The sequence below is a fragment of the Glycine soja genome, chromosome 11, assembly GCF_004193775.1.
Source record: "Glycine soja cultivar W05 chromosome 11, ASM419377v2, whole genome shotgun sequence".
Taxonomy (NCBI): domain Eukaryota; kingdom Viridiplantae; phylum Streptophyta; class Magnoliopsida; order Fabales; family Fabaceae; genus Glycine; species Glycine soja.
Genome location: NC_041012.1, coordinates 4464887 through 4585668, shown reverse-complemented (window position 1 = coordinate 4585668; position 120782 = coordinate 4464887). Strand labels below are relative to the sequence as shown.

The 120782-nt window shown below is 31.9% G+C and overlaps 13 protein-coding genes and 4 pseudogenes across 17 annotated transcripts; 10 read left to right on the top strand and 7 right to left on the bottom strand.

Annotated features, from left to right (window-relative positions):
- Window positions 1-2501: 2501 nt before the first annotated feature.
- On the bottom strand, window positions 2502-4861 carry LOC114377347 (cytochrome P450 CYP82D47-like). The gene is made up of 2 exons (XM_028335819.1): window positions 3836-4861; window positions 2502-3305 (listed from the first exon to the last, which is right to left on the bottom strand). Exons 1-2 carry the CDS (start codon window positions 4826-4828, stop codon window positions 2676-2678), a joined length of 1623 nt encoding a protein of 540 aa, XP_028191620.1. The 5' UTR covers window positions 4829-4861; the 3' UTR covers window positions 2502-2675.
- An 820-nt stretch (window positions 4862-5681) lies between these two features.
- On the bottom strand, window positions 5682-7656 carry LOC114375909 (annotated as a pseudogene).
- A 1728-nt stretch (window positions 7657-9384) lies between these two features.
- LOC114375236 (cell division cycle-associated 7-like protein) lies at window positions 9385-12424 on the bottom strand. Its single transcript, XM_028333008.1, has 5 exons — window positions 12095-12424; window positions 11790-12023; window positions 11154-11237; window positions 10063-10192; window positions 9385-9970 (listed from the first exon to the last, which is right to left on the bottom strand). Exons 1-5 carry the CDS (start codon window positions 12367-12369, stop codon window positions 9569-9571), a joined length of 1125 nt encoding a protein of 374 aa, XP_028188809.1. The 5' UTR covers window positions 12370-12424; the 3' UTR covers window positions 9385-9568.
- Window positions 12425-15693: 3269 nt separating this feature from the next.
- LOC114373534 (GDSL esterase/lipase At2g23540-like) lies at window positions 15694-17828 on the top strand. Its single transcript, XM_028331014.1, has 5 exons — window positions 15694-16109; window positions 16214-16344; window positions 16434-16682; window positions 16825-17080; window positions 17384-17828. Exons 1-5 carry the CDS (start codon window positions 15851-15853, stop codon window positions 17611-17613), a joined length of 1125 nt encoding a protein of 374 aa, XP_028186815.1. The 5' UTR covers window positions 15694-15850; the 3' UTR covers window positions 17614-17828.
- A 1475-nt stretch (window positions 17829-19303) lies between these two features.
- Window positions 19304-24495, top strand: LOC114377148 (nuclear pore complex protein NUP58-like). Its single transcript, XM_028335553.1, has 6 exons — window positions 19304-19859; window positions 19954-20068; window positions 21032-21502; window positions 22060-22558; window positions 23708-23748; window positions 23989-24495. Exons 1-6 carry the CDS (start codon window positions 19567-19569, stop codon window positions 24025-24027), a joined length of 1458 nt encoding a protein of 485 aa, XP_028191354.1. The 5' UTR covers window positions 19304-19566; the 3' UTR covers window positions 24028-24495.
- Window positions 24496-25360: 865 nt separating this feature from the next.
- LOC114377147 lies at window positions 25361-31378 on the bottom strand (annotated as a pseudogene). Its single transcript, XR_003659040.1, has 5 exons — window positions 31232-31378; window positions 30070-30481; window positions 29556-29681; window positions 29176-29466; window positions 25361-27790 (listed from the first exon to the last, which is right to left on the bottom strand). The product of XR_003659040.1 is annotated as a pentatricopeptide repeat-containing protein At3g50420-like (transcript).
- A 248-nt stretch (window positions 31379-31626) lies between these two features.
- LOC114377145 (methylesterase 3-like) lies at window positions 31627-33695 on the top strand. 2 transcript variants are annotated; one of them, XM_028335552.1, is made up of 3 exons: window positions 31627-32033; window positions 32950-33084; window positions 33249-33695. In XM_028335552.1, the coding sequence occupies exons 1-3, from the start codon at window positions 31665-31667 to the stop codon at window positions 33534-33536; spliced, it is 792 nt and encodes a 263-aa protein (XP_028191353.1). In that variant the 5' UTR covers window positions 31627-31664; the 3' UTR covers window positions 33537-33695. The 2 variants fall into 2 exon arrangements, with proteins under 2 accessions (XP_028191353.1, XP_028191352.1); XM_028335551.1 differs by having other exon boundaries at window positions 31629-32033; window positions 32944-33084.
- Window positions 33696-53915: 20220 nt separating this feature from the next.
- Window positions 53916-55607, top strand: LOC114373549 (dof zinc finger protein DOF5.3-like). Its single transcript, XM_028331031.1, has one exon. The coding sequence runs from the start codon at window positions 54242-54244 to the stop codon at window positions 55259-55261; it is 1020 nt and encodes a 339-aa protein (XP_028186832.1). The 5' UTR covers window positions 53916-54241; the 3' UTR covers window positions 55262-55607.
- A 5740-nt stretch (window positions 55608-61347) lies between these two features.
- On the bottom strand, window positions 61348-64873 carry LOC114376640 (L-ascorbate oxidase homolog). 2 transcript variants are annotated; one of them, XM_028334844.1, is made up of 9 exons: window positions 64718-64873; window positions 64424-64563; window positions 64230-64339; window positions 63326-63596; window positions 63059-63155; window positions 62597-62948; window positions 62133-62498; window positions 61953-62031; window positions 61348-61819 (listed from the first exon to the last, which is right to left on the bottom strand). In XM_028334844.1, exons 2-9 carry the CDS (start codon window positions 64556-64558, stop codon window positions 61616-61618), a joined length of 1614 nt encoding a protein of 537 aa, XP_028190645.1. In that variant the 5' UTR covers window positions 64559-64563; window positions 64718-64873; the 3' UTR covers window positions 61348-61615. The 2 variants fall into 2 exon arrangements, with proteins under 2 accessions (XP_028190645.1, XP_028190644.1); XM_028334843.1 differs by having other exon boundaries at window positions 64424-64566; window positions 64718-64869.
- Window positions 64874-70979: 6106 nt separating this feature from the next.
- On the top strand, window positions 70980-72698 carry LOC114375489 (reticulon-like protein B13). The gene is made up of 4 exons (XM_028333274.1): window positions 70980-71232; window positions 71343-71541; window positions 71852-72063; window positions 72144-72698. Exons 1-4 carry the CDS (start codon window positions 70995-70997, stop codon window positions 72311-72313), a joined length of 819 nt encoding a protein of 272 aa, XP_028189075.1. The 5' UTR covers window positions 70980-70994; the 3' UTR covers window positions 72314-72698.
- Window positions 72699-74721: 2023 nt separating this feature from the next.
- LOC114374392 lies at window positions 74722-78810 on the top strand (annotated as a pseudogene).
- Window positions 78811-81517: 2707 nt separating this feature from the next.
- On the top strand, window positions 81518-86464 carry LOC114376346 (probable disease resistance protein At5g66900). The gene is made up of 6 exons (XM_028334434.1): window positions 81518-81704; window positions 81805-82473; window positions 83076-83479; window positions 83631-84001; window positions 84919-85190; window positions 85439-86464. Exons 2-6 carry the CDS (start codon window positions 81849-81851, stop codon window positions 86272-86274), a joined length of 2508 nt encoding a protein of 835 aa, XP_028190235.1. The 5' UTR covers window positions 81518-81704; window positions 81805-81848; the 3' UTR covers window positions 86275-86464.
- A 734-nt stretch (window positions 86465-87198) lies between these two features.
- On the bottom strand, window positions 87199-93836 carry LOC114376322 (serine/threonine-protein kinase SRK2I-like). Of its 2 annotated transcripts, none has more exons than XM_028334402.1 (9): window positions 93468-93836; window positions 92216-92290; window positions 92027-92128; window positions 91893-91946; window positions 91655-91747; window positions 89672-89764; window positions 88935-89039; window positions 88749-88847; window positions 87199-87404 (listed from the first exon to the last, which is right to left on the bottom strand). In XM_028334402.1, exons 1-9 carry the CDS (start codon window positions 93636-93638, stop codon window positions 87216-87218), a joined length of 981 nt encoding a protein of 326 aa, XP_028190203.1. In that variant the 5' UTR covers window positions 93639-93836; the 3' UTR covers window positions 87199-87215. The 2 variants fall into 2 exon arrangements, with proteins under 2 accessions (XP_028190203.1, XP_028190202.1); XM_028334401.1 differs by lacking the exon at window positions 87199-87404 and adding an exon at window positions 87438-88157 and having other exon boundaries at window positions 93468-93826.
- A 1426-nt stretch (window positions 93837-95262) lies between these two features.
- Window positions 95263-98703, top strand: LOC114374398 (upstream activation factor subunit spp27-like). Its single transcript, XM_028332042.1, has 5 exons — window positions 95263-95794; window positions 97155-97272; window positions 97440-97614; window positions 98053-98109; window positions 98474-98703. Exons 1-5 carry the CDS (start codon window positions 95409-95411, stop codon window positions 98686-98688), a joined length of 951 nt encoding a protein of 316 aa, XP_028187843.1. The 5' UTR covers window positions 95263-95408; the 3' UTR covers window positions 98689-98703.
- A 2234-nt stretch (window positions 98704-100937) lies between these two features.
- LOC114376673 lies at window positions 100938-101285 on the top strand. The gene has a single exon (XM_028334889.1). It carries the CDS (start codon window positions 100938-100940, stop codon window positions 101283-101285), a length of 348 nt encoding a protein of 115 aa, XP_028190690.1.
- Window positions 101286-102668: 1383 nt separating this feature from the next.
- On the bottom strand, window positions 102669-104922 carry LOC114374399 (annotated as a pseudogene).
- Window positions 104923-106323: 1401 nt separating this feature from the next.
- On the top strand, window positions 106324-111670 carry LOC114374397 (upstream activation factor subunit spp27-like). The gene is made up of 6 exons (XM_028332040.1): window positions 106324-106850; window positions 108212-108329; window positions 108497-108671; window positions 109110-109166; window positions 109531-109709; window positions 111188-111670. The coding sequence occupies exons 1-6, from the start codon at window positions 106465-106467 to the stop codon at window positions 111311-111313; spliced, it is 1041 nt and encodes a 346-aa protein (XP_028187841.1). The 5' UTR covers window positions 106324-106464; the 3' UTR covers window positions 111314-111670.
- The last annotated feature ends 9112 nt before the right edge of the window (window positions 111671-120782 follow it).

The following is a 120782-nucleotide window of genomic DNA, read 5'->3' as shown; positions in this document are numbered from 1 at the left end:
TTCAAAACGAACACTTAGGATAATAATGTCAAAGTGGAAGCCTGATTCATGTTACCATTATCCATGTGCTTTATATATCAAGGATTTTCATTTTGGACCACACATTACAAAGTATTACCGGCTTATTAACGAGATCATACGCAAATATTGAAATGGGTATTAATTTGATTTTGAGTCAAATGGGAGAACATGACCTTTGGGGGTAGGCTAGAGGTGAGTCCATAAATCAGAAACTAATTAGTCTCCAATTTTTTTGAGCATTATGCATGTGATCTAACCTAGGCTAGGTTGCAACTTTTCTGAACAATAGAGATTCAGTGAACACATTCGTTTGGGGGTCCATATTTGTCTTCGCGTGAGTTTGGTTCCTTACAGATTAGATGCTGGCCACATATATAAATAAATAAGGGGTGCAAATGGGCAGGGCCAAAAGGGGTTGTCATTGTGGGATGCTAAATGTCAGCTTCGGAGAAATTGAAGGGAAGGGTCCGCAGTTGCTCTTGCCACTCAAGCAGATAAGAATGCATACATGTTAGTCACAATTCACAAACTTGATTTTTTACATCACCCTTGACCTTTTTTTTTCTTATATATTTATTATTTATTTTTACCACATCAGTCATCATCGATTATATTGAAAAATGCTAAACGCCACTTTAAAATGAAAATAAAAATAAAGAGTGAAAGTGATGTATGTAATACATACTGTGATGAGAAATAAAGAAATAATATAAAAGATTTTTATAATGTCAATTAATTAAAAATTATGATGTAAGATAATTTTATAATAATTAATTTAAAAGTCATCATTAACATCATGAAGATTTGTGATTCATTAAAATTTTAAACTCTTTTTCTTCTCTTATTTGTATTTTTACAGGTGTGTGTATCACTCAAGAGAAATAGTAGTGTAAGATAATTGTAAAAATTAGAATACAAAAAATTAAGAATTAAACATGTTCTCTTTTTTTATACAATAAACTCGATGATGACAACCACTAAGACTTAGTTTCTCTAAACATGTTTATTTTATACACTACCCTCGCACCTTATCTTTTATGATAAAAACAGAAAAAGAATAAAAACTCAACTGAATTTCCATCTCTTTATTGGACATAGGAGACTAGGAGTAGTTCGAAAAAAATAAAATAAAATAAAAGATGTGATCATTACTAGCACTATTCGCATTGGACATGTACATGAATTGGAGGTATAACATGGACACTTAAATTTCCTATAACTAAATTTCGTACTTTTTTTTTTACTTTTTACTTTTAAAATTTATAATGCTACTAATTAAAATACAATAATGGGAAATTAAGTGATACTAATATATTATTAACTAGTGTAAAATTTAAAAACTTCAATGATGATTTTTAATTTAAGTGGTCAGAAACCTAGAAGAACATGAAGTATAGAAATTGTGGGGAGGCTCGCACTAGTAGTGGGCCTAATGGGCCTAATGGCCCTAACATGTAGTGAAATTAGATTGACCAAACTTGGAGTAGATCCTTCTTTACAGCTGGTAGGAATAAAGCAAGACAGGCACAAACAACTTAAAATTTGATAACATCCTTTTTTGACTTCAGATGTTCATATGGATCATATGGTTCTATTTCTTTCTTCTATTTTATTTCTTGGAAGATTATTTTTCCTTTTTTCTCCTTTTAGAAGATGGGTTATGCAATTTATGTTTTGCCCCCTTGTTGGTTTTATTTATCTCCTACAAAGCGAAAGTTGTACGTGTCCATGATGAAGGGTATCATAGTGTTAATTAGCAAAGAAAATTTTGAAGGGGGAAGATGAGAGACCAAATTTTAGCACAAGTGAGTAATCTATGTGCGGCACTGAGGCGAGTTCATTTTTTCATTGATTGCTAATTCATATTGTAAGTCGTAGTAGTTGGAAACACATTAGTTGAGTGTGTAAGAAGTGAGTCCTAAATTAGAAGAGAGAAAAAAAAATGGATGGGCAGAATCCATACACTATATTTTGAATCATACAAGTATGCTACACTTCAACCATGCCTTGATGCATACACTCCTCCAGGCCCAAAAATCCTTCAAGATCAAACGTCAAATGTCAATACTATTCTATGACTTGAATTCTATCCGTAATACGTGTATACATATATTGCTGAGTAGGAGTAACAAGAAAAATTCCTCCCACAAATTATCGACCGGTAAGATGCACTAGAAGTAGAAACATGCAGTTTGCATGTTGTTATGCATTTTGCTGTCAGTTAGCGCATGCCACGCAGATCTAGGTAATATTAAGTTCAAATTCATTTTTCACATGTTAAAGTAATTTGTTGATATATTAGCATTTGTACATCACTGACTCGCTGTTACTTAGCCTGTCTCTCAACTTGCAATTACAACTTGATTGCAAATCAGCATTTGTGTAGGCTTTAAATAGCTGATACAGTTAACAATTGTATGATGGATCAAGCTTAAGCTTCTAAGTTCTAACAGGGTGATAGAGAGCAGAATTGGTGAATGTGAACCACAAGTATAGAGTTATTATAATACACTGAAGCTCCATTAAAAAGTGAACCATGAGTACATAATCATTATACTACATTGCAGCTGCATTAAACATGTTATTGTTATTAACCGATTTCAGGACCTAGAGGACCCCTTCCCTTATTTTTGAGAAAACTAGCTTAATATAATCTAGTTCTCATAAAGTTTGGTGTCTAGACGTGGAGTTAGGAGAATTTCAAGCGGGGTTGCTTTTAAATTTGTGAGTCCAATGCTCTCTGTCATGTCCACAACTTGATTTGAAGGAGAAGCAACATTGAAAGAATGTAACAGTCTAGCCATGGTCAAGTGCACCACACGCAGAGCCAGCGAGGCTCCAGGGCATGCTCTCCTTCCAGAACCAAAAGGGACGAGCTCATAGTTCTGACCCTTCACATCAACATCTTTGTGGCTTGTCAAGAACCTTCCAGGCTTGAAATCATGAGGATCACTCCAAACACGACCATCCCGGTGGATCTTCCAAGCATTCACCATTAAACGTGTACCAGCAGGAATGTGATAGCCACCTGAGAAGGTGCAGTCTTCCATGGCTGCACGAAGGGTGATAAGAGGACTTGGTGGATACAGCCGCATTGTTTCCTTCACAATGGCTTGGAGGTACACCAACTTGGTTATGTCAGATTCTTCCACCTTCCTGTCCTTCCCAATATAAGTGTCCAATTCATCTTGGACTTTTTTTAGTTCCATTTGATGGTTAAGTAGCAGAGATAGCACCCATGTTAGTGAAATCATGGTGGTGTCGCTTCCTGCTAAAATCAGATTCTGCCAACATAATTCATGAGATATACCCGTTTGTGGTTAGATGTCAAACGGAAAAGTCATGCATAAACTGATATTTTCTTCTAAATAAAAGAATGTTGTGCTGAATCAATAAGATTATATTACAGAACATAAATTTGGATAAGTGGAATGTGTTACATATGCTCATAAATAAGTGGTTTAATATATTATTCGTTCCTTGTGAGAAGATTTACGCACACCCCCGAATTATTAATCATAAGATATTATAACTCTTTTCCAATCGATGTCCTGAATTATGATGGAATAATTCCTTGTGAATTTATTAATCTTGACAAGTGCTCCGTGATGTGATATAGATAATACATTTATTCGTTTACAATCAAAGGCATGACGTGCTTAGTTTGGACTTGGGAGCTATATAGTACAAAGCCCTAAATTCCTTGGAGCATATCCACCATACTTTTGTTGTGTGTTTATCGGATGCAAGTTTTTTTATGGTATTGGTAGCAACCATGAAAACAAGACAGCTAAATTGCCGAGCACGTACTTACCAGACAAGTAGCCTTGATGATGGTATCTGAATCATAACCAGAAATCTCTGCATCTTTCAGAACATTCAGCATGACATCCATGAAATTATCCTGTTCTTCTTTTGCATCCATATTGAAAGCTCTTTTCCTTTTGTGTTCCTCTAACCACCCTTCAACCAGAGGATCCAATTCACTTGCAGTTCTCTTCATGGCCTTTTCATATCCGTTGATGTCCAACCACCCCAGAAATGGAATAGCATCAGATAACACAAACACCCCAAACAAACTCACACACTCTCTCATAACTTTCTTGTACCTTCTTGCTTCACCTTCTGCATAATCATCACTAGCACCATCATAGTATGGCTTCCCTCTCACCATTCTCAGAACAATATTATGAGTTAAATCCCCAAACCACTGCTTCATATCTACCAAAACCCCTCCCTTTGGACAACCTTCTCTAGACCACAACTTATAAAGCTCTCTTATTGCAACTTCTGACTCAGATGTTCTTGTGTTCTTCAGCAGTTCAAGCCGGTGGTTAGATAGAAGCTGAATAGTAGTTAATTTCCTTATCTCACGCCAATAAGGACCATAAGGAGTGAAGCCAAACATGGCATAGTTGTAGCCCATTAGCTTTGAGGCTGCAACACAGGGTCTGGTAGAAAATGCTTTGTCATGGACAGTGAAACACTCCTTGGCCATCTCCCAGCTACTCAATACAAGAACTTTGTATGAACCAAGCTTTATTGTGAAAATTGGTCCATGTTTCTCTGCCATTATCCCAAGTGTTTTGTGAGTATGTTGATGACCCCCAAAGAGGTGTAAATGGCCAATAATTGGCCATGCTCCTCCTGCTTGAGGTGCACTACAGATCTTGCCATGGCCACTATGTGTTCTCTTTAAGCCATAAATCAACACGCCTACTAACATGGCCAGAATGATGGAAATGAGAGTTTGGTGCTGGAAAGCATCCATGGCCATGCCCATGACCCTCCTGAGGACCAAATTCATCTAAATAATAGAAATTATTGTGCACTTATCATCTTTTCTTTTCTTTTTGTATGGAATTGCCTTTTTTCTATGGATGGAAGATAATTTTAATTGGTACTGTTTTGTGGGTGTTAAACTAAAAAATAAAAAACAGTTATTGAAAATTTTACTTTTAGAAAATAATAAAAATTAATTTAATTAATAAAATATAATTCTAATGGTGATTAAAGAAAACAAGGTATTGGTTGAATAATTAATTAAAAAAATGATTTAATTTAATTTTTTTATAAAAAAAATATATTCAGAAGAAGAAATATGTGGTTATAAAAAATATAAAAATATATTTTAAATTAAACACAAAGACAAAACTGTATTGTATCAGAATGAATTTGTCCATTTAACTCATTGGTGCATATATCTGTCTACCATATGTAGTCAATATCCAAATTTTCCATGGTAAAGAAAGAGCATCCATCATCCTCCCAATGAGGAAAGGACAAAAGAGTATTCATGTTGTCACCTATTTTCTAAAACGTAGACAACCGAGCTAGGGTTTAGAGTGTGCAGATGAATGAGATGATGAAGTAGATGACAGTTAAAAATTATCTTAATTAATGGGATACCATTAATGCCGAATGTAGTGATTTTGATGGCCTAGACATGGTTGTTAAATATGGTACATTCAATAACCAATCAGAGAATGCTTTCATTCTTGGCCCAATGGAATATAGGGTAATATCGTCAAGTTTTGGACTAGGCTATTTAAATATTCTCAAAATCTGGCATATGCATCCGAACTATTTGGATTTCATGAACAGGATCCCGGTAAAAAACTTCTTTAAGACACAAATAGAAATTTGAGTAGTGTGTTTGGATTAGCTTCGTAGGGAGAAATAATCAATTATTTTTTCATGGTGAAGATAAAGCAACAAAATAGTAAAACAACAGCGCAACTCCGTTGAACATTTATTGCAAGATGGAAAGCCCCAATTTGAGGCTTCTCCTTATTTTGAGAAAAACTAGCATAATATATAAATTCAGTCCTCATAAAGCTTTGTATCTAAACGTGGAGTTAGGAGAACTTGAAGTGGAGTAGCTTTTAAATTTGTGAGTCCAATGCACTCTGTCATGTCCACAGCTTGATTTGAAGGAGAAGCAACATTGAAAGAGTGTAAGATGTAAGAGTCTAGCCAAGTGCACAACACGCAGAGCCAGTGAGGAACCAAAAGGGATGAGCTCATAGTTCTGACCCTTCGCATCAACATCTTTGTGGCTTGCTAAGAACCTTTCAGGCTTGAAATCATGAGGATCAGGCCAAACACAACCATCTCTTTGGATCTTCCAAGTATTCACGATTAAATGCGTGCCGGCAGGAATGTGATAGCCGCATGAAAATGTGCACTCTTCCATGGCTGCACGAAGGGTGATAATAGGACTTGGTGGATATAGCCGCATAGTTTCCCTCACAATGGCTTGGAGGTACACTAATTTCTTTATGTCAGATTTTTCCACCTTCCTATCCTTCCCAACATGAGTATCCAATTCATCTTGAGCTTTTTTTAGTTCCATTTCATTGTTTAGTAGCAGAGATACCGCCCATGTTAGAGCCACCATGATGCTGTCTCCTGCTGCCAAAATCCGATTCTACAAAAAAAGTACACCAGCTCATGGTTCATGGTTGGAATTCAAAGTTAGATATTAATTTGTTTCTTGCTTTCCAATCCAAAGATGGATATTGTATATAATCAGATTTGGGAGAAGATTTAAACAGACGAATCAAATTACAATCCGAATATATTATAATTATACATCAACTTTATCTATCTCTATGTCATGTATTTTTATTGGATTAATTCCTTTTGAATTTATTATATAATGAGATGGACACACTTACCAGGCAAGTAGCCTTGATGATGGTGTCTGAATCATAATCAGAAACCTTAAGATCCTGCAGAACATTCAGCATAACATCCATGACATCCTGTTCTTCCTTTCCATTTGTACTCATAGCTCTTTTTCTTTTGTGTTCCCCAGCCACCCTGCAACCAAAGTGTCTATTTCACTAGCTGTTTTCTTCATAGCCTTTTTGTATCCATTGTTGTCTAGCCACCCCAGAAACGGAATCAGATAACACAAACACCCCAAACAATCTCATAAATTCCCTCAGTTTTCTTATACCTTCTGGCGTCACCTTATGCATAATCATCACCAGCCCCATGATATGGCTTCCCTCCCACCATTCTCAGAATAATATTAAGTGTCAAATCTCCAAAACCACTGCTTCATACTTACCAAAACCCCTCCTTTTGGACAACCTTCTCTTGACCATAACTTGTAAACCTTCCTTGTTGCAGTCTCTAACTCAGATGTTCTTGTGTCCTTGAGAAGTTCAAGCCTTTGGTTAGAGAGAAGCTCAATAGTGGCAAATTTCCTCATCTCACGCCAATACGGCCCATGAGGAGCAAAGCCAAACATTGCAGAATTGTAGGTCATTAGCTTTGAGGCTGTAACACAAGGCCTGGTGGAGAAAGCTTTGTCATGGACAGTGAAACACTCTTTGGCCATCTCCAAGCTACTCAACACCAGAACTTTGTATGAACCAAGTTTTATTGTGAAAATTGGACCATGTTTGTCAGCCATAGTCCCAAGTGTTTTGTGTGTAAGTTGTTGAGCCCCGAAAAGGTAAAATGACCAACAATAGGCCATGCTCCTCCTGCTTGAGGCGCAGTGCAGATCTTTGCATTAGGACCATGTGTTTTCTGTAACTTACAAAGCAAGGCACCTACTAACAAGGCAAGAATGCCTGAAATGAGTGTTTGGAGCTGGAAAACATCCATCACCATGACCATGTTGAGTGCTCCTAAGAGTAGGCCACCCCAAATTTGTTTTATATCGATTTTCCTTGTTCTTAGCTTAACATATAGTGCACCCTATTTGTCTTTTGACTTATAGATGGACCAGATTCATGTAAAACAAATGTTTCAGATTTATTACTTGTGCATGATTCATGTAAAGTCTGTTCAATTGATTAGACTTTAACAATTAAAAGTGGGTCGGTCCAGAAGTCTGCTTAGTTGCAGAATTGGAAAATTTTCACAATAACTTGTTGATCTTGAATTTACTATAAAGTATTTAATTTCATGACTTATCTAGTTTTTGTATCGAGTGATTTTTTTGATATGCAATTGGTACTATACTATGAAAGTATGCAAGCAACTAAACTTCCGATAAGATCCTTTCCTTAGCAAAAATTGACCCGCATCTTGAATTGTTCAAATCGTCAAACCGATTCATAGGAACTCGGTGAGAAACATTGTAGTTAGTTCCGCATATATGCGAGTGTATGTGCAGAATATGAATAAACATTTGATTGGATATTTTCTGACGTAAGTATTCAGCTGGTTCTATATCATCTCTTTCTATTTATTTTTTTTGTCATCGAAAGATTATTTTGTCTTTTTCTCTCATTTGAGAAAATAAGTTTGGCCGACTTTCTGCAATTAAAAGTGCCACTAAGCGTAGGCCACCTTTGAGAAAGTAACATTAGAATATTCATTGCAGATTAAGATGATTCTTATCGTAACTAAATATTTCTTAGCTAAATGGACCGACACTATACGTCTATACGCAGTATTTGAACCATTTTTCAAAAGGATCGTTTGGGCCTTATGTAGTGACTTTATGAAATTATATCACGAATATGTTATTATTTATTATTATCCTTCACAATAAACAGCTCGATTATAATTAAATAAAATGATTATGAACGATAAAATACTCTCTAAATATTTAACGTAACTACATACTCAATATTTAAACTCGAGATTAAAACAACCTCATCCCAATTGATCTACTTTACTCAATATGTTTGATTTTGAATTCGTATCTCTAAAGTATCAACCTCTCAAATACTCAAATAATCCCTACAGTAAACAAATTATACAACTGCTTTAAAGAATTAGAAATCATACTAAATAGAAAATACTAGTAGTTCCTTGAGTATTAAAAAAAATCAAATTAGTCTCTAGATATTAGTAAAATATATCAACATAAGAATCAAATTAATAGATATTCAATACTTTAAAAACTTTATTAAGGTCTATTAATACTTTAATTCGTTGTATAATTTTATTAAGGATTATTTAGAAGAGAGTAATACTTGAAGGACCAAATTGATAGTTTACTCATTAGTTTGTTTCACTTCTATAATTATCAAACATGCTTTCTACTATGGTCAAACATGAGTCAACTCTTGATGGAGATGTTTGGAAAAAATGGTGTAAACGTGAGTTTTAAGAGTCAAGTGAGTTGGGACTGAAGCTAATCTGGATAGCTTTTGGATCTGCGGATGAAGCTAATGGAATTGACAAGGATTATCTTCCACGTTTGTTTTCATGCAACTCAACAAACATGACAAGAAAATTGGCCACTTCAAAGGAGCAGTAGTATTAGGGAAAGGATTTAACTAAGATGTAAGAAATTCAAATTTTATAAGTGATCTCTGATGTGCTATAAATTAAAAGAGAAACACGCATAATATTACTCCATTTAAAAAAAGAAGCATGTATTACCATTACTATGACAAAAAGGATTTTATACCAAATTACCAAATCCGGTTGGTAATTAAAAGAGAAAGCATATATTACCGTTACTATGACAAATGCCAAATTACCAACTCCAGTTATCCCAATTCATAATGTGTTTCTTGGAAAGTAAGCACATGTATCCCAGGTTAGACTAAGAAAAAGATAAAAAAAAGTCTCATGGTTTTTTAAGCCTGGACCTAAGTCTTCCAGCAATGCTGTCAGAGCTAGGTTTGGAGGAAGAAGCAAGTGGCTTCTTGGTACCTGAACACTCATTTTTTTCAAGCTGAAGAGGTTTTGGGGTATCTGAACACTCAACTTTTTCAAGCTGATTTTGCTTATCAGAGAAAAGCAATCTCTTTGCTGAAACCTCAGCATCATCACCTTCAGATTCAGCTAGAGGCTTCAATGATTCCAGATGATTCTCGTTAACCTCAAGAGACTTGTCCACATCAGAGAAGGGTAGCGACCTTTTTGCTGAAACTGGGTTGGAAGGATCTGCATTTTTCTTCACATCTATTTCTGAGCGCCGGGTTTGAATAAGGTAGTGTGCAACTGATTTGTAACCCAATGTTGATATCTAAAATAAGGAGACATTTGAGCTTAGCTTCAATTCAATCTCAGAAACAACTTCCATGGTAAACCCAATTTTGGTCAAGAATTAGGAGTAACCTTTTTATATAGAGTGCCAGTTGGGGCCCATCCTTTTGCTTGACGACATAAGCTACAGTTGCAAATTCCACGACAAACAGGGCATAGCCAAGTTGGATTCTGCAAGGCTTCGAGTACATGCTCCCCATATCTACAAAAGCAGGATAAATGAAAATGAAGCACTGGGGTCAGAGCATCATAGGAAATCATAAATTGCAAGGTAGGTTCTTTTTCAAATTAAAACAAGCAATACCGATGAAGTACCAGGAATTTTTTTAAATATGAAGTGTAATAATATACTGAATTTCCATGATAAATAAGTGCATTTCATATCGACTGATGAATGATTCCAGACAAAATATTCAAAGCATAATCTAGGAATTTCTTGGATGTGTTTCTGGGCTTTGGCATAACAACGTAGCATCAATCCTGAAAGTTTCAGGTGTGTATGCACATGTGAGATTAGCCTTTGATAATATCTTGAATCATTAACAGATATCATAACTGTAGCAATATGTTTCAATGAAAACAAATTATCAATTATTTGTCAAATATGTGTTATACAGTAGCTTAGTTAACAATTATCAACCATAAACATCGGAAGCTTCAAACAATCCTGAAGATAATACAAATAGCAATGATAGGCCAAAATCTGATTTAGACAATTACAATTCCATATTAAGAAGTTACTAGGCAGTCATTTTCATATTAATTTTGGAATAGGCAGTTATTGGTTATGGCATGACAGTTATAATGATATATGAGTTGTGTTACAGACTTGTAAAAAGGGAATTAAGGTGTCACTTTGTTATTCCCTGTATTTAGGAGGAGGAAACCCTATGTTTCTACTCGAATTTGACCTAATTTCTTTATTCAAAGAGTTTAATAGGTATACACTGTCAATGTAAAAGTTTTTACACTATTAACTAATGATAAATCATTCAATACTTCTTTACTCGGAAAAAGATACCAACAACACAAGACTGGGGCATCAACCATTCAACTTCATCCTTATTTGTCTATAAGTATCCTACCATATCAGCACAATGAGGAGACTGCATCATCTCTTACCATAGATGTTAGAGGAGAGGAACACGTCTTAGAAGGCATACCTCATATACAAGCAATCTCCACAAAACTGCCCCTGGACCATGTTGCATTGGCTACAACTTGTCCGATAACCAAGAGTCTTTTGCCTATAAAACATTATTTTCATCCAATGAGAAAGTTTGTTGAGAAAAGAAAATGAACAAAATCATAAAGACTGATAGATCATAAAATTAAATTCATCACATAAATGGGATTGCGGTAAAAGCTTATGAAACTCAATTATGTGAGCGAGTGTGTATGTGTGTGTGTGTGTTCTGGCATGCAGTAAGTAAAGAAACGTGCTCTTAGTGTTGAAGGTGCCACAATCATACAAGAGTGCACAATAAAAAAAATGGTATTTTATTTTCACACAAAAATGAGTGTCATGTTACCCGCTAAGCATGTCTCGAAAATGTTATTCAAACATTTAAACAAATAGTAAACACAGATCATGGCAGACAGCCAATGCACCTTCACCAACTATTCATTAACAATTGAAAATGCTACTAATATGCTTTCTACATCATGGCTAGAGATATTGTGATTTCGAAAAAAAAAAGTGAAATAATAATAAAGAGTGTGTTAGAGGGTGTGATGGTAGATAGCACTCCTCTTAACAATTTTGATTTCACATAGTAGAGTGACAGATAAAGGATAACCTGCACTGATGGCAAGTTTTGCCATGGACGGAGTCATAAATTCGTTTCCCATCTTTGCCAACACCATCGACGAAGAGCGTCCAGGGCTTGTCGGTGTTTCCCAACAGCTTCTCGTGTTCTTCAGAGTACACCTCTGGCTTGGCACCTTGTTCAATGACCACCCTTCCATTTTTCTTAAACTCGTCTTTCTTTGGGGGAACTTCGGAGTAACTAACAGGAGTCACATTCTGCAACCTAGAAACACGATTCGGATTTTTAGGGCAAAAATAAATAAAAATGTGCATTGTGATTGATCGGAAAAGAACCTGGAAGAGCGGCGAACGGGGACGGAGGAGTTTGGAAGAGAAGGAGGGGTTTGGGGTTTGTGAGAGGAATAGGATCTTTTGTTTTTGTTGTTGAGCTTGAGAGTGAGGGAAAGGTCCAAGATTCCCAGCTTTCCCATTCTCTCGCGGTTTTCGCGGATTCTCTGCTCTCTCGACAGCTCGTACTCAGACATATTCTTCTTCTGTTCATGAGGTGTGTCGTGGTTGGATATGGCATCGAACTCCGACAATCGATTTCGCTTTCTGAGAGCGGGCATGGCTGAGGTTTGAAATTCAACGGTCTTTTCTGTGTGAGTGACAAGAGGCGGAGGAGGGAGGGAATCCCTAATAAATCCAAATCCAAGCTGGATAGTCACTTTTTATTTATAAATGTGTAATTTGGTAATAAATAAAAATATAAAATTTAATTTTTAAAATTGTGAAAAAGTATCATAAATATAGTCGGTCTTTACTTCTCTTTGTCATCATTAATAAAATAGCTTATTTGGTATGAACAAATTTCTTATTGGAATGATTAACAAATATAATTCTCATGGACATATTTATCTTATAATATTTTTTTAACTTTTCTTTTTCTCAGTCCATTGACAACTGTGATCCTGAAAGATGAAAATATAAAATTTAGTTTCAAAAGTGTAAAATGTGCGATAAATATATCCAAATGTTAATAATTAACTAATTATTATAATTTGAAAAAATTTATTATGATTACGACAACTTTTTTTTAACAAACTCATAAATTAAATTGAGTTTAAAAGAAAAAAGAATACTCATTTTATAAACTATAAATAATTTTTTTACACATGCTTGATGAAAGGTTCAAGTAAAACAAAAATATTTATTGTAAAACATTATAATCAAATTAGATCTATGAATAATTTTCAGGGGAAATTATAATTGCAATGACACTTTTAATTTGTAAAAAACACTCACCTCCTTTTGAATGATTTTTTAGATGATCAGTCAATAAAAAAATAATTGTGTATGATTTTTTTAAAAAAATTTAAAAATCAACAAACTTTTATTATAATTTGTAATTTGATGTCTTTGCATATATTAATAGACATTCATATTTTAGTATGAAAATTTTATTTAAAAAACAATTAAATAAATAGTGTTTGATTAAACAGAAAAAACAATTTTCTTATCATTTTACAATAATTTTTTTTCTTTTTTTTACTATGTTAATAGCATTTATTCAAGAGTTAACAACTAAAAGATTATTATTTTTTAGTTGAAGAAGAGTAAGAAGAATTCACCAAAACAATAAAAATTCACTTCCATTGATAATATTTTATGCATGTCTCAATCGTTGATGAAACTTAAAAATTATATAACGATGCAAACACTTACCGGTGTGATATGGCTCTTTCAAAATATTTTATCACAATTATTGTAAATTTTTTCAAGATTATAATAATTAGTCATAGTCTATTATTAACGTCCGACTATATTTGTTACACTTTTTACACTTTCTTAAATTTTATATTTTCATCTTCCAAGGATGCATTTGTCAGTGGGTGAAAAGACGAAAAGTTAAAAAAATATTATATAATAAATATGTCTTTATGTTGATAATTAGAGATGACTACGTTGTCAATCATTTTAGTAACAAATTTGTCCATCTGTGTCACATATACTATTTTATTAACAGTAACGAACAAAAGTTAATGACCGAATATATTTATCATACTTTTTACACTTTCGGAGATTAAATTTTATATTTTTATCTTTCGGGAATACATTTGTCAACAAATTACACATCTAAAAACAAAAATGACTATTTACCCTAAATCCAAAAATGAAAAAAAGGTTGTTCTCTCCCACTTCGCATTCCATCATATCCCCCTAAATTCCTCTTAACCCCTCGATGGTTAAGGAATTAAAATAAAATTAATTAAAATTATACAACTTTTTTTATCATAAAAATTAGTGCACCTTCTAAATATTACTAATACTCTCTTACCAAAAAATTTAATTAAAATATTTTATATATTTATTCTTCAACTATTATTCTCAATAAAATTTATAATATTACTTGAAAATAAGGCTAGCTATGAAATATAAATATAATCATCCTTCATAAATAATAAGTTTAAGTTGTGTATAGTAAAGTTAAATATAGTTAATAGATGATTGAATTTTTTAAATATGATTACATAAATTTGTAAAGTATTTTTTTTACCATGGTTTAGTAAATATTTTATTGAAATTAAATATGAAAAGATAGCGTTTGTGCTTTAACTTCTAAGAAATTGTGCATCACACAAATCACAAAGAGAGGGAAATATAGTTGTCTATTAAAATGTCACGTGGCTATTAAAGCGTTTGTTACATTTAATAATTTTTCATTAACAAAGGGTTTAATTTACACTGTTTATAAATATTAAGATATGTCGTAAAAAAATATTAGGATATAATTTCCACTCTTATGAATTTTAAGGTTTGATTCGCACTACTCAAATGTTAAGAAACTACTATAACATTATTTTCTTCGAGGGTTCGTTCTATATAAATGAAAAAAAATGAGATAAAAATTTGAATTAAATTAGAATGTAAAAATATAAATCTTACATTAGTTTACTATTTATTTCTTTAATTTTTTGGGTATCTTTCTCTTCAGACGAATATGACCTTAGAAATAATACATATACATTCACACTTTTTAAACATATAATCATGCCCATAATTTATTTTTATTTCTCTGTTCATGTCACATTAAAATACGTGCATACCCATAATATCTATATTTAAACCTTTATTTTTTCTCTCTCACTACGTTATAATAGCATATTAAATGTCCATGAATACTTTTTTTTTCTTTTTCAATTGGAATACTGTCTTATTATCCAAGTTTAATGAACGTTTGGTTCAAAGAAATTTTCAGTTTTTTTCTCACGTTTTTCTCTTTTTATAGTTTGTGTTGTGCAACTACTTCGCGATGCAAAAGCATAGGCAAAATTATGGGTGTTAATTATAAAATACTTGTGCTCTATATATTTCTATGGTTACTGGTTAAATTAAAAAAATATTATTTTTACTAATGTATTTTATATTAAAAAAGACATCATATTTAAACTTAACATATCTAATATACTTAATTTGAAAATAAAAAATTATTTAAATATCCGTATTAAAGAAAATTTATATACATGAATTTATACACTGTCTTGTCTTGCTTAATATAGTGTGTCAAATAAGTCCTAAGTTTGTTGGATTCAGATGGACGGTATAATACTACACGATGAACTTAAGATATAGGCATCGCTTCTAAACTCTCAATGTAAATTTGCTTTTAGTTATGGTCACCAAACAATACCTAATCTAATTAATCCCCAGAACCTTCTTCCCCAACGGTGTCACTAGTCTCTTTGACCTTGAGTGCGTCACCATAAGGCACCCCTGTGACTTTGAATTGCAGAACTTGCTTATTGTTAAAAACTAAATAACCGAGGCTACATTACATCCTTAGCACGCTGAGAAATCTGCACATGTACATATGTTGATGACCTACCACATGAAATTTATTGTTCAAATTGTCCACTTCATTCCATTTTTTTTTATAAAAAATTGATAGAAGGGGTCAAAGTACATAGGATATAATATAACTAAGCTTAGAAGTTTTCTCTAGTGAGGAAAGAAAGCTTCCTTATAAGCTTCCCATCTGATTGTGCCTCTTGCATGCAACGGTGCTTTTAGTGCTTGTTTGCGTGAAAAGAACTCGTGGATCATAAAATCATGGCATTGAAATATCATAATTTTTTTTCCCTTTTGCTTTTGCTTGTGAATCTGAGCTTTCATGGAAATATTGCTGCTCAGAATGCTAAGTTAGCAGCTTCTTTCATCTTTGGGGACTCATTGGTTGATGCAGGAAACAACAACTATCTTTCAACTTTTTCCAAGGCAGACGTTCCCCCCAATGGAATTGATTTCAAGGCCTCTGGAGGAAATCCCACAGGACGTTTCACCAATGGAAGAACCATTAGTGATATTGTTGGTACTGTCACATTTAAGCACACTTTTGTCCTTGCTAATAAACAATTAGCCTAGCTTGTATTTTATCACTTGTTTTTTATATCACTTTTTTTTTATCCTTTTTAGGAGAGGAATTAGGACAACCAAGTTATGCTGTCCCATATTTGGCACCAAACACAACTGGGAAAACCATACTCAATGGAGTGAATTATGCTTCAGGAGGAGGAGGGATTCTCAATGCAACAGGAAGCTTATTTGTTAGTATTTCTTAACTCTACTCTATCATTGATATGTGTATTAAGCAATATAATTGTTTCATGCTACGTGCTTTAATTTATTTTTTCAGGTGAATAGGCTCGGAATGGATATTCAAATAAATTACTTCAACATAACAAGAAAACAGATTGACAAGTTGCTAGGCAAATCGGAGGCGAGAGATTACATAATGAAGAAATCCTTGTTCTCCATCATTGTTGGGTCCAATGATTTCTTAAACAATTATCTTCTTCCTTTTGTTTCCTCTGGAGTGAGAGTTTCTCAAAATCCGGATGCTTTCGTCGATGACATGATCAATCATTTCAGGATCCAACTATACGTATGCACCTTAATCTAAAATTAACTAATTGAACTTTTATCTCTTAATTTGTATATAATGTCAAAGTTAATATGATTTACATATTGTCAGATATAATGCTTAAATAATACTATCAAAGTTAATATGTATGTTTGAATGACAGAGACTTTACCAACTGGAAGCTCGGAAGTTTGTGATCAGCAACGTTGGCCCATTAGGCTGCATACCTTACCAGAGGATTATAAATGAGCTGAACGATGAAGATTGTGTGGATTTGGCTAACGAGCTTGCAACCCAATACAATTCCCGATTGAAAGATTTGGTTGCTGAGCTAAATGAAAACCTCCCTGGAGCCACCTTTGTCCTCGCAAATGTGTATGATTTAGTGTCGGAGCTGATCGTAAATTATCATAAATATGGTAATAGTTTACTATGTATTTTTCTTTTATGGATCCATGCTCTCCAATATTTCATATATTATAGTATAGTGCTTAAGTAGATAGTGTATGCATTACTAGTATGAAAGATTTTTATAATGCTATCCTCTTTAAAAATCATATCAACAATTATATCTGATTAGTTAAACTTTTTTACGCTAACATTACATAGAAACTAAACTCTTACTATATTTTACATGGATAACTTTTTTACTCAAAGGCTTTCACCAAATCAACTAGTATTTCAACATGAAATATCCATTATAACATTTGTTTGTTTTGCAGGATTCACAACAGCAAGCAGAGGTTGCTGTGGAATTGGAAGTGGAGGTCAGGTTGCAGGGATAATCCCATGTGTGCCAACATCTAGCTTGTGCTCAGATAGGCACAAGCACGTGTTCTGGGATCAATACCACCCAAGTGAGGCAGCCAACATAATACTTGCCAAGCAGCTTATTAATGGAGACAAGAGATACATATCTCCAATGAATCTTAGACAACTCATTGATCTTTGATCATTAATTTCCATGCCTTATTTTGTCCACGCAGTTTTCTTTTTCTTCCTTGATTCTCTGTCAAAGTGTGTTACTGTAGCTGTCTAAAAGGTGGTCAAGCCTTTTTTTTATTTTTTATTATTGCAACATAATATGAATTTTACAAGCGTAGTTTGCTTCCTTAACTAACGCATGTATGGTTTCAAGATTTTATCTAATTGCTGGTTTAAGTTTGACATTGGTCTTTGACTCTTTGCCTTGCTCAAAGAAACTACACGTGTCAGGTGCATATGGAGAAGATTTCATTTTCTTGTGGCTTTAGTAAAATCGAGATAACAGACCTAGGAAGCATTTTGTTCAACAACTTCTGCCCTTGGTAGTTTATTTTCTGTTTATGGCAAGTACATGACGTGAATGGTATTTTTGTCTCGAAGCCCCAAATAATACGCGAGTGGAATTAAATAAATATGTTTAAAGGGACAAATTTTACTTAGTATGCATTTTTTTTAGTTCATAAAATTCAAATTAAAACATTTTTTTTAAGTGAACTAAATGTCTCACTACTTAGCTCATTAGATGTTGATAATGTACGTTGATTGATTGTGAACGGTTTAAATATATATTTTTAATTTCCATATTTTTTTTAAATTTTAATTTAATTAAACTATAATTTTTGTCCTCAAAATTTGACTTTATTACAAATTTTACCCCAATTATGTTTTTCCTAGTTTTACCCCAAAAATTTAAAAATATTGAAAATGTTATCCTTCCTTTAATTAACCGTCAATTTTGTTAGTTAATTGTTGATGTGTTAATTTTGACCATTGATGTAATATGAGTAAATGACATAGTGATAATGTGATATTAAAAATATTGATAATGAAATAATTTTTCTTAATCGTTCTAGTATGATCCATGTATATATATCACTTTTTTTTATTTTTTCTTATACAAGTAACTCTAAGTAATAAATCTTTTCAATAGAATAACTTTTTATTTTATTGTTTCCAATGAATCGCACTAAAAACTTTTGAAAACTTTTATCACATGTACATATTATAATAATAATTTATTGTTTTTTTTAGTTAATATTAAATTGGCAAGAAACGTTGCTTTATGAAGCAACAGTTACCTCGGAAACAACAACATTTTGTATGTTTTTATAGTGAGGGTTGCTATACAAGCATAATAATGCTTCCCCAATATGCTTACCGATATGGATGCTCTAGCGTAATAACGTGTGATTAGGGAACAAAATGCACAACATTTGTAAAAATATGGGACAAAAATGTGCAACATTATTGAAATATTGGAGCTAAACGTGCAATATTATAAAAACATGGGGCATATAAAACTGTTTGTAATGCACACGTTCGTAAAACTAGAATTGAAAAGTATAACATATTTTTGGATGCAAAGGAACATAATTAGTAATCTTACAAGTTCAGCAATATTTCGAAAAATAGATAGGTTATTGGCTCAATCTAAACTTTTGTGTCACAAAAAAGTCAAGCAACCTAAAAGCATCCAAAAACATACATCTCTTTCCCTTGGTGAAGATCTGAAGATGAAGTTTGTCGCATTCCATGACATGGCAAACTCCATTTTTTGGTTTACATGGGCCAGACAGGTGCAGTTCGGAAAGGGCAAAGCACTTTGTTAATGGGCCGTGGTTGAACTGAAAACCAATACGTACAAAATACACAAAAACAAACCCTTTTAACTTGGCCGCGCGTGGGTTCTGGAGCGGGATTTGAGAATTGAGAAAGATTCTCAATCCTCTTCCTCAATTCAATTCAAGCTGTGTGAACATGAAATTGAAACTTGGACAAGAAAAATTCAATTAAAATTCCCCCCAAATTACCGTGCATGTGTCGTCGCCTGGACCCAAATCACTCTCTCTCTCTCTGAGCATAATATTAGGGTTTAACAAGGAGTTTTCTTCACTCTGGCAATAACACTCACAACACAGCGATGTCATTTTCGTTGTTCGCCACTCCGCAGCAACAGCAACCGCAGCAGCAGTCTCCTTTTCAGCCACAGCAAACTAGTTTGTTCCTTCCGCAGCAGCAGCAACAATTTCAACAACAGCAACAACAACAACAACAGCAACAACAACAACAACAGCAACAATTTCAACAACAGCAACAGCAGCAGCAGCCGCAACAGCAGTTGTTTTTGTTTACTAACGATAGAACCCCCGCTAGTTATAGTACCAATTGGGCGGATCTTCATCCTGATTCCCAGAAGATTCTCCTTCAGATCGAGTATGCTCTAATTATCCCGAGAGAGTGTAGTGTTCTTCTGTGGTTCTTGTTTCGACTTTTAGTTTTGCTAAATTAACTGTTATCTGTTACTTAGGGAGCGGATATTGGAGTTTAGGGATGAAAGCCAGAGACTAGATCAGTGTAGTCGTCTTTATGATTCTTCAGTTTCCAACGATGGATTTGAGCTTGATGCAGGTCATATAGTTCAGGTGCTCTCTTTGTGCTCTTGTTGCTTATCAGTTATCTATTCCATTTTTGTTAAATATGATTTTTTTTTTCATTTCAAGTAAAACGTTTTTTCTTGGGTGGTAGAATAGAACTTGCGGTAAAATGGCAGTCTCCTTACAAAAAGAGAGGCAAAAAAGGGTGGATTGATGTATCTAGTTGAGTCATATTTGATTTCATTTGACTGATTTTGTTGTAATTTATATGCTAATGGTGTTTAGCTGACGGATAAATGGAGTATCTGTTTTTACTAGAGTTTTGCATGCTGCAGACCACGGTTCATGTTCTAGCTTGCCAGTTGTAAACTAGCATAATTCTTAGTCATTTCTATTACTATTCTGTCAACAGAGCAAACGTTATCACCCTTAGCTGATTTCTATAAGAATTTTAAATTCCATTGTTTGTTGTTTACAAAGTAAGTGGGAAAGAAGTGTTTTTGTCGACAGTTACAACTTAAAGTGAAAAAGAAGTTGTAGCAAAATTAGTTGATAGTTGACACTTGAATTATTTGGTTTGCTCCATTTCTCTATTAAGGATATGTGACTTCAAAAACTCAAAAGATCTGTGAGCTTTTCTTGTATTTTGTTTGTCACATATAGGTTAGCAAATGATTTAGGCATTTAGCCTTCATAAATGGGTTATTTAAGACTGAAGTAATCTAACTCTTGTTGCAATTGCAATTTTTGTGGAAACCGGCTAACCTATTTTTGAGAGATGTTAAAGCATGCAGGCTTCTTATGATTGGTAAAGTTAATTTTAAATCCATTGTTTCATTCCTATCTGCTTTTCATGTATTGTTAATCAACTTTTTTCTCTGAACTAAGAACTATTACTAGTGTTGATATGGTTAACTGCTCCCTTCTCTCATAACATCTTGCTTATTGCTTTATGTGATCTATTCATGAATGATGAAACAATGTTTCTTTCTTCCTTGTGATGTTTGATAGGAACTTGGTGGAATTAACACTGCTATGGAACGACAGAAAACATTGCTACATGAACTGATGTCCACTGTTAAGGATATGTTACGCAACACAGAGGTTGCTGTTCGTTCCTTTATGATGCTACGCCCTAGGTTCCTTCATCCGAGTGGGGGTACATCAAGTGCCACTGCCCCATCACAGACTCCTGGTGCAACTATAGCACCTAGTTCGAGTAGCCAACCAACAACTGCTTCTATAGTGCCTGTTTTTGATTTCTACAGTGGTCTTCCAAGGAAACCGTCTCCGTTTTTACAGCAGACAGTTTTAAGATTTGAGAAGTATCTTGGTGAGTGCCATCAGTGGATTGAAGAGTTGGAGCAGCTGCTTCTCTTGGAGTCTGAGAGAAATGCATCCAGTAATGGTTCCTCATTATTGCAATCTCTTCCCAAGGTCATGACAAATGTGCATGACTTTTTTGTTCATGTGGCTGCGAAGGTAGAATGAAACAAATATTGCTTCGTAATTTTTTTAACTAATATCACACCATACGGCTATGAGTATATGCACTTTATAGTGAATCACATGAATTAAATTTACCTATTCATGACATGCAAAATTTAATGATTGTAGAACTCTTAATTCTTTTATCACTTATTCACTTTTCTCTTTCATTTGTTTTTATCATATACTAATTTGTGTATGTGTTGTCGTTGGTTCATGTCAAATTGTGACTTGTGAGCTCTTTTTGTTTAAACTGAGTCTATTATATAGGACATTCACCTCCTCCTTGTTAATGCTTCTCTGCTACTTCCAATTTGTAATCATTTTCTATTTTTCATATGGAAATACTATGCATAGTACCATGCTCCATTTCCTGCTAATTGTAATGAATGAAGAACATAACTTTTTGTATTAGAGATGATGATACTTATGTAATTTCCACTTTTGTTCAAAAAAGGGCCCTCATGCATATATAAAACCGTGCCCTATAATAATATTTACAATTCTCATTTACGGTAATAACAACAGGCTTTTAAATAATGGCTATTCAGGTGGAGAGCATTCATCAGTACATTGAATCAATGAAATCAGCATACCTAGCTGATCAGCGTCACCGGGGGGAGGTGAATGATCCATTTTTGGAGGCAGATCGGCGAGAAACTGCAAGACAAGAAGCTGCCTCAAAAAGAGTTCATCCAACATTGCATTTACCTGCAAATTCACAGCCCTCAACCCAAGTTGCTGGGTTGTTTTCCAGTTCTGGGACTCAAGCAGCATTGCCTGCCCCACAGACAGCTGCATCAACTTCATCTTTGTCATCAGGAAGTGGATTATCTCTTTTTAGCACACCATCTTCTGCTCCATCATCTTCTATGTTGTCATCTCTGTTTGCAACACCAACTCCTGCTCCAGGACCGCAAACCTCACTTTTTGGCTCTACAACACCTGTACCTGGTCCTGTATCAACTCCCTCTCTGTTTGGTAATACTACTCCATTGTTTAGTACGACTCCAGCTACAAATTCTCTCTTTTCAAGTCCATTTGTTTCAGGTACTGTCTTGGGTTGTAGTTCTTCACAGTCATCTTACTTTCAAGTATTAACAGACCATGTAGTTGTTTTAGATAGAAAATTGTTTTGGAAAACACAATTTCATTTTTGAGGGCTGATGTTGGACAACAGAACACATAGGACTTAAAAGATCAAAATTAGGGTTTATTGGGAGAATTAAAGAAAGAAAGGTGAAGGTAGAGGTTTAAGATTAAGGTTTAACTGAGGTTGAACCAGAGCCAAGGTGATGCTCAATATACAACATATACATTGCTGACAACCACTTCCCCTCCCCCAAACAATATGTAAGAAAAATAAAATATACATAGATTTAATATATAAAGAAAATCATGGAAAAATTGTTGAAATATATTTTCTAATATTGTTAAAATAATTTATCACATATGATAAGTATATTATACTAGAGCTGATATTTTTTTAACTTAGACTAATTTCACATCAAATTTGTAGAAGTAGAGAAGTAAAGCTTTTTAATTCTTATCCAATATTACTCTCATCAAATAAGTAACAAAAGGAAGAGGTGAAGGCATGAAGCTTCTCATTATTAATTGAAGCCAAAGTTGTCGCGTTGCAGGTTCCTATTTGTCCTACATTGGATTTGTTAACAGGAGTACTGAGTTTCGGTTGTAAATACTAAATACTAAATAGGGAACCATTGAACCAAATAATAGTGAAGAAGTTTTAGTTTTAATTATCATAATTTTTAATTATCAAGAGAATTGGTTGAACCATGTGAACATTAATTGGTTCACATGAGCTGCTGATTCTATACTGCTTTTCTGGTTCAAGTATTTGTTTTGGAAAATATGGTTTTTTGGGGTCATTTGTGGAATGGCTGGAGGACCTAGTCCCTATTCCAGTTTCACTGGCTGATCTGTTCCGTTTTTGAAAATCTGGTTGAAATTATTGAATATAGTATTGTTGAACTTGACTGCTTGAGAGAAAAAAGATAGAAACAGGATCCATTGGTCTTTGTCCTTTAGACCTTTGTACATTCTCTTCATCAATTTCATGTTTTTGGAGAAGAGAAAAAAGAAATAAAGAATAGGGGAAGGGGCTTAGGGGTTTTATTCATCTTTCTTAATTCTATCTTAACATGAAATGAACCATTTGCTCTTTTTCGTACTCAGGCACTGCAACAGGATCTGGGGCTAGCTTTGGACCTGGGACGGTAAATAAATTTTATCCTTACTGGCTCTTTTTGTAGACTATTTCTGTCAATTATTAATTATTTAAAACAATCCTGGTATATTCTGTCTTGTCAGCCTTAATAGAATTAAGCATCATTTTTTTTTAAACAGCAAAAGATTTTATTAAAGAAATAAGAATCATGATCTGCTAATTTTGTTCTTTTTTTTATGGCTTCTATGATTGCATCTTCTGAGGCTTCTTTTGTATGATGTTCTTGCAGAAAAATCAACGGGTGAAATCCAGAACTGCTCGACGCTAATTAATGTGATCTGAAAGCATAAAGTTGATTGGAACCATTTCTGCTGCCAAACAAATATGCAATGTTCTGCTTGAAATAATGGTTTTTCCTTATCAGATGGTCTTAAAATGGGTTTTGCTCTGAATCTGATTGAGTCTTGGAATGTAGATGCCGCATCGAGGGCACTGGTATATATCGACATTTGGATTCCGCCTTGTTTCAATCCGTTGAGTTCTTCTATTAGGCATTTTCTGTTAGCTACTATTGACCCATTTTCTTTAACATTGTAGATTAATATAGGTTAGGTGATTTTGAACGCTAAATTTTCATGAAGCCTGTGTAGCTTTTCCATGAAACGTTGTAGCTTTGCCTTTTTCATGGTTCCAGTTTGAATTCGATACATCAGTCGCTGTTGTAAAAGATACTGCACGGAAGATGTTTAGATACATTTTACTGATATATTTTAAACTTGGAGTAATTGGCCTTTAATTGATCTTTAAAATACCAAGACATGTTCACTATTTAAATTTCAAGATTGTTACTGAAATCTCCTATCTGCTCCATTGAGCTATGTATTTTCAGATTACTTGAGGGAGTGGTTTAGTAGAATTTAGATAACTGGTTTTGTTGTACTGATAGTTGGGAGGAAAGAGTATAAAAATTTTGCTGAGATGGGACAAACTGGGCTGGGGTTCACGGGGAAAGGGAGTTTGGAATTTGGTTGCTTTTAAAGTTTTAGAGTTAGACTGAAGAATAATTAGTTCTTTTTAAAATGCTACTGCTTATTAAAATTACACTTTTCTCGTTCAGAACTTTGTTATATATTTCCTTATTATGTTAGAGATTTTGTGTGGGTTAAAATATAAAAAGTACGAGAAGTATGTACTAATTTTTAAAGAAGTAAAATAAGTAAACTATAGAAACATAATAGATCAAAAGTGAGCAACTAATTTGTCTGCACAACAACACAAGTATTCCCCTCACGGAATATATGATCGGACAAAAAATCCTTTAAAATAATCAATGAATGTTAGTAAAATATATTAATTTAAAAATTAACTTGATGGACATTCAATAGTTAGAAATTAGATATATAATTCTATTACTTTGGAGATTGCTTGGGAGAGAACCAGAAAGGGTAAATACCTGAGGGATCAGATTAATAGTACTTTAATAAATATTCAGTCCCCTTATTGTTAGAAAGAAAGAAAAAAAAAAACTAAATATGCCACATTCAGCCCTGTGTAATTTTTTTTTACAGTAGTAAAAATAGAAGCAAAGAGCTTCTTAATATTTGACTGGATATTCCCATAGGCATCGATGCTAACTCTTCGATTGAAGGTGATGACTAAGTATAATCCTCCACATTGTAGCGACGAGATTTATAGTTATTTAAGAATGCTAATTTAATTTACAAACATATTATTGTATTAGTGCATTTAACAAATATTTTGACTTAGAGAAGAATGTTGTATAACATTCTGAATACAAACAGAAGGTGGAAAAATTACAATCCATCATCCCTGTCGACAGTAGTTTAATCCTTACCTATGTCCTCAAACTGCAGTCCTGTATGTACTTCATTTGTTTTTGAATTAAATTGAACCTCTAGAGCATAAGCTTAGTCTCTGCAACTTATGTAGCATGCATTTTGTGTCTCTTTGTCATCATTTTCTGTTCTAATCATATTTCTTTTTAGCCTATGCAGTTCAGCATGCACTTCATCAGCCTTGGGATGTGATTGATCTCCGGAAGAAAACACATGAATGTCATTCTTGGCCTCAATCCAACTTAACCCTGGATATTTGTCCAGCATCAATCCCCTCATATTTCTTCTTATTTCTGCAACTTTATCCCATTTCCTTGCAGCAGCATAAAGATTAGAAAGCAAAACAAGCGTTGGACCATCTTCTGCTTTCAATCTCAAAACTTCCTCTGCTGCATGAATTCCCACTTTAAAATTTTTATTTATAACACAGGCACTTAACAAAGTTCTCCATAGTTCTAGATTATCTTCAATATAAGGTGATTTATTGATAATTTCTTCTGCCTCTTCCAGTAATGCTGCCCGACTGAACAAAGTTACCATGCAAGAGTAGTGCTTAAGCCCAGGAATTAAACCAATGCTGTTCATATAATTCCAGAGGAACTTTCCTTGCTCAACCAACCTACTGTGGCTGCAAGCTGACAATAGAGACAAGAATGTCACTTGATCTGGAATAAGACCTTGTTTGAGAATCTCCTCAAAAACTTGCAATGCCTCCTCTACCATTCCATGGTGACTATATCCTCCAAGCATTGAGTTCCAACACTTCAAATCTGGTTCTGAAACTTGCGAAAACACCAAATACGCAGCTTCAAGGCTACCATTTTTTGCATACATATCAATTAGACTCCCAGAAACAGACATTTCAACATCATAACCCAATTTAACAGCATAGCAATGAATTATTTCACCTTGTCTTAAAACTGCAAGGTTAGCACATGCATTCACAACTCCACTGAGAACATAGTCATCGACCTCATGGCCTTCATGAACCATTTGAAAAAAGCATCTAATTGCACAAATTCCATCAGTCATTTTAGAGTAGCCAGTGATCATTTCAGTCCAGAGAACAACATCCTTCACCGATATTGAACAAAATACTCTCCAAGCAGCATCACTTTCATGATTTTTGAAATACATAGACACTAAAGTGCTTCCTACAAACACACTTCTCTCAAATCCAGTTTTAATAACTTCAGCATGAAGAGATTTTCCATAACTGGAAGATGGGAATACACCAGTTGCAGATATAATGCCAGCATAAGTATAGTCATCTGGTTTAGGAAAGCACATTTCCTGCAATTGGACAAACAAATTCATGGCCTTCTCTCCATCCTCGTTCTCAGAATACCCAGCAATCATTGAATTCCAAGAAACTAAATCCGGGTTTTCCATTCTACTAAAAATCCTGTATGCTGTTTGCATATTACCAGCGTTGCAGTACATGTCAACCAGAGCATTTTGCAGATGTAAATCAAGTGACACGTTCCTAACAATCACATGGGCATGAATCAATCTCCCAGAACGATAATCCTTCAGACGGCTACAGGAATTCAAAACCATACAATAGGTGAACTGGGTTGGGGCAAAACCAACACTCATCATTTTGATAAATAGCCAAATACCCTCCTCGATCTTATTATTCTTTAGATATCCCATAATGAGAGAATTCCAAGCAACATGATCTCTATCAACCATATCCCAAAAAACCAATTCAGCAGAACTCAAATCCCCGCAATTCGAGTACATATTAAGCAAAGAAGTTTGGAGACAAATATCATTCAAACCCAACTTGAAGCCCTTGGCGTGAAGTGACGATCCAAACCACCAATGCTCTAGCAAGGAAGATGCTTGCAACAAGCTAGTGAAAGTCGTGCTGGAGGGTCTAAGACCATTAGTAACCATTTGGGTATACAATTCAAGAGCAGAAATGGCATGGTTTGGTGATGCTCGAGAATAGGCTGCAAGGAGTGCATTGTAAGAAACAATGGTTCTGCGAGGCATTTTGTCGAACACGAGGTGAGAGTCCGTGAGTGAACCACACCGTGCATACATAGAGAGGATGTTGTTGTACACAAACGGAGATTGGGAGGTGAAGGCGGTGGTAGTGGTTAATATGAGGGCGTGGAGTTGACGCGCCTCTCGCAGTGAGGTCACGGTGCTGCATTTTTGGAGCAGAGATAGAGCATGACCCTCTGCTACACAAAAACATGCTTTGTTCATGTAATTGTTGCATACGTAAATCTTACCCAACGCACAAACAGAAACAGCGATAATGAATAATGAATGGAGTGCTATGTTACTTTGCTTCTTGCTGAATGTGAAAATGAACTAAAGGCACTCAATCTTTGTAAAACTCTCTGAAACATTACAGTACATAGTACAAAATTTCGTTGGTTTCAGTTTTTATCTAATGGTGTTATTTTGTAATTTTTCACACAATCTTAATTAATAAAAAATATAATAGAAGAATGTGTTACATATATTAATATTTGAAATATCTATAATTAGATATTAGTATGGGTGAAAAACAATGAAGTAAATTGATCAAAGAAAAAAATTCATGACTAAGTTAATGAAGTAAATTCAAGTTTTAATCAAATCAAACTCAAACTTTAAATTTAACTCATTTAAATAGACTAGTCAAGCTTAAACAAATTTTAAATTCCTAAAGTGAGTTTGTAACATTTTGTCAAAACACTTTTAAAAAGTCAAGAATGATAGATGGACAAATCTACTTCCCTACCTGTTATCCCGTGCCTTGGAGTTGGAATTAAAAAATAAAAGATTTTCAAAAGGACGAAGAATTATAACGTAGTTTTAAATCTATTTTAACATATTTTCATTACTGATTATTTTTAAATGTCAATTTAGATAATTTTATAGATAAATAAATTGCAAACATTTTCTTTCAATTATTTTTAAATATATTTTAACATACAATACCGAATGATATATGTTAAAGAAAATATTTCTCCTATGAAACGTGATTTGCATGATCACGACTAAAGTGAACTTTTAGACATAATATATGTTTGTTTTATTGTTGTAAAACTTTTGGGACAAAGTGAAATTTGCAAAAACATCTAGACCTTTCTTTTTGTAAAATTAAGTTTGTGAACCATTAAATTTATCTTGAAATTCATGCATTGTATTTTGAACAGAAATCCAAATATAGCCTTAGAGTTTCTATCATTTTAACTTATCTAAGTAATAATATCTTGTAATTTTATAATTTTTTTAATCGCGTAATATTAGTCTTAAGTCAATAATGATCAAAAGTTAAAAACTTAGAAAATTCAACAATCAAAAGGTTTGAAATTATTTCGGCTAAAAAATGCTAAAATTAGTGAATTATACTATTATATTGTCCTAAGTCCTGACCAACAACACCAACAAACACATGGTAAAAAATCTCGCCCCAAGATTTAATCTCTCCTTAAATATAGAATTAGTCATAGCACACAAGTTTGAAAGACAACAGTTTATTCGACGAAGTGCACATGTAGGTACACGCACATGACATTAATTTTCAACTTTTGAAAATTTATTATGGATTACAATATATATACTTTTACGGACTAAACTTAAGGTCAAAGTGAATCCCTTGAAAATAATAAGATTAACGTTTACTTAACTTGCTTATCAGCTATCTCGAGGAGAGATAAACATAGTTTGTGGGGTTTGCTAAGCATAACCATGTGATCTGATCCCTTGATCTCTCGCACCACATCAATCCCTGCATTTTGGATCATCCATTGCTGATACTCCTTTGGAATTACCAAGTCCTCATTGGAAATAATATAAGCACTTGGAACAGACCCATCTTTCTCTTTGGAAAAATTCTCTGCCTTAGAAAGGTCTTCAGCAAATAGTGAACCCTTTCTTCTTAAAGTCTTCACCAATTCCAGATCCTGCAAAATCCAACCCAAACCCATTCTCAATAGGGTGTATGTGCAACCATTTCATTTGTATTAAGAGCCCGAGACTGCAGGGAAAGTACCTCAGTGGAGCAGAGTTGATAGAACTTAGTGGACAAGAATTTGATGCCAAAAAGCAATGTTGTTTTGCCTCCACTATTCCAGAGCTCAGTGTCCATCCATCCGGTATATGGGTATCTATCAATGTACTGTCCATATCAAAAGTCATAGATTAATGATTTTTTTATCAGGAAATGTTAGGTGTTAATTTTTCTTTTTGTTAGTGGTGAATTTTAACTCACATTTTCTCTTTTTTTTTTCTCCTTTTATCACTAAACTCACCTTATAACCTCTCATTTAGATTAATGATGAATGAGTCTAGGACCTAACAAATGTACTACTGATGTTTACAGGGACCCAAAAACTCTCATGATTAACATGTGACATCTAACCAATTTGAAATAAATTTGAGCAATATTCTCATTTGAGTGTTGAAAAATTGAACTATAATAATTCTATCAAGTAGATGAAATGTGGGTCGAGGGAAGCAATGGAAATTAAAGTAATTTTCTATTTAATAAAACCATACATAAATACCTCTTCTAAGACATGTGATGGTTTGTGTTGGGTATCAGGAACAAAAGCTGTTAGGAAAATTCCAAGTGATATTTTCTCTGGGAATTTGTCCATTGCAAGGGCTATACTGATCCCTCCAAAGCTATGCCCGACAAGGACCACTTTTTCATTAGGAGCAAGCGACGCCAAGAGATCCAACAAAGGCTTAGAATACTCAGAAAATGTGTGGATGTCTTCAATGTCGTGTGTGTCGATGCCAGAAGCTGCAAGGTCAAGGACTGTGACTTTGTGGCCGGCGGATTCCAACAGTGGCTTAAGCTTGTACCAACACCAGGCACCATGGCCTATACCATGCACCAGGACAAAGTGATTTTGCTCTCTTTGTTTTTTACTCATCCTGCCTTTCTTACGCTTTGCTCCGTCTTTCCTTATCCTATATATAGACAAAAACAAACACGACCAAGTTTAGAAGTACCACATTTTTAATTACATTCTTATTATATATACTCTACTATTAACTAACTTTTATTAAAAAAGCCTTGTTAATTAGTGGCAGAAGAATTAATGAGTGAATGATCTGTTGCGTCTGTGGCCGGCTAACCGGAGCCGTATCAATGCTAAATTGATCCAGCAAGAAGGTTACTCATCAAAAGCAGGGGAAAACAACCAACTTCCAGTAACAAAATACTATAAGGGATGAACAATAAAAACGCACCAATGTATATTTTTAATATACGTAAAATTATTAAAGTATATGAAAATATTTAAAAGACTTAATAATACTTTTTATTTTAATAGCAAAATGTTTGGACGGTTTTGATTTTCAATTTTTAATAGCTCGATTTAAGTTCTCGTATGTTTAAATTATGTAATTTTGATTTTTTTAATATAACATCTTTAATGTTGGATTTTGGAACAAATCTTAAACTGAAAATTTAATCTTTCCAGATGTAACAATAAAGATTCAATTCTTGGGAAATAATTTTATAGATTTGCATGGTTTTTATTAACAAAAAATTATTGTTCATCTAGTAACAATAAAACACGGGAAGGAAGAAGAACAGTTAGAATGCACGAGAAATGAGATGACGAAGAACAAAAATAAGATAAACCAATAACTGAAGATCTAATTAAAAACAAACCAACAAAAGATCTACCAAACAAAGATTAGAAAAAAACATACCAGAGAAGGGGAAGGGAGGAAGAAGAAGGGGCATGCGGAGGAGGGGAAGTGGGAAAGAAGGACACCGAGGAGAGAGAGAAAGGAAGAAGAGAGTAAGGAAGATGGTGTGTGGGTGGGTTAAAGTAAGATTCATATGCTATATATTAAAATTTATCTAAAACTTTAAAATGAAATCTATCACTAAACATTAAAGAAAAAAATTAAAAATCTTTTATCATATAGTTCACAAAAAATTCATCTAAAATTTTAATTTAAAATCCCCCAAAATGCTCTATTTGACAAAAATGTTAAAGTGAGAGTAAATCATTGACGTGTCATTCGAAAAAAAAAAGATCACGTGGCGTGAGTCGGTGAGTGTTTTGTACTTATTATAAATTTATTTTCTATTTATCCTTTGGTATAATCGAATTCTGATTCCGAAAAAGTAGCGAAGATGGAGAGGGAGAAGAAGAGACGTTTGGTATTGGTTCATGGAGCCTGCCATGGGGCGTGGTGTTGGTACAAGGTGGCTGCTTTGTTGAAATCCAATGGACACCAAGTCACAGCTCTAGACATGGCTGCATCAGGCATCCATCCAAAGCAGGTACACGACCTCAATTCAATTTCAGAATATTTTGAGCCATTAATGTACTTTCTAGGGTCTTTGCCAACAGAGGAGCGTGTAATCCTTGTGGGTCACAGCTTTGGTGGGGCATGCATATCTGTAGCTATGGAAATGTTCCCTACCAAGATTGCTGCTGCGGTATTTGTTGCCGCTTGGATGCCTTCTCCTGACCTAAGCTTTTCCACTCTCCTCCAAGAGGTAAGTACTTACTAACACCCCAGCTTCAATATATGTGTGTCTACAAAACTTCAATTATCACCTGAGATTATCGATGACTAGTATTCTCTAGGATATATAACTGTTGCACTTAAACTTCTAAAAAATTGCAGCACTTCTTGCCACTCCTTTCTTATATTTTGGAAATTTCAAATATTGCTGGCAAATGCTCAAATTTGCTCCTTTACAATATTTTCGTAAATTTGTTTTTCAACCTGGTCTTTTGTCTTGTTGAATTTGTTTAGTTATTCCTGTTTCTTTTATAAAGTGATATTCAATAATCATGTATTTTGTTAGGTTGTGATGTATTCATTTTTATTTGTCATAGTTATTGTTGATTTGTTGTTGCGGTAAATTACAGTATGCCTTCATCTTATTATTCACCCAAAAGCCATATATATACAGTATGCCTTCATCTTATTATTCACCCAAAAGCCATATATAGCTTGATATGTAGTTTCAGCTGCTGCTATATACTCTGCTTTTACCATGGATTCCACATTCATTTCTTACTTGTTTAATGCACAAGAGTATACTTTCGATCCAAGCGAGAAGGCATAGCCTGATGTGCTCTTACACCAAAAATGTCAAGTTATCACTATTGAAAAATATTTGTTTTTTTTTTCATTTATTAACTCACCCTATTTGAGCTTTGAGTTAGACAAGACAGTTAATTGAATAAAGGGTAATCTAACAAAGTTCTTTTTGTTGAAATTTTAAAGGAACTTAATTTCCAAACTCAAACTTTCCGATTAAACTAAAAGAACTCCCTATACGTTCGTTGGTTCTAAACTGTTTGTTTTAATTTAATGTATATCAGTATATATACTACACGAATTTGTGTAAACAAGGTGTTTGCTCTCTTAACTGAACTTAATTTAATTTTCTAAAGTTCCAGTATAGTCGTATAATGGAATCTGATTTGCACTCAAAGATCATGTTTGATGAGAACACCAGCAATCATCGAAATGGATCAAGGATGTTCGGGCCTCAATTCTTAGCATCCAAATTATACCAACTATCTCCACCCGAGGTATGCCAAATAAAAGATACCAGTATGTGTTGAGCCTAAAACGAAATCAAGTTGTTGTTATCATTTCCAATATCTATCTCTACTATTATTGCACATCGTTATTATTATGTTTTTACAATTTTATATATTTCTGTTACATTTGATGGCATGTGTAAATGAACCAGGACCTGACTCTAGCAATGTCACTGCTGAGACCCACTCGCATTTATGGTGATGTAGAACTGTTGCGTGAGAATACAAGACTCACAAAAGACAACTATGGAACCGTGGCCAAAGCCTATATAGTGTGCGAGCAAGACAACGTGTTAAGGAAAGATTTTCAACTGTCAATGATTGAACGAAACCCTCCAAACGAAGTGAAAGTGATTGTTGGTGCTGATCACATGCCCATGTTCTCCAAACCACAAGAGCTTTTCTCTTACCTTCAAGAGATTGCGAACACCTATTACTAGCAATTGAATATATGCTTGTCGATTTTATTAATTATGTGTGACGACTATAAAGAGTGGAAATCAAAATTTATCTTCGTTAACAAGGAAATAAGTTTTTGTATTTTTCAAGGATTTGTATAGTTGAACCTCGTATGAATTGTCATTTCTACTTTGTGTTTTCCTCGGGCTTTCGTCCATCCATTTGTGCAACAAAACTTATGTCCAAGAGCTTCAAAGCATTATCTTTCTTTGGCATACTAATAAAGCAAATGACAAGCAACAACTAATACTATTAATTAAAAGAATTAAAATCTTTCTCTCTCAAGTTCGTTTAAAAATTCTTCACTTTGGTTGTACTGAACTCGGAGTGCTCATTCATGTGTCCTCCTTTGAATCATGTTTTAGGATTGTTTTGCATGTATCTTGTGTTAGATTTAATTAGGAAGCATTCCATCATTATTTACTTAAATTCTCTTGTTAAGACTTTTACTACATGTCTACATTTTAGATTGTATTTTTGCGATTTTAGGAAAAATTGTTTGTGAAATGATCTGGATCATTCATAACTTATGTTTCAATAATTTGATTGAGGTGATCATCATAGTATTTATGAAAAGCTTAAACAAAGATTTGCACTTCTTTCAAGAAGAAATTGAGATTTGATTCAGCATGAATTATAGAGAAAATTATACTCAAACTCTCGAAGTTTAAATTTTCACACACATGTGCAATGTAGCATATACCGAATTGTGGGTATCAAAATAACATGAGATTCATGGTCAGAAAAAAAAATAACATGAGATTAGTGCCTAAATTTTAGGGACAAAATCAAACGATTTTCATTTGTTCTCTTGTGGTTTCACACACACACGCAAAATCTATAAAACAATTTTTTTTTTATTTTGTTGTTAAAAATATTGAAAATCATTTGATTAATCTTAGAAATTTATCAAGAAACTGTTTTTGGTATAGAATAATTTTTTTGGATACAGAATTTATAAAAAAATTAAAGCAATATCATTTATTTATACTAAAATAAAATGAAGTATTTATATAGTATGATCAATTTACAAATTTACATAGCTGTTTTTGGTTACCAATTACTATCGTAATAATATGATATATTCAAAATTAACAAACATAAAATCAGTTTATTAAGCATTATTGATTTTACACATGATGACAAACATCTCTTAACCACCTTATTTGACGATAAGTGTAAACGAATCAGGACTAGACCTTAGCAATGTCACTATTGAGACCTTTTCCTATCTATGGTGATGAAGATTTACAAGAGAATACACAACTCACAAGAGACAACTACGGAATTGTGGCCAAAGTCTATACAGTAGTGTGCGAACAAGATAAAATGCTAAAGCATGATTTCCAACTGTTTATGATTGAACGAAATCCTCCTAACGATGTCAAAGTGATTGCTGGTGCTGATCATATGTCCATGTTCTCTCAACCGCAAGAGCTTTTCTCTTACCTTCAAGAGATCGCCGTCACCTATTACTAGCAACTGAATACATGTCTGTTGATTTTATTTGTATAATTATGTGTACATGTAAATCAAGACAAAGTGTTTGTAGTTTCCGAGATTTTTATAGATGAATCTCTTATTGAATATTGCTTGTTAATTGGGGTACGAGGCCACACTTTAGCAGCGTTTGTTGCAAAGATGATCAACACTCCCCTTCACATTCTATACTCTGCTTGTGTGTCAAGTTTATGAAATAAAAATGTTATATTAAAGCACCACTATCACAAACAACATATAAGCATATTATTATTAAACAATAAAAATATATAAAATATAAATCACATGTAAAAGGAAATTTGATCTACAACAAACCCGGAAATGGATCCTCGCCTGCACCAAATGTCTTCAGTCCTCTCTTGCATTATTTTCAACCGTCGGATCTATATAAATAGACCAGATTAAAAATTATATTCATGTCACATCAAAAGAAAACTGCCCAATTATTATTGTGGCACGGGGCGGGACTACTTGTATACCTGAACAATTTTTCCGTATATATTATTTGAGTTGTTGATTAATAATGTTAAACTTTTTTAATAAATAAATATTTTAAAACATATAAATTATATTACAAATTTAAGATAAGTAAGTAATATTATACTACAATATTCTAAGCAGTTTTGTGTCATTTTTAGAGCGGATCCCGCCATCATCATCATTTGGGCTTCCCTCTAGTTTTGTGCAATCTTTAAAGTCAAGAACTTTCTATTCTCAAATCCCTCTAGTTTTGTGCCATATAAGGAGGTTAATGTTCTTATACAATGAGTTAGGATCATCTCCCTTTCCTTACTCCTCTATACAATACAAGTCACTTAAAAATTTTAAAGGCCGGGATCTATTTGTTTGTTTCCTTACTCTTCCATACGACCCTTTGTTCTCTCAAATTAAAACTCGAAATAGAGCAAGAGATAATAATCAAGGTCATAAAACTCACTATTTACAACAGCTGGATAAGTGACAGCGGACGTTGACTGACCATGACCATGATTAATTATTCATGAATGTAGTCTTTCAAAAATCTTGGCACTCACGTACAAAATCAACCATAGACGCACAAAATTGTCCAAGACCATTAATTCTTTAACCACAACCATCATCAAATTGATATTAGTGAAACCATGCATGTCTTGAAACTTTGAGTAGATGAATATGGTTAATGGAAGTATACAATTTTAGTTTCGACTCTAAAGTAAATCTAGGTCTAGAGTTTCCACTTTTTTTTATCAACTGTATGACAAATCGATCTTGTCGAAGTTTATCACTCGAACCCCTTTAAAGTAATTTTTTTTATCATCTCCGTATGCTCACATTCAACACAAAACGTTCACCACACCTAGAGTTATACAAAGACAAAACTAGGAGTAAGCCAAGGGGGACAATCACCCCCTTAAAAAAACAAAATCTTCTTATTAATGTTTTCAGTTTGCATGTTTTATTCATCCCCTATAAATTAAATTTGATTCTCGATGGATGAATAAATTTTTATCTAGTTAGTCTATCAAGTTTTTATGCTCTTATAGCTCTTTTCTAATGCAAAGATCATTTTATCGTTATATTTATGATTGCAGCGTTTGAATTATATTATTTTAATTTGAAGTTTGAAACCAATATCTATCTTTTGCTAAAAACAACAAGCATGTTATAAATAAAATAATCATGAAAATTTAAATTAAAATTAATATAATTAAATATGATTAACTAGTTTTTTTAATCATTATGTTATGATTTTTTTCTTATATTTAACACAAAAGCGAATAATATAATACACAAAAAAAGTTGTCCACTACAAGCGTACCTACACACCTATAGTTCGAATCCGGCTCCTCTCCATTCCTTAGAGAAATGGACATTTGACATGTGACTTTAAATTTTTTAAGAGTTGAGATCTCTTTTCCTTGTGCCTGTTGCTATAAGGCTGCAATTCTTGCTACAGGCACTTTTAACTTTTATCTAAGAGAAAAAACTCTTTACTCTATTGGACAATTATGACCAAAATCTAATTTTGTCAAATTAAATACACATTCAGTGTTAGTATCAGGCGCTTCATTTTTGAAAATGATGCTATTCCTAAACAGTCATAAGGATCAAACGGATGCAACCTAAATAAACTACCATGCCATGTTAATTTTCTTTCTATATAATTCACAATTGTGTTGTAGTTGTCCGGAATTACGTATAAGATCTCACCGCATTACGTGTATAAAGAAAACACTTAGTTTAAAAAAGGAAATTGTAAAGAAAAACTGTAAATCTACCATTCTTAACTGTACTATTCAGTGTAAATTCACGCTTATAACACTGCAATGATCCCAATTAATATCATCATGCAGTTAGTAAGTTTTCTACTCAGGAATTTCAATGATAAGATGATAGACCTTGAAGTAGCTACTCTCTCTCCATCTGTATATAAAATGCGATCTTTTATAGATAAATTTTGACTATTGAATTAATTATCAATTATTAAGATTAAAATAAAAATTATCCATTTTATAAGTGGTGTCTGGATTTTTTAAATAGTCATATATTTTTAATTTTAATTATTCATATACAATCATATAGTTAAAATTTATTTCTTGTACTCTCACCTTAAAAAACTCCTCATTAAATTAATACATCTCTACAACGTACCATCAGCTGCCAGAGTCTTTAGCAGATTATTTCAAGATGAAAGTTTTCTTACTTCTTCACTAAGGAACTCTTAAAAAAACTCTAGAAACAACCTTTAGCAGATTATATTATGATTAATTATAATATAAATATATAATCTTGTATAATCTCGATAAGTGTGATGGAAAGTGGCAAGAGAAAATTATTGTCAAAATGCTCACGGGTATAATCATCACCAGGATATCAAACATTCAAAAAAAAGAATGATCAAGAGCTTGGACTATCTGTATCTGTTCCTTTCGCTTGGAATTGACCATATCACACTAGAATTTCAAAAGGAAACATTAATTAATTAGCATCAAGTGGAGGAAAGAACAGAAGCTACGTGACACTTCAATTCTTTGTATTATGTGTAGGGTGTGAAATGATATGATTAATTAGACCCCATTATCCATTAACTCCCCTTCTAAGCAAAGGGAAATTACAAACGACAAATTTATTATCAAAATCACAGTCATTATCTAGTATGCATCAATCACTAACACGATAGCCACTTACTTATTATAACCAAAATAATTGGCATAATAGGACAATAAAATAATCAAATTAAGCGTGTGATTTTAATTATCTCTAATTAGTTGTTAGGTGAAAAGGGGCCCTTTCAGATAGTGATTTCTCATGTGGTGAATATGAGCTTGCTAGTAAACAATTCTTTGTCATTGTCCGAAAATTGGCTTCGGTGCTTTAATGGTTTCTATGCGCTTGAAAGCTAATCTAGAAAGATTCGATCAATTCGTGAAGGTGTATTGTTTAACTTTTAATACTAATGTTTTCTGCTTCTATATATTATTATGCCAGTTTCCAGGTGGCTTTGCTAGAAAGAAGATGTAGGTTATATAGCCAGAGACGGAGTTCAAAAAATTGTGTACGAGCCACACCCATTTTCCAGAAGTTAAATAAATGAGTTGTTGGACAAACTACTGCGGTGCAAGGATTCTCCATACTTAATCAGGATTTATAATCATATTTTTGTGTGCACAGTATGAAAAGACTATCATACAACAATGGACTTGCGATTGATTTTTACCTTGAGGGGATATTTAGCAGACGGATTATTGAATTAGAAGACACTTGATTTATAATTCACCGATCCTATTGTAATTGAGCAATCTAAACTTATTACAGTTGATAATTTTAATTTACATACGTCAAAATTAACTGAAAAAAAAGTTTGTTCAAAATTGATAAACTATATTATTAAATTATAAGTGTTCATTGAAATTAATTATTGAAATAGTTAAAAATATAAAATGACTGAAAAAATAATAAAATTATAATTTATTTAAAAAGGATAAGCAAACAATTTGATAAATATATTAAAAATATGAAGGAAAGAAAATATAAAAAGATAGAAGTTAAAAAATAACCTTTTAAAAAATATACTTCAAATAACATTTTAAAAAATATTAGAAGTTTATAAAAAAATTTATTTATCGAACAATAAAATTAGTTTTAAAGCTAGTTGAAATATCTTGTTCAACATAATCATAATATGTTAAGAAAAGAAATAATATAAAATCATAAAAAAATATTTTAATTAATTATTTTTTTTTATAATATGTTAAGTAAATATGTTAGGTATAAAATTTAATTGGATCAAAATAAAAATAAAATAAAATATAATGCAAAATTGAATATTCAAATAGGAAGACGGGACTATGGATTATGGATTAGAAACTAAAATGCAATCAAAATTATAATTTAGCAAACAATAATAAGATATATGTATTTTAATTAGGTTCATTGGTATATAAAAAGGTCAACTAATGAGAAAATAATGACTAAGTGGCTAACTAATTTAGCAAAAGAGTGTAATAGTAAAATTAAGGGTAAAATATATTTTTATTTTATTTTTCTAAATATGCAAATTTAGTTTTTTTATTTTTTAATTTAGATATTTTATCTTTCACTTTTTAAAAATATTTAATTTTAATCCTTTTATTTTTTTAATTGAGACATTTTGTTTCCCACTTTTAAAAAATTTGTAATTTTACTTCCTTTTTTAAATTTTAGACTTGACTATGTGTTAGAAATTTGGCAAGTGCACCCAATCGTTACAAGTAGTAAATCTCGGAAGTCCGAGTATCGTGTCCACAGGGATTTTATTGCACTTATTAAATACTTCTCAATTTGTAAGTGAAAGTAAAATAGTAAAAACAGGAATAAGTAGGAATAGAGTACTAAAACTAAACAAAAAAGTAAAAGGGAAAAAACAATTGATAAAAATGCCAAGACCAGACATACCCAATTGGCCTACGATGCATGTAAATATGGTATTCATTATCAATGAAATGGTATTAGTTCTACCCACATCTGTTAACTACTTGCCCCCATGCCTTACGTTGGCAAGCCTATTTTAACTACCTATCTCCCAAATGCCTTTGCGAAAATTCAATAATTACAATGCATTAAGATTAAGTTCTAGATGTTGCTTAAATGCATGGGCAGTGGGTTATCATTCTATGCCTAGCAATGCTAACCCAAGGATTCTTTTCTTAGAATGTTCTATTAGGTGTTACCCTTTCCCAAGCGTATAACCCCCAAAACTGATGCATGCATTGAATCTTAAATATTTATTGGGGATTACCCTCTCCCGAGCGAATAAAACCCAAAAAGAGATCTAAGAATGAATGCAAGAATACAAGAAAAGAAATAGAACAGAAAAACCTGGAATAAATTCCTTTGCATTGATAACTCTTGAAGCTCTTTGTACATCGTTGGCTTTTTAGGCCTGCCAGGCCCTAGCTAGGGGATTAGCCACTCATGGCCATTGAGGGCTTACAACTGGGGATGAAAGAAAGAATAGGGCTAATAAAACAAAGAATAGAAAGAGAGGAAGGAAAGCTCAGGCTTAGAATGCTTAGAATAGTGCTCTGAGACGGGATGAAGTTTCCTTGGGACTGCCTCTCTATTTATAGTTGCTGAAGTGAGCTTATGGGCCTTCGTAGTCGCGCTCAGCGCCACACCTCGCGTTTAGCGCGTTCAGATCGCGCGCTGGGCGCGCCATGCACGCTGGGCCTGTGCTTCTGTTGGATCGCGCGTTGGGCGCCTAGCTGGGCTTAGCGCGCGTAACGGTTTCTGTCTTCGTGCTTAACGCCACGCTCAGCGCCTACAGTTAGTTGCTCGCTTAGCGCCTGATGCGCGCTTAGCACCCCTGTTGGGCTGGGCCTGCTTCAGAATTTCTTCTTTTTCTTCCTTTATGTTGCCACTTTTACTAAATGTATCCTCATTTTTCGCATCTGCAACCAGAAATTCAATTTAATTAATTTTCTCAACTTTTAATTACAAATAACTGTTAAATAATTAATTTTAAGCCAAAATTTGACTATTTAACTCCTATAAATTCACAGTTATTTAGCAGTTATCACTATGCAATTTTTAAATTCTTTTTTTTAATAAATTAAATTTGTTATAAATTAAATAATTTTTAAAAAAATATTTGTCATGTGCATAACAAATAGACACATATCAGTAATTGGTCATAGAATATATAGATCAACGTTTGAAATTGATTATAAAGACTAAAATTATGAATTTTTTAAAAGTAGGAGACGAAATATCTCAATTAAAAAAATAATAAATAAAAATTGTGAACTTTAAAAAAATTGGAGATAAAATGTCTCAATTAAAAAAATAAGAAAAATAAAATTACAGATTTGAGAAAATAAGAATAAGAAAAATGCATTTTAGCCTCAAATTAAATAGGAAGCTTTTCGGAGAAAAATATTTACTTTTAATATTACTCACGTATTATTTTTTTTAAAATATTTTATAAGGAATATCAGTGAGTAATAATAAAATATTTTTGGAGGCCTCCAGGCTTAAGCAACGGGTTGTGAAGAGTTTATATGAGTAGCTTTTATACTAACAGCATGGTTGAGATTGATTTTATGATTATATGGGTTGTTAATTACAGGTAGCTAATAAACTATAAAGGTAGCAAAAGGATAAATTGATTTTATTGAATATGACATTTAGTTGTAATTTTCCTTCTCCTTTTTTTATAATTCTATAATTTTGGGATTTTTATTTTTAAATTAAGATATTTAATTCTTTTATTTAAAAAAAATCACAATGTTAATCTCTTCATCTAGTTGATGTCTAAGGTCATTAAGGTTGGCCTCCATGTGACACTCTATAGATGATGTGTCATAAAATAATTTTATTTTAAAAAAAAAGTGGAGTAAATAAAATAGTTTTAAAATATTTTAACAAAAGTTAAAAAAAAAGGTTTTTTTTTTAAACAGAAAAAAGGGGTACCGGCTACCCTTATTCCCAAATTTTAAGAAATCTCATAGCCATGGCTCGTGAACCCTATACCTCTGATTTTTCCAAATCGCAATCTCTAACAACTGGTTGAGCAAGAACGTGGTGGAATGGAAAGCAGTGCAGCTTGGGATAATTTTGTCTCGGATCAGTGCATTGATTCTTGTATTTGTAATACTCAGAAGGGGGAATTGATATAATGTAGTTTCGGGGCACTGACAGTGAACTTGTGACTTGTAGTATGTGGTTAGTTATTTGACCTATTTAATGTAGTATGCTTTGGTTTAATCCTGGTTTAGAGAAATGATATTCTGACTTTGTTATATTTTGTCTTCCAGAAAGTTATTGTTCCATTGCTTTAAGGTTTGTTAAACCAAAGAAAATCAATAGTGCCTTCGGTCCAATCATAAAAGCACGATTATAATCATCTTTGACTCTTGTGATAAGCTTGATGTATAAGTTATTGTTTGATGTATAAGACTCAAAGATGATTATACATCAACACGAATTTTTGAGTGATTATTTAGCTTGATGTGTAAACTTGTTTTAAAATTCAACATGCATGTTTATAAATATTGAGTAGCTAGCTTTAAATATATTTTTATAATTCAAACTAAGCAAAACCTAATATATACACTACAACGATTAATTTCATATTTGAATTAACAACATTAAATGTATTTATTTTTTCACTTAATACACTTTCTAAAAGTTTAAAGAAAATTTGTGAATATAAAATTACTCGATGGAAATTGAATAAGTAATGTACTTTATTATGTATTATTTTCTATGTCTTATATTATTTGTTTTTAAGGTAATGTACTCACTTCTTAAAAAAGTTGTTAATTTTACAAATTATTATGGTAAAAATAAATTTGTAAAATATATCCCTAACTAAAAAAAGAGTTAGAATGTAGTTGTAAATGAATTTAAATAGTTAAATTAAATACTAATAAATGAGGACATTACTAAAAAATAATTAATCTTTTAATGATTTTATAAATAATAAATATTTTAAGACAAAATAGAAAAATTAAATGGGTATCTTAATGAGTGAATTAAGGGTATTAATTTATTTCTTTATATTAAAAATTATTACATGAATATATTGAAAATAAGTATTATATTTTTATTAATAAAAAATACAAGTATTATTTAAAAACATTTATTTTCATTTTCCTCAACTAATTATGCTTAAAATTGAAATTCTTATAACGACTTTGTTGGTCGTGGTTTTGTGAGCTACTAGTAGCCTAATACCAATTTGATATTGGAGAAATTCCACGTATAGGTCTCTTCCCACTCCAATTAGAAACCATACGCCCCCGACACATGAGGCGATCTATGGAATTTTAGTTTACTATTTTGCTACCCAAGGAATCTTGTCTAACAATAGCTTTTGTCAGCTTTGAAACCTCCGTTGGAATTCTCACTCCTCAATCAATTTCATTGTGGGATGTGGCTGACCTATACCTATATATGCATGTAAGCATTTTTGTTGCTTTTAAGGTAGGGACCGTCCAACGTGGCGAAGAAAATCTACATCTAAGAACCAACATTTATTGACCCCTCTTGATCTCTTTTGAAAGATGCATGACTTCCTTTATTTCCCATGTGATTAATTTGTACAAACGAGGCAAAAATTTTGTACACATTTTTGCTTTGCCTTTGAGGATTATGTTATAGCTAGCTAAGCTTCCTTAATTAATGGCCTAAGTCTAGAAAAAAGACGTGCAAGTGTTTAAGCTAAATTTGATTAACTAGTGTACTATATACTATATAGATAGATAGGTATCCGATGGTGACGATGTTGGTTGTTGTAATAAGGGTTTGATAAAGATTGATATGGAACATAGAGGATCTACATGCAGCCAAACACGAACGCTTCTCTATGATCAAAGGGAGGATCATTAAAAGTCAATCACAATATGAAGTCTTAGATTGGAGAACGAGTGATTAATTATGATTCATCATCATCAGTACTTAGGGATTTAAAAAGGGAAAGGAAGGTGAAAAGAAGCGAAGAAGAAGAAAAAAGACAAAAAGACGAAATAAGAGGAGCCCTGAGAAAGCTGTAGTGCTGGATAAGGAGAAACATCAGACATGAGTAGGGGCCCATGACCCATGTATATAGGAATACGGGTTTGTATGTATCCCATACCATACCATGCATTTCCTTCCATGTTCCTATAATCCTATCCTACCCCCTCACATACATACCTTCGTTGGACTATAGCAAAAGAATTAATAAAAATATGTGGAATCTCAGTGCTAATGTATATTTTGAGAGAGAGAGAGATAGATAGAACGGAGAGAAGTGATAATGTAATACTAGTCAATATGATATCACAAGAAGAAATGATTAAAAAAATAAAATAAAAAAGTCAAGTGGTTGTTGATATTATTTATATGTCTAACTCATTGTCAAGTACACTAAATTGTTTTAATTAAGTAGTAAAATATTTGGAAGTTCGAGTGTCAATTTTACAGAGATTTTTATTTAAATTGATGCAAACGTAATTTATAAACAATAAATAAGAAATTTAAATGTAAAATTTAAAGAGTAGAAATAAGGAATTTAAAATAGAAGATAAAGAGAGGTAAAGAAAAAAGATAAATATTTAAGTAAAAGATGATAAAGATAAAAACAAAGTAGAAGATAAAATAGATAAGAAATTTTAAGGTAAAAGGTAAGAAAAATAAAAGATAAAGATGATGATAAAAAGATGAATTCAAAATTTAAATATGCTAGGGTCTAACATGTCAAAACTACGTGTGATGCAATGCTAATGATTTTCTCTATCCAATATTATCTCAATCTCCATCCACATCTACTATGATACTATATTTTTGGTTTTTTGCATGAAGAACATAATTTATGTATTATTTTTTTCTAAATGTCTTTGCAAAAATAAAAATAATAAATCGCATTAAGATTGGAGATGCATGAAATAGGCTAAACGAATATTAATCTAGCAATGATTTCATTTAGATACTCTCTTTCAATCCTTTAGAAAATAATCATTTTTCAATGAATTATCTCCTAAACACGATATGGATGGCCAGACCATAATAAATAATTAAGCAAGAAAAAAAAACAATAGAATTAGGATTGCATTAAATAGATAATAAAAAGAGTTACATTAGGTCTGCCAGACTCTCAACAATGGGGTTTTAACCTCTCATTGTCAAGGATAGAGAAAAGAAGGATATAATGGACGTAGATAGAGGATTGATACTCAGGCTTACAATGTATTCATTAGATAGCTCATAGTCTGTGTGTCCTGGTGTGTAGGTGCGTAGGGATTGATAGTGATGTCTTTTTCCTTTGCTTCCTACTTCTTTTATAAGTATAAGATAGCTTAATTTTCACGTTATCTCATGCATAGCGCAAGCTCTCGCGTTAAGCGCGTCTTTAGGCTTCTTTGTGAGAACTTTTTTTGCGTTAAATGTGAGCTAGCTGCTGAGCGAAGGAATGCGGTGAGACTGTCTTGTGTACTAAGCGAGCTATTCCAATCTTTAACTTTTTTTTTAATCAATTTTTCTCCAAAGCACTTCAAATCTTCTTCTTTTAACCTCTATCAATAAAAAATTGTAAATTTATTAATTTTTTTATTATTTTATTAAAAACAACATAAAGAAAAAATTACAATCATTCTTAATCAAAATTGACTATCAAATTAACTTATGTTTTGTAGTTATTAATATCCATTTATGATATATATCGTTGATAGCAAAAATAACGGAATGCTAATGCCATCTTAAAAAATTTTATTCTGTTAAAATTTACGTGGGACATATGATATCATTGAAATATATTATTTACTGATCTTAATTAATAGAAGAAAATATGTTATTCATATAATTTTGGTACTCGTAATAATTTAATAATCTCATTCAATTTGAGTAATAATTTAGTATTAATATTTTTTTTCACTTTTTAGTTTTTACAGAGATTGAATTTGTAACATTTCTTATCTTTTATTCTTTTTTCCTTAATCATATGTCCATGATATTATTAATTATGACACAAGTCTTTTTTTCTTGTTTGAAAAGGTTGTAGATTGTTGGACGAGAAGGAAGTGAAAGTTAAAAATAAAAAAATAAAGGGATCGGAGGGAGAGAAGAGAAGAGAGGGCAGGAGTGAAAGAATAGAAGAGGAGGGGCATTGGCATGGCCATTGACGGCGACAATAGTATGTAACTGCCCGCGTTGCCCAACATGTCGTCTTTAGGCAACGCTGGTGTCGTTTTCGCTCTGCCCGCCCAAGTGCCAACTTTTCATTCAAAGAAAGAATAAAGTTTTGCTTTGCTTGAACATAGCAGTGAACACTCACTCACTGTCTCTATCTATACTATAGCATGTATATATGTACCAACCAAAACCAGCAACACAAAAACAATAAAAAGCCAAAAGCTATGTCGTTCTCATCTTCTGACTTGCTCTCCGGACGGCACGCGCGCTCAGCCAGCCCACTCATTTCTTTTCATGCATTCATTCCCTCACACATCCATCACATCACATTTCGAATTATGGATCCCAATAATTGATTTTTTTTTTTTTTTGCAGTTTCGTTCTTGTGCTTCCTGTCCCTGCATGCTTTCCCTTTCCCTTTCCCTTTGCAGTTTCCACTCTTTCATCACCTTTTTTTTTTTTATTTCTCTATATCTAATTATATTATATAATATGTTAATTTTCTACTATATATAGTCTAATAGCAATTTCAATTCCTTCATTTTTCATATAATCATGATTCACGTTTTTCTTTAACTTACCTGACTGATATGTATATACGTTCACATCTAGCATAAATATTCCCATTACGAATTTGGAGAGTCTTTGTTTGTTTTGTTCAGTCGCAATCAACAACATTGTGGTCGATCGACATTTTTATATGTCATGGAAATGAACATATTATAAACTTTATTCAATGGATCTTTGCCGAGTTGGAACAAGTGTGAAAGAGAGCATTTCCTTTTAGTTAAATAATCTAAAAAAACATTGGACGTTGGATTCCGTTGCTGGTTTTTTATAATGTTGACTTGAGGCCCACAGGATAAATTAATGCTTAATTAGATAGTTAGCTAGCTAGCTAGCTAGAGATCCATCAATTGATATCGTATATAAATATTGTAAACAACCAAGACTTTGCGTTGAGGTATTACCAATTAATTGGTTGCTATGACCGTTATGCTATCTTGCAACTTAAGTTATAATATACATTACTTAATGTATCCTTCATCATTAACACCCTTCCTCAATCAATCAAGATCTTAATTGACAAATGGTTCTGCAAATCGGAGACATATAGACCCCTCCTTTTTTTTTATCACTTTCGAAACAATTTTCCGGGTGAAGAAATATGGTAAAAAGTTTTCCTATAGCCTGAGATCGACAATTTACCCAAAACAGCTTGTTCACACAATGTTACTTGTAACTGATTGAATGATTGTGCATGCATGGTTACCCTGTCACTTCAGTGTGTAATCGTTCGATAATATATATTTACGGTTCATATGTTCTCATTCGTAGCATATTAATTGACAGATTACATAAAGTTGACGCTCAATTTGTCTTCTTTTCATTAGGTAAAACAGTATAAAGTTGTATGGACACTTGGTGAGTACAAGTTCAGGTCATTACGACGACCAAAGTCCTTGCTTTGTAAATATTCTAAAATTCCTACTAATTACTGCATGCTTTTTGGCCAATTCATGTAGTCGGTCGTATCAGATTGATGAGACTCCGAATTCCTAGTCGTCTCTTTTTTTTAATCTGGTAGGATTTTTTTTTAAATGCATAGGAATAAAAGAAAATCAAAAAATTTATAAAATTTATGTATTATATTCATCTAATTAATTAAACCTCTTTAGTTCCTAGTCATGTCTACCTATGCATACACTCGTGCACCCAACTTTAGTTAAAGATCGAAAATGTTACTCTGTACTGTGAATCTGTGATATTTATTTTCTATCTTTAACAACTTTCTTTCCCTCGTAAATTAACGTATCAAGCTAGTAATTTTATTATTTATATACTTGTTTTTTTTATACAATAATTGCACTAAAATTTGAACTATTGAAACTTATGCATTCTATCACAACCCCTTCCACTAGACTGACCTTAATAAATTTATTGATATACTTATTAATTAGTATTTTAGTCAGTGGAATTTTTAAATATAAAATATTTATTTTTAAATGACGTAAAGTCTAATCTTTTTAATCAAATAAGTTTTATAAAAGTCTAGATCTAATTTATTTCTTAAAAAGTCAAGTCTAACATAAGCATGCATGATGTATGTTAAGACCTGAGACCTTATATATTATCAACCTATTGAGTGACTTAACCTATTTCTATCTTTTTTTTTTACCGAACCTATTTTCTATCCCTATTGACGACTAACTTGCCATTATTAATTAGTGCATGACAACCTTAATGTTAGAATTTTTTGTCAAATATGTAGTCGTGGATAAGTCATTAATTGGTAGCAGTGGAATTTTTTATGGCGTTATAAACAGGATTACGAAATATATTTTATTGATATTTAAAATTACTTGAAAAATAAGTATTAACTGAATGACTTTTAATATATTAATATATTTTAATTAATTTCTTCTATTTTCAATTCCTCAACATTTATCCACACGCATGTAGGTTAAAAAAATATTGTAACCAATAAAATTTGACAAAACTGAATATATAATCGAATCTCTTAACCATGTTGATTAAAGTTTACTATCTAATCATGTATATATATATAAAAAAAATTATTAGAAAAGTTACATATACTCACTTTAATTCGGAAAAAAAAAGGTTGTCAATAGTGTATCTAAATCAAACTTTTAAATTCTAAATTACATGTATTGCATTTAAGTGCGGGTTGACCGTTGACCCAATTTCCACATGTGTTTGTGAATCCGACGTAGACCTGTGTAAGAAAATGGTTTATGAGTGTTCAACGCTGCCATTTGAATCTACTCCTACTCATCCAAAGCGGTTAAAAGCGCAGTTTTTTTTTCTTTTTCTGCTAGAATGAACGGAATATTAATCAAAATGGATTATATTGCACTCTCAAAAAAATGGATTATTAATGCTATTGAGGGGTATTTGAAAAATAAACTATTGAGGTTTGGGTACGAATTATTAATATATTCAATAAAATATTTAAAATTATTGATAAATAAAGTATTTACTAATTGTAAATGATGACGTATAGAAATCATATAAATTAATTTTTTATTTCATTTATATACACGTTTAATCAAATACTTAGTTACGGTCGTGCCATCAAATTTTCAAGAAAAAAAAATCTACATCCAAAAAAGTATGCGAATATGAGAATATCTAAGAAGAGCACGGGGAAAATAAAATAGTAATAAAAAAATACTATTATTGGTCAAGTTAGGTAAAGTGGACCGAAGAATTAGCATAGGAATTAACAAGGAAGCTAATAATCATTGCTAGATCCCCCTACCTACCATCACAATTATATTCAAATACTATGCTACTTCATTTTTTTTTAAAAGATCAATATAGTTTTATCAATGTCTCTAATTAATCCTTTTTTTTAGTTCAACTTCTAATAGCTTGAATTTTCTCGTCTTTCTTTCCCTGGAAACTATGGAATTTTTTATCCTAAAAAAAACTAAGGACTTTATATAATTATATTGGTTTATTTTCATGATTCATTCTCAAGTTTGTTTTCTTATATATCCTCATGACCAGTTTAGTTGGTTATGTTTTATCTGATATAATTAGCTGAAAAATTAATTAAAACTATAAATTATTGGAAACTAAAAGTTCATCAGAGGAAAGCTTGAAAATTGATATTTTAGTTTATTGAATTAGAAGTGTTTTTTTTACATGAAGAGTGTTGGATAAAATTAACAATATAAAATATAAAAGGCATGTTTGGGCATATATGCGTATATAGTTAAAAACTAATAAATTTAAATATTATTATTAGGTAAAGTATAATCATAAAAAAATTTAAAAAGTGAATTACTAACTTTGCACATAATTTATTGAAAGTAAGAGCCTTAATTAGCGGAGGGAAAAATTGTTATTTTTTGGATCATTTGTTTCATGGATAATTTTTTTAGTCTCAATAATTTTTTTTCTGAAAATATAACATGTTTAAATGTTATTCTCACGTATTATTAAAAAATATGTTTGGTTAAATATTAAAATTGATTAGGATTGTTTTTATATTCCTGAGAATGATTAAAATATATGTTTGATTGAGTTATTTTTTCCTAAGAATATAAATTATAATTACTAAAGAATCCTTATTAAGAAAAATCTGGTTACATTCCTTATCTTCTTCCAATGTAGTTGACAATTACTATAATTGAAAGAAGAGTAAAATTTGTCTATTAAAAAAGGAGCATGGAAGAGAAAAGAAAATTTATTGTAAAACATTGGAATGAAATTGACAATAAATTAAATTATGAAAACATTAATTGGGCAAGAATAAAATTTGCGGAGTTAAAAAAAATTTAACATGAAGAGAGCAATGATCGGTAAGAGTGTATATATGAATTTTTACTCATGAAGAGATATTCTTATCTTATGAGAATATTTTTTTCTTTCTCCCTTTGTCGGACTAAATATTAATAAAACGTGACATTTATCTTTTTCAGAAATAAAATATTCCCATGATTTTTTATTATCTTATAACAAACGAGAGATATTTTTTTTATCCTATATTTTCTGGAACGAAAATATTCTGTGAAATAAGTGTCCCAAAAAATTTAACATATGCCATATGTGGAAAAAAATCTTACAATTAACTCTTAGCTTATGAGCCATATATATGCTACTTCTATCAATTTATCAAATTTTAAACTGGTCTGTGTAACCAAATACCTTTAATACTAATAAAAAAAACACTTCTAACCAAAAACCTTTAATACATTTTTTATTATCAAATAAGATAGTCAACTTGGCTTAACACACACTAAGCACATAAACTTATATTGAACACATATTTGATTTTCACTATATGTTTTATCCTTTTTTAATTTTATTATCTCCTTTCTCCTTGTGAGATTTATTTGTGTGTGTCTTCTCTTGGATAGAAAAAATGAACATGTGTGCTCATCTCTATTTATACGCGTGTGTAGAAAAAAAAGAAAGAGGGAGAGACCATGTCTGATTGGGATTGGGCACCACACCTATATATGGAGTTAGTGACCATGATCGCTGGACAAAAATTATAATATATTTTAGAAAAATATTTCTTCAACAATTATTTATGACTTAAGAGAAAAGTGAAAAAAGAATAAATAAATAATTAATTCAATGATGTAGTGTGATAGAAAAAAAAAAGATAAAAAAAGAAAATTTATTGATTCAGGTATTTGAAAATTTTGGTCGTCAAAATATAATAATGTGAAGAAAAAAAATAAAAATATGAAATAAAATGAGTAATTATTATAAAAAATATATATTGTAATAAAATGTTTCTGTTTTTTATTTGAAAAATATTTTTTGACATTGATGTCGGTTGATATCTTGAGAGAGAGGAAAAAATATAAATATGATAAATTATATATATGATTTGATAGAAAAAAAATAAGAATGTGAATTAGATATTTTATATTTGTAGGTGTGAAAAAAAGGATTTTTGAGGATTTTATTTATTTGCATCAAGTAGCAGAAGGGCAGAATTGAAGCCGGGTTGGCTGGGGTGCGCAGTGACACATATTTTTTAAGTTGGGAGCAGTAGGGACAATCAGCTTTACACGTACTTCCACGTGATTACCCCTATCCTAGTCTCCTTGAACTTGCAATGATGTTTTTCCGAACATGGAGCATTTTACCTAGGAAACTCATAATCTCTTCTCTTTTCTCACGAAGAAGGATTATTATTTAAGAAAACCTTGATTACTACTGTATGAATTACTGCTTTATAATATCGTTCTATGTCTTCCGTTTGACTCGCATTATATTATATTGATTATACATGTGATTGATTTACTGATATTTTGGAAGGATGCCTACACTAGTACACTCGACACTAAAAAAAATCTTATATACCGCCGATACACGTACTCCTAATAAGGAGAAGACATTTACAGCCGTATATATAGAGTATATGTAATATATAAAGATCAAATTAAAATAAAGACGAGTTAAGAATCCGTGAGAACAAAAAAGGACGAATTAAGATCAATAAAAATGCTGTGTGGTTTCTGTTAGTATGCATGCATACAGAAAGGAAAATCAAACTGTTCGGATCCATAGAAAATAATGATGAGTCTTCATCGATCGGTATTAATTAGTCCAAAGTGGGACAGGCGAAATGATTCTTCTCCTTACATAATTCACAATTGGTTCTGCAAATGACTACACGTATGATATAATAAGAGTAATGATCAAGGCATTAATATATGTCTTCTAAATGTGATTGGAAACTTAAGATAAGAGTAATCATGAAGTTTAAGAAACAAGAATTTTTTTTATAGTACTAGTACTTTCAAAATTTCAAAGCTTGTATATTGTAATTGAAAAATCCTCTCTTAATTTCTCTCTTACTATACTTAAATTCATGAATAAAAAAAATGTATACTTAAATTCATTTAACTATTAGTCCAAAAATTAATTATAGCAAATCTCTTAGATTTCTCTTATCAGTATCATTGTAAACTCTCAAGAAACAACAATATTTTTCCTCCTCTTAATTTCTAAAAAATATTTAAGTGGTCAGGGTGCATTAAACACTTTAAATTACCACTTCACATGTTTACTAAAAATATAAATGAAATATATTAATAAAAAAAGTTGACAGCAAATTTATCTATCTTAATATTCTCTTAAATTAAAAAATAGTTGGTCCTAGCGACAATATACTCTAACCTCTTAAGCACGTGATTTTAGAAATTTGAATCTTGATTCTTTAATTTGTATGAACAAAATCTGATTGAGAGGAAGCAATTCACCTTTGAGTGCCTTTACATCCTGTGAAAGAGATTAGTTTGAGTGATAGAGGATACTCTTTGCAATCATTGAAATTAAATATTAGTGTACAAGTCTCAATTACAAGCAGTATTATCTCATTGTAGTTATATATGTAACTCCCTGTCTTATTGAGGAGGCGATCTCCTTGAGAAAAATTGACCATCAAACAAGATTTTAATGATATTAGAAAGAACCATACCCTTATTTATAAAGAAAATAAGAGTTAATTTATTATAGATCCTCCACTACTCATTGTCAACTCATATTTTACTAATAATATAATATATCATAACTGATAATTTTGTTGTCAAATGAAATTGATGTATCCGTATAAAAAAATGAAATTGATATATAATATATTGGTATAAGCACTAATGTTATTTAACCTTTCCATTTAATTTTCTATAAAAGGAAGAAAGTAAGAAACTATACTAATGGGGTTAAACGTTAACCTAATTAACGATTTTTTTTTCACATAAATGTATAATGTTTTGGACAAAATTTATATATACTTTTGTGGATATTTTTAGTATTATTCTTCAATTTGAATTGAAGTTTCACGATGACCATCCATTTGATCTTTAGTGAATTTTTTTATTACCCGAAATAATTACCAAAATAAACTTTAATTCTAATAGAAAAGACAATATCAAAAACAATTTCATAACTGCATCTATGTTTTTTTCCTAATAATTTTTACTGTGTTAAAGTTATTTAGAAAAATATTATAAATTACTTTAAAGTTTAAATACTTGGGTTTTTTTTATTTGAATGAATACTATAGACCTTTATTTTAGAGAATGAATATTATAGACTTACCAACCTAACAATTTCCCTGTAGCATTAATAAACGTTGTCTTCTAAAATACAAATTCCAACATTAATAGAGTCATGGTTGTCTTTCTCTCACATGGAGTCTATTAAACTAGTTATATATAATCATTAAGTCCCCATTCTGTACATTCGTTGGCAACAAGAAGGACCTAAATAACCGACAAAGAAGCTGTCCTAGCTAGCATAAAACGACCAAGCAACCCAATTGAGTTCAATTCTCGCGAAGGTGATTCAATTCATCATATAATTTTATCCCAACCCAACCACACATACACTATATTCTCTCTCTCTCTCCCCCCCATTTCCCGCATACACAGAGCGATAGCAAACCTACTTTAGTTTCTTTCGCTTTTCTTCCACTAACGCAAAAAGACTCACCAGTCATCACCACACCACCCCTTTTGCTTTTGCTTTGCGTGTTTTTGGATTGTTGTAGATCTAAAAGATAAAGATGATTCAAGAAATGTTGGGTGGTGCTAGTGCTAGCCACATACCAGGAGAAAGAAAAATCTCCATTAATAACGGAGGAGGAGGAAGAGCACTTCTACTAACACCACCCACATCATCATCTTCTCCTTCTTGCACAACAAGCATAACTACTTCCACCGCCACCGCCACCGCGACCTCATCGAATTCAGAGAACCAAAATTTGAGGTGCCCTCGTTGTGATTCATCAAACACAAAGTTCTGTTACTACAACAACTACAACCTCACTCAGCCTCGTCACTTCTGCAAGACGTGTCGCCGCTACTGGACCAAAGGCGGCGCTCTCAGGAATGTTCCCATCGGTGGTGGCTGCCGGAAAAGCAAAAGCTCCGGTGGCATGTCCAACTCGGTGGCGAAGCAAACCGCCACAAAGATGAAAGCGGTGGCATCAGAGCTTGGAAGGTCGCCACAAGGACTCTTCGACCAAGAGCTTCCACAAACCCCAATCCTGTGGGGTTCTCCACAAAATTCTCAACTGATGGCTTTACTAAGAGCTACCCAAAACCAAAACCCTAACCCTAACCCTAGTCCCATGTCAATTTCTGTCAAGGGAGAAGGGAACTTAATGGGATCTCACTCCCACATGGTGAGTACTGAGTCATTGCTCGCGAATGGGTTGTTGAATCCTAGAACTAGTCTAGGCTTTGATGATGGCCGTGTGGGAGAAGCACTTCCTTCACTGGGTCTATGCAGCTCTTTTTGGAGGAACAATCAAGATCAGACTCAGCAACAAAACAACGGTTTTGTAGTTGGAGAACATCAAAGTAGTGGAGTTCAAGAACTTTACCACAAGCTCAGGTCATCGTCATCAGTTAATTATTGGGGAAGTGATAACTCACCAGTGTTTCTAAGCAACATGGCTTCTTCATCCTCTTCTTTGTCCAACATTTTGGAGTCATCTTCAGTTTCTGGGAGTGAATTCGGGTGCTGGAATCCAACCCTTTCCTGGTCTGACCTTCCCACTACCAATGGAGCATATCCTTGATTAATTAACCGCATGCAATAACTACTTTCCTCTTTTTTGTTCACTGTTCAAATTTTTCTTTTCGAGTTATTAGATATATAGAACTCCTTAATCTATAGTTTATAGATGTTAATCTGTATGCTAGAGTTTTTTCTCGTGTTTGTTTGGTTGCTTTGGGGTGGTGGATAAGTAATATGGATGTGTAGGTAGCATTAGATCTTTTTAATTTCCACTCTCGCGTCTTTCTATCATTTGCTTCTTTCTGTATTTCTGGATGATGGTGTGTTTATCTTATCTCTCTCAAATGGTATTTCAAGAACTACCAGAGAGTTTAGAATGAATGGAAAACACAGTGTTTGATTCTCAATTGCTTTAGTGTTTCTGCACCTTTATTTGCATTGAACTTCCTTTCCAACTTTTTCCCGTTTCTTTACTTTACCTCTAAAATTTCTAATACAAATTGTTCGCTGGCTTCTAAGCAGTGTAAGCTATTAATTAGTGGCTGAGTGTGGGTCCTTTACAAAGAAATTTAAAATATTTATAGTAGTAGGCATCATCAAAATGCAAAGATTTATGGTGTGTTGACGTTATACCAAAGGTAACAGTCAACCTATATTTTTATGAGACTAAAAAAATAGAGTAAAGCTGGTGTACAAGAATATATGATCTTGGTAAACTCAAAAACTTTAGGGTTTATATGTTAAGAAGTGAAGGTGGTGGAGGCATGGTGGGTAGCATATGCAAGTGCTAGATTTTGTTTTGTTACGAGAAATCGATGAATCTGATGCAAAAGCAGCCTTAGGAAAAAGTTTCCTCAAACAGCACTAGATTCTTAATTTTGGTTTTGATCATCCCACAAGCAGTGTTGGTTCTTGACTTCTGCTTCTCCCCTATTGGACTAAAAATATAAAAATAAAATGAAGTCTCTTCTTTCGCGCATATCTCTATAGCACACACAATGTTCCTATCAAGCTAGCTAGCTTGTAGCAATCTCCTCATGCATTTTGGTGCCAAAGAGTAAGAAATATTGCGACTCTGTCTAACCAATTGAGAATTGAGAAAGTGACGCTATTAAGTACGAACGGTTTCGATAAGAAATTTCAAGAATTTACTAGAATCCAGACAAAATTAACCAATCACAGTGGATATAATGTCTTAATGATGCTGGCAGAAAAACTTATTGATCAATCATATTTGACAAAACAAGCAGTACGAGTTCGTGTTAGTACTAAAAGGCATTCCTGAATATATAGAGAGAATCATTCTTAATTTTATTAAAACATGTAAGTTAATGGTCTTCTATGCTTTGAGTTCTTCAGAATCATTTTTTTTCTTCTTTCTTAAGAAACTCTATAGTACGAAAACTGTTGCCCGAATTGACTGAGAAAAATCATATTGGAAACGCATATTTCCTATTACATTTATAATCTATTTCTATTATTTTGTTATTTCTCTATGCGTTGATGACTCATGGGTGTCTACAAATACATTAGCCTGATGCAAAATGTGTTATTTGATTTACAATTTTCTTTATACTTGTTCCAATAAAATATAAACATGTCGCATCACAAGTTCATATTAGAACTCTTCTTAATTACTTTTTTTTCTTTTTGGTTAGCTAGAAGTCTTCTTACTAATTAGAATATGAAGGCGTGCGATATAAGTAACTGTCTCTCGTGATACACACACGAGATCACTTTGGAAAGAAGAGAAATATTATTTTTACATCTATTTTACACTCCTACATTTTCCTTTCATCGGAGTTAAAATTGTTGAGCCAAAATAAATTTTAATTAAGAAAAACTATATAACATGTGAAGGATGTCGATAACATATACCAAAAGTTCATGTGGAATTGTTAGGTAGAGGTATATATTCATAAACTAAGAGCGTACTTTTCTCGAAGTAATTTTTACCGGGTTCTTAAGCATAAAAATGAGTTTTTATCTGGATTCCAAGTTAAGGGAGACGACTGAGTCATAAGTCGTGGTATAAGAACCAATTTTTAATATTAAAATATATTTTTAGCACTATTCAAAGTCTGAATAGTGAGTAATACAAGAGATTCATTTTAAGTTTTTAAGTGGTTTCATTGTTGGAATAAAAAGTTGTTATGATCCTCAAATCTGATATGATATAATAAGACCAGCGAAAATGAAATAGGAATCAAAGAGGAAGTGCTTTGAAAATGTTCCAAGGGTAATCATAAATATATATATTTGTTTTTTTTTCTTTCTACCTCATTTTTTCTTCTTATCTCTCACTTCCTTATTCGGACTTGTTACATTTTTAGTTCCCTCTCTCTCTCTTACCTTTTCTTTATATCTCTTTCTTTCATCCACGTACATATCAATACAATGCAAATCACAAGTATTGAAGAACAAAAAACTATTTGAAAAAAACTATAAAAAAAATGAAAAAACCAAATTTTTATTATTAGACTGGATATTGAATTTTAGATATAATTTTGAAAAAATGATCTTAATTCTTATCCAATTTAAACTGACATTATGAATATGTATATAATTGTATTTGCGAATTTAACTTCTCATTAATACTTACAATATAATTATATATCTTATTATTTTAATATATTTATTAGTTTGGATAATATAAAGTTGCTCGATCTTGTGACTATTTTTTTATATAAATTTTCTGTTTAATATAATAATAAATTTGAATTAAAAAAGTGTGGACAAGATAATAAAATTGAATAAACATTTATCCGATTCCCTTCTAACTAAATTAATAAAAACAAAGATAAAAAAATTGAATAATCTAATTCAGTCTAAATTGCTTTTAATTAAATATTAAATCGATTGGATTGTATAATGTATTCAAAACAATTTAAAATAAAGCACGCTGTATTTTCATGATTGAATGAAATGATTTTTTTTAATCTAAAAAGCAGTTCAAATTAAACTACGAGCATCCATAATATTATGATATTGAAAAAAGAATAACAAGGTTTTGGCACGCCTGTGAGTGCATGCACTGGTGATGCACCCCATTAGAAAATAGAATAACAGAAAGAAAGAAAACGTTAATAAACGTGATTAATAATACAATAATAAAAAATAAATGAAAAATATAAAATAAATGTAAAGAATAGACGGTAAAACAATTATTAGGATTACCATGCAAGACTCACAATCGAGATTATTCTAAAATGAGATTTTCCGGGTCTAAAAGGCATAATCTATCAGTCTATACACACACACAACGGTTGATAGGTCAACCCAATTAAATTAACAAAAAAAAAAATCATCCGTTATATATGAAGTGTCGACCTGATTTACTCAGTTTAAAATTGAACAAAAATAACAAGTTACACCATTTAAATACCTGATTAACTCAAACTCGTTATTAAGGTATATGTGCAAGGTCTTGGCTATAAGTTTTGAGTTCTTAGACAAATCTTTTTAATTTATTTTAATTCCATTTTAATATGACTCATTAATTTTTTTTTAATCTTTTAATTTTATGAATTATATTTGCTCACTAAAATTTAAATTTACAGATGTGCACATATATATGATTAAACATTGCTAATTTTTATAATTTTTATTATATACAGAATTATATTATAATTAAAATTCTTATCAATTTTTTAAAAACATATAATTATATTATTATATCAAGTTATTTTTAATTATTAATAATTCATTTAAAAAATATTTGAATTCAACATAAAAACAAAGATGAAAAAGATGGATTATGCAATAAATATAATTAATTATTACTTTTTGTTAATTTTTGTTTTCTTTGAATCTATTTTTTCATTGTGCACCAATGAAAAAATTACAATGAAAGAGGAAAAAATTAACAAAAAAATTCCAAGAAAATTTCTTTAAAATGTTCTTATTAAAGAATAATTCTTAAAAATATTCTCCTTTAATATAATTATTCTACTTTATATTTAGAGATAGAGAATTTTTTTTATTATTTTCTAATAAGAAATTAAATATAAATAATATATAAAATTTATTATATAATAATTTAAAAATATTTTAAAATATATAAATAATCAAGAACTTAAAAAGGGTCTAAGATGATTATCTCATTGACCTTGTGCTAGTCAAGTTCCTGAACATATGACAACTAAAAGAATTTTTAAAAATGACCTAAAAGGATTGTCTGAAAAAATAGACCTAAAAGTTACTAACTCGTAATAACATGCAATTGAGTCATGTTATGCAGTAAATATCCATTATTAGTTTAGTTAGGATGGAATTATTGTTAGTCTAATTTTGGCGTATGAGTTAACCAAATTGTATTACAGATTATTTTTCATAAAATTTACGGAAAAAGTAGGGGATAAGTTAAGAGGAAAAAGAGATATTTTAGAAATATTAAAAAAAAAAGGGATGTAAAGAGGAAAAATTGTGACTAGATTGGGCCTAAGTGGGTGACTCATTCTGTGTAGTTGGAAGCCTGAAGCAGTACTTGATTGGCCCACGTGAACAACAAGAGACTCCTACATTTCTTGCAAAGTATGAACTGCTTCTATTAATTTGAACGAGCTTCATACTGATAAAAATAATAATAACTAGATTAATTCCCGTGGCACGGTAGACAATTCAATTTTTATGATAATAAAAGATATAAATGCAAAATAAAAAAAATTGAATGCTATAAAAAAAATCGTGAGAGACAGAGGAGTGCGTCCGTGTAATAAGCTTTTTAGTGTTTACACGGTAAAAGTTTACAGTTACATTAAAAAAAAAAAAAGTTACTATTCAGTGTCCAGCAACCAACACGTGGCAAAACACTGGATAATTTTAAAAAATATATAAGCAATAGACCTTCCAAGAATTATTAAAAAATTGGAGCCAGAAGAGTGAAAAATAGAAGCGTTTGAAATAGGAAATGACGTGTTTAATATCGGTGGAGCTGCATGATTAATTAGTAATTCTCCATGTAAATACAGCTTAATCTTTTTAGGCGCTTATGAGAAGAACATCAGGTACAGGAAGTGTACAGTATATAGTTGCCTTAGGACCTGCAAATCAAATTTGCAAATGTGTTAAGAATAATTCTTTCCCATCTATAGATGATAATATAAATCACTTGACTGCTGCTGACCTTGTCGCTTGAAATGTTTTATTTACACGTTAATAAACTTCTTTGCAAGAAGAAAATTAAAAGCTAAAATGAATTGATTTTTTTTTTATAAAATGATCTTATTCAAAAAAAATTGTAAAATAATATTTAAATAAACTCTTTTTTACAATCAGCTTTAGAAAATGAAAATAAGGTAAAATATATATATAAAAAATTATCCATAGAAAAAAAAAACTTTGTGGTTGGTCATGTACCAATCACCAATAAGAAGGGTGTAATATTCTCCTGCCGGGTTAGGATATGTGGATGGATTATGGATACGAGTATATGACTGACCCAAGGCCAATGTTGAGTCCCCTGAAACACAACAGAATTTGATTATATGCGAAAATTCTAACGTGATCTTTCTGCTGATGTTGGGAGGGATATGGGTATTGGTTCCCAAAGTTCCATCTTGCCATGAAGTTTATGAATGTTTATTTACGACGAAAAATGTAAATCTGAGGAATAGAACCACTAACCAACCATGTGATGAGTCCATCCATTTTGTTAATAACATTCACATGGATATTAATTGTCCTTAGTGACGGCCTCAATTGACGATTCTATGAAAGGTAGGTAATCTAAGCAACAGAATAAAAAAAAAAAACAAAATAACCAACCTCTTGAGGAACACCAATAGAAATTGTTCCGTTTGTAAAACAAACAAGGGTCTTCTGCAAATGAATAATTACTAATAGTAATAAGGTTCTCCCAAACCAAATCAGCATAAAATCTCCTAATCCAATGATTGTGATTTCTCAATGTGCCAATTCAATTACAATAGTAGGAATTAGTTTAAGTATCACAAGATGGATCTGGCAACCTGACCTCCCATTTTATATTTTACTTTTAAGTATCACCAGAAGGTGTTTTTACAGGACTAGTTTCTGTTCAAATATACTACAAGTTAACCATGATTATAAGGTACTCGAATCTTAATATTGAACGTAGCATTCGGCCATGTCAAACTCAATTTGCTGGTTGATCAAGTTTTAAACGAATGAAACGTAACCTGGTTTCTTCACAACTTATAGCTATAAATAAATTAAGTATGAAATCAATTGTTAATACACAAACGAGCAATGAAAAATTAATAAAAATACTTTTTTTTTTCTCAAATATACTCGAGTCTATCCGAAATTTGGAGAAAGTAGCTTCTCATTGTCCTTTTTCATTTTTAAGAAAAAGGAAAAGGAATTCTAGTTGTAGTCAAGCCCTCATGACCAGAAAATACACCGATAAATAGGAGGCTGATAGTTGATATATGTTCTAAGGGTGATGCCCAACAGCTTTGCCGCAAAGCAGAACATTGTTGGGAATGTCATATTCATTAGCAAGGCTTTTCTGTGCATCCCACACTCTGAGATAGAACTGTTGCCCAAGATATTGCCTTTCCCATATTGCAGACCTCAAGTTCCACATGCCTTGGTTATCCAAAGACACCAATATAGTAGTCCAGGATTTTGGATACACCTACATTCATTTGAAGCACACCAGCTATGCATGTCAGAAACAAACAAACAAATAGCCACATTCTATTAATTATTATAAGGGTCTCTAAAGAAAACTCAAAATAAGGAATAGGGAACTTTCATGTTAAGTTTACCTGTGTAGTGTGTCTAGTCAGGGCATCCACTAGATTATATGTTTTCCTGCTGGCATCTGTCCACTGGCCGAAACCATGACTGCAATTGTGGCAATGATCAATCATTAAAACTTTCCTAAGCTAATTCTAAATTGTTTTGATAATAGAAACAAAACTTATAATTCAAGGAAGCTGACATACCCAATGACCCAAAAATCATAACCATCAAGATGCCAAGATTGCATGGTGTTTTCGTTGTTCTGGAAAATAACCTCAATAAAATCATGGAGAGAAGTTTGCAACACTGAGGTGCCTATGTATCCTGGACCATTTGAGGGAGAGTTTTGGAGTAAATTCACACTGAAGATTCCGGGAATGTTGAAGTAATCAGCAAGCTTGAGAGGGGTGTCAGGGTTAACATAGGAGACACTGTTAACAGCATAACGGAGCTTTCCATTGATCAAAGGTGCTGAATTGGCCAACTTAATTACTTTTGTAGGAGTAATCTTCCCATAATGGAATGACCCTTGTGGGTTAGGCCTAGCAGCATTTGCTGTCAGATTCCATCTGCAGGAATAATTCATTTTAAACAGATTAGAATTTATCAATAAATTAAAACAACTCAGGAAGTCTTTTTTTTTACTTTGTTTTTTTAGTGACCTTACCTGTAGGTTCTAGCTTGCTTCATGGACCAGTCAAAGTCATATTTATCAACAGGGGGAGCAGGCACGGGTCCCAATGCAGAGGAAAAAGAGTTTGCATAGTGTAGTACAGCAGTTGTAGTGAGAGGTGTCTCTGTAAATCTTGTTGAGGCAACAATATAGTAGTCCTTTGGAGGCTGGTTTAAGGTTACTAACACAGCAACCGATTGGCCAACATGGACATCAAGTGAATCGTAAAGGTTCTGAACAGTGTGTGATCCTTCAACCTCAACTAATTTTAGGGTGTGACCCTGAATTCTGAAGTTAATTGAGGTTGAAAAGCCTACATTTGAGATTCTGAACATATAGGTTTTCCCTGAAAGAAAAGTGCAAATACTGTTGGCAAAAACAATTTTAACAAAGTTGAACGTATGGCTTAAACTTTGTGCATATTTGAACTATATCCTTTAAAAAACACAGGCTTACCCGGGTTACCAGTGAAGGTTGAATGAGCCTGACCATTAATAAGGAGGCCATCAGGAAATGCAAGAGGTTTTCCAGATTCTAAAGTTTGCCTTAGCGTCTGTAAACAAGATGACAAAATGAATGAAGATAACTTGACAGGAAACATTACAATAGTGATTTTAATTTTCACTAAAATCTCAGATTTTTGGACGGAGGCAAACTTGTAAGTATCAAGGAATATTTTGCAATAGTATGTTTATGAGAGAGGGTATAAAAAATCTTATTTACCTTGTGGTTGGTTTTGTACCAATCACCAACGAGTAAAGTAAAATCTCCATCAGGGTTTGGATAAGGGATTGGGATGACAGATCTATGATAAACATTCAGTGCTCCAAACCCTCCAGCTGCTTTATGCAGTTGAGTTGATGGAAAGTATGTATATGTACCAATCTGATCCTTGGCCTGAAACTTGTATGTGTAATTTGAGTTTGGAGGAATGGGACAGTTGGTTCCCAAAACTCCATCTTGCCATGAATTCTTCCTTTGTTTAATACCGTTCCTGTTTTATGACAACAATGTTAAACCATGTTCTCAAAAGAAAATCTCACAACAAGATAACATTAACAAGAACAAAAAAAATCCAATCTGGTTGTTATGCTATTACCCTGTATTTTGAAGCAAGGCGAGAATTTTAAGAGCAAGAAAATAAAAACACAAAGATTAATAGATTACGACAACTATACTGGAAATCTAGTAGACAACAGAGCATCTCTTCTGGCTCCTTTAGGTAAATGTGTCTTCGCTTTTTTATAAATCTTGGGATATACCGTCAACATAGAGAATGTCATCAAAATCAAAATTATGAGAATGTGACTTTTGCCAAGTTAAAACCGCTATTGCGACAAAAAGGTGAACCAATGTAGCAATATTTGTGGAAGTTAAAACAGTAAGTGACAACAAAAATGACACCCTTTTTGTCCAACTCCGTTCATCCAAAATTTTGAAATAATAACAAGACCTACTACCACAATTAAGCAGCTAGAGACCACAGATTCCCTTCAGTTTCAAGCGGACAAATGAAAATCCATAAAAAGAAAACAAAAGTTGATGTATGTACAGAAGGGAATCAATGCAGAACATAAAGCACACAGATTTGAGTCAAGCAAGAGACACATAGAAAATAGAACCATACCAAGTGAGTAAAAATGGCTCGTCCAGCTTGTTGATAAGGTTGAGAATTACATTCTCATTAGTCACCAAGTCAAGTCTAGGCCCAGGAAACTGACCATTGATAAGAATAACCTTAAGAAAAAAGAAGCACCAAAAAGGTCAGAATCATAGTTCCAAAGATATCTTAGATCCAACAAAAACAGATTGGTTACACACCTGCTGGGGACTACCCAATGGAGAAATAGTTCCATAAGTCACCGTCCATGTGTAATACTTATACGCATCTTCTGCTTGCACACTTACTAAAGCAATGACAAGGCATAACAAATGTAACAAGCCAGTTCTTCGCATATTGTCTGCTGAAAATGACGACAGAGAAAAAAAAACACTGTTATTATTTCACAGCTCAAACATCACTCAAGAGAAAATAAAAAGGAATACTTGGAACTATGAACTCAAAATGAAACATTATCGTTCAGTTTCTATAAAAGGAAGCAATTTGTAAACTACCAGATCTGGGTTATGCAAGAAGAGTGACTCACTCCCAAGACTGACTTACACCCACTTGGGTCTGTGCCGCCTTAATATATACAAAAAATAAAATTAAACTAAAGAGTAAAGAGAGTAGAAAGCATGATTGGACTATAGCTAAGGTGAGAGTTATTTTAATAAAAAAAGTAAATTTTGTTTGTTTTATAAGGTGGCATATTGATCATCATATTCGGCGCGGTTAACGCGTTTCCGCGTTAGTTAGTAATAGTTGCTTCCAGCTAAAGAAAGAAAATACCATGCCTCCTAAGAATTTGTGTTTGATATATTTATCCCATTGTTAAATTAAATGAAACTTTCTCTCTTCCTTACTCCCTCTCTCTTTTCTTGTGGTGGTTTTTCACTCGCTAACGTGTGTAGTAGCTGCATTTTCTTCATCGTTCAGTTTGAACTTTGAACCCTGTCCTAAACTCGGTGCCTTCCTATCTACAAACTTGTAACAAATCATTTTTTTTAGTGATAATGTCAGACAAATAATATTATAATGTGAAAAAAAATTGTGTAGGTGTCAGAAGGAATACAACTTAAGGTAATCCACGCGGTTCTATCCTTGGGAACATAGACGAGTGTCCAAAAATTTCTTCCACAAATTTCTATCGAGTTTATACATACCCAAAAAAATGAAAAATAAACCATTCCATTAATTAAATACTTCCTCCATTTTTATATATAAGACTTAATTACATAATTTATTAAGATTATCAAAATAATTAATTTAATTGATAATAATAAATTTATTTTAAATTTATAATTTTTTTTAAAATTATCTTTGTTATCAATATATTTTTTTCTAATAAATTGTCGATATATTTTTTTTCTTTTCTTATTAAAACATATTTCTAGTCTAAAAATAAATAATATAAAAAATATTATAATTAAGTCTTATAAAAAAAAACAATAAGTATCATTTTAAACTTCTTATAAATAGGAACGAAGAAGTATAGACAAGTGATAATATAGATTTCTTGTAGTTAATGTAATTAACTAATCGTCAAAAGGAAAAGAAAAAGCAGCACCGACAAGACCATTAGTTTGAATTTCGTTCGGTGTGGTTTGACGAAAATGAATTTTATTTACAGTATTTAATAAATATACCAAACGTCCAAGTGAAGTTCGTAAAGGGTACAAAGAGCTTTAATGAGATATAAATTTTTTTAGCAACTTGAATTTAAAATGAAAAGAAAATATAAAAAATTAGGTTAAAACCACAAACAAAAACAACCAAAATGAAGAAAAACGAGCAATTATTTAGATATTACATATTTGATTTATTTTAAATCCTCAAGTTTGAACTTTAATTGATTTTTTATAGAAAACAAAATGTATCTTCAGTCGGTCTAGACCAGAAATTGAAGAGATACCATATCATGCTCGTGAGTGCAATTGCACTGTGAACTAACCAAGAGGCTAATAACACTTCAATCAAATTATGAACTATGCTTTTCCTTTTTAACTAAAAATGGACATTTTGGAAATTTATTTTAAAAATATAAAAAAAACATTATTTATCATTTTGAGATACATTTATCATGATTTTACTATTTTTCTTCTTGTCAAGTGTTTTCCATCATTGTAACCAAACTTAAAAAATAATTGTAAAATTTGTCTATCATGTGAGAATATATACTAAGTCAAGCACATTAAATAAGAAATTGTTCTACTCTAGCATGTATGTGACCCTAACTAATGTCAAAAAAAGGGGTGAGAGTTGATATTGTTGCTTTGAGATCGTTTGCAAAAGTGATGACTGTATGTAAATTGGACTGCACCAACAGAAAGTGAGAGAAATATTTTGTACTTTAAATAAGAGAGTGATATATAAGATTTTTTTAGTCAATATGTGATGCGTTTTTTGCTCTAAAAAATTAATAATAAATATTTTTTTATTAATGAATCTAAAGTTTAAGTTTTTATTGTTTTATCCTTAAATTTTGCATATAGGGCGTATATGCAAAGACTAAAAGGCCTAAGTCAGTAAATTGGTAGAGTGAATGGGTAGTTGTGGAGTAAGAATGTATTCAAAGAGGAAAGACAATGATACAAGAGTATGAGGGGTAGCATTAGAAAATCAAAGAGAATTAAAAAAATTAATTTGTCATTAAAGAAATGTGTCATGGGGTAAGGCTTCACAATACGCTGAATGCTTCCTACATACAAACAAGACTCATGTCTATTGTGAGAGGCAGTGAGGTTGTAGGTTGAAGGGATAAGGGGAGAAAGATATGGAAAATTTGAATTTCTTCCGTTAATAATAATTAATATTTACCCATTAAAAAATCCATGACCCAAGAAAATAGTATAGATTCTGGGATGGTGATCAACAAGTCAAAAAGTTTAGGGACGTGATCGTCTCAAAGCCACTATGGATAAGCATGGGATATGTATATAACATAAGTTGATTGCTCCGAATTTCGATGAGTGGAGGACTCAGCTTTTTTGGAGTGACTAAGGAACTCCCTCTCCTATTTATAAGCACAAATTTAAAAAGTTAAACAGTCGCAAGTGCGTCCATTGCTTGACATGTTGTAAGCGCTAATATTTTCTTTTTCATTGAGCCTTTAATTTGTTTTAATCTATTATGTCATTTCCTCTAGTTATAAAGTACAAAAGTAGATTCTAAAAGTGTTATATGTGTGTAACTATAGGTGTAAAAATGAGTATTTTTTCTAAAACGTAAATATTATGAAAGTTATTTAAATTTTACTTGTGCGTGGAGATCTAGGAACTCGGAGGCATTTGGAGATACAGTTTGGACTCTCTGGTTCACTATATCTGAGATTAAGTCCACTTTTGATATCATTCGAAACCTCTCTAAGAGGCAAGTGGGAGAATTCCTTCAAGCATGTTTTGAGGGAGGGTAACCAATGTGCGGTCTGGTTAGCTAAATTTGGGGTCTCTACACCTCACTCTTTGTTTTTGTGGGATACTTTTCTAATTTCTGTTTCTGCATCTTTATTAGTGGATGCAGTGGGTATTTTCTTTGCTTAGGAGTTAGTCTTTTCTAGCTTTCTGAATCATAAATAAAAAATTAAAAATATAGTTTGTGTCGTCCCTATCATTCATAGTGTTCAAGTTAGTAGTTAGTGATGAAATGTTGTTTCTATGACCATATGAACTTATTATTATTAATAAATACAGTTGTGTATTATTAAAATTTAAATTTATGCATTATGATATATTTAACTACATTTTTTATATATGCTGTAAATATGAAGAACTTATAAAAGAGTATTTTATTTAATTTTAATAAATATTATAGAATTATAATAGTACTATTTTGACGGCATTCAACCAAAATTTAATCATTAAACTTTAAAGCAGTGCCTAGATGAGTCGAATGGCCAGTACACTTTAAAAACACTGGGTTGCATGTTCTGAGCTCTATCGCTACGCTGCCTTCAAATAACAGTATGACGGAAAATTTAGAAAAAGTATGGAACATAGGTGGGTCAGGGACAGCTATGGATGGCACTCATACGATGAGACATAAGACATTGGAGAAAATTATTTTTGCACCATTTTTTTTTTTTACTATTTGCATACTTTTTTACACTATTTAAAACAAATTAATTTTAGAAGAACATTTAATATGTTTTAAAAAAATTAAAGGGAAATATTTTTGCACATTTTTTTACTATTCTTTTTTTCTGAGTTATTATTTTTTTTTTTACTATTCTCAACATTCTTTTATATTACTTTGATATTTTAAATATTAGAAGGGTATTTAACTTTTTTATGAAAATTTAATTCTGAAATGTAATAACTATTTTTTAATTTTTTTTAAAGATGATTTATAAATATTTTTTAAAAATAAGATAGAGTATTTAAGATATTTCTAAATTAAATTTTAAAAATATAAAAAAGTGATATGACTAGAAAAGATAATACAGGAGGTAATATTCAATATTGAAGTGTAAGTCACATCAACGAACAGGGCGAAAAGCCCATGTGCTGTATTTTTCAACTAAGCAATCATCAAATATTTTTTAATAATGTTACATATTATTCATATATATCAATATTTATTTTATTTTATTATTATCCCATCATATTATTTATTATATTCATATCTTCTTTCTTTGGGTCCATAGAGTATTTTCTTATATTTCTAGAGAGAGGTGAAAATATATTAAAAATGCTTATAGTGTATTTTGACTAGGAATAAAATAAAAAATATATATTATTTAAATGAATAAAAATTAAAAAAGTGGAAAATTTTTCTCTATTTATTTAAATGAGTAAAAAATATTTTGTTCTAATTAAAAATATTTTTAACAAAATTATTTTTTATATTATAATTTTTCAAATTTTTTACTTTAAAAAAAGAGAGATCACTCTGCCTATCCCATTTTATGTCAATTTGGAGGGAGAGAAAGGTTTTTCCACGGAGGTCTTAAAGATGGAAAATCCCCTTCTTTCATATTGTTCTTGTCAAACAAATTATGGAATCTGATATTGTTATCTTATCTTTAATTCCTTGTTTCAATTTCCTTTTTTTTATTTCTAAAGAAAAAAACATATATAGAGTTAGAGATGAGAAACCATTAAACTTATTTGAACCTGAATTAAAATTATAAATAATTTATTTTTTGAATTTAATGTTTTCGCCTAATTAACAGTCCACCAATTACCTACTGAGGCAGAGTAGTATAATATTTGGGATAAAATTTAAATACAGTTCTATAACAATTTACAGTAAATGTTAGTCCAGATTATCAAAGTGAAATTGTAATGTTGACTAGTATAACACCCAAAAATAAATCTTTATAGAAATGCGCATCAGTCTAAGTTTTGTCCTTCGATAAAAATAATTGTCCTAATATTTGACATAATGTTTTTTAAGTAATTTTTTTTATAAAAATTAATAAATTTATTATATATGTAATTGGATGCTAATGTTAGTACTTTGTACTCATTATTTATTAAAATGAAAATTAAACACTAAAGCTTACTAGATTTTCACTGTATAAAGTATAAACAAACATTAAATACATGTTTAAATATTATGAAACTTTTTCTTCCCTGATATTTTAAAGGTAAAATATATTTCGACACATCTAAAATTTTAAAAATATTAATTTTATCTTCATAATTTTTTTTATTAATTTGATCATGTAAAAATATAACTTTATTAGATACTTTTATGATGTAACTAACAAACTTAATTTGTTTCATTTTCTCTCTTAATCTCATTAGAAAATATGAAAAAATCACTTAAAAAATAAAATATGTAATTTTAGGAATATTTTCCCGTAAAAAGTTATTTAGTTCATTTGAGAATTTTAACCATCACAAATTATTTTATTCATTTGTAATCAAATTATAAAGTTAATCAATTCAAATTATCGTCTAATAAAATTATACTAAAAGTCAATAAAAATATATTTTACTTTTTAAAAACAAATTTATAAAAAAATTATAAAAATAAAATTAATACTTTTCAATTTTAGTATACTCCAAACCTATTTTACTTTTTTTAGATGAATTACAGTACATTGGATACTCAATTTCAACTATCTCGTACAATTTTTGTGCTTTCATTTTTTTGCAGTATAGTAGTACACATGTAAAATAATAAATATCATGTTTAATTCTCATGAAATGCCCTGGGTGACATTTAAAATCGTAATATTGCTCGCTCTGAATAATGGATCTTAACAGAAATATATATATATATATATATATATATATATATATATATATATATATATATATATATATATATATATATGCCGATAAAAAAATGGCAATATATACAACTGTTTACTGGAACAATGATCAAATTCTGCAAAGGATGCTATTGGGATGAAAGAACATACCATGTGACAATATTTCAAGTACTACTAGTTCGGCATGGCATTTAGTTCAACGTGTGGGGACATATATATGGCTGTAGATATGGTGCATAGCTTCAGATTGGTCAACTGTTAGAAACTTGTATATTCACACTTTGCCCATGTAATTGTAATTGTATGAATAATTGAATATGTGTAAATAACAAGGTTATAGCTACATCATTCCAACTGAACCAATAATAGTTTTTTCTTCTTCTTTTTTTTCCGCTGAATATCTGCTCACAAAGTTATACATTACTGATTACACCTTATGCATTATTATTGCTCAATTGTTGTTTTTTTTATTATTCTTGCTACACTAATCCTTTACCTACTTGCTATTTGTGCTTATCTCTACCAGTTTAATTAAAACGGCAACGTTACCCAAAAGAATGTTAAAGTAGATGGAAGTGCCACGAATGCTACAAGGTTTCCACGTCTCCTCAGAATCCTACACGTGTAAGTCAGACACAGAGTCACCCTGTTGGCTATCACCGAAACACCACTATATATTTGAAAATGTAAGTGGCTTTGCTTCCAAACACTTGAACATCATCTACATTTCATCACAATCTTCCTCAATCATGTCTTCAGAAACAAAAGCAGAAACACAAACTTTGACCACCCCCTCTTACTCCTCAGGTATAATTTATTTGATCATGCTCTATAATTATAAGCTTTACGTTGTGATGGTATCTAGAGATGGAAATTTAAAGCCCTTTTAACTTTGCACTTTGATTTTTGTGGTGTAGATGTTGACAATGGTATAGTGAAGGATGTAGTCCTATGGAGAAGAAAGAAAATAAATATAAGCGTTCTTGTTGCGGCAACAGCGGCATGGGTGTTGATGGAAGTGTTTGAATTCAACTTCCTCACTCTCATATCATGGGTGGCCATACTCGGTCTTGCTTCAATATTCCTCTATGCCAATATGCTTAGACTTTTGGGCAAGTGAGCACCCTTCTCTACATGCTCTTCTTCTAATGCAGAATTTTGTCTCATGGAAGATTCGTCATCATTACTTACACATAGTAACTAGCTTCTTTTGTTTTTTGTGTTTTCCCTTGTGATGATAAATTGATACATGGTCTATATATAGCACTACTCTTTACTTGTGACGCGTGATTGAATATTATTAATTTTTTCTTATAAACTACAAAAGTAATAATTAATTCTTTCTTATAAATTAAAAATCTTGTTTATACGCAGGTGGTTTAGAGCTATGTAATAATTGTTTCCTTGTGATTTTTATGAAATTTAGGGAACCACCGAACTTGTTGGGGTTGGAAGTGAGTGAAAAAACAACAACGAGAATAGCACACACAGTTCGAGCATGGATTGAAGAAGGAATAAGGTGGTTGTTCCTTGTGGGCGCAGAGAAAGAGTGGCCCGTGTTTGTGGGGGCTGTGGCTGGATTGTTATCACTATCTTATTTAGGAAGTTGCATGGACCTCCTAACACTAGTTTATATGGGTACGTACGTGGTTAAGTTATTTTACGAATCGTTTCTTTCTCGATCTCACTATTTGTTTAATTTTAATTTTGATGTGTAGGTACGTTAGTGGGAATGGCAGTTCCATTAACTTATGTGAAGAACGAGGACAAGATTAAGAGGTTTGTGGAGTGGTTGAGGGAGAAACACAAGAGATATTATCAGATTATTGACGAGAAGACCATTCAGAAGATTAAAAGCAGAATCGTAAAGGAGAAGAAAACAGAGTAATTAGCTTTTTAAGAGAAATGTGCACGGTTATGCTGTATTATTTAATGAATATTAAGAGTCTATTATTTGTTTCGTTATATTTCGGTAATGTTATGAATAGATTAGTATAACGTAAGAATTGTAACTTCGCCCTGAAAAGTTAAACTCTTAAGTTAATATTATTATTACGAGTGTTCATCAGCAAATGTGGACTATTACGAGTGTTAATCATCAGCAAATGTGGATCCGAGGCTCAATTGTAGTGGGTCTGACTCCAGATCAGAAGATTGCGTGTTAGATTCGCGGTCGGGTTCAATTCCCAAATTTTTGTCTTTTTTTTCGGTAGAGATAATCTAATCTCTAATTAGTTAGATAATAAATTGATATATCCAGATTCTTAGACTCACAGTTTTAGCATTCCAAATTCCAAATGGGTGTGTTATGGTGTTGCGAATCTCAAAATATCATTAAAAGACTAAGCATTTGTATGAGTTATATACCGGAATATAAAAATGATTAAGTTTTACGTTTATTCCTTCACTCTAAACTCTTTCACTTACTTGTTACTACATCCTGTTCTAGTAATTTATTGTTAAAAGTAGTTTCTATTTTTGTAAAAACAAAGAGAAATTTATTTATAGTAGCTTAGTTCTGTTTGGCTCCATTAAAATACGTCACTAAATTTATCATAAGATACTGTTATAAAAAATCATCATAAAAACAAACAAAAAAATCTAATGTGATAAAAGTGTGCGCCATACAATAATTTGTTGTCATTGTTAAGAGTTCTCGGTTATTCAAATTATACCTAGCAATTTAATCATTTAAGAGGTAAAGTCCCAGTCTCTTAGTCTTTTTTTTTTTAATTATAAAAAAGGTGAATTTAAATTACTTCACTTGGATTTCATGTAAGATTTTATTTATCGGAAACTGAAGCAGCTTGTTAAAAAATAGGTGAACCAAAAACACTATGTTGGCCCATGGATTAGGGTGATCAATTAAAAAAATCACTTTACTACCATAATGCATATATAGATTATAGATATATCATATATTTTATCCTTAATTATTTCATGATTATTTCTACAATTACAAATGACGCAACATTAGTTTAAATTTAAATGTTTAATTATTATAATATTTTGTTAGAGAAAAAATAAAATAATATTTCTATTTTTTTTAATTCCAGTGAGTCAACCTGATTAACTTGCAAATTAAACTAACTCACCTTTTAAACAACCCAAAATGAGCCAATTCAAGTGAGCCTCCAATTTTGACTACTAATGTTTCCTATTACTAGGAGTCCAAATATGCAAGGAAACAATTATTTTCACTACTTAAATTATTGGCACTTCTAGTCACACAGTAATTTGACAAATCTGTTTTTTTTTTTTTTTTCTACACCCCCAACCCTTTGCTCTCTCATTTTCCTATTCTTCTTTCACAACACACCAACCCTTCTCCACCTCTTCTCTTCTCTCTTGTTTCTATCAAATCACCCAACTTGGTATTTTTTTTTTACACAACAAAATCATAATTTCATATTTTTGTTTAATTTTTGTTTTGTAAAGTGCATAAAAAAAATATAACAATGAAAATATGTTTGTTATACATTGATAGTTACACAATAAAAATAAAAATATATTCCCGTTGTGAATATGAGAATGGCAAAAAAATTTCAAAAGCACACTTCCATTGTGTAACTATTAATGTACAATGGAAAAATATTCCCCTTTTGAAAATGGGGGTGTAAACAAATTAAAATGGAATCATAATTTTGATAGTTATTTTTTTTTTCTACCCCCATTTGCATAACCATGAAAAGGCAATTTTGGAATTACAAGTGTACAACAAAATTATAATGAATTATGGCAGGGGACAATTTTGGAATAGCATGAAAAGACAGCCACGTGGGTGGGTAGTGCCAATAGCAATATCCATCCTAGAATGTTGTAATTCTAACGTCTTGGGTTTGATTCACAGGACAAGGACAAGTCTGGGGATAGGAGTGAACACATTGACTATACTTGAGCCATGCATGGCCTACACAAAAGCGTACGTGTAGGTAGCGAGTCTGCATATTGGTCGGGAAACTAGAGAGAGGAATTGTTCAGCAAAGACATTTTTTGTGTAGACAGAATATATTAGTGTATGCATTAGCAGTGAAGAGAATAAAGTAAGATAACAGAAAGACCAAGTACCCATTAATCGTCAAAGGAAAAAACGCGGGTTCGGTGCGTGTTGTGAGTTGCACATACTACATATTTGATATTCCTCCCATTTGATTACAAATTCGTTTGTTCTCCGAGACAAGTCAATCTTGTGGTCATTCGCAAGGTTTGCGAGTTCAAAGCCACCCACGAAAGAAGCAGAGAAACCTTCAAGTCTCTGAGTCCAGAAGTAGAAAAGATTAAACAGTTGAGCTGGTAAAGAGCTTGTAGACAAGTACTCCAAAATTACTTGGTGGAGATTTTTCTGCTTCCCTTGTTACCAGTGCAAGGTTGAGGCCAATGCGGTTGATCTGACGAGACACACGACTACGATTGAGCCTGTTCACATTAGGCGCAACATCATGGAGATCCAGTCCGACATCAGAATCATGAAGGAGAAGGAGAATGCATGCGGAGCAATCGAAGAACCAGAGTGCATTGGAATGGATCAACATTTGAAGCAGTTGAAAATTGACCTGCTCAAGGATGGTGTGTCGGTCCTTGTCTTGACAGGTTTGGGTGAATCCGGCAAAACCACACTCGCTAAGAAGATCTGTTGGAACCCTCAAATTAAACGTAAACTTTCTTTTATTTTTTAGTATAAACTCGAGTTTAGAGCGATTCATTCATTCTCGTTGGTTTAGAAATAGAAAGCTACTGTATTATATATATATATATATATATATATATATATATATATATATATATATATTTACTTGTAGGCAAGTTCGGGGCAAACATCTTCTTTGTCACCGTCTCTGAAACGCCCAACTTGAAGAGCATTGTAGGGACAGTGTTTGAAGGCTGTGGACCTCCGGTGCCGGAGTTTCAAAGCGATGACGATGCAACAAGCCGATTGAGAGCTCTGCTGCGGAGTGTGGGGGAAAATGATTAAAAAACCAATGTTGTTGGTCTTGGATGATGTTTGGCCTGGCTCAGAAGCCCTTGTTGAGAAGGTTAAAATAGACATACCTGATTATAAGATCTTGGTAACTTCAAGGATTGAATATCCAAGATTTGGCACCAAGATCTTGTTGGGTCAACTTGATCACAATCAAGCAGTAGCCCTTTTCACTCATTATGCTAAACTAAATGAAAACAGCTTATACAGGCCTGAAGAAGATCTTTTACACGTGGTGCTTCTTCAAAAATCATTCACACTAGTGAGACAGAAATTTATGTTTGTTTGTCAGGGCTTATTCACTGATTTTACTATGTTGCTCTGAAACTAATATTAATTGCAGATTGTGAGACTTTTTGTATGGGTTCACCATTGGCGCTTAAGGTCACTGCTGATCACTCTGGGCAGCCTTTTGAGATGTGGGAAAAAAAAAAAAAGAAGGATCGTTTACAGAGTCAATCCATTCTGGATTTTTGTCATATTGGTTTGCTTCGTCATCTTCAAGAAAGTTAAGATACGTTGGAGGATGAACTCCCCACCAACGGAAAGGTGTGCTTCATGGATCTAGGGCTTTTCCCTCAAGACCAAAGGATCCATGTTCCTGCACTCATTGATATGTGGCCAGAACTGCATAACCTTAATAGTGATGGTAGCAACGCAATGGCCATCGTCCGTGATTTAACCACCAGGAATTTGATTAATTTCCTAGTTACAAGGAATGGAATATTTTCTTACTATAATATAATATGACTTCAAACATATGAATCAATCAAACTAAGAACTAGACACTTTTCTTTAAAAAAAAAAAAAACTAAAAACTAAAAACTTTAGTGAATGTGAAATAAATGAGGCATCTCGACTCATTTAATAAAGTGAGATAAATTTAATATTTAATCTTTGTTTGTTCAATTGATTTATAATTTAATTATCAATCTCTTTTTTAATTTTTTTTAACTTTATTTAGTAGGTACCTTTAGGCTAGAAAATAAGGTAAATAGAATTAAAAGGGCTTTTTGTTGCACTCTCATTAAACAAAAGTTTATGACCACCACTCAAAAAAAAATTGTGACCAAATAATAATAATAATAATATTTTTTTCAATATTTATTTATTAATCATCTTAATACTTTCTAAAAAATGTTCAATGAAAAAATAAATATATTTAATATCTTAAAAACATTTAATGCTTTAATTTTATACGAAGGAATAGCCAATAAAAAGCTTAGAAAAATATTAAAATAACTTTAACAAATATTTCAATTTGAACGTTATTATTATTTTAATTAAAACATCCTAAACTTTTGATTAGTTATGCTACTAGATAGGTACCATCATCATGCAAAAATTACTTCGGGATAAGCATGAAAATATTATAGGAGGATTTAGAATAATTTAAAAAATAATTCAAATTAAGCAAACTTCACTCCAAAAAACATGTATAAACATAGAAATAATACTGCCAAAAACTAATTATATCAGTGGCCTTATTGGTGAATTCACTAAATTGATCTTCTATGAAGGGGGTGTAAAACAAATGGTCTGAAAAAATTGAGTTGGATCAAATACCATATATATGTGTGGGCGAACGCTGAGATAAAATTAGTGGTCTAAGATTTAAATTAAATAAGTAAAGAATGTATGCATGGATATATATGAAACAAAAAAGTAAAATTGTTCATCTTGTTGACATTTTGGTTCTTCCCTGATTGTCTAGGAAAGTTGCAAAGGATGAAGACATGTACTACAATAACCACTTCGTTATTCTACATGATCTCCTTAGAGAGCTAGCAATCCGTCAAAGCAAAGAGAAACCATTTGAACAGAGAGAAAGACTGATTATTGACTCGAAGGGAGATGATCGTCCTAATAAATGGTAGGTAGGAGAAAATCTGCAAGGAATCATCGACCGAATATTCTCATTTTTCCCCAGAATGATAACACATAAACACTTAAAGGTTGGGTATTTCAGCTGGTATGTTTCTCTCTCTCCAAATTATGCATACGGATGCACATACGTACACAAACGAGAGAGGCTACTCCCATTTTCAAAAAAATTGTCTTCTAGGGCATGGCTGAAGTCGGGTTACGTAATGTTTAATAAAATAAACAAAAGATTATGAATTGGGTTTATGTTATCTTTCAGTTTATTTCTTTTATTTAAAAAAAAAATCATCAAATTGAATTTTTTTATTAGAAATGAAAATTTGCTCTTTTAAAGGAATATAAGTTCATTTGACTGCATTATCCTACCCTTGGAGTTTTTACGCAATGATTAAAAATAATTAACTATTCCCTATTTTAAAGGAATATAAGTTCATTTGACTGCATTATCCTTTTGCTCTGTTAATGATTTAAGGTGCTCTCATTCTACTTAATTGAGATTGAGATACAAGAGTAAAAGGTGGAAATTGGAAAAAAGTAATTAACGCCTTCTTAGTTGTATATAGTGACATATTTAGAATATAAAAAAAAAACTTTTTAAAGTCTCAATTATTTTGAAAAGGAGGGACAAATAAGAAATACACTTTGTTGTGTCACACTTCATCTTCCATTGTTGATGTCAAATATGATGCTTTTGCAGATGAAACGTTTAATTCAGATTGGATTGACATGAAACCTTTCAACACTGAGGTTCTGATTTTAAACCTTCAATGCCAATACACATTACCGCGGTTCACAAAGAAGATGAAAAAACTTAAAGTTCTGATAGTCACAAATTATGGTTTTGATCGTTCTGAGATAAAGAAGTTTGAGTTGCTTGGTTCTTTATCTAACTTGAAAAGAATCAGATTGGAAAAGGTTTCAGTCCCTTCCCTGTGCATATTGAAGAATTTGCAAAAATTGTCCCTTCGTATGTGTAATACAAGGCAAGCTTTTGAAAACTGTTCTATCCAAATATCAAATGCAATGCCAAATCTTGTGGAAATGAGCATTGACTATTGCAAGGATCTGATAACATTACCTGATGCACTGTGTAAGATTACCCCATTGAAGAAGCTTAGTATCACTAACTGCCACAACCTTTCTGTACTCCCACAAGATATTGGAAAACTTGAGAATCTGGAAGTTCTAAGGCTATGTTCCTGCTCTGATTTGGTAGAGATGCCAAATTCTGTTAAAGGGCTCAACAAGCTAAGCTGTCTTGACATCTCAGACTGTGTAAGTCTTACCAAATTACCAGATGATATTGGTGAGTTGAAGAAACTTAAGAAGCTGGTCATGAAGGGTTCAAAATTGAATTGCCATACTTCGTCGATAATTTTGTACAATTAAAACATAAAATAAATGTGATCTGTGACGAAGAAACGGCAACCTTATGGGAAAATTTTCGTGCCTTTCCCAATTTGAAGATAGAGATATTTAGAGGGGAGATTGACTTGAAATGGCTTCATGGAGTTCATTCCTGATACTTTGTTTCCTGAAACTGATTGTGACTCAGAAATATGTTGGGATTGGAGAACAATGTTCATGTAGTGAAGAGAACACGACTTTGTGTTATTTTATAATTAACTTTGGCATATATCTGCAGAACCTTACCAAAGTCTTTATTTTATAAAAAAATAAAAATGACATAATCTGATGGTCATGATTGCATGATACACCAGGTAAAGTCCTCAATGAGGTTATTAAGGGCAGAGTTTACATTTTGTTACCTGCAAGTTTTCAGATCTATTATTGCATTTCAACATCACTGGGAGAATATTAAATAAAAAAGATTAAATTGAAATTTTGGTTTTTTAATTTGTAATTTGTAATTTTTGTTCATTTATTTTTATTTTTATTTTTTATTTTATTTCTCATATTTAAAAAAACATAATTTTCTTTCAATCGTTAATTTTATATACATTTTTTTTAATTAATTAAATTATTTTTTGATGATACTTCAAATAAATATGTTAGGTCTAGGATTTGATTTGATCAAAATGAAAAAATATAACTTTTTTAAAATTTGAAAATTATGAATAAAATTAATTGAAAACTTAAAAATTATCTTACTAAATTAAAAGAATTTAGTAAGACTTAAATAGTTGAAAAGTATAAAATAACAGAAAAATAATAAAATCATTATTCATTTAAAAAGGTGACAAGGAAAATAAATAAATATAATAAAGATAAAAGTGTAAGAAAAAGTTAGAAGGTAGGTTTAAAAAAATGTTATTTCAAATAACATTTAAAAATAACGTTAGAAATTATTAAAAAAAATTACTTACAAAATAGTCAAGTGAATTTTTCAATTAGAAAAAAGATTAGAAACTAGTTGAAATATTTTGTCAAACATAACTATAATAGCAAAAGAAGATAAACGATAATATAAAATTATTTTATTTTATTATCACTGTATATGATAAGTTTGTTAACTTTTATAATAATAATTATTTTTAATTTATAATAGTCGTCTTAAAAATTATTTCAATTGTGATTAGATTGAAATATAAAATTTCATAATTTTTTCTCATAAATTTAATCACCATAAACTCATCATCGTTGTTAAAGTTATCGGTTTTTCAAGTTATAATTAAGGTAAATTTAAATTTTTGATAGAAATATTTTAAGACCAATTTTAGTGGATCACACTATAATTGATCATCCATCCTAATTTAGAAATTTAGATAGTCTTTGAGTTTCATATTTCTACTATCTACTTTAGTTTAAATATTTTATATATTTTTATCTTAATTTATTTTCACACTTATTTCATTGATTTAAATCAAAACTGATCGTTGAAATTACAAACTTTTATCCAAAGTAGTAATTTAGTGACTTAAGGGGGGCAAACAATAAAGTCTTGGTCTGGTTATTTTTTATTGGTTAAATTACTCATTTGGTTATAATTTCATGATTCTTACCTTTTTAGCTATTATAGTTTGAAAGTGATTTTTTTAGTCCTATAGGTTTACCTTTTAATTATCTTTTAGTTCCTATAATTTAAAAGTGTTCTTTTTAGTTCTTATAGTTCTTATAGTTTGTATTTTAATTCTCTTTTAGTCCATATAGTTTGAAAGTAATATTTTTAGTCCCTATAATTTGTATTTTAAATACCTTATAGTTCTTACTACAAAAAATATATAAAAATAATTAGTTACAAATTAGTTATAAATTATCAATTATTTTTTATTACAAATTATCTTGCTATAAATTAGTTACAAATTACTTGTTAATATTTTTGTAGTTAATTGTAATTGATAATAAGTTAAATTACTCATTTGGTCCCTATAGTTTCACAATTCTTACATTTTTAGTCCTTATAATTTGAAAGTGATTTTTTTAGTCCTTATAATTTATATTTTAATTCTCTTTTAGTCCTTATAGTTTAAAAGTGTTATTTTTTGTCCTAATATTTTATATTTTAATTGTTAGTCCTTATAGTTTGAAAGTGATCTTTTTAGTCCCTATAATTATATTTTAATTACCTTTTAGTCCTTACTACAAAAAAATATATAAAAGTAATTAACTATAAATTAATTATAAATTATCAACTATTTTTATGTTACAAATTATCTTGTGATAATTTAGTTACGGATTACTTGTTAATATTTTTGTAGTTAATTGTAATTGATAATATTACTCATATTTTGATGATAAGGACTAAAAAGAAATTAAAATATAAATTATAGGAACTAAAAAAATTAATTTCAAAAACTAGAATTAAAATGTAAACGATAGGAACTAAAAAAATCATTTTAAAATTATAAAGACAACAAAGGTAAGAATTGTGAAACTAGTAATTTAACCTATCTTATTTATGTAAAGCTTTGGTGAATAATTAAATTTGCTATTGAAAATGTTAAACGTTGATAAATTCATTATTAAAAGATAAAAATTTTCAATTTAATTCTTAAATGTAAAATAAAAATGTTATAAAATTAGTTTTAAACTTTAGAATTTACTATTAAATTAGTCATTAAAAATATTTTTTTCTTGTCAAATTAGTGATTAATTTAATAATAAAATAATCTTACAAATGTAAGAGTAATTTATCCTACTTTTCCTATATTCATAAACTAAATTTTTATTTTTTATTTTTCAATAATCAATTTATTATAATATCATTCTACAAATTTAACTATTTACTCTTGAAGTTTTTATTCTAGTTTATTCCTAACGAGAGTGATTCATTCAAACACTAAAATCCTTCCTTTCCTATTTCCTGTAAGTTGCTGGGCAAAGAGGTCGAAGACGTGAATTTGGTTTAGCCAAAGTTAATCATACTATAAAATTAAACACAGCGAGAGACCAAAAGCAACAACGAAAAATCGCGTTTGGCGATCGATAGCACCATCCTCACACTTCATTCAACTTGGTTTGGTTCTTATCTCAGACAACTGTTATCGTTTTCATCGTTTTCGTTTTCATTTGACAACAATTGTTGCATCTGTTGCGGTGTTTGACTTCGATTCCAGAGAGGAAAAAAGTTGAAAATTTTGTCATCTGGGTGTGGTTAGTGATGGCAGATCTGTTCAGTGGAGGTGCCGTGGGGGCAGTGATGGGGGAGTTGCTGAAAGGGGCAATTGCGACCATAAACAAAGGTCGAGACTTCGGACCCACCCTCGAGAGCAACATAGAAACCTTAAACTCTCTGGCTCCTCAAGTGGAGGAGATGAAGCGTTACAACAAGATGTTGGATCGCCCCATAGAGGAGATAGCGAGGTTGGAGTCTCAAATGCAAGCTGGCGAAGAGCTGGTTCGCAAGTGCTCCAAATTCGGTCGCTGGAGAATGCTCTCTTTCCCTTATTACCAGAGCAAGCTTAAGAGCAACGACGCGAATTTGAAGAGGCACTTTTCGGTCAACGTTCCGGCGGAGAACAAGAGGGACTTGATGGAGGTGGTGGCCAGTGTGAGACAGATTCTGGAAATTCTATCCAAGAAGGAGGATTTCAGGCACTCGTTCCATTTAAGGGGTCTAAGTGGGGCTCCCCAAGAACCTGAGTGCGTGGGAATGGATGTGCCTTTGAGCAAGTTGAGGATTGACTTGCTCAAGGATGGTGTTTCTGTTCTTGTCTTGACTGGTTTGGGGGGATCGGGGAAAAGCACGCTTGCTAAGAAGATCTGTTGGGACCCTCAAGTCAAAGGTAACTCTCTTCCCTCTCTTCTCATTCATCCGCATAAGACTTTGTTTGAATTGGTAGATTACATGGCTTTAAATTGCGGTCACGGTTGCTGTGGTGAACCAGAAAACCTTTATACTGCAGCTGATGCGGCCATATTTGTGGTCGCTGTGTGGTTGCATAGATTCAAAATACCTTGACGTTGTTGTCGCAATTGCGGTTGTGGACCGCTATTTAAAACCATCTGGAAGGTTTAATTGCTCATCTAGGTGCATAATCTTTACGCTTTAGTCTCTACACTAGTCGTTTTAGTCTTTACATATATACTTTTTAACTCAGTTTTAGTTCCTACACATGTACTTTTTAATCCATTTTAGTTACGGTAAAGACCAAAATAGACTAACGAGTAATTTCTAAATGTAGAAACTAAAACATAAAGATTGTACAAGTATAGCAACCAAACGAGTAATTAATTATCTTGATCATCTTATGAGGTGTTATTGATCTAAATTATTACTCTCCTGGTGAAATCACTAGCTCGTGTAGTGAGTGATGATGTATGGCATGCATTGTGGAATTGTATCTCAAATTCTCGTTGGTTTAGAAAGCTGTTTTGTTTTGAATAGGAAAGTTTGAGGGAAACATCTTCTTTGTCACCGTCTCAAAAACACCAAACTTGAAGTACATTGTAGAGACACTGTTTGAACACTGTGGTTGTCCGGTGCCTAAGTTTCAAAGTGACGAAGATGCAATCAACCGACTGGGAGTTCTGCTGAGGCTTGTTGGGAAAAATCCAATATTGTTGGTCTTGGATGATGTTTGGCCTAGCTCAGAAGCCCTTGTTGAGAAGTTTAAAATAGACATACCTGATTACAAGATCTTGGTGACTTCAAGGGTTTCATTTCCAAGATTTGGCACACCATGCCAATTGGATAAACTTGATCATGATCATGCGGTCGCCCTTTTCTGTCACTTTGCACAGCTGAATGGCAAGAGCTCATACATGCCTGATGAAAAACTTGTCGACGAGGTACATCTTTTACTTCTCCATAATACAGAAAATTTATGTTTGTTACTTTGTCATGTTCATCCTTGTGCATTAGGATATGAACAGCCTAGTTACCTGAGCCTTTTATCTTCATGTTCACTGATTTTACTATGTTGCGCTGAAAATAATGCAGATTGTGAGAGGTTGCAAGGGTTCACCGTTGGCGCTTAAGGTCACTGCAGGATCACTCTGTCAGCAGCCTTATGAGGTGTGGCAAAATATGAAGGATCGTTTGCAAAGTCAATCCATTCTGCTGGAGTCTAGTAGTTCTGATTTGCTTTTTCGTCTTCAACAAAGTTTGGATATATTGGAGGATAAGTTCAAAATCAACGAAAAGGTGTGCTTCATGGATCTGGGACTATTTCCTGAAGACCAAAGGATTCCTGTTGCTGCCCTTATTGATATGTGGGCAGAACTGCATAACCTTGATGAAAATGGTAGGAATGCAATGACCATCATCCATGATTTAACCATCAGGAATTTGATTAATGTCATAGTCACAAGGTATATATGGCTTCTCCCTGTTGGTCACTTCTAATGCTTGATTTAATTTAATTATAGCCTATATGGCTTGAAATAGGGATGCATATGAATCCATCAAGCTAATAACTTAGGTTTCACTGGTGGAAAACATGAGGCAACTCAAACCATTTAATTGAACAAGATAAATTTAAAATTTGAGCTTTGTTTGTTTAGTTGATTTATAATTTGATTATTTTCATTTTCTTTATCAATGATTTTTGAACTATTTTTTAAAGTTTATTTGGTATACATCTTTAGGCTAGAAAAATAAAGTAAAAATAGAAGTAGTAGAGCTTTTTTTCATCTCACTACGCAAAAGTTTATGACCAAATAATAATAATAATGATGATAATATATTCCCCTATAATATCTTTTTTACAAATTATCTCAATACTTTATAGAAAGTATTAAATAAAAAAGTAAAGTATTTAATATATTGAAGACTTCAAAAACATTTATAATCTTGACCATTCATCTATAGTTATATAGTTCAGATTTATAGTTCTCATTTTTTTACAGTAATGATTTCAAAGACTGTTCTTAAAGAACCTACAATGGGCCTTTACACCTATAAAGGATATAACCATCATTGGTTCAATATCTTAATCCATTTGTTTTAAAAAAATATGATGGAATAATAGTAATTGTTGATCCAATGCATTAATTGGGCGGATTATTAAGCATTTATGCATGGACAAATTGGTTGGTTAGTGGATGAAGTAATATAAGTTTAAATTGTTACGACTTCAGCATAATTGAAAAACTTAGTACATGCATAACAGCATAAGACGTTTTGGGATGAATTTAGTAGTTTAAATTCAAGAAGAATGGATGGATATATGTAACTTTTTGCTTGTCATTATGAAGCAAAGACATAAATTGTTCATCTTGTTGTCCAGGAAAGTAGCAAAGGATGCAGACATGTACTACAATAACCACTTTGTTATGCTGCATGATCTCCTTAGAGAGCTATCAATCTGTCAAAGCAAAGAGAAACCATTTGAACAGAGGGAAAGACTGATTATTGACTTAAATGGAGATAATCGTCCTGAATGGTGGATAGGACAGGATGAGCAAGGAGTCATTGGCCGGATGTCCTCATTCTTCCTCAGAATGTTGTATAGACAGAAACAGCTAAGAGTTGCTGCACGCATATTGTCTATTTCAACTGGTATGTTTCTCTTTGTCCAAATTTTAGGGAGTGCAAATACACAATGATTAAAAAAGTCATTATTGAGATATCAACAGATAAGAATAAAGGTAGTAAATAATTAATGCATGCTTAGTTGTATTAAGGTGACACATACTTTGGGGGGGGAATCGCAACTGTTTTGAAAATGTATGGACTAATAAGAAATACTCCTGCGATGTGCCATACTTCATCTTCCATTATTGATGTCAAATACGTTGCTTCTGCAGATGAAACATTTACTTCAGATTGGTGTGACATGCTACCTGATGAAGCTGAGGTTCTGGTTTTAAATCTCAACTCTAGCCAGTACTCATTACCAGAGTTCACAGAAAAGATGAGTAAACTTAGAGTTCTGTTAGTCACAAATTATGGTTTCCATCGTTCAGAATTAAACAAGTTTGAGCTACTTGGTTCTTTATTTAACTTGAAAAGAATTAGATTGGAAAAGGTTTCAGTCCCTTCCTTGTGCATATTGAAGAATCTGCAAAAATTGTCCCTTCATATGTGTAATACAAGGCAGGCTTTTGAAAACTGTTCTATCCAAATCTCAGATGCAATGCCAAATCTTGTGGAGATGAGCATTGACTATTGTAATGATCTGGTTAAATTGCCTGATGGGATGAGTAACATCACCCCGTTGAAGAAGCTTAGTATCACTAACTGTCACAGGCTATCTACACTGCCACAAGATATTGCAAAGCTCGAGAATTTGGAAGTTCTAAGGTTATGTTCTTGCTCTGGTTTGGTAGAGATGCCAGATTCTGTTAAAGGGCTTTACAAGCTAAGTTGTCTTGACATCTCAGATTGTGTAAGTCTGTCCAGATTACCAGACGACATTGGTGAGTTGAAGAAGCTTGAGAAGCTCTACTTGAAGGGTTGCTCAAAACTGAGTGAATTTCCGTACTCTGTCGTTAATTTTGGAAATTTAGAGCATGAAATATATGTGATCTGTGACGAAGAAATAGCTGCCTTGTGGGAAAACTTCCCCACCATGCCCAAGTTGAAGATAGAGATATCTACAATGGAGATTAACTTGAATTGGCTTCCAGGAGTTCATTCCTGAAACTTGTTTCCTGAAATTGATAGTGACTTAGAATCATGTTGAAATTGGACAATGATGTTCATGTAGATGTAATGAATAAAGTAGGAGTTTGTGTTAGTGATTTTGTAGATATAACACATCAATTTGGCTTGAAAGAACACTTTATGTGTAATTTTAGCATGTTCATTTATATTTGTGGCCAACTACGCAATATATTCTTATTTATTTGAAGAAAAAAAAGGAGATTGCCTTTAATTAATTTTGGTAGATATTCGCGAAACCAAAGTCTTTTATATATAATAAATAAATAAATGACATGGTCATGATAACATGATACACCAGGTAAGGGATACCTAAATGTGGTTATCAATGTTATATATATTATGTGTTTTGTTGCTTTTGCAAGAGTTATCGAGATCTATTCTTCCATTGCAGCTTCACTAATCGGCCACAAAATTGCATAAATATTACTGGATGAGTTGAATTTGCAATTGGCTTGCACACTAATGTGGAGCAAGTCCTTCTCATTTTTGTGTTGGAAAGCTAATATATTCACCGCATTTGAAAGGAGATGAATAACGGTTCTTCAATATAATTGTTCGCAGAGAGGAAGATTCATTGGAAAAAGTTTCAAACTAATCATCACAATTACAAATTAAACGTTACAAAAACATAATAATGAAAATAGACCAAGGAAACATTTCAAATAGTTTATTTAAGTTTATGAAAAGTAACATATGGTTCTTTATTAAGTTCTAATTAACTTATTTTAACAAGTTTCACTATCAAATTTATGAATAAAGTTTTATTTGATAAAAAAATTATTAAATATATACTTAATTAAACTGGTTAGATACTGTACCCGAAATTATTCCATGCGTAAAGCAAGAGATTGAATGAAAACATTTTATCATACACATAAAAATACCATTCCGAAGAAGGCAATTCAAGGAACAAAAAGATCAAAATATATATACCCCACATACAACGAGATGAATCACATTATTGTAGAATCCTAAGGCCGTCCACCCCATTCTAGTATTGTATAATCTTATCACATCCTTTTTAGTAGCATTCACAGCTTCGTGACTTGCATTGCAGCATAGAAGAGGACGAGGTACAACAATGTTCCATCGGAAATATGCAAAAAACTGAAATGGTGAACAGGAATGAGATGCTCTAGATCACAAGATAAACGCAAGAACTCCTAGAGGAATGGTAACAAGGAGTATGTGTACAAAACTACAAAAGCAGGTATATGCAAACAAGAATCCTGGCACTAATATAACTGACAGGAGACAACAAAAAGCCTAATGTGTGTATATATATATATATATATATAACAAGTATTCAACAGGAGAAGAGGGAAGGGTAGTTATGATTTCTAAGCCACCAAGCCTTCTAGAGAGTAAGAATCATGTTCCCTTCCTCGGCAGTTCCAAGAAGCATACAACATACAAATTAACATGATGAACTTTGTGTATCATCCAATCTTACAGGAAATACGATCTCCACAAATTTCTTTTTCCATGATTAAATTAAGGGAGATCGTCGTGTTGAATATTAAGATGCTGTACTTTCATTATGCTGTCTCTAAAATGCAGACGATGATTAAATTATATGGCATACACTATCTCCCCACTGCTATCTACATCAAGCTCAAAGTCGGAGTCTAATTCATCCATGTCATCATCTATTATGTTATCAGCCATAAACTGGTCTAAAGAATAGGTCCCTGCAGCGGGTATGGTAGCTTCTGAAATTATCTGCATGATCGTATCAATGCTCTGCATGGGCTGATCTGACTCTACAAATTGGTTACCCATGATCTTTTCATCCATCAAGTAAGGAGGAAGATTCTTCAGAAACCATTCATTTTGCAATATTTCAGGAATAGTGATTCTCTGTCAAATTAATGTCCAAAGGCATAAGGAATAAATCAATAAACTAGTGAGAGTGGAAGTTAATCCCTACCTTATACAATCAAGAGGTTTGATTCATAATATGCTATGAGCAATTTTCCTTGCTGTCTATGATCACAATTTCTTATTTTATATAGTATTGAATGTAGCTGTGCCTACAATATTCTTATCAATGCTAGATTTACAATATAAGCAGCGCAGGACCAAGAAAATGAAAGGTATAATATTAAGATGTGTCATAATGGTAGACATTCCTATTTGATGCTAGATATAAAACTTAAGTGGCTCAGGACCTAGAAAATGTGAAAGGCTATTTTATTTATTTCCATATATATATATATATAATATTATTTGTATTAAGAAAGATGCCAAACATGAAAGTTATCCTTCAAGAATCCAGATCATATAGTGCTTGAACTCGGGGGGGGGGGGGGGGGGGGGGGGGGAACTTCTACCAACACTTTCAAGTGGGAGGAAGGTAGTGGTAGTGTATAAAAATGCATCTACAGAACAAAACTCCTCAGGAATTGTATATACACAGAAGTAGTTGATTTATTAGAAAATAAAAATTACCTCTGCAGGGTCAAAAACAAAGATCCTTGAGATAAGGTGGCGACACTCAGGAGAAACTTGAACATTGTCTGGAATGGAATACTGGACACTGAGAACCCTCTGCAAGGAACCAACCAAAACAGGTTGTGCTCACGCAACCAGAGGCTTGTAAAGAAAACATGCAAATATCTTAAATATTAGATCAACCTGAATTGTCTTCCGGAAATCCTTTGGATCATTAGGATCTTCAAAAGGATATGATCCCACTAGCATCACAAACAAGGTTACTCCACATGACCAGACATCTGCAATCTGATATTAAGTGCATGACAACATAAAAAAATCCATTTAAGATACCCAACGTACACACTAGAAAAACAAAAAAATTTAAATGTTTGATCAAAGTGCAATCCAATTTCATCACATGGTTGAGACTCAAGAATGCACACTTATCTGTAGGTGCTTCATTAGTGTATGCACATTAAAAATATGAGAAATCCTACAATAACAATAACAACCACAAGTTCACAACAACAAAGCCATTTCCCATTAGGTGAGGTTAGTTACACGAATCAATTGACACCATAATGTTGCAATGTGAATCATGCTATGGCACAAATATTAGAACCAACAATTATCTGCTATTTTATAATTAATAAAACTAGAGATTTAAATAAATACTGTAAATTAAGTTGAGAAGTTCAATTAGTGCCAAGAAGACATGAACTATGTATAGAAGACAACCAGAATAACAACAATCTTTATCTAGAGAGCAGGCAAAAATTACAACTGGAGTCAGTGATGGCATATAGATTATCAAAAAAAAAATATTGCTTTAGCTCCTTATTCCAGGGTTTATAAGTCAATATAACTCACTAGCACACAAATTATCATGAGATTAATACAGAAAAAGAGCAAGACTATGAAACTAAAGAGTACTCTACCTTGCCATCATACTCTTGCTTCAGCAATACTTCTGGAGCAATATATGCTGGAGTTCCCACAGTTGACTTAGGTTGTGAATGAAGCACCGAAGACTGCCAATAACAAAATCTATTAGATTTGTAGGATATAGTAATTGATCAACTATTAATGGACCTTGATGTGTCATTACTTGTACATGGATGACCTCTATTTTAATTACAATATACCATAAAATATACAACACAGATACAAGTTGAATTATCTTAATTAACACTGCAAAGGTGTGCAACAACTAAATGATTAGATGCCTCAAGAACATCAGGAAACATTTCAGTTTTTTGTTGTCCTCCTGTACGTGAAACATTGAAACATAAATACAAGAAGAAAGTTCAAAGATCAGAACAGAGCAAGGGAATGCCAATGATCAACTTAAATTCAAATTTGGCTACTTTTAAATGGATTATCACCTTCACAAATGTAAATAAATCTTGTCAGAAAAACAATAACAAACAGCAGATCCACCTCTACAAATTCTTGAATCTTCTACTTTATACCAATCCAATATACATTACACAATATCCTTCTATGCATATTCATTCCTCAAGAACCCAAAATGTCCACCCATAGGAGTGAAATGGAATTCTTTCAAAAGTGAAGGGGGAAAAACAGAAGCTGAGGAATAAGGTGTTTCCAACCTGCCCTTAAGCAATAAAACATCCGTGTAAACTTAAGTACTGAACCCAAGTCTAGTGTTACAATCATCCAGTAAATTCTCAATAATTTGCTTCATCTCCAGATCAGCTGTACTTCATATTAGAGCTCTTTGCCTTGTTCGCATATTGGTGAAGAAATCAACACCAAGAATTCCCCTTCCTCGTGAATGCAGCACAAGGCATCTTCTTTGGTCTCCTTCAACAAATTAAACAAGTAGATGGTAGCACCATCCATGCTTAGCTTAGCCAACTTAACTTCAACGTCATCCAACGTAATTTGAACTTTGAAATAAGTCTCCACCCTAGTTATTCACCCAACAGGATCCATACCATCGATTAGGGGAAGTTCAACCTTATAAACCGCCATATGATACTCATCAATGGGGTCTTACACCAGAAACGAAGTTCCTCCTCCACTACCAAGGGTCACACCAACACCCCTATTGCTTCCACTACCTTGTTCATCATACGAGTATGGATCCAACATCTTTGAAGAAGTCATTGCTTAAATTACCATTGGAAACTTCATTGAATCCTCAAATACAACAACTTTGGCTTCCAACACTTCTACTTTATCCACCATCTTTGGGGGCATCAGTCAGCCTTCCACAAATGGAGTCTGAGCCATTTACAGCTTGCAGAGCATCAACTCCCAAGAGATTAAGAGATTTTCTCTATCTAAAACAAAACAAATATGCAAATCTAACTTCCACAGTTCCTCCATTTCCCTATATTCACCCCACACCCCAACCAACCAGCCAACTTAATGAACTTATCATTCTCCTAATCCTCTTCTCACTAGTTTTTCTCTTCTTATAAACATACACTTTCCAAATCCTGAGTGTTTCAGAATTCAAGCTTACATTCTGGTCTAGCACTCTATCACTTAGACTTGGGATAGGCCCAATTCTAATGAATGGATCAAGCACAAACTTAATTAATAATTCAGATAATCAAAATTCGCAATCATAGTTATGCACAATTGTCCCTTCCAATAACAAAAATGAATAAAATCACCTTTTAGTAACTCAAGGAGATAGTTACCCAAGTTCAATACAGTAGTCTATATTAGTAGAACAGAATAGCTTCATAAGAAAACTAAAGAACAACCTTATGGAGAAAGTAATTTGCAGATATGCTAGTTTTCGAAGGAGCCTGAGCTGCTATTAGAAAGGTGCAATTAAATATATGACAAAAATATCATTTAAAGGTAAACTTACTGAAACAGAGCTTACACATCCAGTAAAATATATAAGCATGGAACCCACACTATGAAGAAGAAACACTTACCTTGGAGTATCCAAAATCACATATCTTCAAATGAAGTGCCGGGCTTCCATCCAACAAAGTGTTTTCCAACTTCAGGTCCCGGTGACACACTTCCTTCATGAGGAGACATATTATGATACATAAGACTCATACATCACATCAGACATAATACTCAAGATTGACACATTGCCTATACTACATTCTGGCATAGGTTAAATACAATTTATATTAGATAGTGAGGGAGAAAGAGATCAGTTACCATTGCATGACAGTAGCTGACCCCAGATATGAGTTGTTGAAAGAAGAAACGAGCCTGTGACATATCAATGGGTTAATAGTTACACAGGAAATAGAAACCTAGCACAAGAAAAAGTAAACAAATTGTATAAGAACCTCATCCTCATTAAAATGCCCTGCATTGCAGATTTTCTCAAATAGCTCTCCACCAGATGCATATTCCATTACAATGGCCAGATGAGTAGGTGTTAAAATGACCTGAGTGAAATTTCAAAGAACATTTTCCCTGAATACGATTATTCCACCTCTGAACATAAAAATATATAAATATAAAAATATACCAACCTCCTTAAACCTGATAATGTTAGGATGTCTTAGAGACCTGTGATTAATGATTTCTCTTTTAACATTTTCATCAATCTGTGACACACAACGAATGATAGGGAAGAGATAAGTCTACTGCTTCATCAACAAGAAAAAGAAACTGGCAACAAATAAAAGTTGATCTTTGATCATACTTGAATCAAAATTATGATTTAGAATACCCAAAAAAAATTCCTTGTTTCACTATTTCTTTTGTGAATCTGTAAACCTAAAATTTACTTAAATCACATGATCTGGATTCACCACCTGAAGCAGTCCAACATTTGACTACACACCTCCTCACACAAAAACCCTTCTTGGCTTGAAGCATAGACACCCACTTTACCTTGCGCAGAAATTTATCTTTTATTTAGAAGAATGGGGTAATAAGGACCAACTACAGACCATATGATATAGAAGTTTCAATGCTATGTCATGAACCAACTATTCCAAAAGCTCGAGCTAATTGGTGAAAGCACATGAATGGCTTTATATCTAACATTATCCCAACAACTCAAGCTCACACAAGAATGATTTTATCAATTTATGTCTCACAGTCCATAAACTGCACTCTTAATCTAGTGCACAACAACAACAATCAAAAACAAGCCAGACAAACAATAAGCACCAGATCCCCACTTAAACTTTATAGCATCATTCCCTTATTTCTTCAGCAGCCTCTCCTCGTCAATGAAACTTATCTATCATCCATTAAGTCAGTTCAAAACATACATATATAAGATTTTATTTTATTTTTTCAAAAAATAATGACAAGAGAAAAATTTGTAATTAGAAAAAAGTTGGAAGATAAACTGAATTGCCACATGGATGACACTTCAATCACCAGTACCCAATTAGAAACCCGAAAAAGTGCATGATTAATTGATTATTAGCATTCTCTCTTTCCGTTTTCCCTACGCATCATTAACTGGCTCCAGTAGCCAGCTGAGCTACGCAAATTTCCCATATTCAGCAACCATATCCCTAGCAAACGTCACCCAAACTAACGAAACAGCCCCAAATAAATTAACGGCACAAAAAAAAAAATTCACAAGCACCGAAACAAAAATAGAAACCCAAACCATCTTACTACGAGGTAGCATCATACGTCGGCATCAATATCCAACCGACCACAATAAAAGAAAAACGAACATGTGAATTTTTTTTTCTTTCCTTTTCTCCTTTCACCCCAAAAAATAAAACCCTTTATTTTTTTTTGCTGATTAGCACTAACCTTATCTCCGCGTTCAATATACTTAACAGCAACAAGCTCTTGCGTCTGCTTATCCCTCATAAGCCTTGCGACGCCGAAATTCCCGGAGCCGATATCGCGAACGAAATCGTAGCGGTCGCTATCGTGCATGATCGGCATGTCCACGCCAGGTCCGGTCGCCGGCCGATCCATCGGTTGAAGAATCAAAGGCGGATACGGCGGAGGTTGCGGATGCGGAGAAAGATTCGGCGACCGGCGAGAGAGAGAGGGTGCAAGTGGGAAGGAAGACTTGTGACTTGTGAGAGACAGTGACGACGTCGTTTTGTGGATGACGCCGGTTAAGGTGGTTGCCTCGTAAGCAGCATTTTCGTGTTTGCCAGTATTATTTATTATATTGCGGAAATGCTGTGCCAACAATTTTCTTTACTGTGCCGTTTATTTTATTTAGTAGCAGTAAATGTTGCCTTGTCTCTTACTTCACTTGTAGTAATGTAATGTAAAGTGAAATTGTGCATTTATCTATCTGATCTAAATCTAGCAATGGATATTAATGGGATATAAACACTTAATCAAGTAGAATTTGTGAATGTTGAAATTTTTTTATATCAGTAGTTGATTTTATTTTTCTTTCTTTTTTTTTTGAAAAATGGGACAAAAGTATTCCCAAGTCCGTCTTGAGTTCCTAAATTTACTGATATCATGTTTAATTTTTATGGATAAAAAAAATCTAGCAATGGATGCGGGCTATTTTGTTGGGTTATTTCATGAAGCTATTTTGTTGATAAAATTGGGCTGGTTGAGTGTTGTTGTCAGGCCGCGGCCACAAAAGTGACAGCGGGGTCCCTTCATTGGATTGGATCAAGTCCATGTGGCACGGTCCATTCTCTTTGCTTTCGTGATTCTCACCAACTCAATTGTTATTGTTTTTTTCCTCACACTTCTTTCTTTTTTTAATTACTGCGGCTATCTGTCCAAATACACCTTTCAACGTAAATTTATAATTAAATTATAATATAAATAATACTTTTTCCGTTACTGCATACAAGACTCCATTACATAATCCATCATAATTAAAAAAAATGGTTAACAATAAATTTATCTTAAATTTATAAATTTTTTTAAAATTATTATTGTTATTAATATTTTTTTCTAATAATTTATTGATATATTTTCTTTCTTTTTTCTAATAAGAAATATTTTAAATTTAAAAATAATTAATATAAGAAACATTATAAATTAAACAATCATCATTTTAAATCTTATAAAAAAAACAAATCATCATTTTAATCTTGAGACTTATAAATAGGAAAGGAAAGAATATGTGTGTAACGTGGGAAGTGAACACAATGGCACACGAATGAAGGATGATCAGTAAGGTTAGTTAATTTTTTCGTATAAATTGTTAAAGGGAAATTCTAATTCAATTAAAAAACAAGGACAAAGAGTACTTGGCTTAATTTTGGTGCATAATTTCAACACTCAATATTTCAAATACTTAACTAACATATTATTTATTTATATTATTACATTGTATCACTTTTTTTTTTATCTCTTTATCGTTAGTTGTCTTATACTCCATTTTAGGTGTCCAAAACAATTACTAGTACTATTTTCCATAAAAATTGTAATAAAATATTAAGAAGAATTGGGCACGTGTGGCGCGAGCAAGTCGTAACTGCTTCCAGCTTATTCCTTAACTTAACGAGTAACGAGAAACGGGCAAGCGAGCGAAACAGAGAGAGAAAAGAGAAGTTTTAATTTATTTTATTTTATTACATTACTTGTAATTTGTTATTTCCACTTGTGTCCCCGGCTGAGGTATTCCTTTTTCTTTTCTTATTCCCTGCGGCCGAGTCATAGGTTGAGTCACCCGCTGCAAATCCAACTCGTGCATTTGAAGAAAGAAAAAAAAAAAGGGTTGGTTTTTGGTTTTGGTTTGGTTAACTCCTTCCACTTCCACCCATGGTCTCCGAATCCGAACTCATCGGCCGCCTCCGCGAGTTCCTCCGGAGCTCCGACCTCAACACCACCACCACCGCCACCGTCCGCCGCCAGTTGGAGGCCGATTTCGGAATCGACTTATCCGACCGCAAGGCATTCATTAGGGAACAGGTCGACTTGTTCCTCCAGACTGAGCACAACCAATCACAACAAGAAGAAGAAGAAAAGGAAGAAAAACACCAAAACGACCACGTAGAGGAACAAGAAGAGGATGCGCCTAATAATCCCGAACAAAGCCAACCCTCCGATTCCAAGGAAGTAACCGATGAAGACGAAGAAGAAGAAGACGAAGAAGAGGAAGAAGATAAACCTAAACACGCCAAAAAGGCCAAGAAGAATAAAGGACGGTTAGTCAGTTTTCCTTTTTCGCTTTCGATTGAAAACAAACATTTGCGTTTTTTTTCCTTTCAATTCTTCTGATTCTTTGAATTGGATTGGCGGTTACTGCGAGCGTAGATTCCATGCCATTTTGCTATCAATGGCGCCATCGCTGGATTTTCATTTTTGGGGGTTTTCCCTTTTTTCTTAAAAAAAAAAATTGACTCTTGTGTGATGTCACAGCCTCACAGGCACATGGTTTTCCGTTATTTTTAACAATTGGGGTCCACTCTCAGACTTTGCTGCGTTGCTCTCTATAAAAATTTGTGTGTTTTTCAAGTTATTGACGAGGTTACTTGCCTTGCAGGTTTACATGAACCAAAAGTGTTCAGTTTTAGTTTTTTTTTTTATGCACTTATTATGCATCTTCATGCCTTTGCTTTGCTTTGCCTAACAATCTAGTGTCCTTAAGCATGCTTTCTGCTACGGTAATGCCAATCACGGGTCAAATTTTAATTCTTTTTTGTCTCTCTTCATTTGTGAAGATTGCAATGAATAAACTTGTTCTCAATTACTGATCTATCACACTGCTATCAAATTAGCATTTCGGTGTACCTATTCCATAATTGTGGATTCGGGCCCCCATTTTTGTAATTGTTGATTGTGAAGTGATTTTTTTCTGTCATCTGACTCGTTTCCTTGGATTTAGGCAGTTCCTTTAGCAAGAAGTTCCTCAGAAACTTTTGATCATACAATGGGATGTTCCAATCCCTCTTAATATACAGTTAATCACTTTTGCTAATTGTTACTAAGGTTGGATCCCTGAAATACTGATACTCATACAATTGAATGATTGCTCGCTGGAGAATTGATCCATAGGTGGCCTTTTTAAGTTGTACCATCACCAAGTCAAATTCTTTCCCTTCCCCAAACTATAAATTTTTAAAAAAGTATGTAAAGCATTATTATATATTTGTCATTAATTAATACTTTGCTTATCTCCTAATATTTTTTAAGCAAACATGATCTGAATGCTGGTGTAACTCTATCAAGACCATTGGCCTTGGTTGTCTTTAGTCCAAAAGTAAGAAATATAGACTTGAACTGCAGTACAGTGTTTTTCTTGAACTATTATCTGCAAGCAACTATTAATTTTTATAGCTCTGGAGCCATGACAGTAAACCATTCTCAAAAAAAGGTTTCTAAATCACTCATGACAATTTTCTCTACAGAAAGTATCAAGATTCTAATTCTAACATGATACTCCATGTTAATATATACAAGTACCATTGGTGTTGCTACATAAAATATAGACAAGTACCTCAGTGTAAATATTTTCCATTGGTGATGTCCTTGTTTTAACAGCTTCTGTTTCATCTTGTGCTTCAGATCGAACACGTTAGGTGATGAGGTAGTAAAGAAAAGAGGTGGTGGTTTTTGCAAATTATGTAGCCTGTCTCCACAACTTCAGGAATTCATGGGAGCTCCAGAAATGGCCAGAACTGAGGTATACATTCTTTTTTTCATTTCTTTCTGTTATTTATGTAAAAATGGTAGTTAAGATAGATTACTCCACTACTACTAGTTAAGGTTACCTACAATTTCTATAAAAGTGTGTATGTGATGTAACTCTGTTTCTGGCCTTATAGCATCTATTTAAAATGTTGTCCTTAGGTTGTTAAGCAATTATGGGCCTATATTAGGGAGAAAAATTTGCAAGACCCGAACAACAGACGGAATATAATTTGCGATGAGCGATTGCGTTCCCTTTTTAATGTCAATTCCATCAACATGTTCCAAATGAATAAAGCATTGTCAAAGCATATCTGGCCATTGGATTCAGATGATGGTATGCTACTACAACCTTACCCTTTCTTGTTATTATGTTATTTCCAAATAGGGTGTTGAATATTCTTTTAGATTGTTATTTTTCATTGAGTTTTTTAGACCTAACATCCAATCTTTTAAATTCCTCCAAGTGACCTTATTGTGATTGTAGGGATTCTAATGCCTTAACATTGTAAAGTTTTCTTTTTGAGAGTTTCTTGTCAAAGTATTTTTTTGGGTCCCAATATTAGGCATGATAAAATTATACTACTGCTTTGTGCACCAAACCCCTTTACATATTTACATTAAAAAAAAAACTTCTATCATTTTATAATATATCCATTCTACTGATTGTTAACTTTTGATGAGACTGCAGACTTTTGCTTCCCAGTTTATTCTTCTAGTCAATATTTTGTAGATAACTAAAAAAAAATTGTTTAAATTGCATCTCTTGATATAGTTGTTCAGGTGAAGTCCACACCAAAGGAAAAGCAGAAGAAGCAAGAGAGAGATGATGGTATGTATAATGAATTCGGTTAATGTTCTATATTATTTGTCTACCTGATCACAGTCACTTCCATGCAAATTATAAACTCTTTCTCCTGCTTATTTTTATCCCTGTTTACATATTTTTATTTATATTTTCATTGTTCATAATATTCCTTTTTAATTTTTTGGAAAAAAAAGAGAAATAATTTGTGTATGTATATTTATATTGGAAATCATTTGAACACATGGCAACTGGATCAACTTTATTTGTTTTAGGGATTTAGGGATATTCATGGTATGTGGTACTAGTTTTTCTGTTCCTGTTCATGCATGTTGACAAGTTAATGTAATCAAATTACTTATACCATACTGCATCATAACCTCTATGACAGATTCAGATGAACCAAAAAAAAAGGAAAAACGGCAGAAGGGAGGAGGGAAATCAGGTTTTCTTGCTCCTCTTCAGCTATCCGATGCCCTTGTAAACTTCCTTGGTACTGGAGAGAGCGAGTTAGCGAGAACTGATGTCATAAAAAGAATGTGGGATTACATTAAAGGAAACAACCTTCAGGTTTGTCCTTGCTCTAAATTGTCTTGTGCCATATAGCTCTTATTTGTCTCCCCATGTGAAAAGCTTGAAAAGTTCTATTCCATTCAAACTAGTGTACATTTTGGTCGAATAAACTAATATCAGCTACACTTATCATAGCAATTTCAGATGGTGCACCTCAAGCAATATACTTTTCAGATTATAATTAGCTTGTGTTGTATGTGGTAATGTGAAAAAGCATTCCAAGATTTACAGTTATGTTTCAAGTTAGCTGTTAACCCAATCATAAAATATCCTATTAGGAAGTCTCACATCACCTGCCTTGGTTCTTGAGGTGTAGCTTATATATCTGTTGGACAATCTCACTTAGTGCCACTTGATTTTAATCTGAAATCTAACATAGTATCAGAATCTATAGCCCATCTTAGTTCTTGCCTATTCTAATAGGCTCAAATGTTCTGACAGGCATATGTGGAGAGGAGGGGGGTGTTAGGAAATCCTGCATTGCGGTCGCTATCGTGCATGATCGGCATGTCCACGCCAGGTCCGTCGCGGCCGATCCATCGGTTGAAGAATCAAAGGCGATACGGCGGAGGTTGCGGATGCGGAGAAAGATTCGGCGACCGGCGAGAGAGAGAGGGTGCAAGTGGGAAGGAAGACTTGTGACTTGTGAGAGACAGTGACGACGTCGTTTGTGGATGACGCCGGTTAGGTGGTTGCCTCGTAAGCAGCATTTTCGTGTTTGCCAGTATTATTTATTATATTGCGGAAATGCTGTGCCAACAATTTCTTTACTGTGCCGTTTATTTTATTTAGTAGCAGTAAATGTTGCCTTGTCTCTTACTTCACTTGTAGTAATGTAATGTAAAGTGAAATTGTGCATTTATCTATCTGATCTAAATCTAGCAATGGATATTAATGGGATATAAACACTTAATCAAGTAGAATTTGTGAATGTTGAAATTTTTTATATCAGTAGTTGATTTTATTTTTCTTTCTTTTTTTTTGAAAAATGGGACAAAAGTTTCCAAGTCCGTCTTGAGTTCCTAAATTACTGATATCATGTTTAATTTTTATGGATAAAAAAAATCTAGCAATGGATTGCGGGCTATTTTGTTGGGTTATTTCATGAAGCTATTTGTTGATAAAATTGGGCTGGTTGAGTGTTGTTGTCAGGCCGCGGCCACAAAGTGACAGCGGGGTCCCTTCATTGGATTGGATCAAGTCCATGTGGCACGGCCATTCTCTTTGCTTTCGTGATTCTCACCAACTCAATTGTTATTGTTTTTTCCTCACACTTCTTTCTTTTTTTAATTACTGCGGCTATCTGTCCAAATACACCTTTCAACGAAATTATAATTAAATTATAATATAAATAATACTTTTCCGTTACTGCATACAAGACTCCATTACATAATCCATCATAATTAAAAAAAATGTTAACAATAAATTTATCTTAAATTATAAATTTTTTAAAATTATATTGTTATAATATTTTTTTCTAATAATTTATTGATATATTTCTTTCTTTTTCTAATAAGAAATATTTTAAATTTAAAAATAATTAATATAAGAAACATTATAATTAAACAATCATCATTTTAAATCTTATAAAAAAAACAAATCATCATTTTAATCTTGAGACTTATAAATAGGAAAGGAAAGAATATGTGTGTAACGTGGGAAGTGAACACAATGGCACACGAATGAGGATGATCAGTAAGGTTAGTTAATTTTTCGTATAAATTGTTAAAGGGAAATTCTAATTCAATTAAAAAACAAGACAAAGAGTACTTGGCTTAATTTTGGTGCATAATTTCAACACTCAATATTTCAAATACTTAACTAACATATTATTTATTTATATTTATTACATTGTATCACTTTTTTTTTATCTCTTATCGTTAGTTGTCTTATACTCCATTTTAGGTGTCCAAAACAATTACTAGTACTATTTTCCATAAAAATTGTAATAAAATATTAGAAGAATTGGGCACGTGTGGCGCGAGCAAGTCGTAAACTGCTTCCAGCTTATTCCTTAACTTAACGAGTAACGAGAAACGGGCAAGCGAGCGAAACAGAGAGAGAAAAGAGAAGTTTTAATTTATTTTATTTTATTACATTACTTGTAATTTGTTATTTCCACTTGTGTCCCCGGCTGAGGTATTCTTTTTCTTTTCTTATTCCCTGCGGCCGAGTCATAGGTTGAGTCACCCGCTGCAAATCCAACTCGTGCATTTGAAGAAAGAAAAAAAAAAAGGGTTGGTTTTTGGTTTTGGTTTGGTTAACTCCTTCCACTTCCACCCATGGTCTCCGAATCCGAACTCATCGGCCGCCTCCGCGAGTTCCTCCGGAGCTCCGACCTCAACACCACCACCACCGCCACCGTCCGCCGCCAGTTGGAGGCCGATTTCGGAATCGACTTATCCGACCGCAAGGCATTCATTAGGGAACAGGTCGACTTGTTCCTCCAGACTGAGCACAACCAATCACAACAAGAAGAAGAAGAAAAAGGAAGAAAAACACCAAAACGACACGTAGAGGAACAAGAAGAGGATGCGCCTAATAATCCCGAACAAAGCCAACCCTCCGATTCCAAGGAAGTAACCGATGAAGACGACAGAAGAAGAAGACGAAGAAGAGGAAGAAGATAAACCTAAACACGCCAAAAAGGCCAAGAAAATAAAGGACGGTTAGTCAGTTTTCCTTTTCGCTTTCGATTGAAAACAAACATTTGCGTTTTTTTCCTTTCAATTCTCTGATTCTTTGAATTGGATTGGGCGGTTACTGCGAGCGTAGATTCCATGCCATTTGCTATCAATGGCGCCATCGCTGATTTCATTTTGGGGTTTTCCCTTTTTCTTAAAAAAAAAATTGACTCTGTGTGATGTCACAGCCTCACAGCACATGTTTCCGTTATTTTTAACAATTGGGTCCACTCTCAGACTTTGCTGCGTTGCTCTCTATAAAAATTTGTGTGTTTTCAAGTTATTGACGAGGTTACTTGCCTTGCAGGTTTACATGACAAAAGTGTTCAGTTTTAGTTTTTTTTTTATGCACTTATTATGCATCTTCATGCCTTTGCTTTGCTTTGCCTAACAATCTAGTGTCCTTAAGCATGCTTTCTGCTACGGTAATGCCAATCACGGGTCAAATTTTAATTCTTTTTTGTCTCTCTTCATTTGTGAAGATTGCAATGAATAAACTTGTTCTCATTACTGATCTACACACGCTATCAAATTAGCATTTCGGTGTACCTATTCCATAATTGTGGATTCGGGCCCCCATTTTTGTAATTGTTGATTGTGAAGTGATTTTTTTCTGTCATCTGACTCGTTTCCTTGGATTTAGGCAGTTCCTTTAGCAAGAAGTTCCTCAGAAACTTTTGATCATACAATGGGATGTTCCAATCCCTCTTAATATACAGTTAATCACTTTTGCTAATTGTTACTAAGGTTGGATCCCTGAAATACTGATACTCATACAATTGAATGATTGCTCGCTGGAGAATTAGTTCCTCCATTTCCTATATTCACCCCACACCCCAACCAACCAGCCAACTTAATGAACTTATCATTCTCCTAATCCTCTTCTCACTAGTTTTTCTCTTCTTATAAACATACACTTTCCAAATCCTGAGTGTTTCAGAATTCAAGCTTACATTCTGGTCTAGCACTCTATCACTTAGACTTGGGATAGGCCCAATTCTAATGAATGGATCAAGCACAAACTTAATTAATAATTCAGATAATCAAAATTCGCAATCATAGTTATGCACAATTGTCCCTTCCAATAACAAAAATGAATAAAATCACCTTTTAGTAACTCAAGGAGATAGTTACCCAAGTTCAATACAGTAGTCTATATTAGTAGAACAGAATAGCTTCATAAGAAAACTAAAGAACAACCTTATGGAGAAAGTAATTTGCAGATATGCTAGTTTTCGAAGGAGCCTGAGCTGCTATTAGAAAGGTGCAATTAAATATATGACAAAATATCATTTAAAGGTAAACTTACTGAAACAGAGCTTACACATCCAGTAAAATATATAAGCATGGAACCCACACTATGAAGAAGAAACACTTACCTTGGAGTATCCAAAATCACATATCTTCAAATGAAGTGCCGGGCTTCCATCCAACAAAGTGTTTTCCAACTTCAGGTCCCGGTGACACACTTCCTTCATGAGAGACATATTATGATACATAAGACTCATACATCACATCAGACATAATACTCAAGATTGACACATTGCCTATACTACATTCTGGCATAGGTTAAATACAATTTATATTAGATAGTGAGGGAGAAAGAGATCAGTTACCATTGCATGACAGTAGCTGACCCCAGATATGAGTTGTTGAAAGAAGAAACGAGCCTGTGACATATCAATGGGTTAATAGTTACACAGGAAATAGAAACCTAGCACAAGAAAAAGTAAACAAATTGTATAAGAAACCTCATCCTCATTAAAATGCCCTGCATTGCAGATTTTCTCAAATAGCTCTCCACCAGATGCATATTCCATTACAATGGCCAGATGAGTAGGTGTTAAAATGACCTGAGTGAAATTTCAAAGAACATTTTCCCTGAATACGATTATTCCACCTCTGAACATAAAAATATATAAATATAAAAATATACCAACCTCCTTAAACCTGATAATGTTAGGATGTCTTAGAGACCTGTGATTAATGATTTCTCTTTAACATTTTCATCAATCTGTGACACACAACGAATGATAGGGAAGAGATAAGTCTACTGCTTCATCAACAAGAAAAAAGAAACTGGCAACAAATAAAAGTTGATCTTTGATCATACTTGAATCAAAATTATGATTTAGAATACCAAAAAAATTCCTTGTTTCACTATTTCTTTGTGAATCTGTAAACCTAAAATTTACTTAAATCACATGATCTGGATTCACCACCTGAAGCAGTCCAACATTTGACTACACACCTCCTCACACAAAAACCCTTCTTGGCTTGAAGCATAGACACCCACTTTACCTTGCGCAGAAATTTATCTTTTATTTAGAAGAATGGGGTAATAAGGACCAACTACAGACCATATGATATAGAAGTTTCAATGCTATGTCATGAACCAACTATTCCAAAAGCTCGAGCTAATTGGTGAAAGCACATGAATGGCTTTATATCTAACATTATCCCAACAACTCAAGCTCACACAAGAATGATTTTATCAATTTATGTCTCACAGTCCATAAACTGCACTCTTAATCTAGTGCACAACAACAACAATCAAAACAAGCCAGACAAACATAAGCACCAGATCCCCACTTAAACTTTATAGCATCATTCCCTTATTTCTTCAGCAGCTCTCCTCGTCAATGAAACTTATCTATCATCCATTAAGTCAGTTCAAAACATACATATATAAGATTTTATTTTATTTTTTCAAAAAATAATGACAAGAGAAAAATTTGTAATTAGAAAAAGTTGGAAGATAAACTGAATTGCCACATGGATGACACTTCAATCACCAGTACCCAATTAGAAACCCGAAAAAGTGCATGATTAATTGATTATTAGCATTCTCTCTTTCCGTTTTCCCTACGCATCATTAACTGGCTCCAGTAGCCAGCTGAGCTACGCAAATTTCCCATATTCAGCAACCATATCCCTAGCAAACGTCACCCAAACTAACGAAACAGCCCCAAATAAATTAACGGCACAAAAAAAAAAATTCACAAGCACCGAAACAAAAATAGAAACCCAAACCATCTTACTACGAGGTAGCATCATACGTCGGCATCAATATCCAACCGACCACAATAAAAGAAAAACGAACATGTGAATTTTTTTTTCTTTCCTTTTCTCCTTTCACCCCAAAAAATAAAACCCTTTATTTTTTTTTGCTGATTAGCACTAACCTTATCTCCGCGTTCAATATACTTAACAGCAACAAGCTCTTGCGTCTGCTTATCCCTCATAAGCCTTGCGACGCCGAAATTCCCGGAGCCGATATCGCGAACGAAATCGTAGCGGTCGCTATCGTGCATGATCGGCATGTCCACGCCAGGTCCGGTCGCCGGCCGATCCATCGGTTGAAGAATCAAAGGCGGATACGGCGGAGGTTGCGGATGCGGAGAAAGATTCGGCGACCGGCGAGAGAGAGAGGGTGCAAGTGGGAAGGAAGACTTGTGACTTGTGAGAGACAGTGACGACGTCGTTTTGTGGATGACGCCGGTTAAGGTGGTTGCCTCGTAAGCAGCATTTTCGTGTTTGCCAGTATTATTTATTATATTGCGGAAATGCTGTGCCAACAATTTTCTTTACTGTGCCGTTTATTTTATTTAGTAGCAGTAAATGTTGCCTTGTCTCTTACTTCACTTGTAGTAATGTAATGTAAAGTGAAATTGTGCATTTATCTATCTGATCTAAATCTAGCAATGGATATTAATGGGATATAAACACTTAATCAAGTAGAATTTGTGAATGTTGAAATTTTTTATATCAGTAGTTGATTTTATTTTTCTTTCTTTTTTTTTTGAAAAATGGGACAAAAGTATTCCCAAGTCCGTCTTGAGTTCCTAAATTTACTGATATCATGTTTAATTTTTATGGATAAAAAAAATCTAGCAATGGATGCGGGCTATTTTGTTGGGTTATTTCATGAAGCTATTTTGTTGATAAAATTGGGCTGGTTGAGTGTTGTTGTCAGGCCGCGGCCACAAAAGTGACAGCGGGGTCCCTTCATTGGATTGGATCAAGTCCATGTGGCACGGTCCATTCTCTTTGCTTTCGTGATTCTCACCAACTCAATTGTTATTGTTTTTTTCCTCACACTTCTTTCTTTTTTTAATTACTGCGGCTATCTGTCCAAATACACCTTTCAACGTAAATTTATAATTAAATTATAATATAAATAATACTTTTTCCGTTACTGCATACAAGACTCCATTACATAATCCATCATAATTAAAAAAAATGGTTAACAATAAATTTATCTTAAATTTATAAATTTTTTTAAAATTATTATTGTTATTAATATTTTTTTCTAATAATTTATTGATATATTTTCTTTCTTTTTTCTAATAAGAAATATTTTAAATTTAAAAATAATTAATATAAGAAACATTATAAATTAAACAATCATCATTTTAAATCTTATAAAAAAAACAAATCATCATTTTAATCTTGAGACTTATAAATAGGAAAGGAAAGAATATGTGTGTAACGTGGGAAGTGAACACAATGGCACACGAATGAAGGATGATCAGTAAGGTTAGTTAATTTTTTCGTATAAATTGTTAAAGGGAAATTCTAATTCAATTAAAAAACAAGGACAAAGAGTACTTGGCTTAATTTTGGTGCATAATTTCAACACTCAATATTTCAAATACTTAACTAACATATTATTTATTTATATTATTACATTGTATCACTTTTTTTTTTATCTCTTTATCGTTAGTTGTCTTATACTCCATTTTAGGTGTCCAAAACAATTACTAGTACTATTTTCCATAAAAATTGTAATAAAATATTAAGAAGAATTGGGCACGTGTGGCGCGAGCAAGTCGTAACTGCTTCCAGCTTATTCCTTAACTTAACGAGTAACGAGAAACGGGCAAGCGAGCGAAACAGAGAGAGAAAAGAGAAGTTTTAATTTATTTTATTTTATTACATTACTTGTAATTTGTTATTTCCACTTGTGTCCCCGGCTGAGGTATTCCTTTTTCTTTTCTTATTCCCTGCGGCCGAGTCATAGGTTGAGTCACCCGCTGCAAATCCAACTCGTGCATTTGAAGAAAGAAAAAAAAAAAGGGTTGGTTTTTGGTTTTGGTTTGGTTAACTCCTTCCACTTCCACCCATGGTCTCCGAATCCGAACTCATCGGCCGCCTCCGCGAGTTCCTCCGGAGCTCCGACCTCAACACCACCACCACCGCCACCGTCCGCCGCCAGTTGGAGGCCGATTTCGGAATCGACTTATCCGACCGCAAGGCATTCATTAGGGAACAGGTCGACTTGTTCCTCCAGACTGAGCACAACCAATCACAACAAGAAGAAGAAGAAAAGGAAGAAAAACACCAAAACGACCACGTAGAGGAACAAGAAGAGGATGCGCCTAATAATCCCGAACAAAGCCAACCCTCCGATTCCAAGGAAGTAACCGATGAAGACGAAGAAGAAGAAGACGAAGAAGAGGAAGAAGATAAACCTAAACACGCCAAAAAGGCCAAGAAGAATAAAGGACGGTTAGTCAGTTTTCCTTTTTCGCTTTCGATTGAAAACAAACATTTGCGTTTTTTTTCCTTTCAATTCTTCTGATTCTTTGAATTGGATTGGCGGTTACTGCGAGCGTAGATTCCATGCCATTTTGCTATCAATGGCGCCATCGCTGGATTTTCATTTTTGGGGGTTTTCCCTTTTTTCTTAAAAAAAAAAATTGACTCTTGTGTGATGTCACAGCCTCACAGGCACATGGTTTTCCGTTATTTTTAACAATTGGGGTCCACTCTCAGACTTTGCTGCGTTGCTCTCTATAAAAATTTGTGTGTTTTTCAAGTTATTGACGAGGTTACTTGCCTTGCAGGTTTACATGAACCAAAAGTGTTCAGTTTTAGTTTTTTTTTTTATGCACTTATTATGCATCTTCATGCCTTTGCTTTGCTTTGCCTAACAATCTAGTGTCCTTAAGCATGCTTTCTGCTACGGTAATGCCAATCACGGGTCAAATTTTAATTCTTTTTTGTCTCTCTTCATTTGTGAAGATTGCAATGAATAAACTTGTTCTCAATTACTGATCTATCACACTGCTATCAAATTAGCATTTCGGTGTACCTATTCCATAATTGTGGATTCGGGCCCCCATTTTTGTAATTGTTGATTGTGAAGTGATTTTTTTTCTGTCATCTGACTCGTTTCCTTGGATTTAGGCAGTTCCTTTAGCAAGAAGTTCCTCAGAAACTTTTGATCATACAATGGGATGTTCCAATCCCTCTTAATATACAGTTAATCACTTTTGCTAATTGTTACTAAGGTTGGATCCCTGAAATACTGATACTCATACAATTGAATGATTGCTCGCTGGAGAATTGATCCATAGGTGGCCTTTTTAAGTTGTACCATCACCAAGTCAAATTCTTTCCCTTCCCCAAACTATAAATTTTTAAAAAAGTATGTAAAGCATTATTATATATTTGTCATTAATTAATACTTTGCTTATCTCCTAATATTTTTTAAGCAAACATGATCTGAATGCTGGTGTAACTCTATCAAGACCATTGGCCTTGGTTGTCTTTAGTCCAAAAGTAAGAAATATAGACTTGAACTGCAGTACAGTGTTTTTCTTGAACTATTATCTGCAAGCAACTATTAATTTTTATAGCTCTGGAGCCATGACAGTAAACCATTCTCAAAAAAAGGTTTCTAAATCACTCATGACAATTTTCTCTACAGAAAGTATCAAGATTCTAATTCTAACATGATACTCCATGTTAATATATACAAGTACCATTGGTGTTGCTACATAAAATATAGACAAGTACCTCAGTGTAAATATTTTCCATTGGTGATGTCCTTGTTTTAACAGCTTCTGTTTCATCTTGTGCTTCAGATCGAACACGTTAGGTGATGAGGTAGTAAAGAAAAGAGGTGGTGGTTTTTGCAAATTATGTAGCCTGTCTCCACAACTTCAGGAATTCATGGGAGCTCCAGAAATGGCCAGAACTGAGGTATACATTCTTTTTTTCATTTCTTTCTGTTATTTATGTAAAAATGGTAGTTAAGATAGATTACTCCACTACTACTAGTTAAGGTTACCTACAATTTCTATAAAAGTGTGTATGTGATGTAACTCTGTTTCTGGCCTTATAGCATCTATTTAAAATGTTGTCCTTAGGTTGTTAAGCAATTATGGGCCTATATTAGGGAGAAAAATTTGCAAGACCCGAACAACAGACGGAATATAATTTGCGATGAGCGATTGCGTTCCCTTTTTAATGTCAATTCCATCAACATGTTCCAAATGAATAAAGCATTGTCAAAGCATATCTGGCCATTGGATTCAGATGATGGTATGCTACTACAACCTTACCCTTTCTTGTTATTATGTTATTTCCAAATAGGGTGTTGAATATTCTTTTAGATTGTTATTTTTCATTGAGTTTTTTAGACCTAACATCCAATCTTTTAAATTCCTCCAAGTGACCTTATTGTGATTGTAGGGATTCTAATGCCTTAACATTGTAAAGTTTTCTTTTTGAGAGTTTCTTGTCAAAGTATTTTTTTGGGTCCCAATATTAGGCATGATAAAATTATACTACTGCTTTGTGCACCAAACCCCTTTACATATTTACATTAAAAAAAAAACTTCTATCATTTTATAATATATCCATTCTACTGATTGTTAACTTTTGATGAGACTGCAGACTTTTGCTTCCCAGTTTATTCTTCTAGTCAATATTTTGTAGATAACTAAAAAAAAATTGTTTAAATTGCATCTCTTGATATAGTTGTTCAGGTGAAGTCCACACCAAAGGAAAAGCAGAAGAAGCAAGAGAGAGATGATGGTATGTATAATGAATTCGGTTAATGTTCTATATTATTTGTCTACCTGATCACAGTCACTTCCATGCAAATTATAAACTCTTTCTCCTGCTTATTTTTATCCCTGTTTACATATTTTTATTTATATTTTCATTGTTCATAATATTCCTTTTTAATTTTTTGGAAAAAAAAGAGAAATAATTTGTGTATGTATATTTATATTGGAAATCATTTGAACACATGGCAACTGGATCAACTTTATTTGTTTTAGGGATTTAGGGATATTCATGGTATGTGGTACTAGTTTTTCTGTTCCTGTTCATGCATGTTGACAAGTTAATGTAATCAAATTACTTATACCATACTGCATCATAACCTCTATGACAGATTCAGATGAACCAAAAAAAAAGGAAAAACGGCAGAAGGGAGGAGGGAAATCAGGTTTTCTTGCTCCTCTTCAGCTATCCGATGCCCTTGTAAACTTCCTTGGTACTGGAGAGAGCGAGTTAGCGAGAACTGATGTCATAAAAAGAATGTGGGATTACATTAAAGGAAACAACCTTCAGGTTTGTCCTTGCTCTAAATTGTCTTGTGCCATATAGCTCTTATTTGTCTCCCCATGTGAAAAGCTTGAAAAGTTCTATTCCATTCAAACTAGTGTACATTTTGGTCGAATAAACTAATATCAGCTACACTTATCATAGCAATTTCAGATGGTGCACCTCAAGCAATATACTTTTCAGATTATAATTAGCTTGTGTTGTATGTGGTAATGTGAAAAAGCATTCCAAGATTTACAGTTATGTTTCAAGTTAGCTGTTAACCCAATCATAAAATATCCTATTAGGAAGTCTCACATCACCTGCCTTGGTTCTTGAGGTGTAGCTTATATATCTGTTGGACAATCTCACTTAGTGCCACTTGATTTTAATCTGAAATCTAACATAGTATCAGAATCTATAGCCCATCTTAGTTCTTGCCTATTCTAATAGGCTCAAATGTTCTGACAGGCATATGTGGAGAGGAGGGGGGTGTTAGGAAATCCTGCATTGACTGCCTCAATTTTTAGAGTGCAGCTTATATATTTGTTGGACAACTTCATTTAGTGTCAATTGGTTTTAAGCTGAAATATAACATATTCAATTCCCCACAAGCAACAAGCAAGTCCATTAGCACTTTGACTTTTCTGTAAGCCTTTGCCTCCGCCACACTAACCTTTGACTTTACTGACAGATGCCCATGGTCCCCTCTGTATACATTTATGTTCTTATCTGCTTGGTCTCTTTTCTGATTTCCCTTCCAAGTTGTAAACCTTCCAACTCCCCTTGACCGAGAAAATTGGTGCTATCTAACTCTATTGTGCCTTCTACTCCTCTGTTTATGCCTTGCATAAATGTCTTCACTATCAAACAATACATTCAGAGTATATTTTGGCCGCCAGCATAGAATACATTCTCATTGCATATGAATAAAATTGTAGAATTTCATAATTTGTTCAATGGGCATACTTGTTGAAGTGAAAATAGAAGGGAAGGAGGGGATAAAGATCAAATTTAATTGACAATGGACAATCCGTGCATCATGATTAAATAAATTATGAATCTTCACCTCTTTCCTTTTTGTTTCTACTACAAGGTACTTCACACACCATAGGTTTCATATTAGATTGTCAACCTTCCACAACCAGTTCTCTTATTAACAGCTATGTATGTGCAGAAATCATAAGAGACTTAAAATTTGAAATAAGTCAAAATGTTGTCCAGGTTCTTTCTTTGATCTATGATTATTTTTTCTTGACCATAAATGGAGCTCATTTCTGATTAATGAATTTTCAATCATCAACTTTCCCAAAAGCTTTACACTATTCGGTGAAAGTTCATGTATGGCTTCATTATATTTTTACTCTGCTCTATCATGCTAGAGGCCTAGAGCCCTTTGGGTTTGAGCTACTTTTAAGCTGCGGTTCTGAGCTTAGTATGGCTTTGTTGTGTGTTGTTCATGTTATAGCTAAAACACAAGTTAAATTTCTGATTGCTTTGTGAAGGATCCTTCTGACAAGAGGAAAATAATATGTGACGAGAAGCTGAAAGAACTCTTTGATGTCGACACCTTCACTGGCTTCACTGTTACAAAACTGCTGGCTCCTCATTTTATAAAGACAGAGCAGTGAGTTGCTTGTACATTGTTATTCGGTCAAGCATGGGAAGGTTGGGGAATTTTGTTTATCAAGTTAGTTTTTTAAGGTTCTTTTTGTGTCCTGTTGGCAATAGAAATTAGCAAAATGACACATTTTCAGTAAATTTTTCTCGAAGATTTTTTATGTTATGTGACCTTTTATTTTGTTTTAAATTATCCTGTTTTGCCACTTGGCAGTTGAAAATTTTGTATATTTGGTTCCTGAAGCTGCAAGCACAATATTGACTTCATATTCTACTCTGCTGTCATTTGGCAAAATAGGAGAATACTGATATTGTATGAAGAAACCATGTATTTTACTTTTGACTCAAAGTTTTAACATGTTTTACTATTTGATGTGTGTTTTTTATTAAAAATAAAATATAAAATTGTGTAAAAAAATAGGGGAGTTTAAATATGCTCTTGTTCCGGCAAAAATTATGAATTTTATAATTCATCCCTTTTATTTTTTTCCATTTCTAGTATTTATATTTAATCAAAATAGTGTTTTAAGGCGCTCACTAAGGAGCTATTGAGGACTAAAAATAAATTAAATAAATATTTATATAACAGTCAAAAATAACTATAGAAAGAAATTATCTATGCATTTTATATTTATTTTTTACTACCATAAAATAAATTGTTTTTTAATATACACTACGATAAAGGAAATGTTATATTTCCCAAATATTTTTATTGATTTTTAATGTATTCGAACCCAAATAATATGATTTTTAATTCACATTTTTAACGGGTATTCTTAATTCGATTGATTAGAGATTAATTTTGTTTGGCTAGAGAAATTTTACACAGTAAAAATGCTTAAATTAAGCATGGATTCTCTCGCTTTTTAATTCACACTTTAAAATAGTTTTCAAAGATTAAATCAAACTAAAGAAAAATGTATTTATATTATCACCTATTAAAATACATTTTTCCACTTTTTTTTTTCTTTTTTCAGGTTGCTTTTGAAATAAAAATCATGCAATAAGATTTTTTTAAAAAGGAGACGAATGAACAATGCAACACAGCGTCATTGTAAGGAAAGGTTATTTAAAATTTTGTAAAGTTAATTAATTTTTAATGATATTATACGTATCGTCTTCGTATGTAAATAATAGAAATATGTAATATTTTTCAAAGTAATAAATATCAGTATGCAAAATAACAGTTAAAATAAAGAAAATAAATACAGTTTTTAATTAAAAATGACACGCGTAATGGATGCTCACTTTTAGGAAAACTAATTTAATTAGTTAAAATAATGATAATTATGTTACGCTTTATATTAAGAAAATTTATTAATTTAATGAAACACAGCATTTCTATGTCTCGTCACTTGTTTGCTTAGTGAGATTTTTATTTTTTTTCCCTTTTGTTGAAAAAAGTTGGACTCCAAAATTGATTCTGGAATGTTTTTGATTTTTATTTTTACATAACTGGGATGTCTATTTTTTTTTTTAAGCAAAACTGGGATGTCTATTGAAAATACTCATAATAGATACTTCGTTTGATTCTTAGTTAATTTCAATATTTATATCTACAACTTATGAATTTAATATTTATATACTAGCAATAACAATGTAAACAGTTTTATATTATTATTTAATTATAAATTATCATTTAAATTATTTTAAAAGTTAATAAATTTATCATATATATAATGAAAATGAAATAAAATAATTGTATAATTTTTTTTACATTGATAGTATTAATCATTTTTCTCATAACTTTTATATGACTTTTACATGATTTCCACTGACGGCGGTTTTATATGATATTTACATTCAAAATAAAGGTTTTTTTTTTTTAAAGTTTAGAATACATGATTGTTAATATAAAATATATTTTTTATGAGATAATTATTTACAAGATAATAAATTTATATATTTTGTAATTAAATAATAGTATATTTCTTTAATATTGTTATTGTAGATATTATTTATTTATATATATTAAAAAAATTATAAAATTCTATAATTTCATCATATATTGAAAATTCATAATTATTAAATAATGTAAAAAGAATTATAATGTCAAAAAAACATTCTAATAATTATTTTTTTCAAAAGTACATGTTCATCAACAACAAATTTTATAATTACCAAAACCTGGTGCTATGGAGAAAAAGTTAGAAAAATTTAATAAATATTTTTTATATTGTAAAACATTAAATAATTTGGAACCTTTTTCTTTTCATAAAATCCCACTTATTTCAAATTGTAGGATGTATTATTTTATTTGGTATATTATTGTATTGTTTTAGGTATTTCAATAGCACAAAAGAAAATTTATTACTGTATTATAAAGTATTTTTAGACTGTAATCTAATTAGATTTTGTTAATTGTGATAATAATTATCTTAAATTTCTTTTCTCTTTAGTGAGAGTTTAATTTTAATATATATATATATATATATATATATATATATATATATATATTATTTTCTGTCATCAACAAGAATAACACATTTTTTATTTTTTATTTTAGAATATTAAAATATAAAAATGATGTTATTTTTATCATTGTATGTGCCATCTTTTAAGAATACAAAATGAAAAAAAATAATAATAATTAATAATATTTTTAAAAAAATAATCATACCAAATAAATTCATGTCATATTTACAAATACAAGTGACTCTAGCCCAGTTTTTTTAACAAAAAGAAAAACACAAACTGCATCTATGTTTTTTGTTTTTTTTTTGGTAGCCAGGTAATTTGGGTTTACTCACATAACAACCTATACATTTAGAAAATAAAAAAGGTATTTTTTAAAACTATTTTAATTATAGTTTCTTCATAAGCTATTTAAGACTTCTGATTTTCTGAAACTCAAATGAATACAGTAAAAAAATAAAATCCAGAGTAACTTTTTAAAATATATGAGTGGTTTGTTTATAAAAAAAATGATAGAGATCATTGGATCGATGTGTGCGTGTTTTTTTCTTCAAGACCACACGAGCATCTGATTATCTTAACACATAAAGGTCGAATCCAAATCTTAATTTAAAGAGAATAAAACATATACTATTTTTATGATGTGCGCATCTTAATCTACTGTCGAGTTCTTTTTATATAAAAAATCTACTGTTGAGCTGTATAATATAATAAAATTTTATATAAGTATTCAATTACATCAATGTAGGTATTAAATTAAAAATATGTTAGTAAATAAAAATTCATATAAATTAGAAGAGGAGGGATTAAATTATATAAGTTTAATGAATATTATAATATTTTATAATTTTCGACTGGATAATATTTTTTTAAAATTATTTTATTGGATTAAAAGTTTTTTTTTTACACAAAATATATATACAAAATTTTATATTAATCTAAAATTATTTATCATCTTAATATAAATATTTTAAAATATAAATTATTTGATTATCTTTTTTATAATTATTTAATTTTTATAAAATTTGACATAAACAATTTTGATAATATATAAATATAATTTAATAATTAGATGAATAAAAATTATATTTTATATTAAGTTTTTAAAATAATATAATAATTATGAAAATTATATAAATATAATTTGATATCTTCTTAAATTAGAATATGTTTTATATGCTAGTATAATATAAAGATTTTGACATGTTTAGAAAGAAATGTGGATTAGATGCTTCTTGATGTATATCCCTAGTTTCTCTCACATGAAATCTGGTTGAGTTGAGCATCATATCTATCCGGATCTGTTTCAAAGGACGAAGAATCTGTCCTATCGCCATGTACCATGTTCATGACCAATGCCAAGAAAAACGAGAAAGAAGTATTAATTCCACCACGAGACCAAAACTATATATATACACGTCATGAAATTACCAGGATTTTTTCCTAATAAGACAAATCCAAATGGCTACCCATCAACAACACATGCTATAATATCAAATAATAATAATATTAAGAATATGAGTTATAAAATTGGTTGGATTATAAATAAATAAAATCGAAGGAAGGCAAAAGTTATAATTTGATTATTTTATTAATAAAAATTAATAATTAATAAAAAAAAATATTGAGGCTAAAGTGAAGGCAGAACCAATGGCTCCCCTTAATCGTCCTCTATTGATACGAATATGGATGAAATGAATACGAAAGGAAAAAGGAAAGAAGGCATCATCCTCATTGTGTTTTGTCCTTGCATAGCATAAACTACACCAAGCAAACCACATCCTTCACGAATCCTTATCTCTAACATTGGGTAGGGTTCAGATTATTATTGTTAATATTTTTGTTAAATAATACTACATAATAATTTAATTTAAATTCAATTATAACATTGTATAAATCATTTTTCTCATAAGATATTGTTTTTGCCTTGAAAAGATAAGTTTGATTTTTTTTAATATTTTATCTATAAATTATGAAAATTCCCATCATTTACCTATTGGAATATAACAAGAAAATAAATAAAAAACGGGTTGGATGGTACAACAAGAATTTATTAAGACGAAAACATAAAATTGATTTAATATTATTTTTTCAGGTAATTTAAAGCATTTAATAGATTATTTTTTTTGAGTCATCTCAATCATTAAACTGTAAAACATAATTTGTGAATGTATTATGTATTTGTTTGATGTTATAATGCAATTTGCTACTTTCCTATTCTATTACCTCCCTCTTTTACCAATAAAAAAAAATACCTCCCTCATTCTCTCTGTCGTAAATTCTATTGCGGGTCTTCCTTTTGACAAGAAAATATATAGTCTATTTAATGTTTTTATCCGTGTATTTATGGATGGACAATAAACAACCCCGTCACGTATTATTAAATGAAATTCACAAGTCCTATTTAGTAGTAGTATAGATTTTATTGCATATTCGTAAATGCATAGTGTAAAATTTTAAACATATTCAATTAAATATTTTTTTATCTATGAGAATTAAAGACAACTATCATATGGTTTACATAACTCACACGTTATCTAACCCATTGAGCTACACACCCTTTATTTAATTAAATGTTTTGTTTTGTTTTTAAAATTTTAATAATCATCAAATTAGTTTTGTAGTTTAATATTATAAATATTTTTTAATGGAAAACTTTCTATTTTTGACCTATTTTATCATGTGTTCATATACACGTATAAATGAACATCAAATGTATGGATAAAAAACACCAATTGAATTGAGTCGATCCAAAATCGAACAAAATCAAATTTTAAAAACAAAACCGTTTTGAGAAAGAAAATCGATTTCAGCCACTTTATAGAGCGGAACGGTACAATTCAATTTGATTCTGAGGGAGAAAAACGAAACATATATGAGTATGAAATGGATAATAAAAAATAAATAAATTGAATCATTTTGAAAAAAATAATAAAATGAAACCACTTTTATGAAAGCCATTTGGGTAACTGAACCATTTTAGTTCAGTTTAATTTTTAAAAAGAAATCCAAACTGTGCACAATCTTAGTTTCAACTTAATAAAAGTATTAGGTTTGAATCTTAATTATATATTTACATTAAACACTTAAAATGAAAGTTTTATCGTTCATAATATTTTTACCTTTCGAAATGAATTGTTTCTCATGAATGATACGTAATAATTATCTATACCAAAAAAACACAACTAAATTATATTACTTAAAAATAAAATTACAAAATATTGGAAATTATGTGCAGTATATAATGTCATTAATACATTAATGTTGGGGTACCTATAAAAACTTTAGTTTTTACTCACCAAATTTTCAAGGACGTTAGTTAAAAATCAATACTAAAAGTTATTATTAAAATTAGTTTATAGATTCATTGAAAAAAAAAGACATACATTAATAATATTATTTATTAAAAATGATTTTTAACTAATTTCATTAAGACACTAATAAGCACTTGTTGAACTTTTTATTTGTAACTTTCATAATTAAATACTCTTAAAACACTTGTCCGTAGGTGTGTTCATTAAAAGACTAGTGGCAAGTGTATATTATTTTGTTTGTCAGTTAATTTTACTGATAATTATTCTTCAATTGACAATTTATCATACTATCTTTAGTGAACTATTTTTTTCAATTATATTTGTTTACATGTAAGATTCAAATTTAAATTTTTTCTTAAAATAACTGAATGCAAAATCACTCATATCAATGTTATTTATGCTCGCAAACTTACTAAGTGTAAAACAAAAGTATTAAATGATTATCATGTTTTTAAGTTATCAAATGTACGTTTTTATAATTTAATATTTTCTTTATAAAATAATAAAATATTAGTTATGGGAGAATATTGTTAAACAATATTGTATATTATTTCAAATAAAAGTGAGCTTTAAGTTATCCATTCAAACAAACTCATATAAATCTTACTTGATAATAAACAGTAGTATTTTTTTAGAGACCAAATATACTCTTTATTAAACAATATGTTATAAATAGTGTGTGAAATAATGGAAAATAATCTTATGGCATTTTTCCGAGTCTACAAGACTACATGAATGTCTTTAATTGGATATAAACTATTTGAGTTAAGAATATATATTACTACATGGGAAATTTAAGTTTCTGCCAACTCAGTCATTAACTTTTAATTGCACTTTATTTTATAAAATACATTTGATTTCCTCACCTGTGAACAAACAAATCTCACTAGTAGCATTTTGAACTATTATATGGGCATGTGGAGAATTATGAGATGCTCCTGGAAAGCTAAGAAGCTGAAATCGTAGAATCCAAACTAGAAATGGAATCCCAAGTGTTGCAATCTCACGTTTCATTACGTGGATCGATCCAATTGAAAAATGAAAAATCTAGAAGCCACGAATCTTGTACTTCCGTATATCTTCGATCTTATAAGTAAAAAAATATTTTATATTTATTAAAAATAGTAATTAATTTTATTAAATTATGATATTTTTAATTAAAGTAAATATTTTTTAAACTATCTTTCATTGAAATTTGATATAAAAAATAAAGAAGTATTTAATCTAATTAAATGAAAAATATTAATAAAGCATAAACTATTAAAATTTGTATTTATATTAAGACAAAAAAAAAAAAAGAAATTTATTGTTGGTTATGTTTAGACCGAAAGAAGTAGTGGACGATGACAACCGCAGAAGAAAAGTTATTATTCGAAGCCACGTGTTGTTATGGCGTTGGAGGTGACAAGCGTTTTTTGTTATCTGCGAGATTCTTATTTGGAAGATACACTAACCACAACAAGGACCACTTTAGGTTTAGGTCGTTCATTATAGGTGTGGTGATGGCAGAGAGAAGAGAAATAGCCCATCAATCATCATCTTGATAAACATCAAATATTTATAACGTCTAAAGAATCTTGCACGTGACACACGTATCATGCTGCTTTTCATTTTTTGGAAAATATTCTAGTGGCATATAGCCCAATTCCATATCCTTCCAAAAAACAAACTTCCTTAATTTGTTGATTAATAGGTTAAAGTAGCTCAAAATAATTTGTTATTGGAAAAACAGTAAATTAAATTAAATATGATTGGGACATGGATCAATTTCTGTATTTTTTATTATTTGTATAAATTAAACTTAAATACTAAAAATTACAACAGCTCACTTAAGTTTAATCCCTTGGTAATTTGAATTCAAGTCTTAATATACAATTTCATAAAATATTATTTCAAAAAAAGTATTAAATATTTAAAGAAAAAGTTAAATTCACATGACAATCTTATATTTCAAAAGTATATTTGGCTAAAAATTTATCCTTTATGTTTATGTTGTGTTAATAATTTCATATTAAATTTTATTACATACTTACTTTCATCAAATCATTTTAATTTTATATTAAGGTAAAAGTTTTTAATCACAAGTCGTTTTAATTAATTTTGTAAAATCAAAAATTATTTATTTAACATCAGGTTTACCCATGCTTGTTCAAACACATATCATTAAATATTAAGAAAATCTAAGTCAATTAAATAAGATGTGTGAGTGTTATAAATATTTTTTTTTATACAGTGTACAATTTTTATTTATAAACAAACACATACAATCAAATGTTATGGTTATTTTATCACGTAAACAAAAGAATACAAATTAATTAAGGGTATTAATTAGTGTAATAACATAACCAATGAATTGACGTTGATCATTCATATCGATGATAGAAATACTATGTTTCTTATTTTACGTCGAGTTTCAACTACTTGAAATGTTATTAAAAGGTAAGTTGTTCCTATTTATATATTAGGCTTAGATTTCTAGCATAAAAAAGTTTGCACTGGTCCCAGGGAATATTACTAACAAATTTAAATTCAGGACAGCAAAATAAAGAGCAAGCTTTTCATCATCTAAGAGTCAACATCCATTGATTAAACATTTTATATCATATATAATAAAATATGCAAAACGTAAAGAATAATATTTTATATAAGGATGCCCACCAAAAATATTTTATACAAGCAGGTCTAAAACTAATTTTTATAAGGAGGTCTAACTAGGATAAAGAATGGGAAGGTGGGCTTGAAGGGAATCAAGTGACTTTGATGGAATTTAAACTCAGAAATAAGTAATCTCAAAAACTAATTTAATTTGTACCATTAGAACGTCATATTGGATTTGAAGAATACACTATTAATATTTACTTGAAAAATTCATTTTGGTGTTGAAATTCCGTATTATTACCCTCTAATTGATTATTGACTTTTACAGGTAAGAATGATAAAAAAAAAAACATAGTAATAAATAATTATAAATAAAGATGCTTGTACCATTAATTTTATTTTAATTGTTACATTAATGAATTTTGACAAAATCTATTTAATGTATTAACTTTTCCCATCAAATATTTTTTTATACGCGTGAATTAAATTCATAATTATAAGAAATAGGATTATCTATTAATCATATCACACATTATTATGATTTATTATATATATATATATATAAGAAAGATTTTGTACTTTCCCCCCTCATTTTCTCTTATATATCATATAACTTTCAAAAAACATCACTTTTTATATTTTTTTTCTTTCCTTTTAATTTCATTATTTTTTACTTTCTCTCTCAAACCAAATGCACTTCAAAGTTAGTAGATTTTTGTCTCATGCGTATACTGAGTGTATTTTTGGTTTCATGTTTGATAATTGATTTTAGATAAAATTTTAGATGTTTATTTTAAGTTGAAGAATATTTTTAAAATTAATTTTGAGTTGAAACAATTTAAAATAATTTTTGTGTTAGATAAAAGGTTTATATTAAACTTTACTCTAACTTAAATTTATAATCAAAACATCCCAGCATAAATCATATTTATTCAAAATTTTAACTAAAATTAATTTTATTAAAAAAAAAATTATAAATGCTCATCCAATTTTATAGTGAATAATTGGTGTGTACTTCGTGCATGTACAAAGTGGCAGTTTTCTGTACCCTATTTGGAACCATTTTTTATATGATTTCTCTCTCTTATGGTTGTATTGTTTTACCACATCTGATTATTTGAAAAAGCAATTGCAAGTAAAATTCTCAAACTAA

Coding starts and splice junctions, on each gene's coding strand:
- LOC114377347 (XM_028335819.1), bottom strand. CDS start 4,828: ATGAATTTGGTCCTCAGGAGGGTCATGGGCATGGCCATGGATGCTTTC. Junction 3,306..3,835: donor TCATCAAGGCTACTTGTCTG/GTAAGTACGTGC, acceptor TTATGTTGGCAG/AATCTGATTTTAGCAGGAAG.
- LOC114375236 (XM_028333008.1), bottom strand. CDS start 12,369: ATGCCCGCTCTCAGAAAGCGAAATCGATTGTCGGAGTTCGATGCCATA. Junction 10,193..11,153: donor GGAGATTGCTTGTATATGAG/GTATGCCTTCTA, acceptor CTGCTTTTGTAG/ATATGGGGAGCATGTACTCG. Junction 9,971..10,062: donor CTGGCACTCTATATAAAAAG/GTTACTCCTAAT, acceptor TCCTTATTTTAG/ATATCAACATTGGGTTACAA.
- LOC114373534 (XM_028331014.1), top strand. CDS start 15,851: ATGGCATTGAAATATCATAATTTTTTTTCCCTTTTGCTTTTGCTTGTG. Junction 16,110..16,213: donor AACCATTAGTGATATTGTTG/GTACTGTCACAT, acceptor TATCCTTTTTAG/GAGAGGAATTAGGACAACCA. Junction 16,683..16,824: donor ATTTCAGGATCCAACTATAC/GTATGCACCTTA, acceptor TTTGAATGACAG/AGACTTTACCAACTGGAAGC.
- LOC114377148 (XM_028335553.1), top strand. CDS start 19,567: ATGTCATTTTCGTTGTTCGCCACTCCGCAGCAACAGCAACCGCAGCAG. Junction 20,069..21,031: donor ATGCAGGTCATATAGTTCAG/GTGCTCTCTTTG, acceptor GATGTTTGATAG/GAACTTGGTGGAATTAACAC. Junction 23,749..23,988: donor CTAGCTTTGGACCTGGGACG/GTAAATAAATTT, acceptor ATGTTCTTGCAG/AAAAATCAACGGGTGAAATC.
- LOC114377145 (XM_028335551.1), top strand. CDS start 31,665: ATGGAGAGGGAGAAGAAGAGACGTTTGGTATTGGTTCATGGAGCCTGC. Junction 32,034..32,943: donor TTTCCACTCTCCTCCAAGAG/GTAAGTACTTAC, acceptor AATTTTCTAAAG/TTCCAGTATAGTCGTATAAT. Junction 33,085..33,248: donor ACCAACTATCTCCACCCGAG/GTATGCCAAATA, acceptor TAAATGAACCAG/GACCTGACTCTAGCAATGTC.
- LOC114373549 (XM_028331031.1), top strand. CDS start 54,242: ATGATTCAAGAAATGTTGGGTGGTGCTAGTGCTAGCCACATACCAGGA.
- LOC114376640 (XM_028334844.1), bottom strand. CDS start 64,558: ATGCGAAGAACTGGCTTGTTACATTTGTTATGCCTTGTCATTGCTTTA. Junction 63,156..63,325: donor GGTACAAAACCAACCACAAG/GTAAATAAGATT, acceptor TCTTGTTTACAG/ACGCTAAGGCAAACTTTAGA. Junction 62,499..62,596: donor AAGCAAGCTAGAACCTACAG/GTAAGGTCACTA, acceptor TTATTCCTGCAG/ATGGAATCTGACAGCAAATG.
- LOC114375489 (XM_028333274.1), top strand. CDS start 70,995: ATGGAAGTGCCACGAATGCTACAAGGTTTCCACGTCTCCTCAGAATCC. Junction 71,542..71,851: donor ATGCTTAGACTTTTGGGCAA/GTGAGCACCCTT, acceptor TATGAAATTTAG/GGAACCACCGAACTTGTTGG. Junction 72,064..72,143: donor CCTAACACTAGTTTATATGG/GTACGTACGTGG, acceptor TTTGATGTGTAG/GTACGTTAGTGGGAATGGCA.
- LOC114376346 (XM_028334434.1), top strand. CDS start 81,849: ATGGCAGATCTGTTCAGTGGAGGTGCCGTGGGGGCAGTGATGGGGGAG. Junction 84,002..84,918: donor ATTAATGTCATAGTCACAAG/GTATATATGGCT, acceptor CTTGTTGTCCAG/GAAAGTAGCAAAGGATGCAG. Junction 85,191..85,438: donor CATATTGTCTATTTCAACTG/GTATGTTTCTCT, acceptor TTGCTTCTGCAG/ATGAAACATTTACTTCAGAT.
- LOC114376322 (XM_028334401.1), bottom strand. CDS start 93,638: ATGGATCGGCCGGCGACCGGACCTGGCGTGGACATGCCGATCATGCAC. Junction 92,129..92,215: donor ACATTATCAGGTTTAAGGAG/GTTGGTATATTT, acceptor AATTTCACTCAG/GTCATTTTAACACCTACTCA. Junction 89,765..91,654: donor GTGATTTTGGATACTCCAAG/GTAAGTGTTTCT, acceptor TGTTATTGGCAG/TCTTCGGTGCTTCATTCACA.
- LOC114374398 (XM_028332042.1), top strand. CDS start 95,409: ATGGTCTCCGAATCCGAACTCATCGGCCGCCTCCGCGAGTTCCTCCGG. Junction 97,273..97,439: donor CAGAAATGGCCAGAACTGAG/GTATACATTCTT, acceptor TGTTGTCCTTAG/GTTGTTAAGCAATTATGGGC. Junction 97,615..98,052: donor GCCATTGGATTCAGATGATG/GTATGCTACTAC, acceptor CTCTTGATATAG/TTGTTCAGGTGAAGTCCACA.
- LOC114376673 (XM_028334889.1), top strand. CDS start 100,938: ATGGTCTCCGAATCCGAACTCATCGGCCGCCTCCGCGAGTTCCTCCGG.
- LOC114374397 (XM_028332040.1), top strand. CDS start 106,465: ATGGTCTCCGAATCCGAACTCATCGGCCGCCTCCGCGAGTTCCTCCGG. Junction 106,851..108,211: donor GCCAAGAAGAATAAAGGACG/GTTAGTCAGTTT, acceptor CTTGTGCTTCAG/ATCGAACACGTTAGGTGATG. Junction 108,672..109,109: donor GCCATTGGATTCAGATGATG/GTATGCTACTAC, acceptor CTCTTGATATAG/TTGTTCAGGTGAAGTCCACA.